Source organism: Mytilus galloprovincialis, chromosome 11 (genome assembly GCF_965363235.1).
Source record: "Mytilus galloprovincialis chromosome 11, xbMytGall1.hap1.1, whole genome shotgun sequence".
In the NCBI taxonomy this organism is placed as follows: domain Eukaryota; kingdom Metazoa; phylum Mollusca; class Bivalvia; order Mytilida; family Mytilidae; genus Mytilus; species Mytilus galloprovincialis.
In genome coordinates, this window is record NC_134848.1 from 197,692 (window position 1) to 341,870 (window position 144,179).

At 32.7% G+C, this 144,179-nt stretch overlaps 1 protein-coding gene and 1 long non-coding RNA gene across 2 annotated transcripts; both read left to right on the plus strand.

Annotated features, from left to right (window-relative positions):
* The first annotated feature begins 11,388 nt into the window (after nt 1-11,388).
* On the plus strand, nt 11,389-20,289 carry LOC143051485 (uncharacterized). Its single transcript, XR_012970806.1, has 2 exons — nt 11,389-11,616; nt 18,284-20,289. It is a non-coding gene; the product is annotated as an uncharacterized LOC143051485 (long non-coding RNA).
* An 18,918-nt stretch (nt 20,290-39,207) lies between these two features.
* LOC143052008 (uncharacterized) lies at nt 39,208-109,030 on the plus strand. The gene is made up of 15 exons (XM_076224981.1): nt 39,208-39,300; nt 40,407-40,508; nt 47,101-47,190; nt 58,704-58,779; nt 65,575-65,817; nt 66,285-66,773; nt 68,986-69,092; nt 82,722-83,175; nt 86,865-87,637; nt 88,303-88,333; nt 88,899-89,170; nt 91,584-91,611; nt 98,314-98,640; nt 99,791-100,090; nt 104,816-109,030. The coding sequence occupies exons 1-15, from the start codon at nt 39,208-39,210 to the stop codon at nt 105,148-105,150; spliced, it is 3,720 nt and encodes a 1,239-aa protein (XP_076081096.1). The 3' UTR covers nt 105,151-109,030.
* Nucleotides 109,031-144,179: the final 35,149 nt, after the last annotated feature.

Sequence of the window (144,179 nt, forward strand, 5' to 3'; positions counted from 1 at the left end):
AACACAAACAACAAGTCACTGTAACATAAACAATCAAGTCACTGTAACACAAACAATCAAGTCACTGTAACACAGACAACCAAATCACTGTAACACAAACAATCAAGTCCCTGTAACACAAACAATCAAGTCACTGTAACACAAACAATCAAGTCACTGTAACACACACAACCAAATCACTGTAACACAAACAATCAAGTCCCTGTAATACAAACAATCAAGTCACTGTAACACAAACAATCAAATCACTGTAACACACACAACCAAATCACTGTAACACAAACAACCAAATCACTGTAACACAAACAACAAGTCCCTGTAACACAAATATCAAGTCACTGTAACACTCACAATCAAGTCCCTGTAACACAAACAATCAAGTCCCTGTAACACAAACAGTCAAGTCCCTGTAACACAAACAACAAGTCACTGTAACACAAACAATCAAGTCACTGTAACACAAACAATCAAGTCACTGTAACACACACAACCAAATCACTGTAACACAAACAATCAAGTCCCTGTAACACAAACAATCAAGTCACTGTAACACAAACAATCAAATCACTGTAAAACAAACAACCAAATCACTGTAACACAAACAACCAAATCACTGTAACACAAACAACAAGTCACTGTAACACAAACAATCAAGTCACTGTAACACAAATATCAAGTCACTGTAACACATACAAGCAAGTCACTGTAACACAAACAACACGTCCCTGTAACACAAACAATCAAGTCCCTGTAACACAAACAATCAAGTCACTGTAGCACAAACAATCAAGTCACTGTAACACAAACAACAAGTCACTGTAACACAAACAATCAAGTCACTGTAACACAAATATCAAGTCACTGTAACACAAAATATCAAGTCACTGTAACACAAATATCAAGTCACTGTAACACTAACAATCAAGTCACTGTAACACAAAATATCAAGTCACTGTAAAACAAACAATCAAGTCACTGTAACACAAACAACAAGTCACTGTAACACAAATATCAAGTAACTGTAACACACAATCAAGTCACTGTAACACAAACAACAAGTCCCTGTAACACAAACAATCAAGTCCCTGTAACACAAACAATCAAGTCACTGTAACACAAACAACAAGTCACTGTAACACAAACAATCATGTCACTGTAACACACACAATCAATTCACTGTAACACAAATATCAAGTCACTGTAACACAAACAATCAAGTCACTGTAACACAAACAACAAGTCCCTGTAACACAAACAACAAGTCACTGTAACACAAAAAATCAAATCCCTGTAACACAAACAATCAAGTCACTGTAACACAAATATGAAATCACTGTAACACAAACAATCAAGTCACTGTAACACAAAAAACAAGTCACTGTAACACAAGCAATCAAGTAACTGTAACACAAACAATCAAGTCACTGTAGCACAAACAACAAGTCCCTGTAACACAAACAGTCAAGTCACTGTAACACACACAATCAAGTCACTGTAACACCAACAACCAAATCACTGTAACACACACAACCAAATCACTGTAACACAAACAATCAAGTCCCTGTAACACAAACAATCAAATCACTGTAACACACACAATCAAGTCACTGTAACACAAACAATCAAGTCCCTCTAACACAAGCAATCAAGTCACTGTAACACACACAATCAAGTCCCAGTAACACAAATAATCAAGTCACTGTAACACAAATATCAAGTCACTGTAACACACACAATCAAGTCACTGTAACACAAACAACAAGTCCCTGTAACACAAATATCAAGTCACTGTAACACAAACAATCAAATCACTGTAATACAAACAACAAGTCCCTGTAACACAAACAACAAGTCCCTGTAACACAAACAACAAGGCACTGTAACACAAACAATCACGTCACTGTAACACAAACAATCAAGTCCCTGTAACACAAACAACAAGTCCCTGCAGCACAAATATCAAGTCACTGTAACACAAACAATCAAGTCACTGTAACACAAACAACAAGTCACTGTAACACAAATAATCAAGTCCCTGTAACACAAACAACAAGTCCCTGTAACACAAATATCAAGTCACTGTAACACTCACAATCAAGTGCCTGTAACACAAACAATCAAGTCCCTGTAACACAAACAAACAAGTCCCTGTAACACAAACAACAAGTCACTGTAACACAAACAATCAAGTCACTGTAACACAAACAATCAAGTCACTGTAACACAAATATCAAGTTACTGTAACACTCACAATCAAGTCCCTGTAACACAAACAATCAAGTCCCTGTAACACAAACAGTCAAGTCCCTGTAACACAAACAACAAGTCACTGTAACACAAATATCAAGTCACTGTAACACACACAATCAAGTCACTGTAACACAAATAATCAAGTCACTGTAACACAAATATCAAGTCACTGTAACACACAAAATCAAGTCACTGTAACACAAACAACAAGTCCCTGTAACACAAATATCAAGTCACTGTAACACAAACAATCAAATCACTGTAACGCAAACAACAAGTCCCTGTAACACAAACAACAAGTCCCTGTAACACAAACAACAAGGCACTGTAACACAAACAATCACGTCACTGTAACACAAACAATCAAGTCCCTGTAACACAAACAACAAGTCCCTGTAGCACAAATATCAAGTCACTGTAACACAAACAATCAAGTTACTGTAACACAAACAACAAGTCACTGTAACACAAATAATCAAGTCCCTGTAACACAAACAACAAGTCCCTGTAACACAAATACCAAGTCACTGTAACACTCACAATCAAGTCCCTGTAACACAAACAATCAAGTCCCTGTAACACAAACAATCAAGTCCCTGTAACACAAACAACAAGTCACTGTAACACAAACAATCAAGTCACTGTAACACAAACAATCATGTCACTGTAACACACACAACCAAATCACTGTAACACAAACAATCAAGTCCCTGTAACACAAACAATCAAGTCACTGTAACACAAACAATCAAATCACTGTAACACACACAACCAAATCACTGTAACACAAACAACAAGTCACTGTAACACAAACAATCAAGTCACTGTAACACAAATATCAAGTCACTGTAACACTCACAATCAAGTCCCTGAAACACAAACAATCAAATCACTGTAACACAAACAATCAAGTCACTGTAACACACACAACCAAATCACTGTAACACAAACAATCAAGTCCCTGTAACACAAACAATCAAGTCACTGTAACACAAACAATCAAGTCACTGTAACACACACAACCAAATCACTGTAACACAAACAATCAAGTCCCTGTAACACAAACAATCAAATCACTGTAACACACACAACCAAATCACTGTAACACAAACAACATGTCACTGTAACACAAACAATCAAGTCACTGTAACACAAATATCAAGTCACTGTAACACTCACAATCAAGTCCCTGTAACACAAACAATCAAGTCCCTGTAACACAAACAGTCAAGTCCCTGTAACACAAACAACATGTCACTGTAACACAAACAACCAAATCACTGTAACACAAACAACAAGTCCCTGTAACACAAATATCAAAGTCACTGTAACACTCACAATCAAGTCCCTGTAACACAAACAATCAAGTCCCTGTAACACAAACAGTCAAGTCCCTGTAACACAAACAACAAGTCACTGTAACACAAACAATCAAGTCACAGTAACACAAACAATCAAGTCACTGTAACACACACAACCAAATCACTGTAACACAAACAATCAAGTCCATGTAACACAAACAATCAAATCACTGTAACACAAACAATCAAATCACTGTAAAACAAACAATCAAATCACTGTAAAACAAACAACCAAATCACTGTAACACAAACAACCAAATCACTGTAACACAACCAATCAAGTCACTGTAACACAAACAACAAGTCACTTTTACACAAACAATCAAGTCGCTGTAAGATACACAATTAAGTCACTGTAACACAAATATCAAGTCACTGTAACACAAACAAGCAAGTCACTGTAACACAAACAACACGTCCCTGTAACACAAACAATCAAGTCCCTGTAACACAAACAATCAAGTCACTGTAACAGAAATATGAAGTCACTGTAGCACAAACAATCAAGTCACTGTAACACAAACAAACAAGTCACTGTAACACAAATATCAAGTCACTGTAACACAAAATATCAAGTCACTGTACCACAAATATCAAGTCACTGTAACACAAACAATCAAGTCACTGTAACACAAATATCAAGTCACTGTAACACAAAATATCAAGTCACTGTAACACAAATATCAAGTCACTGTAACACAAACAATCAAGTCACTGTAACACAAAATATCAAGTCACTGTAAAACAAACAATCAAGTCACTGTAACACAAACAACAAGTCACTGTAACACAAATATCAAGTAACTGTAACACACACAATCAAGTCACTGTAACACAAACAACAAGTCCCTGTAACACAAACAATCAAATCCCTGTAACACAAACAATCAAGTCACTGTAACACAAACAACAAGTCACTGTGACACAAACAATCATGTCACTGTAACACACACAATCAAGTCACTGTAACACAAATATCAAGTCACTGTAACACAAACAATCAAGTCACTGTAACACAAACAACAAGTCCCTGTAACACAAACAACAAGTCACTGTAACACAAACAATCAAATCCCTGTAACACAAACAATCAAGTCACTGTAACACAAACATGAAATCACGTTAACACAAACAATTAAGTCACTGTAACACAAAAAACAAGTCACTGTAACACAAGCAATCAAGTAACTGTAACACAAACAATCAAGTCACTGTAGCACAAACAACAAGTCCCTGTAACACAAACAGTCAAGTCACTGTAACACACACAATCAAGTCACTGTAACACCAACAACCAAATCACTGTAACACACACAACCAAATCACTGTAACACAAACAATCAAGTCCCTGTAACACAAACAATCAAATCACTGTAACACACACAATCAAGTCACTGTAACACAAACAATCAAGTCCCTCTAACACAAACAATCAAGTCACTGTAACACAAGCAATCAAGTCACTGTAACACACACAATCAAGTCCCTGTAACACAAATAATCAAGTCACTGTAACACAAATATCAAGTCACTGTAACACACACAATCAAGTCACTGTAACACAAACAACAAGTCCCTGTAACACAAATATCAAGTCACTGTAACACAAACAATCAAATCACTGTAACACAAACAACAAGTCCCTGTAACACAAACAACAAGTCCCTGTAACACAAACAACAAGGCACTGTAACACAAACAATCACGTCACTGTAACATAAACAATCAAGTCCCTGTAACACAAACAACAAGTCCCTGTAGCACAAATATCAAGTCACTGTAACACAAACAATCAAGTCACTGTAACACAAACAACAAGTCACTGTAACACAAATAATCAAGTCCCTGTAACACAAACAACAAGTCCCTGTAACACAAATATCAAGTCACTGTAACACTCACAATCAAGTCCCTGTAACACAAACAATCAAGTCCCTGTAACACAAACAATCAAGTCCCTGTAACACAAACAACAAGTCACTGTAACACAAACAATCAAGTCACTGTAACACAAACAATCAAGTCACTGTAACAAACACAACCAAATCACTGTAACACAAACAATCAAGTCCCTGTAACACAAACAATCAAGTCACTGTAACACAAACAATCAAATCACTGTAACACACACAACCAAATCACTGTAACACAAACAACAAGTCACTGTAACACAAACAATCAAGTCACTGTAACACAAATATCAAGTCACTGTAACACTCACAATCAAGTCCCTGTAACACAAACAATCAAGTCCCTGTAACACAAACAGTCAAGTCCCTGTAACACAAACAACAAGTCACTGTAACACAAACAATCAAGTCACTGTAACACAAACAATCAAGTCACTGTAACACACACAAAGGAATAGGTCCGGTAAGCATGGTAAGGACCGATTTTGGCCTTCAATTTTAGGTCAAACAATGGTATTACCAATTTAAAGCATACATTTAGGTACTAAACATTATTGTTCAACACCAAACAACTGTTCCAATTTGTTGTTAAGGTTTAAATTACGACTTATTGACATTATTCATATAGCTGTGCATTATAGTCAAACAAAAATTTCGGAATTTATTGTTGTAAAAAAGCTGGCTGTTCTAATTATGGCCGTTGTAAATACTAAAAAAATACATTTAAACTGAATATAATTATGTGAATTATATAAGATTAAATGATAATAATATACATAATCCTTCGTATACGACCTAAAACACTTTACTTTATGAATAACAATTAAAAAAAGTGTCGCTTTTTTATATAGTAACACCACTGACCTTTCAGTAACTCCAATGACACAAAAGTATCACCATTGACATCAACTTTCAAATTTTACCTTTATTAAGTACTGCATGAACACAAAGCCAAAAACACCGAGCAAAAGAAAAAGATGAAAAAAATACTTCTTAGGATAAAATATCTCAAATTATATAGCATAACATCAATAACTAAAAATGTCAATAGTGTTACTAAATAGTGTCATTGGTGTTACCATCATACATCAGTTTGTGAGAACTTTGTATATGTCATACATGATATTGTTAAAACATTGTTAAATAAGTATTGTTTTTCATAAATAATATGATGTTCCGCTTGTTAAGCATGAAAAAAAACACAAAACAATACTGATTGTCATGATATATTCAGTGGTGTTACTAAACTGGTCAATGGTGTTATTTTATCAAAATGGGATCACCATTGACAGTAACACCAATGATTTAATGCGTATTTCAAGATTTAGTTACGAAATAAGTGCTCCATTCCCCTATTCTATATGTTGTTACTGGTGCATGTTTCTATAGTCAATATAATTTATAATTCAAAGTTCAGGAAATGTTTTCAAAAAAGGATTTTATAAGGGCACACCATGGACACTGTTTTCAATTATGATATAGCTTTTACCTACTTTTAAGATTTTTTCACAAAATTTTCAACATAAATATTGTTTTCTTTTGCATAACATGCTTACAGGTAACATTGCTAAGGGAGAAACTATTGCAACTGCTGAAATCTTCAGATATAGATAACGCTTACACTACCAATTTGTCTTTTGGTTACACCAATGACTTTAAAAATGAGACTTTTCCTTTTGTTGAAATATTTTAGTATAAAAACCAACATACACCTCCCAGATCATCAAAACCAAAATTGTATGTATCAAACTGCAATAAAAAGTGATAAATCCTAAAAACAAATTGTATACATAATAGTCCTATTTCAGGTCTGAAAGTATTTATAGTAAAAAATAAGTTGATTCTGGCTATATCCAAGGGCTTAAGAAAACATTTAGGATGTTTTTATAACATTTCATACTGTAAACTGTATATAGTGTATCACAAAACATTCATATCTAACATATGAAAGTGTTATTTTGATACATTTTGATATATTTTCATGTCCTTTGACTGAAACATACCAATAAATAAACTCATGATAGATACCAGGACTAAATTTAGTATATACGCCATACGCGCGATTCTTCTACAAATTACTCATCAGTGACGCTCGAATCTTAAAAAGTTAAAAAGGTTAAATAAAGTACGAAGTTGAAGAGTATTGAGGACCAAAATTCCTAAAAGTTTTGCCAAATACAGCTAAGGTAATCTATGCCTGAGGTAGAAAAGCCTTAGTATTTCAAAAAAATTGAAAACAGTAAATTTATAAATATAACTATATCAATGACAGTTCATTATCAGCACAAAAAGTGCTGACTACTGGGCTTGTGATACACTCGGGGAAATAAATCTCCACCAGCAGTGGCATCGACCCAGTGATTGTAAATAACATAGTTTTGCATGGTTTTTTTTATAATGACACCGATATGAACGTTGGTTTCATTTCATAATTTATATATATATATCGTGTACAAGTTGCGATTTTGTATAGGATATAACATGTTGAATGGTCATGATTTAGCAGACAACAATGAACAAACTTCAGTTAGAAATGGTAATTGAATGAAGTGATGCTAACACTGGTTGGTTAGGAAGTATCAATATGCATGACATCTCCTGGTATACTTCCTCAAAATAGGGCGCTTTCTGGTGGTGATAGTCCTGCTGTCAATACTAGTGAGGTTTTGTCTGAAATTTAAATTATTGACATCAAGTATGCACGAAAGAGGGCCCTTTCTGCACAGCAGGTACATGTACAAGCTGATGCCTTGACAAAAACTCAAAAACTAGATTAACTATTCTGTACCAAGGTGATAACGTTCCTATTCCGGCCATTGATATTGGCCCTGCCAAATGAGAAAATAAAACATAACAGGTGTGGTGATGAATGTGAATGAACATGACGGCTATAAAATTGGAATCAAAGACTTAATTGGACAAATAAAGGGATACTTGAGTAGAAACCAGGTTCAATTTCTTGCAAATGCAACTTTAAATGTGTCTGAACATGCTGAAGTCTCGATGAGTGATAAGAATGTGAGAGATGGTGCGTAAGATGTCATAAAGTGGAGGGCAAAGTGTGGTGCATTGTCAGTGTAAGAAAGGCAGTTGTAAGTTTGGTATGTGTAAATGTATAAGAATTAAATTTTTGTGCAACTCAAAGGTATCACATGTCTCTGTCTTGTAACAACAAGTAAAAAAAACTTGTTTCTATATAGTATGAAATGTAGTATTCCATGCATGCTGAAAATAATGAGCCTCCTTTTGCATTTGATTACTATAGTATTGTTTTCTTTTTATTATTTGATAAATTTCAATCGTGAATGTATATTCTGCTTTATTTTTGTACAGGTTAAAACATGTACGAAGTACTTTTGTACATGTTATAACTTGTATTTTGGCATTGTACATATTTTAAATATGTCTTGTAAAAGTTGCAATTTTGTACAGGATATAACATGTACAAACATATTGTACATGTTATAATTTGAACAATGCTAAATTACAAGTTACAACACGTACAAAAGTACTTCGTACATGTTATAACTTGTACAAAATGTTGCTTAAAAATGCTTTTAACCTGAACAAAATTTAAAAATGATAACAAAGCAGAATATACACGACGTATGGTTGAAATTGATTGAATAATAAATCTAACAATAATCAAAAGCAAAAGAAATTGGATTATCTACAGCATGCATAAAATACTACATTCTCATACATTTTAGAAATAAGTGTTTTTTACTTGTTGCTTCAAGACGGAGACTTGCGACACTTGAGATGCACAGACATTTAGTTCTTTTTCGTTTACACATACAAGACTTACAACTGCCTTTCTTATTCTGACAATGCACAAAACCTTTCCCTCCGATCAATGCTAAATTACGCACTATATCTCTCACACTCATATCACTCACTTGGACTTCAGAAGCATTTAAAGTTGCAGTTGCAAAATAATTGAACCTGGTTTCTACTCAAGTATTCGTTTATTTGCCAATTGTATAGCCGCCATGTTCATTCACATCCATCACCACGCCTTTTATTTTTCTCGAATCGGTATGGCCCCTATCAATGGACAGAATATGGATGATATTAACGTCATCACCTTGGGAGAGAGCATTTACTCTAGGATTTGAGATTTTTTTGTCAAGGCACCAGGTAGTGTCTGCTGGTCAGAAAGGGCACTCTTTCGTGCATGCTTGATGTCAATATTTGAAATTTCAGATAAACCCTCACTAGTATTGACAGCAGGTATAACACCTGGCGATTGTCAAATAAAATTGTTCACAAGATGTAACAAAATGGATCTTAATATAAATTTAATAATAAACAGAAAACAATAAACTTGTGGCCAAGATATTATACCACAAACATAAGGTGTCAATACTTCTTTTGTACACCAGATCCGGATTTCGACAATAAATGTCTCTTCAGTGATGTTAGAAATCGAAACGGTATTTGGAAGGCCATATAAATAACCCTCAATTTAAGATAGTCTCTTGAATTTAAGAGTCAATATAGGACGAACGGATCATATAACCGGAGGGGAAATATGATACAAGCCCAAACGAAAAAATATAAACAAGTATAAATTGAAAACTATAAAATCAAACCTATGATTGCGTTGGGTAAAAACAGCAATTTTTATACGTGTGCATGTAAAACAAATTTCGTTGTAGAAGGGTCTAAATATATATAAAAAACACACTACTAACCAATGTGCTGCCCTTATCGATTACATTTTGGAATAGTAATCTGGACTTTAATGCAGCATATTCAACAAGAGTAAGACCTTCAGTTGGATATGTATGCACGGAACTTGATCAGACCCACAAAACAGACTAAGATAAAGTCGGGCAATTGGACAAGTGCAGAAAAGAGTAGCCAGATTTGTAAACTATAATACCGCACGCCTGGCTGTGTTACACACATGGTAAGAAGAAGAAGAAGAAGAAGAAGAAGAAGAAAAGAAGAAGAAGAAGAAGAAAAAGAAGAAGAAGAAGAAGAAGAAGAAGAAGAAGAAGAAGAAGAATACTTGTTAAACTAATTAAAATGCTGATTAAAGAAGTTGAAATGCTTACTAAACTTATTGAAATGCTTGTTAGACTTTAAACTTATGTTGTCGTTGTCGGAGTTTCCGTCCTTTTTTTTTAGCAACGACTGTAGCTAATAGGACGATCACCAAAAAAACAACACGCTTTTCATGTTGTAGCTTATTTAAATTAAAAGAACCCTGGTGGGGCCTTAGCTTTTGTTTGAGGCTATAAAAAAGAAGAAGAAAATGCGCTGACGAGGCTTTCATATAAGAACTTCTCCCATGTCAAGTTATATTTAAGCAATTTTAGGGACAAGTTCACAATTTGACATTGACCGAGATGAGGGGGAGGGGCAATACATTTTACTGTTGATTAATCTGTAATTAAAGAAGAAATGTTTCACTTTAGGAGATGTACATACGAACGATCCAGAAGATTTGCAAACAAAAATGCTTTATGAACGCCTTATTATAAGGGGATATAAAGAAAATGAAATTACAACTGTTATAAATGAAGGAGGTGACTGCAAAATAAAGAGAAAAAAAAAACCACCCAAATCTGTATTACACTTACCTGACTTACAATTAGTATAATCTTCACAGTGTTTTCATTACAGAAAACACAAAGAACAATATAATAAAACTGTGCATGAGATTTATTAAAAGACGACGAAGAAGCAGAAGCTTTCCCTAAAACTTAAAAGACACCGTAACATCGGCAACTCTTCGTTATGTTACAAATTATGCAAATTATGAAAACATAACCTTCACATCCTGTTAAAAGTATTTTGATTGTTTATGTCGTTGTTTATGAATAAGTCGTTCAAAACAACACAGAAAATTAAAGATAGTTGAGAAACTCACTGTCTATCCGAAATCGATATAATATAATGAGAGTATAGTTAGCACGTTTAGTAACATGATTCATATAGGACTTTCCCAATGATTGTCGTTATGAAAGAATACCGGTTTGTAAACTAACGAGTAGAATACGTCAGTTTGTGGGACAAGTTATCAAAGGCATAAGTATGTATATCTAGTGAAAGAGATCGTTCTGAATTATCCAGGAAGTGAATAGGTAAGATTGTTTAATCTTTCTTTCAGTTAATTTACATTTTGTTGAATTTATGCGCCTTGCTTTCATTTAAATGTATTATTGTTTACAAATAATAAACATCTGCAAGTCATAAAGAGATCGGTATAAAATACAGTATAATAGATATGACTGAGAGTGCTATTCTACAGCCTGTACCATTATCCTCGTTGTTTTTCTTTGTTTGTAATGTTAATACAAGAGGAAATGTTTGTTCAGATGAGTCCTGTTGTATTTTTATACGACCGCAAAATTTGAAAAATTTTTCGTCGTATATTGCTATCACGTTGGCGTCGTCGTCGTCGTCGTCGTCGTCGTCGTCCGAATACTTTTAGTTTTCGCACTCTAACTTTAGTAAAAGTGAATGGAAATCTATAAAATTTTAACACAAGGTTTATGACCACAAAAGGAAGGTTGGTATTGATTTTGGGAGTTTTGGTCCCAACATTTTAGGAATTAGGGACCAAAAAGGGCCCAAATAAGCATTTTCTTGGTTTTCGCACTATAACTTTAGTTTAAGTTAATAGAAATCTATGAAATTTTGACACAAGGTTTATGACCACAAAAGAACGGTTGGGATTGATTTTGGGAGTTTTGGTTTCAACAGTTTAGGAATTAGGGGCCAAAAAAGGGCCCAAATAAGCATTATTCTTGGTTTTCGCACAATAACTTTAGTTTAAGTAAATAGAAATCAATGAAATTTAAACACAATGTTAATGACTACAAAAGGAAGGTTGGTATTGATTTTGGTAGTTTAGGTCCCAACAGTTTAGGAATTAGGGGCCAAAAAGGGACCCAAATAAGCATTTTTCTTGGTTTTCGCACCATAACGTTAGTATAAGTAAATAGAAATCTATGAAATTTAAACACAAGGTTTATGACCATAAAAGGAAGGTTGGGATTGATTTTGGGAGTTTTGGTCCCAACAGAATAAGGGGTCCAAAGGGTCCAAAATTAAACTTTGTTTGATTTCATCAAAATTGAATAATTGGGGTTCTTTGATATGCCGAATCTAACTGTCATGACTGTGTATGTAGATTCTTAACTTTTGGTCCCATTTTCAAATTGGTCTACATTAAGGTCCAAAGGGTCCAAAATTAAACTTAGTTTGATTTTGACAAAAAATGAATCAGTTAGGTTCTTTGATATGCTGAGTCTAAAAATGTACTTAGATTCTTTATTATTGGCCCAGTTTTCAAGTTGGTCCAAATCGGGGTCCAAAATTAAACTTTGTTTGATTTCATCAAAAATTGAATAAATGGGGTTCTTTGATATACCAAATCTAACTGTGTATGTAGATTCTTCATTTTTGGTCCTGTTTTCAAATTGGTCTACACTAAAGTCCAAAGGGTCCAAAATTAAACTTAGTCTGATTTTAACAAAAAATGAAATCTTGGGGTTCTTTGATATGCTGAATCCAAAAATGTACTTAGATTTTTTATTATGGGCCCAGTTTTCAAGTTGGTCCAAATCAGGATCTAAAATTATTATATTAAGTATTGTGCAATAGCAAGTCTTTTCAATTGCACAGTATTGCGCAATGGCAAGAAATATCTAATTGCACAATATTGTGAAATAGCAATTTTTTTTTTAATTAGAGTTATCTTTCTTTGTCCAGAATAGTAAGCAAGAAATATCTAATTGCAAAATATTGTGCAATAGCAAGATTTTTTTTTAATTGGAGTTATCTTTCTTTGTCCAGAATCAACTTAAATCTTTGTTATATACAATATACAATGTATATTCACTTTTTACTACCAACTGATAAATTAAAATAATCTTTACCATTCAGTGATAACAAACAGTTTTTTTACATCTTAATATTTTATGATGTATTTAAATGAGTAGTTATTGTTGCAAACTCCATTAGAAATTTGAATTGAGATTAGTTTTGGAATAAGGGAAAGGGGGATGTGATTAAAAAAATTGGGTTCAATTTTTCTCATTTGAAATTTCATAAATAAAAAAGTAAATTTCTTCAAACATTTTTTTGAGAGGATTAATATTCAACAGCATAGTGAATTGCTCTAAGAGAAAACAAAATTTTTAAGTTCAATAAAACAAATTCATTCTGTGTCAGAAACCTATGCTGTGTCAACTATTTAATCACAATCCAAATTTAGAGCTGAATCCAGCTTGAATGTTGTGTCCATACTTGCCCCAACCGTTCAGGGTTCAACCTCTGCGGTCGTATAATGCTACGCCCTGCGGAGCATCTGGTTATAATGTATTTTTATAATTTAAGGTTTTTTTTTATCTTTATTATATTCACACTTTGTATATACATATCACAGGTTACAATTACAATTACACATAAATGAAAACAATGTAAATAATTCTTGTCCTTTCTCTGAAATTAATGATATTCTAAGTTTTACAATCTATATATTTCCATATTTTTTCCCTTTACTCTCTGATATTAATGGACTTGTGTCTACTTAAATCATCTACTATTCTTTTTAACCTTTCCTCAATTTCAAATAAAACAATAAAAACAAGTTCAACTATTACGAGGAGGAAAAACCCCGAAATTTTTAAATACGCAAATGATCTATTTTAATTTATGTTCGTTGTTTATTATGTATAAGATTTTTATAACGTAATATGTTTTTCAGTTTGATTAATGTATATAGTCTTGCGTTTGGTTTTGTCAGTTTTTATAGCCCTTTGTTATTTACCATGATTACGGTTGTTTATTTGTTTGTGTTTTTGGAATTTAATATAGTATGTGGTTGACCCATAATGATCACATACACATCAACAAATAATATTATCTTGTTATTTAGGAAAACCCCATACTTCAGGTAAACTTGAGTCTATTTGAATACAACATCGATATGTTTGTTTTTAACTTTCAGTTGAATTACTTCAATATATAAATATATATTAGGTTCAAATAGTCAATAAACTTTGGATAACATTGATGTTAGATTTAACCACGTTCATAACATATTACCTATACACGTCTTTTGTAGAACACTTTAATGATTTACCTGAAATGGGCCTGCACACGTTTTTTTTTTTAAATAATTTCATTTATTCGATATGGATTTTTTAAATCAACACATCTATCAAAACAGAGTCTAGTACTGTCATGGTTAGAAATGGATTGTATGAAAAAGAAGATGTGATATGATTGCTAATGAGACCACTCTCCCCAAGAGACCAAAATGACACAGAAATTAACAACTATAGGTCATCATACGGCCTTAAACAATGAGCAAAGCCCATACCGCATAGTCAGCTATAAAAGTCCCCGACAATGTAAAACAATTCAAACGAGAAAACTAACGGCCTTATTTATATTATAAAAATGAACGAAAAACAAATATGTAACACATAAACAAACGACAACCACCGAATTACAGGCTCCTGACTTAGGACAGGCACATACATACATAATGCGGCGGGGTTAAACATGTTAGCGGGATCCCAACCCTCCCCCTAACCTGAGACAGTGGTATAACAGTACAACATACGAACGAACTATAAAAATCAAATGGACAAATATACAATTGGACGTGGCCGGGTACTTGTACATCCCAACAACAAAAAGAAAATAGGAACAGATCTGAGAGTATTCGCAGTTAACTGACAGCTAGTTCAAAGCCACTAACAACTAATAAAAAAATCATGCATCTATGACTAAATTAACAATCCGTACACATCCAGCATCCAATGAATTTAGTTTAAGACGTCATAAACAGTCAGCGAAAAACATGACCTTGTGCAATGCTAAAAGGTATCGACAAATGTAATTTGTGAATATACTTTTTATACGACCGCAAAAAATGAAAATACACAGTAATTATACTACAAACATGCACTTGTGAATTTCTAGAAAAATGTGGAAATAAATGCTGAAAAATGTATTTCATAACCGGAAATATATATTTATCATACACTAAGTTTATCAGCTCTTAATTATTCTAAATGTATGCACATATAAGAATTAAAAACGAAGGATTTTGATAAGATATACTGGATTGGTCCTGGACCCGATTGATTTTTAATTTAGAATAAAGGAAGGAGGATGTGAAAAAAAAATGAGGGGGGGGGGGTTCAATTGTTCTCAATTCAGATTTCATAAATAAAAAGAAAATTTCTTCAAACATTTTTTTGAGAGGATTAATTTTCAACAGCATAGTGAATTGCTCAAAGGCAAAACAATTTTCAAGTTCATTAGACCACATTCATTCTGTGTTAGAAACCTATGCTGTGTCAACTACTTAATCACAATCCAAATTTAGAGCTTAATCCAGCTTGAATGTTGTATCCATACTTGCGCCAACTGTTCAGGGTTCGACCTCTGCGGTCGTATAAAGCTGCGCCCTGCGGAGCATCTGGTTAATATTGTCAACCTACCTGCATTCATTTTATGTGTTCTAATATATAGTTTATTTGGGATATAAATTGAGTAATGAGAACATACAATTGCATCATATCTCCAAAGTAGGGACATGTAGGTTACCTATAAAAAAAGAAGATGTGGTATGATTGCCAATGAGACAACTATCCACAAAAGACCAAAATGACACAGCCATTAACAACTATAGGTCACCGTACGGCCTGCAACAATGAGCAAAGCCCATACCGCATAGTCATCTGTAATAGGCCCCGATTAGAAAATGTAAAACAATTCAAACGAGAAAACTAACGGCCTTATTTATGTAAAAGAAATGAAGGTAAAACAAATATGTAACACATAAACAAACGACAACCACTGAATGATGTCCATCCGTCGGTTCGTACGTCTGCCCGTAACATATTTGTGTCATCTATTTTATATCTATAACTACAAACCAGAGTTTCTTGATATTTGTTTCCATGGTTCATATTGGTTTACTCCTTCAGAAACATTGCACAATTTAATCGGCATTCACATTTAACACAATATACAATAGTGTGGCACATTTTACTGAGCGATCACTATTGATAAGATATATCTTGTGACACATTTTCTTCAGCGATCATCATTGAAAAATTATGCCTTGCGCGGCACATTTTAAGTTAAGTCTTGTGGCACATTTCCGCGACCACAACTGATAATTTAAACCTAGTGGCACATTTCTGCGACCACAATTGGTACATACTACATTGTGGCACATTTCTACGATCACAATTGATAAGTTATATCATAAAGCACATTTTCCAAGACTACAATTGATAAGTTATACCTTGTGGCACGTTTTCGCCAGCGACAACTTTTGCAAAGTTATACTTTATGGCTCTTTTTCATCAGCTACCACAGTTGATAAGGTTTACCTAGTGGCACATTTTCCCTACCGACCAGAATTAATAAGTTATACCTTGTGCCACATTTTCATCAGCGACCACAATTGATAAGTTATACCTTGTGACACATTTTCATAAGCGACCACAATTGATAAGTTATACCTTGTGGCACATTTTTATCAGTGACCACAATTGATAAGTTATACCTCGTGGCACATTTTTATCAGCGACTACTATAATGCTAAGTTATACTTTGTGGTTCATTTTCCCCAGCTACCACAGTTGATAAGTTTTACTTGATCCTGTTTGGGGTTCCAGATATGAAAATTAATTGGATAATTATCCATTGTTTATAAGTTAAAAAGTTAAAATAAAGAAAATATAAGTTGTAGATCTATATTAATATATTACAAAATGAAAGAAAAAATATTGGGAACTATCAGCTATATATATAAAGTTTGATTTAGATTTCTACATTAAGTGATAAGATAACATACATCTATTAATTTTCAATGCATCACCCAATTATAATCGAAGTTACGGATTTATTAGAAAATAATATCTATATTTGATTATAATTTGAATATATATATATCATCATATCTCTTCAAGTCATATCTAATAGAGTCTATAGTGAAATCATATTTAATTTTAGATTTACATTATTGGTTAATCATGTTCACGGAAATTCAAGTTTGATATATTTTCATTTGAACAGAAATGGTTTAACCTAGAAGTGTTTCATCAAAAATTGAAATATTGGGGTTCTTTGATATGCTGATTCTAGCAATGTACTTAGAATTTGAATATTGGACCATAATAGGTAAATGTTTACTTTCAAATTTTCAGTTCTTTGAACACATTTATTTTGTGTCACAAACCCATGCTGTTTCAAATTTTCAGTTCTTTGAACACATTTATTTTGTGTCACAAACCCATGCTGTATCAAATATTCAATTACAATCCAAAACCAGAGCTGTTTTTAGCTTGAATGTTGTGTGCATACTTTCTCAACTGTTCATGGTTTGACCTCTGCATGATAATCTGGTTTGCTGTCTCTCTGACAGCCTCTTGTTTTATGAATGAGGTGGCTTTAAAAATAAATCCCGCTAAAGCTAACATTTCTTTCCATCGTTTGTAAACATATAGTGTAAAAAGTCATTTTTGAAAATCTTTCTAATCGCTTTTATGTTTGCAGAGTGTTTGAAAGCAAAAAGGTGTCAATGTTGTATGACTGGAAATCTAGATCGAATCATTTCACTTTAAATGTCCAATGGCTTACATTTCAAAAACAAAAACACGAATACTCTAATTGTTTTAACATTTTTTTTAAAAGCTTATTATTATGAAACAGAGCAGTGAACATCCTTAATAAGATATTTACATAAAACATCAAACAGACTTTTTTCTATTTCAGTGTAAATATGAAATATTGAACTGTTTTACAACCAATGAAAATAAACAAACAAAAAACCGCTACAGTGGAGGCACCAAAACGAAATACGACCTGGAATTAAATTGAGGACATCATGAACGATAACATTTTACTTGAAGATACCTCTGGAAAATTTTATCAAAAGGAAGGAACTGGTTTTACTAGTAGTGAAAGTCTTTTGAAAGACGCTATCGAAGATTGCAACAAAGAAAACGACACTTACAGCAATCGCCAACCGGCTATACATCGGAAAGACTTTAATGATGAACATTTAGAAACTGTAAATGAGGAAACACATTTAAAGACTTTGGGTAAAAACGATACCGACACTGTTACTCAGCAAGACGACCACGTTTTTATCTATAGTATAAACGATAAATCTGAATCTGTGATATTAAAGGAAAACGAAAATCAACAACAAAGAACTGGGGAGATATATGAAGCTACTGATATTGAAACTGTGTCGAAGGACGATGTTAATCATAAAAACAAAAAATATAAAAAATATAAAATGAGTAAAAATATTAAAGCGGACCCAGGCGATTCAAATGTTTTTGATCCAACAACAGACATTTCAAAGTTAGAAGATTCTCCGATGATGCAAAGACCCCCATCACATATAACTGTTGCTTTTTGGGCAAAGGAAAACACACCTACGAGTACGAGAAAGGTGAAACCATTGGCTTTAGACGCAATAAGTGATAAGGAAGTCTATACATTCACAAGAAATGATTCACAAAAGAAACAACTGAATGATGCAGGCATTGCTGATATCACAGAAAAGGACAATGAGACGGGAAACTATCCATTCAACATAAATTTTGAATCAACTTCAGAATCAATCGTCGTGGAAAACGAAAACAATTATTTACTAGAAACAAAACATGTTGATGGAACAGAAGCAAATAGAGACCGACCGTCTTTTGGTGTTTCTGCTGATGATAATACAGACTCGAAATATTTACAAACATCTTTACAATCGATATCAAATGATGAGAGTGAGGTTGGTAAAAGTTGTATGGATTGTATAAAACCAGTACCAGTTAAAAACTGGAAGGAAATCAGAAAAGGCGACCATATAATTATTTTAAGGAGTTTTTATGACCATCATGCAATTGTAGTGAAAGTAAATGAACCAGAGGATGATAACTGTTTACAGATTAGTTTAGAATTGATTCATCAGACAAACAGGGGGGCCATTAGGGACAGTTTTCGTGGTAGAGAACGAATTGTCAAATTAAAACGCAAAACTGAAACAGTCGATTTAAAAACAGTAAGGATTTGTAAATATTGGGGAAGAATAAAACCGAAAAGTCCCGACGAAGTAGTCAAAAGGGCAACTGAATCATTAAAAGGTGATCAACACGAATTTCGGTACAATGTTATTGATAATAATTGCGAACATTTTGCATCTTGGTGCGTAACTGGAAGAAGACTCAGTATTCAAATAAGAAAGGCGACAGTTGTTTTCAAAATACTGGTACAAAACAGATTACGCGGACTTAGTAACGAAATTTTAAGAAACAAGGTCGAATACGACCATGGCATGCTGTGCGAAACGTGCTTCGAGAGAAATAAGAAAATGCTAAGTGTAACAACAAAGAAAGTTAAAGAAAAAGGCGACATACAAAAAGGGGACATAGTTTTGTATAGATATTACACACTTCTACACTGTTCAGTGGTTCTTGACGTCATCAAACGTAAAGAAAAATATATCAAGTGCGAGATTGCCCACTATGCATTCAAGGGACCGTTAACACAGAAAAAAATACAAAGTAGTATTTTGAAAGTACCGTATAATGGATCAGTTTCAATATTTGATTACTCGAATATGAGTTTGAAACGTATGAGCCGGATGAAGTAGTTTGTCGAGCTAGGAAAAGAATGGGAGAGAAAATGTTTTCATATTTTTCCAATGACTCAAGCCATTTTGCCCGCTGGTGTAAATTAAAATTGTTAAACCAAAAACAATAAAAACTTGGATCCTTTTTGATTCCATACATTCACTTAGAATAATCAAAGTCCTGCATAGCACCACTGAAAAGTTTGCAACTGTAGTTAATTATTTCAAATAGGTTATAGACGTCACGTACTATTTCAAATCTGTATTTAATCCCAGCTTTGATGTTTTAAACTAAACCATTCTCTCTTCAGCAATTATCAAAAATCACTTTTTTTCATGTTTGTCATTTCAAATTTTGATATTTTCTATTGCGACCTTAAACTGTAGATCTAAAATAACAAAATATACAGAAAACTCTGTTAATTTTTTTTTGTGCCCGTGTCATGTCAAGGGCCTGTGATTTTAGAATATTTTGTTTTATTGATTTAAGTCCTTCATGTTTGTTTTTAGTAAACTGTTTTGTTTATACTAATTAACACGTTAGCTTTCCAGTTTGGATTGTTCCACATGTTTCATATCAGGGCCTTTTATAGCTTACTAAATGGTATGAGTTTTTCTCATTGTTGACGACCGTATGGTGACCTATATATATAGTTGTTAATATATCTTTCTCCTTTGAAGTCTTATGGATAGCATTGGTTCATTTGCAAAAAATAACACACCTCTTTTTTTTTTAAATAAGAAAGTAAACTTAAATCAATGCGATCAATTAATAGGGAATTGTCCATGGGACATAAATGATGCCCCAGCTAGTATTTAACGTTATAAAGGGTCACAATTCCAGAACTGTAAAGTGACGCTACCAAAATTTGTACTTCATCTCAGTTTTGGGTTAATAAGCATTGTGTATACATTCCTACACATTTAGTTGAGGCAATCTTAAGTTATAAAAGAACGGAAGGGAACGAAAAAATCTGCGTCCATAAAAAAAAATTGCGTTCGTATAATGGTATGATGTCGTCGTCTGCGTCTGAATCGTCCGAAGACACATTTGGTGTCCGGAAAATAACTTTACTTTAAGAGAATGGATCTCTATGAAATTTGATAGAAAAAAAGGTTCAATACCTCAAAAGAAAGCTTGGGATTGATTTTCGGGATAATTGTCCAAACCGTTTTGAAATGAGTATTTTTCTACTTTCAGGATATCAACTTGTGTTATAGTATTTCAATTACTCTGAAATTGTACCACTATTTTTAATACCACAGGTAAAAAGTTTGGATTGATTTTGGGGGTTATGGTCCTAAAGGCTTAGGAATTAGGGGCCTAAAAGGGGCCCAAAATAAGCATTTTTGTAGTTTTCAAACAATAACTTGTGTTTAAGTGTATGAATCTCTTTGAAATTATACCACAAGTTTCCATACCATGACGGAATGGTTAGTATTGACTTTCGGGGATTATGGCTCAAGATGTTTTGGAATTAGGGGCAAAAAGGGGGGGGAATTAGGTTTTTGGTCAATGGACAATTAAGACATGTGGAGCAGGATCTGCTTACCCTTCCGGAGCACCTGAGATCACCCCTAGTTTTTGGTGGGGTTCGTGTTGTTTATTCTTTAGTTTTCTATGTTGTGTCGTGTGTACTATTGTTTTTCTGTTTGTCTTTTTTATTTTTAGCCATGGCGTTGTCAGTTTGTTTTAGATTTATGAGTTTGACTGTCCCTTTGGTATCTTTCGTCCCTCTTTTAAGACAATTTAAAAGCAAAAAGGGAGGTAACTCAAAAACATTCAACATTCACTGTTGTGTATGTTCGGATTTACCTTACCTACACTACTTATAAATCATATATAAAAAAAAATCAGGTTTTGGACTAATTGCAAAAAAGGGGGGTGGTAGTTTTAATTTTTTTTTTCCAAATTTCTCAAATTCCAAATTTTTGAAATGTTTGATGAAGAAATCTTTAATTGCACAATGTTGAGCAATATATTTGTAAGGACTTGACATTTGTTTTGTGTCAAAACTTGATCACTATCTAAATGCAGAGCTGTATCAAGCTTAAATGTTGTGTCCATACTTACCCCAACTGTTCAGGTTTCGACCTTTGCGGTCGTATAAAGCTGCGCCCAGCGGAGCACCTGGTTCCATTTGTAAAGGGTTATAACCCTAGAGCAGTAAAAAAGACGACACCAAAATCCAAACTTGATCTTGGTTTTGTGGTTGAAAGTATTGTGTATACAGTTTTATAAAATTTGGTTGAGGCACACTTAAGTCAGAGAAAAAAATCAGCAATTTTTACATTTGTTAAGGACATAACTCTCCAATGGTATAACTGACGCCACCATAATTCAAATTTGATCAGTGTTTTCAATGAGCATTGTCTATAAGTTTCATAACACTTGGTTGAGGCACACTAAAGTTAGAGAAAGAAACAAAAACAAGAGTGCAAACGCTGAAATGTCTCGCCTTCTTTACTAATCATTGATATTATGTTGATAGTCATAAACATAAAGCATTATTACAACTGTAACATAACCTTAACAGTAACCAAGAAAACTAAACATTGACCAATGAACCAAGAAAATGAGGTCAAGGTCAGATTAACCATGTCAGGAAGGCATGTACAGCTAATAATCCTTCCATACAACAAATATAGTTGACATATTGCTTATAGTCTAAGAAAAACAGACCAAAACACAAAATCTTAACACTGAGCAATGAACCGTGAAAATAAGGTCAAACTGCACGACTGACATATAGATCATAAAATATTTCCATACACCAAATATATATATATAAAGTTGACCTATTGCATATAGTAAAAAGACCTGAACTCAAAAACTTAACTTTGACCACTGAACCATAAAAATGAGGTCAAGTTAAGATGACACCAGCCAGCTAGACATGTACACCTTACAATCATTCCATACACCAAATATAGTAGACTTATTGCATACAGTATAAGAAAAACAGACCAAAACACAAAAACTTAACTATAACCACTGAACCATAAAAATGAGATCAAGGTCAGATGACACCTTCCAGTTTGACATTAACACCTTACATTCCTTCCATACACCGAATATGCTATACCTATTGCTTATAGTATCCGAGATATGGACTTGACCACCAAAACATAACCTTGTTCACTGATCCATGAAATGAGGTCAAGGTCAAGTGAAAACTGTCTGACTGGCACAAGGACATCGGAAGGTACGCACATACCAAATATAGTTATCCTACTATTTATAATAAGAGGGAATTTAACATTACAAAAAATCTTAACTTTTTTTCAAAAAGTCAATGAACCATGAAAATGAGGTCAAGGACATTGGACATGTGACTGACGGAAACTTCGTAGCATGAGGCATCCATATACAAAGTATGAAGCATCCAGGTCTTCCACCTTCTAAAATATAAAGCTTTTAAGAAGTTAGCTAAAACCGCCGCCGGATCACTATCCCTATGTCGAGCTTTTGACGAAAAAAGTCGCAGGCTCGACAAAAATCAGCATTTCTTACATTTGTAAAGGGCATAACTCTAGAATGGTATAACTGACACCGCCACAATTCAAATTTGATCAGTGTTTTGTGGGAATGAGCATTGTGTATAAGTTTCATAACATTTGGTTAAGACAAACTAAATTTAGAGAACCATGAGAACGGAAACTAAAAATTCTAGCAACTTTCCCATTTGTGAAGGATCATAACTCCAGAATGGTAAAAGTGACGCCACCAAAATTCAAACTTGACCTGTGTTTGTGGTAATAAGCATTGCGTATAAGTTTCATACAATTTGGTTCAAGCAAACTAAAGTAAGAGAAAAAAAATAGTTTGGGGATGTACGGACGTACGTACAAGTAAGGGACGTACATACTTACAGACGAACAAGGGTAAACTTAATACGGTGGGGGCATAACAATAGCAGTATGACGACAGGAATACACAGTTGATATACACTAAATTTATAGGTGCATTCGCCACTGCAGTGTTAAGCACTAAGAAAGTCATTTTCTTAAAGAATTTTAATTAAAGAATTCTCCATTAGATTGACTAAAATTCTGTCCGCAGTTAAAGAGGGTCTTCAGAAATACTGTGAAACTGTTTACTCGCGTAGTGGTAAATCATATGTGGATTCTAAAAAATTCTAAAGAACTTCCAGATAATTGTAAATTTCGGTCTTTTTCTGAAAAAAAAGTAAAATCACAATAATACTGAACTCCGAGGACAATTCAATCGGTAGGTTTCGGAAATTAGTTATATCAAGACTTTTGATTCTTTAACCCTGTATACCACCATCCCCCATGTGAAAAAGGAAATTCGCCTAAAAAAAATAATCCACAATGCCTTCCAACATAAAAATTATAGTATGCGCTATAAATTTATTACTTTGGGATATCATAAGGCATATTTTGTTAATAGTGAACAAAAGGATAAAACATTCTACACAGAAGAACAAGTGATCAGTATGCTGAAATTTCTTATCGACAAAATATCTGTTGAATTTGGAGGCAGACTTTCTTTTAACAAATTGTCGGTATTCCTTATGGGAACGATCTGTGTGCCTCTCCTTGCCGGCCTCTTCTTATCTTCATATGAATCGGAGTTCCTTCAGACACTTGTCAAAGATCAAAGAAGCCAGATAATTGAATTTCACTTTCAGATATATTGATGATGTTCTTTCCAATAACCATTCGACCTTTTCTGATTGGATTTCATTAATATATCCCATAGAACTAGAAATTAAAAAAACACCAGACACGGCTTCCTCCGCCTCATTTTCGACTTATATCTCGAATTTGACATACACAGTCATCTCAGTACCAGAATCTATGACATGTATGACAAACAAGACGATTTCAAAATTGAAATGATAAATTTCCCCCACCTTAGTAGCATTATACCAACTTCAATTGCATATGGGATATACATTCCCCAACTGCAGCTCTTACTCATAATTTGTAAAACGTCACCAGTGTCTGAGTAAAAAGTTGATGAACCAGGAGTATGTCAAAGAACGTCTCGTCCTTTTTCTAAAAAAAACCATCGGAAGGTACCAAGATCTTGATGATAAAGATTCCGTATCAGCTTCACAAATGTATATTACATGATGGTCTTGATGTATAGATTCTGCGTACTGACGTTGTTTATCATCTTAATTACGTGTTATAATGTTCTTTTATTTGTCTTTGTTCAATTATTGATATTACTTATACTGTTTGGTTGGTCTGTTTTCGTGCTATGCATTTGACGTGGCTCGGTACTGGTACATCCTGTCAATGTGTTTGTATTGTCTTTCATTTTTGTTCGTGTGTTTTGTAGATGCGATTTTTTGTGATTCTTTGGTTCTTATAAAAGAGGGACGAAATATACCAAAGGACAGTCAAACTCATAAATCTAAAACAAACTGACAACGCCATGGCTAAAAATGAAAAAGACAAACAGAAAAACAATAGTACACATGACACAACATAGAAAACTAAAGAATAAACAACATGAATATATAATAACCTGACTCTGTATATTGAAAGATCCCGTCATTATGTTATTGTTCTATTATATGTCATTATGTTATTGTTCTATTATATGTCATTATGTTATTGTTCTATTATAAATTTGTTAATATATTAAACGACAAACGACAAAATAAGTTTACTCGCGTAGTAGTATTAACCATATATAGATTCTTAAAAATTATAAAGAACTTCTGGATAATTTTAAATCTCCGTCTGTTTCTGAAATTAAGTCTAAAATTACTTGATTTTATAACCCTGCACACCACCATTCGCCATGTGAAATTATACTTGTTTTGAATATACATTGACGACAAAATTCTTTCTATGTGACGTTGACATTTTCTGACGCCAAACACACGTGAAACAATGAATGTGTTTTTTAATTTGATAGATTGTTTTTGTAAATGTTTGTTTGTTTTGAGATTGTAACACAGTGATGACTGCTGTACCCATATTTTGACTATTTTACCGATTATTTCTGTTTTGTTCACGCATCGTTGTAATAATAATTTGATGTGACTGTCATACACGTGAGAGGTTTAGCGCAATAAAACCAGCTTCAATCCACCATTTTCTACATTTGAAAATGCCTGTTCAAAGTCAAGAATATGACAGTTGTTGTCCTTTCGTTTGATGTGTTTTATCATTTGATTTTGCCATTTGATTAGGGACTTTCCTTTTTGAATTTTCCTCGGAGTTCAGTATTTTTGTTATTTCTTTGCTAGTACATGGACAAATACTATTTAATCATGTAAATAATTTCTACAACACTTGTCTTGAACTATTGTAAGAAGTAGATGCTGACTCGGTTTTTTTTTTATACAAGCCTTATCCTGGTAACAATTTGTGTACACATGTAGATGTCAAACAAAACACTGAGGCTGTGATACGAATTGTCGTTGAGTCAATGTTTTTCCGTTGTCAGTTTGATTCAATTGAGGTTCTTGTTTGGAAGAACTTTTCAATGACATTTAAATTTTCAAACTTTGTTTGTTTTAAAGTAGAGGTGTAGCAAAATTGAAAACAAAAAATGTTTTCCACCAGACGTCACAACAGTTGTTTTTGTGATTGATGTTTGCCCATTACAATTATTTTCGATGCTGGAGTCTAAAACAAATAAACAACACATATTTAATGTACAAGAGAGCGTGCTACTCTATACACACAAGACATCGGATCTAACGTTTCCATTTAGAACGGACATGGCAGCGTATGTTTACATGCCGTACACCCAAACATACGCCCCACTCTAGTAAGAGTTTTGCTGCCGATTGGAGGAATATCAAAGTTACCATGGTTACCATGTTTCTAATCTAGTCACCCTTGTGAATGTATTTATAAAGTAACTAGTTTGATATACAAATTCATAAAGTTTTAATTCCGGGGTGTTTGCATAACTTTAAAGCAAGATTATTTTTTCTATACAAAAGAGCTTTTTAATAACTAAATCAGAGCCCTTACATGTTAATTTTTCTGTTTTATGACCATTGGGTTACGGATTTTTCTTTACTTTCTTTTACATTTGGTCTCAATTATTGGGGTTGAATGACTCTGATTTTTCAGTGAAAATAAAATATTAAGCATATTTTTAGGAGAGAACATACTACTGTTAACCCACCGTCTAAGGTTAGAGGAGGGCAAGTGCATTTAAACATGTTTAACACCACCACATTATGTATGTGCATGTCCAAGGTCAGTAGCCTGTGTTCTGTAGTTGTCGTGTGTTGCTGTATATCATATTTATTTGTTGTTCATTGTTTGTTCATAAATGACGTTGTTTATTTTTTCGTTTGAATTATTTTACATTTGCCATTTGTTGGTCTTTTATGGATGGCTATGCGGTATTGGGTTTGTATATATTATTCAAGGCTGTACGGTGACCTATAGTTGTAAACTTCTATGTCATTTGGTCTCTGGTGGTTAGTAGTCTCATTGGCAATCATACCATATCTTTTTTATATTGTTAGAATTAACGAGTAGTTGGAATTTGATGAGACTGTCATCAAAGTGAGAGGGTTAGCGCTATAAAACCAGGTTTAATCCACCATTTTCTACATTTGAAAATGCCTGTACCAAGTCAGGAATATGACAGTTCTTGTCCATTCGTTTTTGATGCGTTTTGTTATTTGATTTTGCCATGTGATTATGGACTTTCCGAATTGATTTTTCTCTAAGTTCAGTATTTTTGTGATTTTACTTTTTTTGTATCTATTACTTGAATAAATTGATTCAAAGGTCAGATCAATGCAGCCTCTTGTTTTGTAGGTTTTCTACCAGCATAATTAATCAAACATCAATGAGTTTCATTATCCACTAATTATAATAGTCAACACTTACTGACAATTCAAAGTACATATATTTAAGGAAATAACTATGCACACAACTAGGCTTTATGTAAATAAAGGCAACAGTAGTATACCGCTGTTCAAAACTCTTAAATCGATGGACAAAAAACAAAATCGGTGTAACAAACTAAAACTGAGGGAAACCCATTAAATATAAGAGGAGAACAACGACACAACATTAAAATGTAACACGCACAGAAACGGACTAAGCATTAGACAAAATCCGATGCGAATAACAAATATAACATCAAAACCAAAAACATGAATTTGGGATAGAAAAGTACCGTGACACGTCTAATAGTAATGTGAATTCACACTCAAATATAAGAGAAAACGGACGACACAACAGAAACACAACGTTAAAATGTAACACACACAGAAACGTACTATGCATGCTATTATATAGTAAGCTATGCATACTGTAAACTGTATATTTAAGCTGAGTCATTATATATTAGGCCCAGGGTTTTCTTAATCTTAATGAAATGTTTTTAAAACTTTATATTTGGCATAATTTCATTAAAATCGCATAAGATAAACCAGATATGGTAAAACTCTCTTGTTCTTTTTGTTAACCATTTATTGGTTTTATTTCTGTAATAACTTCATAATAACGCAATGGCGAGGTGTATAAAATCAAAGTATTGAAGTACTAAACATCGGAGGACCACGAGTTCTGGTGGATGGTCACAAATAAAAATCATATCTCGATACTTGGAAGTTAGGTAAAGTCCCTCATGCAAATATCTGATTCTTTTTACGGATTTGGTTATACTTTTTGGACCTTTTGGACTATAGCTCTTCATTTTTTATATAAGCTTTGGATTTCAAATATTTTGACCACGAGCATCACTGAAGAGACTTGCATTGTCGAAATGCGCATCAGGAGCAAGAAAAATTGGTACCGTTGATGTTATTACAAAGATACATTTTTTTTATCTGAAACAAGTTTATGTGTGGATGATGAATAAATGACAGGGAATTCAACCTCACCGTGATAATAATTATATTGTATTTTTACATGTTTTATAATATCTTGTTATCTGTATACTCTGGTTTGCTGTTATATATTATATTGATACTTGTATATCAGTTATACATGTATATAATAATAGCAGATCATCAGAATAACTCTACAGGAAAAATTTCATCCATTTATATATCATTTAATCAATTAGCAGCTGCAGTAAAATACTCTTTAAGAGCCGTTACGTACTGTGCGAGAGTCCTTGGTTCGAATTTTGGCTAATACAGTAATCTCTTTTGGAAGGGAAATCATATCCTGGACCAGTTGTAAACAAAACACCGAATTAACTATGAGTATTGAGTATTTCCACAAAAAGAGGAGTGGTTTATCAAGCAGTTTTTTATTACTTCTTCCGTTTATCAAGAATGAATATGAATTACAAATATTACAAATCCATACTATATGTATGTTAGGTTAGTGTAGCCTTTTACCGGATGTTTCTACTAAAGAAGTAAATATGTGTAGATCTTACTGATTGTTTGATGTATGAACCTTCAGATGAGAAATATGTACAGATGTATATTCACATATTCTTCGACTTGAAAGTTAGGTAGGTACTAAGAACTATTTTCATCACAATTCAGGTCTATCAACATCTTTTAGTGAAAAATAGAAAAAAACCTGTCTGTATGCCATGCTTCAACTGGTTGTGTTTAACTGACAATTGCAGACATTATATCGATTATTTAATAAATATAGTTTGTGTACTCAGTTGCAGTTGACATTTTGCATAACAAACTCTCGAACAATCTTATCTATAATATATATAGATGAACTACGTCCGTCGTACACCTATCCATGAATTTTGGCAGATTTTGCAAAGTGATGAATATTGAAACAATTCTAAAAGATGCCTATCATTGCGTATAAACGCAATAAAAATGAAAAAGAAAACCTTTGAGAAGGGACCGGACCCTTGCTTATACAAAAAGAAGATACGGTATGATTGCCAATGAGACAACTCTCCACAAGAGACCACAAAAACACAGAAATTAACAACTATTGGTCACCGTACGACCTTCAACAATGAGCAAAGCCAATACCGCATAGTCAGCTATAAAAGGCCCCGAAATGACAATGTTAAACAATTCAAACTAGGAAACTAACGGCCTATTTTATGAAAACAAATATGTAACACATAAACAAACGACAACCACTGAATTACAGGCTCCTGACTTGGGACAGGCACATACATACAGAATATGGCGGGGTTAAACATGTTAGCGGGATCCCAACCCTCCCCTTTATAAACCTGGGACAGTGGTATAACAGTACAACATAAGAACGAACTATAAAAAAAAAACAATTGAAAAGGCTTAACTCATCAGATGGATAAACATATGTCATAGCACTTAGCTAAAAAAAAATCTAGAAACACCGGTAACCAAATATATAAAATATATAATTTTAAAGATAATCGGCAATTAGTCTTCACGACTCTATAAAAACGGTGTCAAATCTTCAGGTTGACGATGGGAATATATGCATTTGTGTAAAGTTTTACTAAAATGATTGTAAATTTAATTGTGGAAATATCACATTTTTAAAACTACTGATCAGGGCTGTCATAAGTCTACCGGAACGTTAGAGATTTCTTGGCATGCTCTATCTGTCCATGTGTCAATATATTATTTATCATTGGCAATTTGTTCACTTTGGAGATGTCATTGGAATTGTCCTTTACTTTAAGGACAACTTAAGATGACCTTAGGATGGTCCTTACTTAGGTACATGATGATAAATCTGTTAACATAATCAGGTCAGTAAGGAACATGCTAAATATCTTCGTAGATATAGGATGCTAGTAGGTGACATTGTTATTATACGCAAGTATAGATCATCACGACTCTTAATAAAAAAGTTGAAGTAGCTATAGTCCATAGTAATATGAAGTAGTCCATAGTAATATGAAGTAGTCCATAGTAATATGAAGTAGTCCATAGTAATATGAAGTAGTCCATAGTAATATGAAGTAGTCTATGTAATATGAAGTAGTCCATAGTAATATGAAAAGTGCATGACATTTGCCTTAGAAATCTGTATGAAGTATGAAACCGTGATACTTCAAATTTAACTTACCCAAATCTGTAAAGTATGAAACTGTGATACTTCAAATTTAACTAACCCAAATCTGTAAAGTATGAAACCGTGATACTTCAAATTTAACTTACCCAAATCTGTAAAGTATGAAACCGTGATACTTCAAATTTAACTTACCCAAATCTGTAAAGTATGAAACCGTGATACTTCAAATTTAACTTACCCAAATCTGTAAAGTATGAAACCGTGATACTTCAAATTTAACTTACCCAAATCTGTAAAGTATGAAACCGTGATACTTCAAATTTAACTTACTCAAATTTATATATATATTGTAACAGATTAATGTTATAAAATATTATAATAGGTTATCATGATTTTGATATATTTTTATTCTTGATTTCCTATTTCTTTTACTAGTAGGACAGCGGTACGGCCATCATAGATATCATAGTTCTCAGCTTTGATGTGCATGCTCAGACACGTCGTAAGTCCGTCCTAACATAATCCTGATTTTGACCTAAGATAGATCAGGACAGGTGCTAGGATAGCTTCGATTAACAAGTCCCATATCTGGTTTCGATCTCTTTTCAGATCCGACTCTTATGTTAGCAGAGTATATACTATTTTCTATAAAATAATGCGAGTCTAAGATATTTTGTCATATTTTCCGCAGCAACTAAAAATCATAGCTTCTTCATATTTCTTACCATGTCTCTTCTGATCACTTATATTATGAATACCCTCTCCTGCTCACTTATATAATGTATACACCGCTCCTGCTTACTTATATAATGTAGACCCCACTCCTGCTCACTTATATAATGTATACCCCCTCCTGCTTACTCACATAATGTACACCCTCTGCTGCTCACTTATATAATGTATATCCTCTCCTGCTCACCTATATAATGTATACCCCCTCCTGCTTATTCATATAATGTACACCCTCTGCTGCTCACTTATATAATGTATATCCTCTCCTGCTCACCTATATAATGTATACACTGTTCATGCTTTGAAACTATACTGAACAAAAAGGAAATGCATAAGTGAGCAGGAGTGGGGTATACATTATTTAAGTGAGCAGGAAGAGGGTTTACATTATATAAGATAGAAGGAGCAGGGTATACATTATATAAGTGAGTAGTAGCGGGATATATAAGATAGAAGGAGAGGGGTATACATTATATAAGTGAGCAGAAGTAGGGGATACATTATATAAGTGAGCAGGAGCGGGGGATACATTATATAAGTTAGCCCTAGTTTTTTGGTGGGGTTCGTGTTGTTTATTCTTTAGTTTTCTATGTTGTGTCGTGTGCTGTTGTTTGTTTGTCTTTTTCATTTTTAGCCATGGCGTTGTCAGTTTGTTTTAAAATTTATGAGTTTGACTGTCCCTTTGGTATTTTTCGTCCCTCTTTTAGCAGGAGTGGGGTATACATTATTTAAGTAAGCAGGAGTGGGTTATACGATATATAAGTGAGCAGTACCACACTCTTCTTTTCCATCATATTTAATTTAGTGACCCATGTTTTCAAACTGTTCATGCTTTGAAACTATACTGAACAAAAAGGAAATGCATAAGTGAGCAGGAGTGACATTACAGTGAAATTACGAAAAAATACATATTGGTCATATATATTAAGTATGTTTGATGTGTGTTGCGAGGATTTAAATGGAGGAAATACCGTAATAAAGAGGTGTAAGACAATGCAAGCTCATAAAACGAAAACATTTGAACAATAGACATTTACATAAAAACAGATACTAAGCAATACATATATATATGAAATGTGGTTTTTTTTTTCAGTGAAAAGATCTATACCTGAACTGCAAAAATATCAAATATTTTACTGGCAGATTCTCGAAAGAAATGTCTAGATAAGTATGGACCATTGTGAAATACAGGAGTAGGTATAAAAGAGGTCGATCGTCTGAAAGATATTAATACGGGGAATACCATGGAGGATAGAAATAAATCGGAAGACACTTCTGTCGAAATAAATCAAATGAAAGACACAAGTGAAAGTGAAAAACAATCGGGTTATACTACTGAAGATCAAACTAGCGACATGACAACAAAAATCTCGCAACAAACTATTACTAACCTTTCTAACCCGATAGACTCCGAAGATCTAACTAGCGACTTGGCAACAAACATCTCACAACAGACTATTACTAACCCGATAGACTCCGAAGATCAAACTAGCGACTTGGCAACAAACATCTCACAACAGACTATTACTAACCCGATAGACTCCGAAGATCAAACTAGCGACTTGGCAACAAACATCTCACAACAGACTATTACTAACCCGATAGACTCCGAAGATCAAACTAGCGACTTGGCAACAAACATCTCACAACAGACTATTACTAACCCGATAGACTCCGAAGATCTAACTAGCGACTTGGCAACAAACATCTCACAACAGACTATTACTAACCCGATAGACTCCGAAGATCTAACTAGCGACTTGGCAACAAACATCTCACAACAGACTATTACTAACCCGATAGACTCCGAAGATCTAACTAGCGACTTGGCAACAAACATCTCACAACAGACTATTACTAACCCGATAGACTCCGAAGATCTAACTAGCGACTTGGCAACAAACATCTCACAACAGACTATTACTAACCCGATAGACTCCGAAGATCTAACTAGCGACTTGGCAACAAACATCTCACAACAGACTATTACTAACCCGATAGACTCCGAAGATCAAACTAGCGACTTGGCAACAAACATCTCACAACAGACTATTACTAACCCGATAGACTCCGAAGATCAAACTAGCGACTTGGCAACAAACATCTCACAACAGACTATTACTAACCCGATAGACTCCGAAGATCTAACTAGCGACTTGGCAACAAACATCTCACAACAGACTATTACTAACCCGATAGACTCCGAAGATCTAACTAGCGACCTGGCAACAAACATCTCACAACAGACTATTACTAACCCGATAGACTCCAAAGATCTAACTAGCGACTTGGCAACAAACATCTCACAACAGACTATTACTAACCCGATAGACTCCGAAGATGAACATCTCTATTTGGTTAAATGTTGGAATGGCGAAACACATGTCGACGCTTCTGTAAAGCAGTCACGTGTCAAAGTCTTTTTAAATAAAGATGATGAGTCTGAATCTGACATATTTATGGAAATTGAAAATCGACAACAAAGAACGCGAGAATCATTTAATGCCACCAGTAATGGAACTCAGTCAAATGACAATCAACAAGAAAGTACACAAGAATCATATAATGCCGCCAGTAATGGAACTCAATCAAATGACAACGAAGTTTGTCAAAAAACCGAAACATATAAAAGATATCAAATGGATCATATGGATATCAAAACAGACAAATCGCCAGACGAATTGAATTTTATATATCCACCAACAGAGAGTTCAATGTTAGAAGTTTCTCCGATAATGCAAAGACCTCCGTCACACATCACTATTGCTAAATGGACAAAAACAAAATCATTAGAAGTGATACCATTGGATTTGGACTCGATAAGTGAAGAGGTTGATGTTACATCAAGACACAACTCACAGACAACACTGGTAACTGATTTAGGCGTTGATGATTCTGATACTGATACCAATTCAAACGATTTACATTCCCTCTTAATTAGAAAATATTCTATTATAAATATTCAATCAGAATCAAAATTCTGAGCTGTTTTAAGCTTGAATGTTGTGTCCATACTTGTTCAACTGTTCAGGGTTCAACCTATGCAGGAAAATCTGGTTTGCTGTCACTTGACAGCCTCTTGTTCTTATTGTTGAAGGGGGTACCATTGCCAATAATTGCTTACATCCACTTCATTTGAACTTAAGTTGATAGTTGTCTCATTGGTAATCATATCTCCTTATTTTAATAAATATACAATGATTTCATTTTCTTTTACAGGATATAATGACAATTTGGGATGAGGTAAGTTTTTCTTCTTAAAAGTCAGTGTCATCTGACCTACATGTATGTCATGTGACATATGTTGTCTATAAACTGTACATAAAGATACAGTGTGCAGTATTCTCAGGGGGAGAACAGGAGAAATCAAAATGACTACAGTGAACAGAATTACAATATGCAAAATTCCAGGAGACAAAAAAAAGAAACGCAAGATATATAAGGACATTCACAACTCTTTTAAGTCGAAGAGAATCTGACAACGCCATGGAAAAAAATGAAAAACAATCAAAATATAACAGTCTACATTAGTCATTTCAGGGCCTTTTATAGCTGACTATGCCATATGGGCTTTGATCATTGTTGAAGGCTGTACGGTGACCTATAGTTGTTATTTTCTGTGTCATTTGGACTATTTTATGTTTCATTGGCAATCATAACACATCTTCTTTTTATATTCAAAACATTACATAGAAAACTAAAGACCGAGCAACACAAACCTCAACAAAAACTTAGGCTGATCTCAAAACTGATGCCTATTACAATTGTCTACAGACTTTTCTAAATAAAAACTCTAAAATTATAGACAACAATTTCACTCCTTCTTGGTAATCACTGTATTTGGTATAAACTGTTGAAACTAAAAATGTAGCTTGTTATATTCAATTATTACATTTATAATACATTTGTATGTTCTAGAGGAAAATGTAAAAGATTTGTTTTGCTTACAGAAACTTCTTACAGCTGCAAGCGAGGGGAATATAAAAGAGGTAGAATTATGTGTAAAGAACAGAGCTAACTTGGAATGTAGAGATTCTGTAAGTAAACAATGGTAAAGTAAAATGTTTAACACATTTACAGATATTTATTATATAAAATTGAGAAAGGAAATGGTGAATATGTCAAAGCGACAACCACCCGACCATAGAGCAAACAACAGCCGAAGGCAACCAACGGGTCTTCAATGCAGCGAGAGTTCCCGCACCCGTAGGCGTCCTTCAGCTGGCCCCTAAAATATGCATAATAGTACAGTGATAATGGACGTCATACTAAACTCCGAATTATACACAAGAAACTAAAATTTAAAATCATACAAGACTAACAAAGGCCAGAGGCTCCTGACTTGGGACAGGCGCAAAATTGCGGCGGGGTTAAACATGTTTATGAGATCTCAACCCTCCCCCTATATATAGTACACTTTCATTGACCACTTCTGTACTAAACATGCCATGTGACACCTGATTCTACAGCATTCATTAACCACTTCTGTATTGAACATAACATGTGACCCCTGATTATGCCACATACATTTACCACTCTTGTATTGAACATGACGTGTGACACCTGATTATACAACCTGCATTTACCACTCTTGTACTGAACATGACATGTGACATGCAGCATTCATTACCCATTCCAATTTACCCATTCAAGTACTGAACATGACATGCGACACCTGATTATACAACATTCATTGACACTCTTATAGTCAACACCAACATGTGACATAGAAATGACACAATTTACCTCAACACCAACATGTGACATAGCAATGACACTCTACCTCAACACCAACATTTGACATATCAATGACACTGTTTACCTCAACACCAACATGTGACATAGCAATGACACTCTTATAATCAAAACCAACTTTTGACATAGCAATGTCACTCTGATAGTAAACACCAACATGTGACATAGCAATGACACTATTATAGTCAACACCAACATGTCACTTAGCAATGACACTCTTATATTCAACACTAACATGTGACATAACAATGACACTCTTTACCTCAACATCAACATGTGACATAGCAATGACACTCTTAAAGTCAACATCAACATGTGACATAGCAATGACACACTTATAGTCAACATCAACATGTGACATAGCAATGACACACTTATAGTCAACACCAACATGTGAGATAGCAATGACACTCATATGCTCAACACCAACATGTGAGATAGCAATGACACTCATATGCTCAACACCAACATGTAACATAGCAACGACACTCTTATAGTCAACACCAACATGTCACTTAGCAATGACACTCTTATAATCAACACAACATGTCTATTAGCAATGACACTCTTATAGTCAACACTAACATGTGACATTGCAATGACACGCATATGCTCAACACCAACATGTGACATAGCAATGTCAATCTTATAGTCAACACCAAAATGTGACATAGCAATGACACTCTTATACTCAGCACCAACATGTAACACAGCAGTGACATTCTTATGCATATCAACAACATGTGACATAGCAATGACACTCGTATACCCATCACCAACGTGTGACGTAGCAGTGACACTCTTATACTCAACACCAACATATGACATAACAGTGACACTCTTATACTCAACACCAACATGTGACATAGCAATGACAGTCTTATACTCAACACCAACATGTGACATAGCAATGACATTCTTATACTCAACACCAGGATGTGGCGTAGCAGTACCACTCTTTACCTCAACATCAACATGTCACTTAGCAATGACACTGTTATACTCAACACCAACATGTGACGTAGCAATGACACTCTTATATTCAACAATAACATGTGATATAGCAATGACATTCTTATACTCAACACCAACATGTGACATAACAATGACACTATTATAGTCAACACCAACATGTGACATAGCAATGACACTCTTATAGTCAACACCAACATGTGACATAGCAGTGACACTCTTATATTCAACACCAACATGTGACATAGCAATGACATTCTTATACTCAACACCAACATGTGACATAGCAATGACACTCTTATAGTCAACACCAACATGTGACATAGCAATGACATTCTTATACTCAACACCAACATGTGACATAACAATGACACTCTTTACCTCAACACCAACATGTGAAATATCACTGACACCCTTTACCTCAACACCAACATGTGACATAGCAATGACACTCTTATACTCAACACCAGCATGTGATGTAGCAGTGACACTCTTATACTCAACACACATATGTATGTGATGTATCAGTGACACTCTTATGCTCAACACCAACATGTGACATAGCAATGACACTCTTATAGTCAACACCAGCATGTGACGTAGCATTGACACTCTTATACTCAACACCAACATGTGACATAGCAATGACATTATTACACTCATCACAAACAAGTTACAGATCATACTTATAAGCAATGCAAACTTGAAAAAAAATAAATAGGCTTATTGCAGTTCTTTACTTATACTCACCACAAACATACACCATTGCTATATTACCCTTATACTCACCACAAACATACACCATTGCTATATTACCCTTATTCGCACCACAAACATACACCATTGCTATATTACCCTTATACACAACAACTCATATGATATGAAGCAGCTGGTAGACACCCAACATTTTACATGGAAATACCACTAAATATTTTCTAAGCTTTGATCATTATTTTGAATAGACACAAAATACTGTTAATCAGACAGGTTTAATGGACAACACATATTTGTTAGAATTATATAAAGTGGGGCCTCATTTTATTCGTAACACAGAACTGAATCAGATAGTTAAGGTTTTATTTTGTTTCTTGACGAAAAATTATTTTGTAAACATCTGATTTTAATGAGAAGTTGATGAGAAAAAGTTGTGTTAACATCTTTAGTCAGATAATGTTAATTCTACAGATCTCATGTAAAATGTCTTTTAAAAATAACAAATAGTTGACAGAATTATATAAAGTGGGGTCTTATTTTTCTCGTCTCTTTGTACTGAATTAGAAAATATTACTCGTTTTAATGTTTCTTGAAAAAAGTTTTTTTTTTAACTTTGATCATTCTACGTAATCATTGTTAATCAGACAGATTAAATGGACAACAAATATTTGTTAGAATTATATAAAGTGGGGTCTTATTTTAATTGTCTTGTCCAGCTGAGTCCATTGATATAAATATTGTTTGTTTCTAGAATTTTCTTTTTTTTTTATCCTGACAGTTCTGATGGAAGCTCTGACATCTCACAATAAAACATGTTGTTTATTTGTTGTTTATGTAGAATATAAATACAAGTGGGACTGGTCATTTTATTCAGTTTTGACCACTGATTCATGTGATATATATTTTGTTTATATTTATTACACAACATTGTCCAGTTTATGACACAAGTTTTGATGTCTGTTATATGTTGATATTACAGTGGGGAATGACACCATTATTGTATGCGGCTGAGAGAGGAAACCTGGAGGTAGTGACTTACCTAGTCACTCACGGAAGTCAGTTAGAAGCCACATCCCCGGTAATGATAGATATAATCACCTTACTCTGACCAAACATCACTTTATACAGAATCTACACAAAGTCATGTTGTTAATCAGACAGATTTAATGGACAACAAATATTTGTTAGAATTATATAAAGTGGGGTTTCATTTTATTCGTAACACAGAACTGAATCAGATAGTTAAGGTTTTATTTTGTTTCCTGACGAAAAATTATTTTGTTGACATTTGATTTTAAGAAGTTGATGAGAATAAGTTGTGTTAATATCTTTAGTCAGATAATGTTAATTCTACAGATCTAATGTAAAACATCTTTTAAAAATAACAAATACTTGACAGAATTATATAAAGTGGGGTCTTATTTTTCTTGTCTCTTCGTACTGAATCAGAAAATATTACTCGTTTTAATGTTTCTTGAAATTTTTTTTTTTAAAACTTTGATCATTCTTCTTAATCATTGTTAATCAGACAGGTTTAATGGACAACAAATATTTGTTAGAATTATATAAAGTGGGATCTCATTTTATTCGTAACACAGAACTGAATCAGATAGTAAAGGTTTTGTTTTGTTTCTTGACGAAACATTATTCTGTAAACATCTGATTTCAATGACAAGTTAAAGAGAACAAGTCTTTTGTCAGATAATGTTCATTCTACAGATTTAATGTAATATTTCTTTTAAAAAAAAATACTTATCAGAATTATTTAAAGTGGGGTCTTATTTTTCTTGTCACTTCGCACTGAATCAGAAAATATTTCTCGTTTTAATGTTTCTTGAAAAAAGTTTTGTTTTCCAACTTTGATCATTCTACTGAATCAACATAAAATCATGTTGTTTATGATACATGTTAAATGGACAACAAATACTTGTAAAACTTATATAAAGTGAGGGTTGCTATTATTTGACTTGTTACACTTATATAATTAAGACTTTACTAATCTTTTTTTACCTGTTTTGTTTCACTGAATCAGAAAATATACATTAAATTTATATATACACAAATATAATTGGATATTTTCTTACCCAATGTTATATTTCTTACATTCGGTAAATTGTTTGACTCCTCTCCTGATTTTTTTTTATCACACACCATTAACATGTTTATATTTTTATCTTGTTATAGGATGGAAAAACAGCTTTACATTATGCTGCTCGGAATGGATATAACAATGTAACAAAATTGTTAACAGATAAAGGATGCAGTCCTTGGGTGAAAACAAAACAGGTAACATTCAGTTTTATTCTTATTTGATAGATATATATTTTATTCTCTAAAAACTAAATACAAGTCAACAGAGAAAGTACAATTACAATATAAATACAAATACCATAGTTGAGGATAAACAGCTGCAGATAAAATATAATAAAGTACAACTTTTAAGTTTATGATTAAATACCTGTATAATAAACAGGTTAAACTAAATATGAAAAAATCAGTCTGTGCTTAACTTTTACATGGAGGGAAAAACCTTTTTATTAATACACTTAATGAATGAACACAGTTTTCTTAAGGAGGCTCGCGGGTATAAGATTTTCAGAAAAAAATTAAGCAATACATTACAAATTTCATTTATTACCTTAAGGTAGATAGGGTGTCTTCCTCCATTTTGGATTTTGAAATACTAGAAAACAAGGTCTAGATCTTTGATTAAATGTGCAAATTTTTATAATAGTAGGTAATTCATGTGTAAGAATTTTCATTATAATATAGAAAATGCCATGTTTGATCATATTTATGATTGTATTTTACAAAAATAAGAATTCTTTTGTTTGATTAATTTTTTCCAAACTTTGTCAAATAAGGGGAGGCAACTCAAATGCAAGGGCAGATAATTCAGATAGTGTTACTTTTACAATAGAATGTGTTAGGAATTTACCCATTTTTACACGTAGCAAGAAAACGACTCCGGTGACCCCTTTTTTTCTTTTTCTTATCTGAAAGCATAATATTGGAGCTATCTTCTCAAATTTTATCTAAAAATTCTATGGTGTGGTTTGCGTCTTATGGCGGAAAAATAAGTTTTCCATGCATAATCTATACAAAATCTTTACAATTTTGCACAACCTGTAGTGTGAAAATAAGTCCGGTGACCCATTCTTTTTATTAATGTTTTTAAACAAGCAGGATATGAACTACATTTTGGCAAATTATTAAAAGATTCTATGGATTATAATTTAGACACCCCATCTACCTTAAGTAGTTATTCGTTGTTATTACTTTATCATTATGGTACAAGAATCATTCCAAAAAATCAATTGGTGTTGGCCTCAGGTGACTTTTAAAATGTAGATATCATTGGAAAAGCTCCAAATTATCTCCTTTTTGTGCAAAAATGCCATTTTTGGCATTAAAATTGAAATATCTTTTTTAACTCATCGGTGACCTATATTTTTTTTCTGTTGTTTTCGAAAAAGCTGTACATAAACTAAATAACTGTAAAATTTAAGCGATTTCTGTAATTTAGTTCTTTTTTTTTATTTCGATATTACAACTATTTCCCCTATTAGGTCAACAGAAAAAAGGACATTAACAAAAATGTATGCTTCTTTCGAAGGCAGATTGTGAGCGTAAATGAACGGTGACCCCATTTTATTAAAAAATTAAACAAATGATTCAGACCAGCTAGCCCCCTTAAAACTGATTGTTTTTTTGTCAAGCTTGCGACTGGAATCTCAGAAAGCTCGGCATAGGGATAGTGATCAAGCAGTGGCGGCGGCGTTAGCTAACTTCTAAAAAGCTTTATATTTTAGAAGGTGGTAGACCTGGATGCTTCATATTTTGTATTGAATGCCTCATTTTACGAAGTTTCCGCCAGTCACATTTCCAATGTCCTTGACCTCATTTTCATGGTTCAGTGACTACTTGAAAAAAACTTTCTTTGTAATGTTAAATTCTCTTTTATAAGTAATAGTATAACTACATTTGGTATGTGCGTACCTTGCAATGTCCTCATGCCTGTCAGACAGTTTTCACTTGACCTCGACCTCATTTCATGGATCAGTGAACATTCAACAAGGTTAAGTTTTGGTGGTCAAGTCCATATTCGGTGTATGGTGTATGGAAGGACTGTAAGGTGTACATGTCCAGCTGGGAGGTGTCATTTGACCTTGACCTCATTTTCATGGTTCAGTGGTTATAGTTAAGTGTTTGTGTTTTGGTCTGATTTTCTTATACTGTATGCAATAGGTCTACTATATTTGGTGTATGGAATGATTGTAAAGTGTACATGTCTAGCTGGCAGGTGTCAACTGACCTTGACCACATTTTCATGGTTGAATGGTCAAATATAAAAAAGAAAATGTGGTATGATTGCCAATGAAACAACTGTCCACAAGAGACCAAAATGACACAGACATTAACCGTATGCCCTTCAACAATGAGCAAAGCCTATACTGCATAGTCAGCTATAAAAGGCCCAGATAAGACAATGTAAAACAATTCAAACCAGAAAACTAACTGCCTTATTTATATAAAAAAATGAACCAAAAATGTTAAGTTTTTGAGTTTTTGTCTTTTTTTCTAATACTACACAATGTATATACAATAGGTCAACTATATTTGGTGTATGGAAATATTTTATGATCAATATGTCAGTCGCGTAGGTTTTATTTGACCTCGACCTCATTTTCAGGGTTCATTGCTCAGTGTTAAGTTTTTTGGTTATGGTCTGTTTTTCTTAACTATATTTGTTGTATGAAAGAAAAAACCCTACACCAATCCTAAACTACTGACACAACTACCATCTTATCATACTCCAACAACACACCCTACATCAATCATAAACTACTGACACAACCACCATTTCATCATACTCTACCAACACACCCTACATCAATCATAAACTACTGACACAACAACATCTCATCATATTCTACAAACACATCCTACATCAATCAAATACTACTGACACAACTACCATCTCATCATACTCCACCAACACATCCTACATCAATCATAACCTACTGACACAACTACCATCTCATCATACTCTACCAACACACCATACATCAATCCTAAATACTGACACAACTACAATCTCATCATACTCTACCAACACACTGTACACCTATCCTTAACTACTGACACAACAACCATCTCATCATACTCTACCAACACACCCTACATCAAACAAATACTACTGACAAAACTACCATCTCATCATACTCAACCAACACACCCTACATCAATCATATACTACTGACATGACTACCATCTCATCATAATCTACCAACACACCCTACATCAATCATATACTACTGACATGACTACCATCTCATCATAATCTACCAACACACCGTATATCAATCCTAAACTACTGACACAACTACCATCAAAGCATACTCTACCAACACACCTTACATCAATCAAATACTACTGACACAACTAACATCTCATCATACTCCACCCACACACCCTACATCAATCATATACTACTGACACAACTACCATCTCATCATACGCCACAAACACACCCTACACCAATCCTACACTACTAACAACTACCATCTCATCATACTCTGCCAATACACTTAACACCAATTATACACTACTGACACAACTACCATCTCATCATAATCTGCCAACACACTTAACACCAATCATACCCTTCTGACACAACTACCATCTCATCATACATCACCAACACACCTCACACCAATCCTACACTACTGACACAACTACCATCTCGTCATACATCACCAACACACCTAACACCAATCCTACACTACTAACAACTACCATCTCATCATACTCTGCCAACACACTTAACACCAATTATACACTACTGACACAACTAACATCTCATCATACATCACCAACACATCTAACACCAATCCTACACTACTGACACAACTACCATCTCATCATACTGCACCAACACACCTTACACCAATCATACACTACTGACACAACTACCATCTCATCATACTCCACCAACACACCTAACACCAATCATACACTACTGACACAACTACCATCTCATCATACTCCACCAACACACCTAACACCAATCCTACACTACTAACAACTACCATCTCATCATACTCTGCCAATACACTTAACACCAATTATACACTACTGACACAACTACCATCTCATCATACATCACCAACACACCTAACACCAATCCTACACTACTGACACAACTACCATCTCATCATACTGCACCAACACACCTTACACCAATCATACACTACTGACACAACAACCATCTCATCATACTCTACCAACACACCTTACATCAATTCTACACTACTGACACAATTAACATCTCATCATACTCCATCAACATACCTAACACCAATCATACACTACTGATACACCTACCATCTCATCTTACTGCACCAACTCACCTAACACCAATCCTACATTTATGACACAACTACCATCTCATCATACTGCACCAACACACCTTACACCAATCATACACTACTGACACAACTACCATCTCATCATACTCCATCAACATACCTTACACCAATCATACACTACTAACACACCAATACCATCTCATCTTACTCCACCAACACACCTAACACCAATCATACACTACTGACACAACAACCATCTCATCATACTCCACAAACACACATAACACCAATCCTACACTGCTACAACAACCTTCTCATCATACTCTACCAACACACTTAACACCAATCCTACATTACTGACACAACAACCATCTCATCATACTCTGCCAACACACCTAACACCAATCCTACACTACTTACACAACAACCATCTTATCATACTCTAAAACTCACCCAGGGGTGTGGAAATTCTATGACTGACTCGCCCGACTGGTACATTTGAACAACCGGACAAGTAATTATTTTGTCTGGGTTGCCCGTGGACAAGTAAAAAAAAATAAAAGACAAAGTTCAAATCCAACACAAATATAGAATTAATTTCAAAATGTTCAAAATGTATAAAGATGTTATATTTATGTAAAAGAAACCAATGGTCAGCGAGTAAAAACACCAATGTTCATGACGATAAATATTACATAAAACTGGAAATACATCGATTAACAAAATAAAGAAAAATAAGTATGCAAACCCGAGTTGCTTAACATTGCATTGGTTTTGTCCATTGACACAGGATCGTCGATTAGGTTTTATCCATGAAGTGTCATTTTTATATGATTTTATATCGAGATTCAGATTGATAAATACTTTATAAAACACTGGGCAAGCAAGACAAAAAGAATAATGAGTAGAGTAAAAATTCTAAAACGCAAATGGAGGATAAGGAGTATTAAAAAAAAATACGGAAACTAGAATTTCAGACATTGTGAATATCAGATTGCACCTGGCTATCTAGGATGGAAATTGGGAAAATGTCTTTATTTTTGTAAATCAAAGGTCAACATTATTTGTTGTCAGAGTGGTAAATAAAATGGACGGTATAATTGACCATCAAGACAATTATAAAAAAAAAAACAAAAAAAAACAAGTGTGTCACATGTGTCAGTTAAGAGAAACAGCAAAAAAGTCAATAGTGTATCCATTATTTAATTTCCATTTCTTCACTGACTGTCCTCTAAATTAGTATATCATTATATGTACGTACTGTACTGGCTACAATTTTTATTCAAAAACTGCTGCAAAAATTACCTTTTCATGTCATTTCATTCGTTGGTTTGCTGTAAGGTTTCTGTCCCATAGATGTAATCCTACTTTCCTAATTTTTTACACATAATAAACAAATGGATTTCATTTGTTGGTGATGAAAAAAACACATTACTGTTGTCAATAAAGTAGTACTAGAATAATGATATGGACTCTCATCATCCATGTGAATCTAACAAAAATCACGAATAATGACACTCCAGGTGTCATAGTTGTTGTCAATAAAGCACTTACTAGAATAATAATATGGACTCTCATCATCCATGTGAATCGAACAAAAATTACGAAAAATTATTCTCCAGAGTAACTTATGGCAGCCTTTTACTCATGTGTCATAGAAGCTGTCAATAAAGCAAGTACTAGAATTATATTACTCTGAATTGAACACAAAATACAAATAATAAAACTCCACAGTAATACATGTCAGCCTTTTACTCATGTGCTATTAAACTTGTGAATATAGAGCAAGCAAGAATATACTAGGATTTGCACATAAACATGATTATTTGTTCAAGAAATAATCAGAGATATGTATGAATAAAGAAACAATCCCAGCTGTATTTTGCAGAATGTATTTTAATATAACAGTTGTACCGGTAATATGAGATTTTTCATATGTTCCAAATATGTAGAGTTAGTAAAATTCCTAACACTCTGTTGTTACTTATTACAAGTTAATGACACAGACAAAATTAACTGTAGTTTCCAGACAGATTGTTGAATTATCATAAAGATAGCTTTATTTCTTGTTTGGTTTTAATGTGATATTTTACATACTGCAATAATTTCTTTAACAGTAAAATCTCAAATATTATTCATTGATCTCTTAATAATGACACTTCATATTTGTTGTTGGTTGGCGGTTTAGGTTCACTGGTTTTGATGTCAAGTATAAATAAGACTATTCTGCATTGTATAGATAAAATTGATGCAACAGTTATCTATTATTTATTGCATTATACATGTTATATAGGTAACATTAGTGCCATTATTTACCTATTATTTATCGTTTTGAATTATATAGGTAACATTAATTCAACAATTACCTATTATTTATCGTTTTACATTGTACATGTTGTATAGGTAAAATTTATTCACCAGTAACCTATTATTTAATGTTTTACAGTTTTTGAAATAAGAAATATATATGTGTATAATTAATGAAAGATTATTTGATTGTATTTCAGGGTGACACTCCTTATGATCTGGTAAAAATAGAAAGCTATGATAAGGAAGAGACAAAAAGGAAGAAGGAAGAAGTGATGGACTTCCTTAAGGTAAAAAGTCTTGTTTACTTTAAAAGATATTTACAGATTATGAGAGACAAAACAGACTTGGTACAAAGAAATTACAATTAAACAGTTGCCTGTAGTTTTCAATGTCATTGTAGTATTTGTTGTCAGTTAACAATGTAAGTTGACAATTCCAAGCTTGTTGCCTGATATACATGTTGGGATCTGTGAAAGACAAATGTTTAAAATCTGTGTTCTGTTGGATGTCTCATATTTTTTGTGTCATCAGCTTGGTATCTCCTAGGTATATACACTACAGTCCAGGTGGACTTTGTCATTTCCACTCGCCCACAGTGGACAAACCAATGCCGTCCACTTTCTGTCCATCGTGGGCGTAGTGCCCACCCTATGCCGTGGACATTGGTATTTACCGAGGTTTAGTTTAACATAGGACTCTATGGGAAGTGTATACAAATGACGTCTTCTAGAGAACCACTGAATGGAATGAAACTAAACATAGCATGAATGTTCCTTATGAGATGCTGACCAAGTGTTGTTACTTTGTCTCCGATCCATCATCCAAGATGGCTGCCAGCGGGGGGCTAAGTTTAACATAGGACCCTATGGGAAATGCATACAAAAGTCTTCTTCTAGAGAACCACGGAATTGAATGAAATCAAACATAGCATGAATAGTCCTTTTTATGAGGTGCTGGCCAAGTGTTGTTACTTTGTAGCCAAATTTTATCTATTTTTATATGATTTCAAAAACCCAAGTAGAGTCAGGTGAGCGATGCAGGCTCTAATGAGAGCCTCTAGTTGTCCTTCATGTCCTTGTGGTTGAAATATTGATATTTTTTGGTCTGACTTTTGACCTCAATTTAAAAAAAATGTGACCACTCTGGATTTTACGACCAAACTTTTCTTATTGTACACGTTTTTCCTCCTTGCACAGATATATAAGTTAGGTATGTATTTTTCCGGAACATTAAAATTTTTAAAAATGAACTCTGGTTGCAGTTCTCATTAGACGCATACTGTCTGTTTTATTCTTTTTATTTTGTATGTCGTCAGTCATGGAGCAGTTTCTGGTGGGAGTTGGGGAGAGGAGTGGGGGGCGGGTCTTATATTTTTTCTATTTTTTAGAAAAAAATATTTTTTGATTCTGATTTTTGTAAAAAAATAATTCTGGCAAGTAACTAGAGTAAAGAACGACCGTTAGATTTGTAGGGGCTGAAATAAAAATGCAGGACAGGTCATCCAAGATTGAAAATGGCATCAATTGTAGAGCTGTATGCAGCTCTTTCTAAAAGAAGGGATAATTATCTGCAGATATAGCATATCACTTACAGCATTGTGTTAATAATTCCTGAAATAAATAATTTGATTCCAAATTTTAAGAGACTGAACGAAAAAAAAAATAGCTAGAACAGGAAGACAAAAATATTTGCGGACGAGAAAATTGAACATGCCCTTCCCCAGCCCATTTTCAATTTAAATGGCTGGTCCCTTAGTTCAAAATTTCAGCCCAAAACTTTTTTTATAGGAAGTGACCACTCCTTTGGTGCATATGCATGCAAAGCTTAAGAAAGCAGGTACTGACAATTTGTATTAATCCGGATCATTGTTTAGAATAACCTAAATAACAAAAAAAGGGGGAATTCCTTGTACTCTTTGTACTCTGGGAAAAATGGAAAAAAAAACGAATACCGAATACTCAACAGAAACCTTCATATAAACTATTGTTCTTTCGCAGTATAAACGGTAAATAATCAAATAAGAAAGATATAATGATATAATTGTATAATTCCAACGTATTAAATTTCAACTTTTATTAAGGCGTACTATTTTTTTTTCGCGGACCAAATATCTGAAATAGTACCAGCGATTTCGCATACTAAATGGGAGTTAGGGCAAGACCCTTTGATTCTAGGATCGGAGATGGCAGATTTTGTAAATAAATTTATTGGCCAGGAAAAAAATAGTAGTAAATATGCTTGCTTCCACCTAAAAAAAACCTGGCCTCCAAATTCTATTATACAGTAATGTGATATATGTGTAATACATAATCTTGCGTGTAGCAGTTGATTTTTTTTCTAAAATAAAAATCTGATTGACCAAATCTGCCAGGCCGCCCCCCTCAGAATAAATGGTTGCCTTCTTATACTCTTCTCAAAGACACATGATCGATACCCGCTATAACGGCGATATAAAATAAATTAATATATAGGAAACAGACGGGAGAAAAAGAGGGGGGTCAACTGATTTTTTTTATTATTTGTTGCAAATTTCCCATACAGTCCCTAGCAAGAAATTTGCAACAAATAAAAAAAAAACTTTGCCCCAGTCCGACCATTTAACATGAAAAGGGGGCGGGGCATGCTGTTTCTTTCGGAAAATAATATATTGATTCTGAATTTTGAGAAAACAATTAATCTGGCCAGGTAAGGAAGAAAAAATCTAATCTTGGATAATTATCACAAAATATAATGTTAAATTTGAAACCATGATTTAATCATGCTATCATTCCACGTGACTATTAAAAGTGTACAAGGTGATCACCACAGGTATACATTTATACTTACTTTTTCGTTTTAATCCGTACATAGGCACTTCCCATATATAAGTTAAAAATACATAGTCTTATATATCCATCCTTATACTTGAAAGCTCATATTTTATCATTGTTTTCTAATAAAGGAAACTTTTTGAGGTGTCAAGGGGTATTTTAGTCGATTATTCGATTTTAATGAGCTTTATCCAATAGCAAAATCACCCCTCCCAATACGTTCGTTGGTCATTATTCGTCGGTTCGTGATCTCACCGGTTACCTCTAATACGACTTTCCGTCCTGAGTATGCATGAGATTTTTGCCACAACACGTTAAGCAACCAAAAAATTAAATTTGTCTATTAGAAAAATACTCAATTATGATGAAATATAGAAACTGAGACTACAATGGAGATATATTCATTATTCATACTTTATTTAAATTCCATCAAGGCTTTCTAACTGGGCCCGTATGCAAAATGGCTTGTGTACTCAAGTTAAGATTTGTTCCGAACGGACTTAGATTTCTCTACACTTTCAACGATGAGTTATGTTACAAAACGGAACCTTGCTTCAGTATAAAAATGTTTAGTAGTATAACCAAAAGTGGACAACGCTTTCAAAAGGAGGTTTTGATCCATGAGACAGCCACATTTTATTTTAAATTTGTTCTGTAATTTCATTTAACGTTTTCAAAAGACATAAATTGAATGGAAAATTTTACGACTTTGTAGAGATTTCTCAATCTGTTTTAAATATAACATGGTTGAAACAAAACTTTAAGGTTTTTTTTATGTTTTTTTTTTTTTTTTGCAAAACCATATATGTTTATTATACGACCGCAAAAATTGAAAATTTTTTGGTCGTATATTGGTATGATGTTGGCGTCGTCGTCGTCGTCGTCGTCGTCCAAATACTTTTAGTTTTCGCACTCTAACTTTAGTAAAAGTGAATAGAAATCTATGAAATTTTAACACAAGGTTTATGACCACAAAAAGAAGGTTGTGATTGATTTTGGGAGTTTTGGTCCCAACATTTTAGGAATTAGGGGCCAAAAAGGGCCCAAATAAGCATTTTATTGGTTTTCGCACTATAACTTTAGTTTAAGTAAATAGAAATCTATGAAATTTTGACACAAGGTTTAGGACCACAAAAGAAAGGTTGGGATTGATTTTGGGAGTTTTGGTTCCATCAGTTTAGGAATTAAGGGCCAAAAGAGGGCCCAAATAAGCATTATTCTTGGTTTTCGCACAATAACTTTAGTATAAGTAAATAGAAATCAATGAAATTTAAACACAAGGTTTATGACCACATAAGGAAGGTTGAGATTGATTTTGGGAGTTGAGGTCCAAACAGTTTAGGAATTAGGGGCCAAAAAGGGGCCCAAATAAGCATTATTCTTGGTTTTCGCACCATAACTTTAGTATAAGTAAATAGAAATCTATGAAATTTAAACACAAGGTTTATAACCATAAAAAGAAGGTTGGCTTTGATTTTGGGAGTTTTGGTCCCAACAGTTTAGGAATAAGGGGTCCAAAGGGTCCAAAATTGAACTTTGTTTGATTTCATCAAAAATTGAATAATTGGGGTTCTTTAATTTGCCGAATCTAACTGTGTATGTAGATTCTTAATTTTTGGTCCCGTTTTCAAATTGGTCTACATTAAGGTCCAAAGGGTCCAAAATTAAACTTAGTTTGATTTTAACAAAAATTGAATTCTTGGGCTTTTTTGATATGCTGAATCTCAAACATGTACTTAGATTTTTGATTATGGGCCCAGTTTTCAAGTTGGTTCAAATCAAGATCCAAAATTATTATATAAAGTATTGTGCAATAGCAAGAAATTTTCAATTGCACAGTATTCAGCAATAACAAGAAATCTTCAATTGCACAGTATTGTGCAATAGCAAGAAATTTTCAATTGCCACTATTGCGCAATGGCAAGAAATCTTCAATTGCACAGTATTGTGCAATAGCAAATATTTTCAATTGCACAGTATTGCGCAATAGCATGAAATATCTAATTGCACAATATTGGGCAATAGCAAGAAATTTTCAATTGGAGTTATCTTTCTTTGTCCAGAATAGTAGTTGAATCAACTTAAATCATTGTTTTATACAATATACAATGTATATTCACTTTTACTACCAACTGATAAATCAAAACAATCTTTACCATTCAGTGATAACAAGCACTTTATTTTACATTTTAATATTTTATGATGTATTTAAATGAGTAGTTTTTGTTGCAAACTCCATTAGAAATTTGAATCGAGATCAGTTTAAGAAAAAAGGTAAAGGGGGATGTGGAAAAAAAATAGTGGGGGGGGTTAAATTTTTCCTATTTCAGATTTCATAAATAAAAAGAAAATTTTTTCAAACATTTTTTCAACAGCATAGTGAATTGCTCAAAGGCAAATAAAATATTTTAAGTTCATTAGACCACATTCATTCTGTGTCAGAAATCTATGCTGTGTCAACTATTTAATCACAATCCAAATTTAGATCTGAATCCAGCTTGAATGTTGTGTCCATACTTAACCCAACCGTTCAGGGTTCAACCTCTGCGGTCGTATAAAGCTGCGCCCTGCGGAGCATCTGGTTACTTTTCAAATGAAACCGTCTGTTTTTGTTTACCAAGTAAACTTGTACATGTATATGTTTATTTGACTTTAATAAACTGTTACATCTATCACCATCGCTCATCACCTTGAGATGACTCTTTAAAGATCAAACAAAAAATCAACACACTATAAATCAGCTTGAAAATGATATAAATAATATATGCCCAGAATACTTTAAATTGTCTGAAACAGATAGATTACAATTAATTCTATCTTCATTTCATATTATGCAGCTGACTGTTCCGTTTATTAAAAAGTCATTTATAAATGATGTTTAATATGTTAATTTTTCCATTGTGTATATTTTTATTGTATTGTTTGTATATGCCTTAAATGTGCATTTCATACATAAAAAAAATAATTCTATCCAAGTCTTTATTACTCTAAGCACAGACATGATGCTTATCAGTGCAATAAATACAAATATATATTTTTAATATGACCATATGACATACTACATCAGAGAAGCAAATAAACATCAAGAATTGACAAATAACAGTTCGATCCTAGGATTAAGTGCATTTATCAAGAGTTTACACAAATTACGCAAATCTTTTATATTTTCAGTACTGAGGAGTTGCACTAATTTGAACGACAACGGACGTCAATAATAATATGGTTTCATGAACTGCCTACTTAAGTCTCTATAGCTTTCACATTGTAAAACAAAATGGAATTCATCTTCAGTACTATTCAAAGTACAAAGAGTACACTTTCAATCTAACCTGAGACTACTATAACGTTGTTTTCACGTTACAGTTTGTACGCCAATTTCCCTAAAACTCGCCCGATTCGGACTAAGACCGGGGATAAATTTGCCTCAGGGTGTACTGGGGTACTACAGGGTGTTAGAATATCTAATATATTACGGATATGAACGTAGATAACTTATATTATAGTTGTCTCAGATCTAACTTATTTACTCAATAATAACGGCCTACTTCAACAAATAAATCATGTGAAAACTCTAAGCCGAGTTAATTACACTCTAAAATTCATGTTTAGTTAGATTATACTGTAAACAAAAATTATTAACAATTAACACTTAGATGAAATATTCATTTGATTAAACCTTAAATAACTTCTCAAATATTGAATTAACTTTAATAAAAAACAAAGAGTTTGAATTTCAAAAGTCGGACTTGGTTATAACAATGATTTATATATTAATCTAAACGAATCCCTGGTTATAGTCAACAGTTACAATGTATGATTTTAAACTATTGGTTTTTTTTTTAAAAGCAAACTACGGATTTCCCATATTGCGCTAGTTATATCAAATGTTTTAATTTCCATACAAAAAAACAGTTCTCTAAAATATTACCCCAGTGAGAAAAACCAAAATATCAACTTTAAATTTTCTTACAAATTTCAAGATTTCCAAAGTACAGATATTCACTTCGTTTAATCAATTGTTTAAATTTCAATACCAGAAGAAAAAAAAATCTCTTTAAAATATCAAAAGATATTAAACAAATAAATATCAACCTGAAATATTCTTATAAATTTTGAGTATCTTTATTGTATATTAGAGGAATAATTGGGACTGTATATATCTATAGTTTAATTATGTCGTTTTGTTGCTGTCTCGTTAAAAGGACCAATAATGGTTTTCAAGGTGGGACGTGGGTAAATTTAATAGTTGCAATGTGTATTTAGAAAATTATGTTTCTCTATAAACATGATAAAAAAAAAGCAATGAAAGAAAACTATAGATATCAACTTTACAGAGTTTCTTAATGAAATGCCAGTATATAATTGCAAATGGGAATGCACATCTTTCTTCTGTTTAATTTGTGTCGCTTTGTTTTTGTCTCTATGACGTAAAAACCTTATCTCCATTTGATTTTGTTGCATTCAAGTACATATTGTAAAAGACCGAGTACGTTAAAAAAAAATCCCTTTACATAATTAAAAAGATTTCAGTTGTGAGGATTAAAAATTTTGCATGACTAACTCTTTAGACTAACATGATATCTGTGTTATTTTTCTTTACTGTTTTACTCTGAAGTATATACAATTCAATCAATTAAAAACAAATGTAAGATATGATCAGAACGTTCAAACTTGAGATGCGTCAGTGCTCTAAAATGATCTTATGTCCATCCCAAAATCTGTCTTATAGTGTGTCTTCAAACGAAAGGATACTTCCGAGAACACCACGCCAGGTTATGACAAACTGTAAATGTTTGGAGACATATTTTAGATTTTGAAAACGTTCCAAAAAAAAACAAAAAAACTTATGCAACCATTTCCAGAAGTTCAAATGTTCTGATTATACAATTAAATCTTGATATACATTTTTATCGCTTTTAAGTGTTATTCTTTTACCCAGGTTAAGAACTATCGCGAAAACTATCATTTCTTTTAAGAAAATGAAACGAGTGAAATTAAGCTTATAATAAAGGCAGTGTCTGCGTCATGCGGGTATGCGTGGCATAATTGGACTTCTTAGGGTACGCGTAACCGCCAAATATTCATATATTATTGGATAGAGATAATTGTGTATTAAACTGGTAAATTATCAAAATAAGTGAAACAAAAATATAAATCACAGAGATTTTAAGATATGAGATGTCAACATTTTGACTTTAAACACAATCAGTAATCCGATTTCATTTTTACTACGCCCCTAATACGCTTTTGTAGAAACGATCCTGGCTAGTTTTTGAATATTTTACTTTAAATATTAACTTAATTAATTATAGATTATCTATGCATATATATAACAAATTATTTATTTAAATAAATTAGTTCATCATATATAACCGTGACTTAATTTTCATTTTAAATTCTAAATATGAAGACCTGAAACGGAATTAGCAAGCAATTATTCCGGTGTTCTAAATGAATATATAATTATTAATTTGTTGTTGGTCCAGAGGTTGTTGGTCTAGATGTGGAACTTGTTGTCGGTCCAGAAATTGTTGGTCTACAGGTGGAATTTGTTGTCCGCCCTGAGGTTGTTCGTCTAGAGGTGGAATTTGTTGTCGGCCCTGAGGTTGTTGGTCTAGAGGTGAAATTTGTTGGTCCTGGAGATACGGTAGTTGGTCCCAGTATTGATGATTGTGGTGTAGTTGGAGGCATTGCCCTCGACAAACTTTGACTAGTTTCAATATAATAAATTTTTATTTAGATTGTTTTTTTACAATGCCAACAATAAACAGATTATATACCCGTTCATTATGTGTTATTGCGAACCACAGAGGTGTCTGCACTTTGACAAGGTATTTAAACTTTTGTAAGTTTACCTGTCCCATTGAATCAATACAATAGCAATTGTGTTCTGTGTGGTTTATTCATTTGAGACCTTTAAATTTCTTCTTGGAGAAATCTATCGCTCATTAATTAATTTACCTGACCAAACAAATATCCTCTTTGATGGTTGAAATACATGTATAAACTGCATATGATACAGTATTTATTCAATATCAATAATATGTTTTCAATCTGTACATTATAAACACTGATTCAATTATAAAAAGTTTATTTTGGATTTCCAATAAGTTAATGGAAGATTTGCATTCAGTACAGCTTTCATTGGTTGGACTGTATACTTCAGACATCAGACAATTCAATGCTATTACACCAAACCAGTCATATAACATGTATACTTGCCTAAAGTCTGTCAAGGTTGCAGTCTTGTAATTGACTGCTCCATAGGCTTACATGCTAAACAGCTGATCTTTGAAAATAAAAAAATAAAAAATGCTACATAGAAAAAAAAATTCATGTTCATATCATGTATGTACTAATGTGCAATTGTGATTTAATCGAAAAAAAAGTGGGTCATGCCACTAAGAATAAAAAGTTACGTAACCCTGAAGTCAAAACATTTTTTTTCTACTTTCTGTTTGCTGTTTTCACTAGGCCGCACCACTTCCACTTTCCTGGATTGATATCCCCAAAAAGATGCAAGATTTTTTTTAAATCTATATATATGTTTCAATTCAGCATAAACCTATAATCAAACAGAAAAAATTGAGTCCAGAAAAAAATTCAGAAAAAAATGGACTATTTTGTTTCCCTCCATGTTTTGACATGCACCGGAAACTGGAGTTGTAATACAAGACTGGTACCTATAACAATAATGACATGTCTTCAAAAAATAAATCATTCACTTAGTTTCATTAAGTAGTCATATTTGAACATAAAAAATGCTATTAAAAGAACTGTTTAGTTGTATTAAGAAAAATAACCCCACTATTAAAGCAATACCCCTTTCTGAAAACAGGCAAAATTTGGAAATCAGTCATGTCTATCAAATGATCTGTAAATCTCATTCTAGTCTATCTTTATGAATGTTTTCTTATTATTTGGATACTGTGAAGCTAGAAGAGTATTTTTATCTATTATTTTTATTTTTTTTCCTTCTCTTTGATTGAACCACATTCAATAGTTTTACCCCTCCCCCTTTTTCCCATGAAATCTACCCAAGTGGGCCTCTTGTTTAAGTCAAATTGAAAAACTACCCAAAACTTTTTCATAGTGAAGAATATGCTACAATACAACTAACTGAACACAAGAAATACCATACCTTTCCCTTTTTTGACTATACAGGTCTTTATACATGCATACTATATCATAGTTTTTAGACTGTACTTGACACCCCAATGCATATAAAATTTGAAATAAAAATCAAGAAAAAAACAAATGAATACTCAAGTTGGTGTTTTTGGTAAGAATATTGATTACTTGTCACACCTAACCACAAAAATCCTTATCATGATGGATAGTTTTAGAGATGTTCTACTTTTTAAACAACTTTTTAACCCAAATATGAAATTTTCAATTAACCATGCAGTGCCGCAGACAGGAAAAGAAGTATAGACTCATCCAAAGTGAACATTTTGTGAAAATCTTTTCACCAAAAGTTCATTCTATACATATTCTACCTAAATGTCAACAATTGAGCCATAAAAATAATAACCCTAAAGAAAAAAATTACTTTTGTATGTAGCTGTCCTTTCAACTTTGCACTGATTTTCAATAAAATTGCACAACTAGAAATTTCATCACAAGAAGAAGATTTCATAGAGGAAAAAATCTTTCTATGTTCTTTTTAATTGAAAATCATGTATGTAATACCATCAAAATCTCAATTTGCCTCAAACTGTTGTGCTTTATATCTATTAATACTTTTGAATGGTGTCTAGTATAAAAAAGCATAATTATTACATAATTTCAGTTTTTTCAGTGTTACTTGAAACCGCATGATTTTTTTTTTCTTACAAAGTCCTTAAATCATGATGTTTTGTCATTCTGGGCACACAAAAGTCCACATGAGCTACTTCCTTGCAGTGAACATAAATTTACCCTATGCAGGTTGCAATCTTGTAATTGACTGCTCCATAGGCTTACATGCTAAACAGCTGATCTTTGAAAATAAAAAAATAAAAAATGCTACATAGAAAAAAAAATTCATGTTCATATCATGTATGTACTAATGTGAAATTGTGATTTAATCGAAAAAAAAGTGGGTCATGCCACGAAGAATAAAAAGTTACGTAACCCTGAAGTCAAAACATTTTTTTACTACTTTCTGTTTGCTGTTTTCACTAGGCCGCACCACTTCCAGTAAACCTGAAATCCTTCCACTTTCCTGGATTGATATCCCCAAAAAGATGCAAGATTTTTTTTAAATCTATATATATGTTTCAATTCAGCATAAACCTATAATCAAACAGAAAAAATTGAGTCCAGAAAAAAATTCAGAAAAAAATGGACTATTTTGTTTCCCTCCATGTTTTGACATGCACCGGAAACTGGAGTTGTAATACAAGACTGGTACCTCAAAGGAGGTTATAAATGATTTGTGACAATGCAAATACTAGATTTTAGAATATAAATGAATATCTTTAACCAATGAATTCAAAATACTAATATCTATTCAATTTCACAAATAGGTACTGAATAAACATCATGTAAATCATTAAACATGTTAAATAAAGAAACATGAAATTTATAGTTTTAAACAAGGGAAATAACAATGAACATTCTGAAACTAATTATACTAGTAAGGGAGAAAACTACATATGCACTTTCATGTTTAGTTAACGTGCCTCACTATGCATTATCTATAAATTATGTGGCGAAGAGAAATGATTTTGTTCAATACAATGACTGTACCTATTATAACAAATAGATGCAAACAACAGAATCAAAGTTAGAAATAAGTTAAGAGTCACGGTCCATTCAGGATAATTGTCTGTGTCTAGTTAAAATAAGTTGTGATTGCATTGCACATTTCAAATTCCTGTAAAATATAGAGTTATTGTCCTTTAAACCTAGTGGCAGGTAGAAAGGCTATTAAAAAATGTGTATTAAACTATTTGACAAGTTTTCACATGGGGCATGATAGTTTATTGCATAATTTTCTTTTGTAGACTGCCATGTCAAAGACTTCCCCAGAAGTAACTCCTGACACCCATTCACAGGAACCTGCAGCACCAGTATTTGAAGGTAATCATCTAATGTTAATTATTCAGATACCGGCTGAAATGATTTATAATTACTTGTTTCTAATATACGGAAACCTTAATATCTGCTTATAATGTTATAATGAAAAAAAACAACAAATTGATGGGAAAAGTGAAATAGGCTATTGATGAAGATTGATTGATTACAGATCACATTAACTTTAAAATCATTCTCATCTAATTTATACTTTCCTCAAACATGTCAAAGTGTTGAATATATTTTTCTTACTAGTTCCTCTCACAAGGCATGTAACGTCAATATCATTCTTACTAGTTCCTCTTACAAGGCATGTGACATCACTATCATTCCTACTTATTCCTCTCACAAGGCATGTGACGTCAATATCATTCTTACTTGTTCCCCTTACAAGGCATGTGACATTAATATCATTCTTACTTGTTCCTCTCACAAGGCATGTGACATCAATATCATTCTTACTTGTTCCCCTTACAAGGCATGTGACATTAATATCATTCTTACTTGTTCCTCTCACAAGGCATGTGACGTCAATATCATTCTTACTTGTTCCTCTTAAAAGGCATGTGCTGGTAGACGTTTCGTCCCCAAGGGTATCACAAGCCCAGTAGCCAACATTTCGGTGTTGACATGAATATCAAACATGTGGTTACTTTTTAAATTTCCTGTTTACAAAACTCTGAATTTTTTCGAAAAACTAAGGATTTTCTTATTCCAGGCATAGATTACCTTAGCCGTATTTGGCACAATTTTTTTGGAATTTTGGATCCTCAATGCTCTTCAACTTTGTATTTGTTTGGCTTTATAAAATTTTCGATTTGAGCGTCACTGATGAGTCTTATGTAGACGAAACGCGCGTCTGGCGTACTAAATCATATTCCTGGTACTTTTGATAACATCAATATCGTTTTTACTTGTTCTCTCACAAGGCATGTGATGTCAATATCCTTTTAAGCTCACCTGACCTTTTTAGCCATCACTTGGCGTCCGTTGTCCCTCGTCCGTCGTCCTTAAACTTTTACAAAAATCTTCTCCTCTGAAACTACTGTGCCAAATCTAACCAAACATGGCAAAAATCATTATTAGGGTATCTAGTTTAAAAATTGTGTCCGGTGACCTGGCCAACCTACAATGGTGGCCACCGTGGCTAAAAATAGAACATAGGGATAGAATGCCGTTTTTGGCTTTTGACTCAAAAACCAAAGCATTTAGAGCAAATCTGACTGGGATTAAATTGTTTATGAAGTCAAGATCTATCTGCACTGAAATTTTAAGATGAATCGGACAACCCGTTGTAAGGTTGCTGCCCCTGAACTGGTAATTTTAAGGAAATTTTGCTGTTTTTGTTTGTTACCTCGAATATTATTATAGATAGAGATAAACTGCAAACAGCAAAAATGTTCAGCAAAGTAAGATTTTCAAATAAGTCAACAGGACCAAAATGGTCAGTTGACCCTTTAGGAGTTATTGCCCTTTATAGTCATTTTTAACCATTTTTCATAAATCTTAGTTATCTTTTACAAAAATCGTCCTCTGAAACTACTGGGCCAAATTAAATCAAACTTGGCCACAATCATTATTGGGGTATCCAGTTTGAAAATTGTGTCCGGTGACCCAGCCAACCAACCAAGATGGTTGCCATGGCTAAACATAGAACATAGGGGTAAAATGCAGTTTTTGGCTTATTACTCAAAAACCAAAGCATTTAGAGCAAATCTGACAGTGATTGTTATTGTTTATCAGGTCAAGATCTATCTGCTCTAAAATTTCCAGATGATTTGGACAGCCTGTTATTGGGTTGCTGCCCCGCAATTAGTAATTTGAAGGACATTTTGCCGTTTTTTGTTGTTATCTTGAATATAATTATAGATAGAGATACTGTAAACAGCAATAATGAGAAGCAAAATAAGACCAAAAAATAAGCCAACATGACCATAATGGTCAATTGACCTCCGTAGCAGTTATTGCCCTTAATAGTTAATTTTCAACAATTTTCATAAAATTTGTAAATTTTTCCTAACATTTTTCATTGAAACTACTGGACCAATCATTATAGATAGAGATAATTGTAAGCAGCAAGAATGTTCAGTAAAGGAAGATCTACAAACACATCATCATCACCAAAACACAATTTTGTCATGAATCCATCTGTGTCCTTTGTTGAATATTCACATAGACCAAGGTATGGAAGCGCATATGGTACACCCCATGTAAAGTTATTTTGTTGCAAATAAGTCGGAACTGATAGTTATGTTGTGTGTAATAAGCTGGAATCAAATCATCGTGTGGAGTCAACTTGTCGGAATGATGAAGAAAAAATTGCATTACAATGTCGACTTGTTAGAATAAATGTATTGACAAAGTAACAAGAAGTCGACATGTTGATTTCATGAGATTGCTGCTGTCAGTTTAAAAAGTTTATTTTTCTGTTACACGCAACATTTGAATCATAGTTTTTCTCTAGCTGCTTTGTCTTAAGCTTGATCTAGAATGTTTTATACAGAAACTCTAAATTATTTTTAGTTCACAAATAATGTTCATGTCAAAATCCAATAAAATGTGATATTACTTTTCTTTATCACAGAAATGCATTCAAGCAATTGTGCACGTCTTTCATCACTTTTACGCTCTTGTCACATGATTTCGTGTTTGTGCATTTTTGGAGAGGAGTAGGGCACAACAAGTCATAAGTTTTTTTTGTATTTTATAGGATAAAATACAATTAGATGTAAAAAAAAAGTTGGTCTGTTAAAATTATATTTTCGGTCTGGTAAAGCTAGGTTGTTTACCAGATCGAATGTCCTGTAAAAATAAAATTCATTCGTGTAGTATGTAACATTATTTACGTTACTTCGTCACATTATTCACATCCAATTTAATGAAAAATATATAACTATAGAATAATGTCTATCAAGAATTGATGTTTATTGATGAACATATGATTGTTTATATTATCATGCACTGATCGTAAATAAGGTATAAGTCATATTATTTTGATCAATGCAATAAGATTGGACAGTATGCTTTCATTTCCTTGTCTAAAGGAGATACGAACATTTTTTGTCCCAAGTACAACCATACTTTCCCGAGAGTATTGCCACAGTGGGATATAGCTGATCTGCCTAAGAAAAGTAAATGGAAACTTCAACCAGATCAAAAAGCATAAAACAGCCAAAGGCCACCCATTGGTCTCTAACACAGCGAGAAAATCCCACACCTAGAGGCTGCTTCAGCTGGCCCATAAACTTTAATGTATATAAGCATTTTTGCGCCTGTCCCAAGTCAGGAGCCTCTGGCCTTTGTTAGTATTGTATTGTTTAAATTTTAGTTTCTTGTGTACAATTTGAAAATTAGTATGGCGTTCATTATCACTGAACTAGTATATATTTGTTTAGGAGCCAGCTGAAGGATGCCTCCGGGTGCGGTAATTTCTCGCTACATTGAAGACCTATTGGTGACCTTCTGCTGTTGTTTTTTCTATGGTCAGGTTGTTGTTTCTTTGACACATTCCCCATTTCCATTCTCAATTTTAAGTTCAGCGAAAATGGACGTCTTACTAAAATAAACTATCAGTATTCACAAAGTGTGGAATAATAAAATAAATTTAATAAATGGACAGTATATTCTATGGTCGGGTTGTTGTCTCTTTGACACATTCCCCATTTCCATTCTCAATTTTATTATGTAGAATATTACGTAATTACGTATTGAAAGGTTTCTTGGCAAATACAAACTGATGGACGCCACTAGTGGATTAATAATTGTTCTCATGGCCGTTTGGTGAGATTTGTGCTCTATCTGCAATTTTATGTTTAATGTTTTTAATGGACTTTTTGTCTTTTTATGTTGACTCTAATGCGAATAAGGGGAAGTTGAAATGCTGAAAACCAGCCATCGGCTCAACTTGATTATACAGAATAAGTAGTTTTTTGGCATATTAATGCATTGACACATAGACGGATAGACACATTGACCAGTTGACCTATTAAAAAATCGACATATTAATCAAGTGACATATTAAAACATTGACAGATCATCATCAACTGACAAATCAACACATAAACAGATTCATACATCAACACATTGCCATATCGACATACTGACAGATTAGAAAAAAACCAAACTCATACTTCGACTCATTGACATATTGAAACACTGACAAATCAACACATTAACGGACTCATACATCAACTTTTGATATATCAACACATTGACAGATCAACACATTAAAATATGCATTTATCAACACATTGACACATTGACACACTGACATTTCAACACATTAAAAGACACGCACATCGACACATAGACATATTGACATACTGACAAAACAACACATTAACAGGCTACTATGTCAACATTGGACATATTGACACACTGACAGATTTAACACATTAACACATTTATGTATCAACACATTGACATATTGATACACTGACATATCAACATATTAACAGACTCATACATCAGCACATAGATATATTGACACACTGACTGCTTTAATACATTAACAGTTTCATATCAACTCATTGACATATCGATACATTTACAGATCAACATATAAACAGATTTCTGCATCAACACATTGATATATTGACACAATTACAGATCAACATATCACTTGACTCAAACGTCAACACAATGACATATTAAAACACTGACAGATCAACACTTTAACACACATACATCATCACACGATGATAGATCAACACATGAACAGACACATTGACATATTCACACACTGACAGATCATTATTTTACCGGACTCAAACTTGAACAAATTGACATATCGACACACTGACATATAAACACTTTAACACACATATATATCACCACGTTGATAAATCAACACATTGACAGGCTCATACATCAACACATTGACATATTGACACACTTACATATCAACATATAACCAGACGCAAACATCAACATATTGCCATATTGACATACTAACATATCAACATATAACCAGACTCAAACATCAACACATTTACCTATTGACACACTAACATATCAACATATAACCAGGCTCAGACATCAACACATTGACATATTGACACACTTACATATCAACATATAACCAGACTCAAACATCAACACATTGACATATTGACATACTAATATATCAACATATAACCAGATTCAAACATCAACACATTGACATATTTACACACTTACATATCAACATATAACCAGACTCAAACATCAACACATTGACATATTGACACACTTACATATCAACATATAACCAGATTCATACATCAACACATTGACATATTGACACACTAACATATTAACATATAACCAGATTCAAACATCAACACATTGACATATTGACACACTGACATATCAACATATAACCAGATTCAAACATCAACACATTGATTTATTGACACACTGCCAGGTCAACACTTTAGCACACATACATCATCACGCTAATAGATCAACACATTGACAGACTCATGCATCAGCACATTGAATATTGACACACTGACATATCAACATATTACCAGACTCAAACATCAACACATTGACATATTGACACACTGAGAGATCAACATCTTACCAGACTCAAACATCAACACATTGACACACTGACAGATCAACATATTACCAGACTCAAACATAAACACATTGGGAGATGAACACATCAACAGACTCATACATTGACACATTGACAGATCTACACATAAACAGACTGAAACATTTGCATATCGACAGATTTACACACTGACAAATCAACACATTAACAGACTAAAATATTCACACGTCGACATATTGACACATTGACAGGATCATACATCAATACATCAATACATAGACATATATACACTCTTGACATATTGAACCACAAACATATTGAACAACGCATACATTAACACATTAACATATTGACACACTGACAAATCAACACATTAACAGTCTCTAACATCCACAAGTTAACATTACGACACATTAACAGACTCAAACAGCAACACATTGGCATATTGACACACTGACAGATGAACACTATAACAGATTAATAAATCTACACATGACATATCAACACATCAACATATCAACACATTAACATACTAAAACATCTACACATTAATACATCGACATACTGACAAATCAACCCATTAACAGATTCAAACATCAACGCATTAACACACTGATATATCAATACCTTAACACTCATACATCGACACATAAACATATTGACACACTGACATATTTACTAAAATGTCAGACTCCTACATTCACCTTGACATATTGGCACACTAACAGATCAACAAATTAACAGATTCGTATATCAACATGTAGACATATCAACACACTTATAAATTAACACATTAACAGATAAATTCATCCACACAGAGATATCAACAAACTGACATTTTGACATATTGACACATTGACAGGATCATACATCAATACATAGACATATAGACACTCTTGACATATTGAACCACAAACATATTGAACAATGCATACATTAACACATAGATATATTGACACACTGAAATGTTAACACATTAAAATATTCATATATCAACACATTAACATATTAAAACACTAACAATTTAACACATTAACAGACTTCTACATCATTACACCAATAATTCAATACATAAACAGGCTAATACATCAACACATAGACATAAAGACATTCGGACATATTTAACACATTGACATATCGAAAAGATGACATATCAACATATTAACCAACAAATGAGGAGAAATTATATATGAGTGTGTGTATGGATACATTTTTTTTCACAACAGAAACACATCAAAACTTTCCATTTTTTTTTTTAGATTCCATCGGAAAAGGTCAACAGTCTGCCATGTTAAATCGTTTATATGGGAAGGGCAGCTATGAATCATTTGATATGAGATGTATGGTAACCGGCCAATTTTCTGTTGGGAAATCGACTCTTGTGAAGCTGTTAGCTGGAGAAATTATACCTGATGGTCGACACCCGACTGATGGGATTTCTCTGGTAGAAGGTCGCTGTGGCCTCGATGTTCAGACAAAAGAATGGATTCTTGTTGATCCAGGTGAGAAAGAGCACAAGTAGAATATCTGACCACATTAAAAAAATCTATTGCATGGACTGCCCTATCAGCAGACATGTTATAGTACTGATTTAAATAGTTTCTCATTGTAGCCATTTTTTTGTGCCTTCTATTCACGCTCCATATTAATTCAATATCAAATCTGATTTGTGTATGAAAATCTTGACATTTTACTAATCTTATTAGAAAGATGTTAAGGTTTTATATTTTGAAATTGAATTTAAATGTTAAAATTATTCAATGAATTAACATTATTTTCCATATTCAATAATGTCATCAATCAATCAGTCAAAAAATGACTCTTTAAAATGTCTTAATAGCATTATGTTACACCTGATAAGATTTCATTCTAATCTTAATTACTGATTTTTCTTACATTCTTCACTTCGTTTTGACAGCCTGCAGCCGATTTTGATTTGATTTGCCTGATGTATTAAATATAATTTCAGACTCTTTTAATGCCCTGGATGTTGTGTACAGTAAGGTTTTAATGTCCTCTCTGGAAGAAGAGGAGGAGAGTGAACTAACCAAAAAGTTCATCGAAGCTTCAAATACAAGCCCAACTGGTTATGCCAAAGCTACACTTTCCTCTTTGACCTCAGAACAGTCTGCAGCAGCACAATCTCTACCATCTACGAAATCCTCCAATGTGCCTCACACGGTAAAACAGATGGAAAAGAAAATGAGAACAAGAATGACAAAAGAAGAAATAAGAAAGAAAATGGAAAAGTTCCTCAAAAGTGGAAAGTATAAGATGAAAGTTGGACGTCTTATCTTCTGGGATTTTGGTGGACAATATGTTTATCTAACAACACATCAGACCTTCATGACGTTCCGGGCATTGTTTCTTGTAGTATTTGATGGGAGCAAAGATTTGCATGAACAGGTCCCTGATGTGATGTGTTTTCCAGGGCAGCACATGACGCCAACGCCAGCAGGTAATTCGCATGTTATTTACACTCAGATAATGAAAACATTATTTATCAAAGATACCAGTTTTGAATTTTTGTACGTCGGAAAGTGCTTTAGATTTGGAATGAGTAAATTCTCACAAAAAAGGAGCTGGTGATTTTATCATAAGCATGAACAGAGTGTTGCATTTATTGACAGACAACATTATATTTTTGCGGTCATATATTGGTATGAAGTTGGCGTCGTTGTCGTCGTCGGAAGACATATTGGTTTTTGCACAATAACTTAAGTTTAAGAAATGGATCTCTATGAAATATTACCATAAGGTTCAATACCACAAAAGGAAGGTTGGGTTTGATTTTGGGGGTTATGGTACCAAAATTTAAGGAAAAAGGGGCCAAAAATAAGCATTTTTGTAACTTTCAGACAATAACTTGTGTGTTAGTGTATGGATCTCTCTGACATTGTACCACAAGGTTCCATATCACAAAGGAAATGCTGGGATTGATATTGGGGGTAATTGCCTCAAAATTTTTGGAATTAGCGGCCAAAAAGTTTAAAAAAACATACATTTTTCTAGTTTCAGGACAATAACTTTGGGTAAGTGTATGGATCTTTCTGAAATTATACTACAAGGTTCTATATCACAAAGGGAAGGCTGGGTTTGAGTTTGGGGCAACTGCCCTAAATGTGTAGGAATTTGGGACCAAAAAGGACACAAAAAAACTTTTTTTCTAGTTTCCAGACAATAACTTGTGTTCAAGTGTATGGATCTCTCTAAATTTGTACTGCAAGGTATTATACCACAAAGGGAAGGCTGGGAGTTTGGGGTGATGAATCATAAGGGGTTCAAAAAATTTGGGGGGGGAGATTTTTTTTTCAGTTTATTTTTCTTTCATTTTTTTTTATTTTAAGTTGTTTATTTCTGATATATATATATATATAAAAGCAAATAATAATGATATGGCAGGAGATACACACCAAACAGGATATGTGAATTATTATAAAAAGTATTGTGCAATAGCAAGAAATTTTCAATTGCACAGTATTGCGCTATAGCAAGAATAGGTCAACTATATTTGGTGTATGGTAATATTTTATGATGTACATGTCAGTCTCCATGTATCATCTGACCTTGACCTTATTTTCATGGATCATTGATCAATGTTAAGTTTTCATGGTTAAGTTTGTTTCTTAGATACTATAAGCAATAGTTCGACTATATTTAATGCATAGATTGATTGTACGGTGTACATTTCTGCCTGGCATGGTTCGTCTGACCTTGACCTCCTTTTCATGGTTCATTGGTCAATGTTAAGTTTTCTAGGTCATATCTAGAAATTAACTGTTTACAAAACTTTTGAATTTTTAAAATACTAAGGCTTTTCTACCTCAGGAATAGATTACCTTGGGTGTATTTGGCAAAACTTTCAGGAATTTTGGTCCTCAATGCTCTTCAACCTCGTACTTCATTTGGCCTTTTTAACTTTTTTGGATTCGAGCGTCACTGATGAGTCCTTTGTAGACAGACTGGTCAACTACATTTAGTGAATTGAATGATTGTTAGGAGTACATGTATTTCTGTTTAGTTTATCTGACCTTGACCTCATTTTCTTGGATCATGCTAAGTTTTTTGTGATAGTTGTAGTAAAACTTTATATTTAGGACTATCAGCATAATATAAATGGTTAGTAAAGAAGGCGAGAAATTTCAGTGTGTGCACTATTGTTGTTATTCCTTAATTCTATTTTTGTTAAAACTTTGTATTAAATAGCAGCAAAAACAAATGTTATCCTTACTTGTGTCAAAATATGTTTATTTGTTGTAAAAGTATGTTAAGCAATGTATTGTCAAATTCACAATTAATGGCCTAGTCATTAAGCAATGTTAAAAACAATGTTTTCCTATAGAAAGTCAGATTGTTTTATAATGAGTAAACCAAAAAACATATTTAATGTTAGACTGTTTATATACTGATTTCTCAAAATATCTACTCAAAGACTAAAAATTGTAGTTTTGATGAAATTTTTCTTCATACACCATCCAGATTTATTTCCTTATATTTTATGCCTAAAAAAGTAAGTAGGGGAATGGAATTACTTGTTAAATTTGTTCATGAATTTGTATTCCATCTGCTTCCTTTGTTTAATATTCACATAGACCAAGGTGAGAGACACAGGCTCTTTAGAGACTCTAGTTTATACTTTTTTTATGACAGATTTTGATTTTATTTTGTAGTATTCTTGCAATATTGGGTCAATTCCATCCTGACCTATTGTAAGGTTGTATATGCAGGCATACCAAAAATCTTGTTTGTTGCCACTCACAAGGACAAAGTACCAATGGTGAGTGATCTTATGTTAGAAATATAGTAGTAAGTCATTGCCATTTGAAACACTTGAATAATGTGTAAAAACTGCTTGCCTAATGATAATATGCCCATATGTCTTAACTTGACCAAACTTCGTATAAAGCTACATTTTCGAAAGAACAAGATCTGATCCTAATTGATTTGTGGGTAATCAGGGATGATTCCAGGTGTTTTCAAATGGGTCCCTTGAACATCAAATTGGGAATTTTAATCCCAATTGGGATTTTTTTATGCATAAAATCTAAGACGAAATCATATCATTTTCTTGTAAAAACGGAAAATGTATATTAAGTTTAACCTCTTAGACTACACTGATTTAAGAAGTTATAACATTTTAAATAATTATGGATGGGCTACTGATTATGATATATATGATTCTGACCTCATAGATATGATCACCAGATTACTTGAAAGTTATTGGATTGGGACCAGGGAAGTGGTATTACATGAATATCATTGCACATGATGCACTAGTCCAAATAATTATGACGTCCTGAAAGGCTATTATATATTTTTTTCTTTGACGCCTTACTTGGACGTAACCTAAGCATATTACATATACATAATCATATATTCCAGCTAACATAAATCTATGGCAAGCCGTTTTACTATTTAATCAAATGTCAAGATATCTCGTGTAATATATAAGAGATTCCATTTGTTATATAAGATATCCCATTTAATATAAGATATCTTCTATAGTTTCCATTTACATAACTTGATAAGATGTCTTATATATTATATAAAATATCTCATAAGTTTATTAGAGATCTCTAAAAGTATATGAGATATCTTATAAATTTCTAATTTACAAGATATCTTTTATAATTTACAAGATATCTTTTATAATTTACAAGATATCTTATATAGTTGATAAGACATCTCATATAGTTTCTAAGATATCTTATATAGTTTATGGGATACCTTATAAAGAAAATTATATAAGATATCTTATATCTTAAATTTTATAAGATATATCATATACTTTTAAAGATATCTCCTAAAGTTATTAAGATATCTTTCATATAAGATATCTTATAAACAATATAGTTTATAAAATATCTTATATAGTTAATAAGATATCTCATATAGTTTATAAGATATCTTATAAATCTATAAGATATGTTATATAAATTATTAGATATCTCTTATATTTTATGAAATTATTTTAAAAATTTTAAATTTCCTAAACTTTTAAGTTTATAAGATATTTAATTTAATCTGTAAGATATTTCATATAATATCTTATAAGCTATACAAGATATCTTAATAAGTGTATAAGATATCTTGAAATTAAATTAAATAGAAAAATGGCTTGCCATATAAACCAGTGAAAAAAAATCATCCATTTGGTATTTTTTCAACAGGTCATCTTTATAAGTTTACCTTGATTAAAATGGATTTAAAATTGAACTTGTCCATTGTCATATTCAGAAAGACAATTCCAAAAGTTTATATACTTAAGGTTTATGTACCCTTCTGTAGACATTTTTGTACGAATTTTTCAAACCTCAATTGTATCAAAACTAAAGATATAATAAATAATAGAGATAGGCCATTTAGTACATGTTCCAAGGGGAAACTTGATGCAAAGCATTATTTTTTACTGTTTCATTGCATTTGATAGAACAAGAGGACTTTGTGGCAAATAAATCAAGATTTTTATAGAAAATCCACAGCTTTTAATACAGAGATTTTTGTTATAAAATTTCAAACATAAATTACTCACTTGATTTTCTATGATGTGCTAGTGTTTATTTTTTACAAAAAGTTCTAAGTAACCTGTAAATTCCAAAACACCTCGTGCTGAGTCACTGAAGTCGAGCGCACCCTAAAAGGTGTACTTGATTTTAGCCATATTTAAACTTGTCTTAACCAATAACTACATTTATAAACTTGTTTTAAGGAAATCAATGCTAGCACTGCATGCAATAATTCTATATCTATCAGTCATCAAATTGCAAAATATGAGAGTACAAGGATAAAGGCTGTGGATTTTCTATAAAAATCTTGATTTATTTACCACAAAGTCCTCTTTTTCTATTAAATGCAATGGAACAGTAAAAAATAATGCTTTGCATCAAGTTTCCCCTTGAAATATGTACAAAATGGCCTATCTCTATTATTCATTATATCTGTAGTTTTGATACAATTGAAGTTTGAAAAGTTCGTACAAAAATGGCTACAGAAGGGTACATAAACCTTAATAGATAAGATATTAAAAGCAACTGACCAGTGAACTTTAAAATTATTTGGAAAAATTGTAGATTTCATAAATAAATAAAAGAATATTTGAAATTAACTTGAAACGATTTATGCATGCACTGGAAAGTAATTCTCAAAAAGTTGATGGTATTCTAAAGAAGAAGAAAGGATCATTTCATAACTTTAGAAACAGTTCCATATTAACTGGTGACATATCGTATTTCATGAATGGTCTAATCATCAACATTATTTTTCCAAAACGCTCTAACTTTTGTCTTTTGATGAAATAGAGCAAAATATAAAATAATTTATTTTCATCAAATTATATAACCATGCAGCTCTTCTGGGCGATCTGCTTTTACGAGATCGGCGCCCATTAGAATGGATTTATCAATATTATTTCAAAATTTGAATTTGCTCTTAGCCGAGATCTGCTTTCACACCCCAACTTTGACAAACATGTTTTTGATCAACCTGCTGGGGGATCTACTTTAACGAGATCAAATAAATAATCCCATAACATTTTAATCAATTGAATCCGGCTGTTTAAATTGTTTACCACATGTTGACATAATCATAGATATCTATGACATAATCATGATAATCAAATCGTCCACTGAAGTCAAAATATAGGACACTTCATAAACATCTATACTTTGCCTATATTTTTCAACCTATAACGAATAACGTCCTAAGCTTTTTCGGAAATACCGATTTTTATTTCATTTTCATAAATTGGGAATTTATATTCACAAATATTTTTTTGGGGCCGCTAGTCGATTTCAGGGCCGCCAAGCGGCCCTAAACTATATAGTGGAATCATCCCTGCAGTAATAGACTTAAGATCAGATTACAGGGCCTATAACTAGAGTAGAATATATGAAGAAACATTTATAGATAAGAAAATGATATTGGTTAGCATTTGTATTAATATTCAATTTGATATATCTCATTATCATGGAGATTCTTTGCCGTGTCACTCTCGGTCATGGTCTAGTGATTTTAAACAATTGTTCAGTTTAAATGTTAAAGTTTGTATTTTCTTTGCCTTGTTACTCTCGGGCATGGTCTATTGACTATAACAATTGCTCAGTTTAAATGTTACAGTTTGTATTTTCTTTTTAAGTCAGTTTTATTTCAACAAATATGTTGACAATATGAAAGTTTAGAATTTAGTGGTACTGCACCATATGCACATCTTAACAATAAATGTCTCTTCAGTGATGTTAGAGGCCAACATATTTGAAATTCCAAAACCTAATACAAATGTTGATGAGTTTGTGAAATAAAAGATTGTGACAGGGAATGCATGAGGACGATTCATGATTTGTTTTAAAATAAGTTCAATTTTTATCAACAAAAAATTGAAATTAAACAATATCCTTATGTTCATGCAAATACCCTCTTGACCTGTTTTAGATTTATTGCCAACTTATTAATTGTGACTTATTTTGTTTACTTGAAGCAGGGGTTAAGAAATCCACTAGCCCGACGCCCGGGACTACAACATTTAGACTTCGGGCAACCAAAACTTGTAACCCCTTATGCCCGACGGACTAGTAACAAAAAATTCTTGGCGTTTCTGAAATAGAATGAAAAAAAAACCCTCATCACTTTTCTATTTTAGCCAATCAGATTCCAAGAATTTAAACTGATTTTGTACAAGTTTTAAAATAGAACAAATAACTCTGGATGGATCCCGTACTTTCAATATCGATGTGTCAATACAAGGGGTGGTATTGTACCTCCTTCTGATTAACTTATTGCAATATAAATGTGAATCCCTTTTAACAGCAGAAACCTGACTTTTGTCAGATATAAATTTGAAACATGTGCACATGTTATGGATGCCATTTTGTTTTTGTTTACATAATGTGAAGAAGCCTCCCGAACCATGAACTAAACATTACAGTGAGTTGCTTGTAGGTGTTATGGTAAAATTTTACCTATAGCTCAACCTGTTTTTAAAATTGTCAACACAATAGGGACATTTAAATTGACCAGTTGGTATTGTTAGATTTAAATCTACCTTGATGCTACCTGTAAAAAAATTTATTCACCTAACCAAAAGTTTCAGCATGCTTATTTCCTGAACTTTTTTTTACCTAGGATTATTCTATTGAGAAATTTTTATTTTACTGTCATTCAAAATCTTATGAGTGATCAAGCCAAACAAGAATGACTATATCATATATTTTATTTTCTTGCAGTTACATGTAATTTAAAATTGCATGACCTAAAATGCACTACATTTCATCTAAATGTTTGCATAGCCACTACTAGCAGTGTTTAATACCCTAAATAATCCAGTCGTAATATTTCACTCACTTTAATGAAACCTCAAAATCATATTTGAATAAACAATTTCATTAATTTATTTACACTAATATTTGACATCTCATCCAGAATTCCAATGATTTTAAATAATTCCCAATTTTATTCATTTTTCACTACTTCACTAGATTTTTTTCTAAATCCATAGTATAAATTCTGATTAACTTCCAATTATATACATCCTAATTTAACAGGTGCAGAATCTATACATAATTCAGAATCATTTCCATTACTATATTCCAAATAGTTATCCTCACTTATATTTTGTAATATTTTATTTATATTTTTACTATATGAGCCAGTCCATGCGAAAAGGTACAAAAAGTCCTTTTGGTAAACTTTACAGGACACGTTATCAAAGTTTGTTATAGTATTTTTCAAAAACGATTTTATCCGAAAAAAATTACATTAATGTAAACATTCATAAGATTGTCAATTCTATCCCGAATTTGTCAACTAAAACAGAAAAAGACGTAGAAATATCTGAATTTTTGGTATTTGAGCAAGTGTAAAATCATTTGTTCCCCGGACTAATGCTATACCGACCAGAAACTTAAAAATTTACGACACTACAGAGACAAAAGTCAATAATTTCCGTCAGTTCTACAGGTTTAAAGAAAGTAAGACAACATTAAAACACGAGGGAAAATACAAAAACTATGACATCTTGTGTTTTAGAAATTGAAATTTAAGTTAAGTTAAGTTATTTAATATTATTTAAATCAACCTTAGTTGCACGGGATTCGAACCGTTGCCCGGTTTGATTACATTGATATCCGCATCGTAAGAGGGAGCCTTATCCCCACTGCTACCGGGGTTAACATTATCAATTGGCAAATCAAGCCATTTAAACTGTACTTTGAAAATTATTGAAATATATGAATTAGTTCACTATAAATCTTGATAAAACTACGGGGGGGGGGGTCCCAACACTTGCAGGTGCGTGTAGCTCACAGCTTGATGATATGAGGAAAAGTAAATGTGTTTTATAAATCTCAAGTCTACTACCAATAATTATGCACACTTTTTAGATTTTCGTAAATTTTTCGTTTTTGTACCTTTTCGCATGGACTGGCTCATATAGGTGATATCGGCGAGAGTACCAAGCAAAGCCTATGTATAGTAAATGAGTGATTTCGCCATAACTTTTTAAAAAAACAACATATTTTAGATGTGTTTTTTGCAAACTAGGAGTTTTGATAGCTGCCGAATCCATTTGAAACTTCAAATCGTTGCTAAAATATTTGGAATATGGACTTTTTGCTGATTGGTGTATGGTTGCTAAGGGGATAATTTTAGTTGCTAGGGATAATTATATGTCAAAATTTGCATTAAATTATAACGTTGGATATGAAGTATTATAAGTATTTCGATATTTCATTGCTTTTTGGCAATTTCAATTTTTTTGTTTTTTTTTTTGTGATTTTGAAAATGATATGAGCCAGTCCATGCGAAAAGGTACAAAAAGTCCTTTTGGTAAACTTTACAGGACACGTTATCAAAGTTTGTTATAGTATTTTTCAAAAAAAAAATTACATTAATGTAAACATTCATAAGATTGTCAATTCTATCCCGAATTTGTCAACTAAAACAGAAAAAGACGTAGAAATATCTGAATTTTTGGTATTTGAGCAAGTGTAAAATCATTTGTTCCCCGGACTAATGCTATACCGACCAGAAACTTAAAAAATTACGACACTACAGAGACAAAAGTCAATAATTTCCGTCAGTTCTACAGGTTTAAAGAAAGTAAGACAACATTAAAACACGAGGGAAAATACAAAAACTATGACATCTTGTGTTTTAGAAATTGAAATTTAAGTTAAGTTAAGTTATTTAATATTATTTAAATCAACCTTAGTTGCACGGGATTCGAACCGTTGCCCGGTTTGATTACATTGATATCCGCATCGTAAGCGGGAGCCTTATCCCCACTGCTACCGGGGTTAACATTATCAACTGGCAAATCAAGCCATTTAAACTGTACTTTGAAAATTATTGAAATATGTGAATTAGTTCACTATAAATCTTGATAAAACTACGGGGGGGGGGGGGGGGGGGTCCCAACACATGCAGGTGCGTGTAGCTCACAGCTTGATGATATGAGGAAAAGTAAATGTGTTTTATAAATCTCAAGTCTACTACCAATAATTATGCACACTTTTTAGATTTTCGTAAATTTTTCGTTTTTGTACCTTTTCGCATGGACTGGCTCATATATCACCTGATTTTAATATATCCACAGTAAACATTTTATTTCATTTCCTATAATAAATTTCCAAATCAAACAATATTTGATTCAGAATTTTACAATGACTATTTCCAATTTCACATTCACTTAAAACATTTCCTCATGTTAGGAATATTTTAGAATATTTTACTTTTATTTTTCACTTTATCACTAGATTAGACTATATCCACTGCATTACTTCAACATTTATTTCATTTCCTTTAATAATTTCCAAATCAAACAATATTTGATTCAGAATTTTATAATGACTATTTCCAATTTCACATTCACTTTTAAAAAACATTTCCTCACGTTAGGAATATTTTAGAATATTTTACTTTTATTTTTCACTTTATCACTAGATTAGACTATATCCACTGCATTACTTCAACATTTTATTTCATTTCCTATAATAATTTCCAAATCAAACAATATTTGATTCAGAATTTTATAATGACTATTTCCAATTTCACATTCACTTTTAAAAAACATTTCCTCACGTTAGGAATATTTTAGAATATTTTACTTTTATTTTTCACTTTATCACTAGATTAGACTATATCCACTGCATTACTTTAACATTTTATTTCATTTCCAAGATCCCATTTAAATAGGGATTCATCTTAAATTTGTAATAGATCCCAAAATTAATAATGAATATTTCAAAAATCACATTTAGAGCCACAGAAACATGTTGGATGAACTCACACTATATCTCCTACTTGAATTCCAGTTTTGAAATCTTTAAATCTTTGATATAACTAAATCCCATCGTATGAAAAATTGAATTCCTTTCGTGAACACAGCATTTTATGCACAAAACTCCCACTAATATTATAATAGATTTCAAATAAAAAACACAGCAAGGTATACTCCAAAATTATTTCGAATTTTATATGTACAACATCATATGTAAGCCCCACAAAACGGTTTGAATGAATTATTTCCTCCTTGATGTCCTTCATGACAATAAAATCTTGAAAGAAACACATCACATTTTAAGAAGCAAAATTGCTATAAAAAGTCTGAGTAGTGAATTCAAATAAAATAAATCCAATATTGTATGCACAATGACACCAAAAGATTTAAAACATTGCAAATAATAATCCAAAATGAGAATCTTGAAGGGTCATGTGAAGAAAAAAACAACATATCCCTCTGAAAATTTGAACTGTAAACACCCTGAACAGCTATTTCTTGTTTCACTGGCAGCTGGACAATACTATGTATAAGGGTTCGAATTTTAAAGAAGCATTTTGGTGTAAAAACAGTTTAAATTTTCAAACATAGTAATAAATATTTATTTTAATCTTTTACTGATTTAGAATTTTAGGTAAAAAATAAATAAATCAAATATATCAGGGATTTAAAACAATGAAAACCAAATTATTTTCTTCCCTATCAATTTTTAATAGAATAATCCTAGGTAAGAAAATCTTCAGGAAAAAAGCATGCTGAAACTTTGGGTTAGGTGAATAAAAATCTGTACAGGTAGAATCAAGGTATATTTAAATCTAACAATACCAACTGGTCAATTTAAATGTCCCTATTGTGTTGACAATTTTAAAAACAGGTTGAGCTATAGGTAAAATTTTACCATAACACCTACAAGCAACTCACTGTAACAGTCTTCAGAAAACTTAACCTTGATGCAATAATATTTCATCAATCATGATTATCTTCATTGATATTCAAATGAATTCGATTTGAAGAAATAAAATTTATAACGAATACAGTTTCAGTTTAGAGACTGTGTTCAGGTTGTAATCTATTTATAGCCTACAAATAGCCTACCTGTGATAAATGTAAATATGGACATTACTGTACTTGGTTAATAAAACAATTATAAAAGACCCAAACTATGGATGATGAATTTATTCACATAAATATGTGAGGTCATTTAATTAATTTTAATAATATATAATTTTAAAACTAAAAAAAAATATGAGTATTACGTAATTAACCAGCTGATAATTCTTTAACAAAAACATGATGATGTTATTGTATCTGATAAAAAAAACCTCCAATCATTTAACATACCCATGTATTATATAGCAGTGGTCAAAGACTTGTATCATCTCCAGATTTGGTCAACTCATTAGATCAGAATATTCAGTGAATATTCAATTATCGATTAATTGAATATATATGCTAAAGGAATATTTTTTGAGTATCATGTTTGCAAAAATCTACTGTACAATGGATACGAATTGTTAAGTTTATAGAAATCATTGTTATTGCAGCAAACTCTGAATTTGTAGGGCATTCTAGGGCTAGCAGGTCAGTTTTGTTGGGCTAGTAGTTCTTCCAACAGGGCTAGTAAAATTCTGCTACCAATTAGCCCTGGGCAAGTGAGCTATAACAAAATTTCTAAACCCCTGAAATTACAATGAGAGTTGTTTAACTATTAACAATCAAGTGATACAATCTTCCACATGCGAAAGTCTTTTAGGAATTAAAATTGACCCTTCCCTCACATGGACAAACCAAATTGATGTGATCTGCTCAAAAATATCATTTAGACTATATCTACTATTAAAGATTAAAAAATTTCTAAATCTAGACTGCAGAAAATTATTCTATATTGGTTTTATCTTGCCACTAATTGATTATTGTTGTTAAGTGTGGAGTAGTTGTAGCAGTGGGGATAATAAAATTACAAAAGAGAGCTGCTAGATTAATACTAGAAACCGACCCTTTTGCTCCTTCTTCGCCCTTATTCAAACACTTAAACTGGTTGACAGTTGAACAGAGAATAAAATATCACAAGTTTGTGATGACATTTAAGTGCATTAAAAATGATGCCCCATCATATCCAACAGAGAAGTTTCATTATGTTTCAGGCAGAAATACATATCCCTTGAGAAATTCTGTTCAAGGAAAGCTCATACTCCCTAAACCGAAAACAGAATTGTTCAAAATCTTTTTTACGTATTCGAGACCATTCTTGTGGAACAATTTGCCAATACCGTGAAGAAATATTACAAATGTTAATTCTTTCAAATACAACATTTATAACAGATCATTTATTGAAATCAATCTAGCTGTATAAATAATATTAAAAACTGATTATGTCATCATGTTTATTTATTCATCACATTTTATCAAGTTGTATTGAACATTATTATCATACTTGACTTTTTGGGATACGATTGCTGTCAAGCAATCTGTAGACTTTTACCATTGACCCTATGATACACTCCCTCACGTCATTCGTTTTATTCTAAACATTCAGCAACATCTCAGATTCTTATGATTGTCTTGCTTTAAAAGGTAAAAACAAGCAAAACAATTGAACATAAACAACTTTCCTGTAATGTTTTACTCATAATCTTCATGTGTGATATTTTCCTTGACTTATATGCGTGTTTTTAACAATACGGAAAATCAGAATTAAACAGTATTTATATTTAGTGTTTTTATAAATCTAGAAACACGTCAGAGGGAATTCCCAAATTTTGATAACTTGCGAGAGTTCTCTGAAAGCCGATCGATAATTCTATTTCTGTCACAAGAACTGAAGTGGAGTATTTCTATATTTTACCGTTATGAAACTGATATTTGATACTGTACTCTCATAAAGAAATGGAGAACCATTCATCATATCATTTAATAAACGTTCTTGTTCCAAATCGCAAGTCGCGGTTTGTTTATGTATTAATGCCCATGCGTGGTCTCACTAATTAGAGACAAAAAGAATTGTAGAGACAAAAAGCGTCAAGAAGCGACAAGAAGAATAATATTAGCAACAAGAAACTATTTATCGACAAGAAAACATTTTTTTATTTATATTTATACTTATTCGAAATAAATATTAAAAAGATATGCAAAAGAAAACAATTTCAACGACAGGAAAATTAATTTTGATAGGGAAAAAAATTAAACTTGTAAATCTAATTCAGTTGCTACATTTATTTACATGATATTTTATATAAGGTATCACAGGAAGTATTACCTTTACCCTGTCGTTTTATGGTATTACTTTTACTTGTGTTTTAGAACAATAATATATTTTGATTTTTATTTGTTTTTAAAACTATTTTTGTACAATATATAATTAACTTGCAAAATGCATTATTTGTGCATAATTGTCCAGAAAATACATACACAAATTGTGAAATACAAATTAAGAACTGAAATCAAACAAGAGGAAAACATAACTAAAACGTGAATATTTTTCATCATTTTATTTAGTGTATTGTCTCATTTAACGATATTTATCATGTTTATGCATATAGATTGAAGATTAAAGGAAACTGATGACAATCTTGAGTTTTCAACAGTCAGGTGTTCACTATTCGGTACAATAATTGTATATTCTGGTGCATGTAATAGATGAAGGTGTTAATGGATGTTATTGTAGCAATTAAACAAAGGACACGCACCTAGTTAATCTCATTTGATGCTCTGAATTGTGTATTACCTTAGAGTGAAGCCACAGCTAATGTTGGTCCTATCAGGAAAAATTAATTGTACAGTTAGGAAGGAAATAATATTTCATGGTTTTTTTTTATTAAATCCTTCAAAAGGAAGGTGACAAATCTTTGTTTTTATTTTCATTTTATAGCGTTTACATTTCCTTTGCTCTTACACATGTTTAATTTCTTCATATAAAAAGTACACAATCTCTTCCTCGAAATTTTTTTATTTCTTCTTCTTTCAATATAATCCTAAAAAAATATTTTGATGTATGTGATAACAAAATGTATTCTTGTCGCTAAATAGCTTCTTGTTGCTTTTTGTCACTAATTTTTTTTCTTCTTGTCGCTTCTTGACGATTTTTGTCGCTAATTAGTGAGACCCCACATGCGTGTAGTTTTCCTGATTTCAAGGGGTATCAGATTGAGTGATTCCCCGCTTCATTGATTAATTTGAAACTCATGGGATTCTTTATATGTCTGTCTGCATATGGAGGGCTATTGTTGTTGCACAATTTTAAATCATATGCATAATTTAAATTAAAATAAATGTTTCATCGTAAAAATTTCCTATAACACCCCTTCAACAGAAATGGAATCTTCCATATTATAGTTTCGAGTTGTCTCCCTTTTCGAAGTATTGGTCAAGAAGAATTAACTCGTTAATGCCGATAAACGTCGTATTATATTAAGAACGATCTCAATGTAAACAGAGGAGTGTGTACGGAAAGGAGTCATGCCATCTGACCCAAAGGAACTTCAATAACTAAAGAGTAAGAAATGGGGTTCCTCCTAAACTGGTCCGCCGTTCTATATATAGCTTCGCACCGAAGGTCAGTGTAACGATAAGTGAACACAACAGGGGTCCAGTTTAGGGTTCCTCCTAGAATTACGGTGATAAGATACGGAAGCAAGTTAACTCGTACCGCGGCATTGGAACCAAAAAAGTTAACTTGTACTACTGGGAAGTCGTAACATTCAGAAAAATATATTAAAAAATATGTTTTATGGGTTTCTGTTTGTAAACTTAATAGAAATAAAGTTGAATTACTTGAATTTTACACAGGAGTTAAATGAAAACTTAGACAAAAATAAAGAATGTGTTAAAGCATTAATGTTTTCACTGATCTTTCAAACTAGAACATAGGCGGATCCAGCCCCCCCCCCTTTTTTCGTGGAAAAAAATTGGTTGATTATAAAGGGAATCATTGAAGCATGACTGGAGCGAGCCCCCTCTTAGGTCAGTCAGCGGGCTCCCCCTTAGGAAAAGTTCTGGATCCGCCACTGTAGAACTTAATCCAGAGGAAAGTTAAAACATTGCTTTAACTGTACTTTATTAAAATTGAACATGTTGAATATATATATATCCAATTTAAGTTAATTAAAGCTGTAATCCATGATCACAAATTGAATGCTATGTTTACAATTGTTGAAAGCCATGTGCTTTTTTTGTGGGGAAAATGCGGACCCCCTTAACAGGAATCAGTTACATTTCATTGTTATTTATAGACAGTAAAAATAATTTTGGCAATCATTTTGACTAACTGCTAAGATTTAATTATTCATGAAAAATTTTCTTCGGGTGAAACTGTTAATACTTTAATTATCTACATCTGCCACAGTATTTTCTATCCAATATACAAGGAACATTAGCTACAAATTGGTCATTGTACTTTCAAATTATATACATTTTACAGACTTAAGAGGTATTGGGTGAAAGTAACGTATATTATGTATATTCATCATTTAACACCATTTGAATGCATTTAAATAAGTTGGTACGAGTTAGCAATGGTACGAGTTTGCATTGGTACAAGTTTTTTTTAGTGGTACGAGTTTACAATGGTACAGGATAACTATAATTTGATAAAACACAATAAGTACATGGCTCATACACTTGTAACGGGGATTGGCTATTCTTTAAGTTGAGTGACTATTCAGATTGTTACATTTTGCATGTGCAGTTGAATTAGTTTAGAGATTAATACTATCCAGCTGTACCAGGGTTACTGGCCAAAAATGCTTGAGACTCCCGCATGTTCATATTATTTTGCGGCAGTATTCTTGGATCTATTTTTTTCCTCTTTGATCTTTTCAATTTTGGCCAAATCTCATGCATTTGTTTAATGAAAATTTGGCAGAACTGCTATAATGTGTCAATGAAAACTATGGCAATTGTATCCCTCAGAGCATTCTGCTCTTTGATTATACTAATGTATGCAATGTATATGTTTGCATTTTGTTTGATTTTTCATGATGAGGGCCTCAGGGAAGATTAGCTAATTGTGTAACTCGCTTAAAATAAAGTATTGTTGTTGTTGTTGTTATTCCACCATTGAAGATGCATTTAAATCACCAGGTGTGTGATACAGTATCTGTACAGTGTATTATTCTGTCAACTTTTTATATTTAACAGGAGAATATTGAGACCAGACGTGCTGAGCTTTACAGAGGAATTGAGGAGTTGTTTAAAGACCACGTGGGTAAACATCATCTGGTCCTTAGACCTCTAATATTTGTCAATGCCAAAGATCAAGCCGACCGAGAAATAGGAGTTCTGAAGAAAACAATAACAGAACTTACATTCGACCACCCATGCTGGGGTGAAAGAATGCCCAATGCTTGTGTTCCACTAGAGCTAGAGATCGCTGAACTAGTGGCAGAAGGAAAACAAATAATGTCATTGGCTGAAGTTAAAGAATTAAATGCTATCAGCGAGGTGTCTGTCCTGTCCCCTGAGCAGTTGACTGATTTCCTACATTTTCATCATTCGCTGGGGAAGATTGTTTATTTCGATACCCCCCAGCTGAGAGATAATGTAATGATCAATCCTCTTCTTATGGTGGAAGTTATGAGATCTTTTATCACAGGTGCGTATGTATTTTCATTGTGTAGTGAATATATATATTGCAGGTAAAAATGTTCCAATATCCAAAAAATGTTTACCTACCTTTTATTAGAGCGTGACAGACTGTTTGATAATATCCTATACTAATATTTATGTTGGTATGTGAAACTTTTATGTAATATATTAGTAAAAAGATTAATATTTTTTTTATCCACAGTGTTAAAAATTGTGAAATGCATGCAATTTTTTTAACATATTTCTGAATGAAAATGTTGTTTTTTAATTGGTGATGTACAGCAGCAGGCAACGGAGGAGTTTACTTAGATACTTAGATCAAATTTGAATTCCGTGGCGTCACTTTTATTATACTAGAGTTATGTCCCTTTAATTTATAAATGGATAAATTGCTGATTTTTTTTGTTTCCATTTCCTTACTTAAGCTTGCCTCAACCAGGGACTTTCTATACTAACAGGACTCGTCTTTATTGATTTTAACTGATTACTCAGCCGCCTGTTTAAAGCTACCACCCAACAATAAACTTAGTTCTGATATACAATGCTAGTATATATTTGCGTACTTCACAGTACATTGTAATTGTATAATTATTATTAGCTGTATATATAAAATCTAATTAATAGCGATTTAAGATGACAAAAAATATAAGATTTTTAAAGAATGATGAATTATTTAACTGAGACGTATCGTTTTGAAGAACACCCCAGTTGTGTAAAATTGTTACCATATCACACAAGATGGCAGCCACTGAAAATTCAACGAACAAATTCCTCAAAGTTTAAAGATCAATATTTAAAAGACGAGAAATCTTTTGAAAAACATGAAAAGCAGTTTGCAATGACAAAATGTATAAAATTTCATAAAAACCATTTTTTGTTAAACTTGAATATATAGTTTATTTGTAGTTATGTAAAGTACTTCATAAATGTGAAATGATTTGCTATAAAGTCACGTGACATTAGCTACGGCCGAGATCAGTCTGATAATGTGTATAGATATCGTTATAAGTGACTAGTCCCGTTAGTATAGAAAGTCCCTGCCTCAACCAAACTTTATGAATTCTATACAAAATGCTTATTACCACAAAACAAAGATCAAGTTTGAATTTTGGTGCCTTCCCTCTTACCATTCTAGAGTTATGCTTCTTAGAAATGGAAACAATGCAGAATATTTCGTTTCTGTTCTCTTTCTAAAGGTTACTTCATCAAAATTTTATGAAACTTAAATATAATATATTTTTTTTCAATTTAAACTGAAACTGATATTTATTTAGTATAAAGGTATCGGTATAACTATAGAATTACATGGTTTCAAAATATAAGATATATTTTAACAATGCTAAAAAACTTTGAGAATGCAAGTAGTTCTATCTCGTTATGAGTTGATTATCAACACAATTATGTTTTGAGACAATGTGTAGTTTTTATATATTTAAACTGAATGTCTTATACTAGGCTTTTTATAGAAGGTGAATGTAGACGTGGTTAGTGTGACATTAAGTTTCACTAAACTAATATACATTATTGTTTAGGGCCCAGCTGATGCACCCCTAGGGTTGTGAGATTTTTTCGATGTGTTGGTGGCCTTTGACTGTTTTCTGCATTTTGGTCAGGTAGTTGTCTCTTTAGCGCATTCCATGTTTTTATTTTCAATTTTGTTGCAGGATCAATACATTTTGACCACAAATGGCACACAATTGCAAAATAGTATAAGTGCCCATATTGATGCCTAGTGTTACAAATTATTCATTGGTTCCCATTTTTGAAATATTTGTCAAAAGATACAACAAGTTTTATACACAGATTTAAATGAAACTTGTATTTTGATGGAAGATATCCTGGATTAATCACTTGTCACAAGTACTTTCTATTTATATTAGGGAACAAATTTCATCCGGAAATCTGAACCTCACCAATAGAGCAGACATTCCTGCTAAATTAAACCAATAGTTCCAAACCGTGAAGTTGAAAGTAATTTTTACAAACACCATCACGAGTTGGTTGACTGTTATGAAATTTCACAGATGATAACGGATTATGTCGTATCTATGGCAATGTCAGTTTATGCGTTTCAATGTCCTTCTGGTATATTTCGCTCCTGTTTTATAATATCATATTTGTCTGTTTGTGTTTTTCTTTTTTAGCCATGGCGATGTCAGTTTATGAGTTGAATGTCCCTCTGGTATATCTCGCCCCTATTTTATAATATTATATTTGTCTGTTTGTCTTTTTTTTTTTAAGGCTTGGAGATGTCTGTTTATGAGTTTTAATGTTCCTCTAGTATATTTTGCCCTATTTTATAATATCATATTTGTCTGTTTGTCTTTTTCTTTTTAAGCCATGGCGATGTCAGTTTATGAGTTTCAATGTGCCTCTGGTATATTTCGCTCCTGTTTTATAATATCATATTTGTCTGTTTGTCTTTTCTTTTTTAGCCTTGGCTATGTCAGTTTATGAGTTTGAATGTCCCTCTGGTATATTTCGCCCCTATTTTATAAATATCATATTTCATGTATTTGTCAAGGAAAAATAATCACATTCAGTGTGTTTAACATCAAAGTCTTCTTTATATATACGATCACAGCTTGGGAACGTACCTCAAAACTAATAAATTACCCACCGAAAAGGATCACAGCTTGGGAGCTTACCTCAAAATTAATAAATTACCCACCGAAAAGGATCACAGCTTGGGAACTTACCTCAAAACTAATAAATTACCCACCCCAAAGGATCACAGCTTGGAAACTTACCTCAAAACTAGTAAATAACCCACCGAAAAGGATCACAGCTTGGGAACTTACCTCAAAACTAATAAATTACCCACCCAAAAGGATCACAGCTTGGGAACTTACCTCAAAACTAATAAATTACCCACCCAAAAGGATTACAGCTTTGGAACTGACCTCAAAACTAATAAATTACCCGCCGAAAAGGATCACAGCTTGGGAACTTACCTCAAAACTAATAAATTACCCACCAAAAAGGATCACAGCTTGGGAACTTACCTCAAAACTAGTAAAATACCTATCGAAAAGGATCACAGCTTGGGAACTTACCTCAAAACTAATAAATTACCCACCGAAAAGGATCACAGCTTGGGAACTAACCTCAAAACTAATAAATTACCCACCCAAAAGGAATGTATTTAATCAAGGTAATCAAGGTAATAAACATTCAAAATATTTGTTTACTTCATGTACTTAGAATAAATAGTAACTGAGGAGTAAACTTTTTGTGCTAAAAGCTGGAAAATAAAAATATGAACGACAGTAATTGACTGACAAGATGTCATCATGGATGACTGCCATACATCATTCTTAGTGTTTCTTCTACAGAAAACATGTAGAAATCATGCAAACATTTGAAAACTAACAGTTTTCCCACAGCACATGCAAGCCTTGTTTCAGATTATTTTCTTCCAAATGGGAAATGATTCAACTTTGATCATCAAATCCTGATATGACTAAACAAAAAAATAATGTGTTCTGATATAAAAGACATTTAATCGAATTATTAGGATACATTCAGTATTTTTGTGATTTTACTTTTTGTTTTTAGGATAAATTGTTTTTTCCAGTGATGATCTAAATGAGTGATACCAATTGTTTTATCATGTAGCTTTTATAGACCGGTATTACCTCATACTATAAACTATATATTAAGTCTGATAACATATTCTTTATTTCATTTTTATAGATGTTGCATTTTGGCCCAAAGAAGATAAAACAAGGAAAACCTTCAAAAAGATGTCTGAAAATGGAATGATACAAAAAGTAGACCTCTACCAGATTTGGGAACAAGAAGAATTCCGTCAGATTTTACCATTTAAAGAGTACATATTTGATATGCTGATACATCTAGATATCGTATCCGAACAACGGAGATATGATACAAAAACAGGAAGCCGTCTACCAATAGAAAACTTCTTTGTACCCTGTATGCTTACACAAAGAAATAATACAGATTACTTGACACAAGAATGTACACCAGAGAGGACTCTAAGTTTGTCCTTTGTTTTCAAAGGAACCATCATACCTCCAGCCTTACCAAACCGTCTAATATGTGCATGTCTGAGTATGTGGACATTAAAAGAATACCAAGGACGGAAACTTATGTTTTCTGGGTTTGTTGGGTTATCATTTGATAAAGAGCATGATATTGTTGTCTGTGTAGAAGGCAACAAGATCTTACTGTACCTAGTCCACAAGCGCTCCAAGGGTTTGATAATACCTGATATAGCCACCAGTGTCCGGGATTGCTTGTTTGTTACTTTAGAAAGAATTTCCGAATTTTATCAGTCCTCCATCCATTGTAAAGCCAGCAACAAGTTACCCTTCCTCACCGAGTATTCCTGCTCGAAATTAAACTGTTTCACTTCAGAAAATAAGTTGGTCTCTGAGACTGAGGAATGTCTTTGTAAACACGGAGAAAACATTAAAAATAACTGGCGTACTTGGAACAAGAAAAAGGTATGTAAAACTTTTATAGGTACATCATTGAGATAAATTAAGAAAGGATTTCTAAGCCTGCGCATATGTGGCCAAGTTACCTTACTGGATAAGATAGTTACTTTATTTGCATTATATGTTAGACATTCAATCTTTCAACATTATGTAAGAAAAAAAGATATGGTATATGATTGTCAACGCGACAACTCCCCACCATAAACCAAATGACGTGAAATTCAGAAACCTTTAGGTCGCCGTAAGATCTTCAACAATGAGTAAAATATATGTTACATATCAATCATTTAAAGTCGTTACATAAAAATATTTATACATTCAGAGACAAATTTATATCTGTACAAACTTTTTATGTTGGCATGATAGTAAAGAGCAATAGACGAATGTATCAGACAGAGGGACAAAGGATGATAACTTTTCTATGACACTTCTTTGTTTAAACCTTGTTTTTTTTTGTAAGGTAGAGGAGTGGATTAACATTTATAATATTTACATGACTTGTAGTAACTATCAGCATTTGTCAATATTGTCTTTGTTTACTATGTGTGCTTTTGTCATTAGTTTCACACATTTTACAAAATGAAATGTTTTTTGTGGACCGACAAGCAAGTAGGTTGTTTACATGGAATTATACAAATACTGGAATTGTAGAGTTATTTTCTATTTTACAGGAACAAAAGCAGTGTGATGCTAAGTGTCAAGGTAAGTGTATCATTAATCTCTCTGCACTTCCATTTTATTGACCAGAGTTAACATTTAACTTATTAAAATATCCAATTTAATTCCAATCTCATGACATAAACCATGCTACTAATGTGCTTTAATTTTGTGCCGATTCAAACAATACAATGATATTTTACATATTACAGATTGAAACTTCTTTGGACAAGTAATGGATTTTAACCATCTGTGCTTATACAATTACAAAAAGATATATGTATTAGAAACTTTCAATTTAAAATATATGATTTGCAATTTTGGTTAAGATTGATTGCTGTAAATTACTAAAATATATCCTATATGTCTTATGAGTAAATTGTCTACGATTGCTGTCAACAGATAAAAATATGTGCTATATTTAAGATAATACATTTAGGTGTATTTTGTGAACATAGGTTCGAAGAAATTATAATTAGATTACTGCATATGTTGATAATATTGTGTACCCAATAACTTCCAATGTTGAATAGTTATCTCATCTTATCTCAGTATATTAACGTACTTTCTTTACAAATCATACATGTATGTGTTTTTAAATTCATTTAAGGTTTGAGTAAAGATGCATTATCTCAGATCCCAAGTAACACAGAGTTGCTTCGTCTGTCTAATCATTGTGAGGCACATATGCTACATGAATTGGCTCTCCATCTTGGAATGGAAGATATGGTATGGAGTGATATGGTAGAGAATTACCCAACAAATACACAGATGGTCAAATTTTTGACACTTATTCATTTGAAAGAGAATTATGAAATCAGTTTCGCAGAATTGGACAACGGATTGAGAGAAATGGAAGTAACAACACATAAATTATGTGTGGTAAGTAACTACTGCAATGGACTGATGTAATTGTATTTATCTTTTCATATATTTCTTTAATTGGCATATGGTGTGGTTTTATTGTGAACTTGTCTGTTTTGTAGTGTTCATCTGACCTTGACCTAAAATATCATCGGAAAGTACCAAGACTTAATAGAGACATATATGCAATATCATATTAAGTTAAAGATTCTAGTTTGTTTCGAAGTTGTGTATCTCAGAAACTATTATGATTATTACATAATACATCACACACAAGACAACGAGCTTTTTATTTAATTTGTCTTTGAGTATGGTACTTTTGTGATACTTTTCTACATTGATCTTTGATAAGGTTAAGCTTATATGGAATCAATCTTTGAGTAAAACTTTCAAATTACAGACTCACAACATGGTCAACATAAATGCAATCAAGATAAGTAAAGCAGGCGAGACAATTCAGTGTGTTGTACTATGCTTGGAAAGGATGAGATGGTTAAGTTTTTAAATGGACATTAGCTGTCAAATTTATGTTCAACAGTTTGACTCAAATTCTCATATTGGATTTAAATTTACAAAAACGTATATCCAAATTACAAAAACTGTATAATAAACAATTAACAATGCATAGACATAATAATATGTATTAGCTTTTCATGTATATTCTAGACTAATTGACCATTGAGATGACCTCTTAAGACTGCTGACGGTCATATGACCAGATATAAACATACGAATGTATGAACAACACAATTATGTATTTTGTAAAAAATATTTTCATCACTCCATGTTTACCTTACAACAAAAAAATGTTTTTATTTACCTGTATACGTAATTTAATTTGGCAGCTTTTTGTCCAAGGTTATTGTTGTCTTTCTGATATAGTTTTACATCTAACATTAATTTTATAATTTCATTGTGTTAAGATTAAAAATATTCGTTCAGTGTATGTTCACTTGTTTTTGTTAATATCTCTTTTGATTGGGTTAAGCCATTTCAACTGATATTTTATAGTGTGTCAATGTTGTGATGTTACACTATTGTTTCAGGTTAGGGTGAAGTTTGGCGCCTATTAAAATGTTTAAACCCGCTGCATTTATTTACACCTGTCCGAGTCAGAAACCTGATGTTCAGTGGTTGTCGTTTATTGATTTGTTTCATTTTTGTTTCTCGGTTCTCGTTTTTATATAGATTAGACCGTTGGTTTTCCTATTAGAGTGGTTTTACACTAGTCATTTTTAGGGCCCTTTATAGCTTGCTGTTCGGTGTCAGCCAAAGCTCCTGTTTGAAGGCCATAGTTTAACCTATAATGGCTTACTTTTACAAATTTGGATGGAGAGTTGTCTCTTTGGCCCACATACCACATCTTTTTATATCTATGTATAAACATAAATAGATATTGACCATGTGCAATTGGATTTTTGTTGGTCTGCTTGATTTCAAATTATAGGTTTAAAAAAAAAAATGTTATAAAATATTAACTGTATAAGAATGTTTTGTTATGGATCCAATCCAAATGGTTCACCCTTGTTTCATTTCCAATGTTTACAATTTTTAGGGGGCATTAATTTTTGCCTTTGTCCGTCTGTACTTACGTCCGTACGTCCCAAAATCGGTTTCTGTTCTCTTGAGTTTGCCTCAACCAAATGTTATTAAACTTATACACAATGCTTATTACCACAAAACACAAATCAAGGTTGAATTTTAGTGGCGTCACTTTAACCATTCTAGATTTATGCCCCTTTATAAAGGGAAAAAATGCTAATTTTTTAGTTTCTGTTATTTAACTTAAGCTTGTCTCAACCAAATATTATGAAACTTATACACAATGCTTATTACCACAAAATACAGATCAAGTTTACTTTGATAGCGTTGCTCTAACCGTTTTAGAGTTATGCCCCTTGATCAATGGAAAAATTACAAAATTTTAAGTTTCCGTTCTCTAACTTAAGTTTGCCTCAACCAAATGTTTTGAAACTTATACACAATGTTTTTTAAACTTAAGTTTGCCCAAACCAAACATTATGAAACCTTTACACAATACTTATTTCCATAAAACTCAGATAAAGTACACATTTGGGTAGCATCACTTTTATTGTTCTTTAGTTATGTCCCTTTATAATGTTGTATGCAAGCTGGGGCATCATATGTGTCCATGGGGACACATTCTCAACTTTTTTTTCGTTTTTTAAGCTGAACACGTCTAACACATGTGCAACCATTCAATTAGCAATTAGTTTAAAATATTGAATGTGGGAATTGATCATAGCTAATGCCCTTAACAATGAATGATTTGAACATTTCTTTTGAATCTGGTCTGAGCCCTTTACTTCTGTAATAAATGTATGAGCTTGTTTTCAGATAACATGGATCAATGATAGATTTAACTCACATCTTTGAAATGAATTGATGCTTACAATTATTATATTTTCAGGTACGTCGGAGAAAACAAGTGAAATCTGGTAAGTATTTTGATATCTAAAGGCCTTTATATGACATAATAAAAAAGAGTTTTGTCTTTATGTTCCGTATCAAATAAATTCTTAAGGTTATGCTAACCTTGGTACAATATATGATTAAGGGTAGATTATTTAACAATGTGTCATCTTGATTCCTTTTTACATAACTGTGCAACTTGGATTTTTTATATTTCATGGGATTGACCAGTAATCATAATGTTATTATCTTTAAAAAATAAAGGCAACAGTAGTATAACGCTGTTCAAAAGTCATACATTGATTGAGAGAAAACAAATCCGGGTTACAAACTAAACCGAGGGAATAACATCAACTATAACAGGAAAACAACAAAACAACAAAACACTAGAGTGCAACAAAAAACAAAAAAACAACTCAACATACACAGAAACGAGCTATTAGATCAGAACTGCCATATTCCTGACTTGGTACAGGACATTTATCATATTGTTATGTATCTAGTTTGATTACAAAGCAGTAGGCACATACCTTTCGAATTATTATTAATCCCTTTGGAGATGTTTGGCTGTTTGTTTAATAACAAAGCAGTATTAGAGCATTCTTTCAAAATTTAATCACTCTCTTTACAGATGTTTATTTTTCATGCGGGATTTGGTTTTAAAAATGAAAAGTCATGACTGCCTCCCTGAATTTATTCCAATTAGTATATTCCAACTTTTAGAGGGGCACTAAGTGCAATGATTACATGCCTTTTTTTGTAGTCCCCCTTTCATATCCTTATACTTTCATATAGCCGATGTGAGCAATTCTTACAGTTTGAGTCATTTGCCAGTCGGTCATCCAAAATCAGCAATATGTATTGGTTTTTTTTTTACCTCATCTTCAGAGTCTACTTTTACAGTTGACACAAAACAATGAGAACTTAAACTTCTTTTAAAAGTTTTACCTGTGGAAATTAACTACGATGAACTACATTTGCTACCATAACTTGTTGATGATATAGTGGTTAAATTCATGTCCAATTTGGAAAGTCATTAGATATGTAAGACCCGGGTGTGCATTTCATGGATCTGTAATATTTAAACATGTAAACAATGCAAAACATTCACTCCTTAGTTCATTGACTAATTACTTTGTCAGTCGTCCACTTTATCTGTGTCAATAGTTTATTGACCAATTACTTTGTCCGTTGTCTACTTTTATCTGTGTCAAAAGTTCATTGACTAATTACTTTGTCAGTCGTCTACTTTATCTGTGTCAATAGTTCATTGACTAATTACTTTGTCAGTCGTCTACTTTTATCTGTGTCAATAGCTCATTGACTAATTACTTTGTCCGTCGTCTACTTTATCGGTGTCAATAGTTTATTGACTAACTACTTTGTCCGTCGTCTACTTTATCTGTGTCAATAGTTCATTGACTAATTACTTTGTCAGTCGTCTACTTTATTTGTGTCAATAGTTTATTGACTAGTTACTTTGTCCGTCGTGTACTTTTATCTGTGTCAATAGTTCATTGACTAATTACTTTGTCAGTCGTCTACTTTTATCTGTGTCAATAGTTCATTGATTAATTACTTTGTCAGTCGTCTACTTTATCTGTGTCAATAATTTATTGACAAATTACTTTGTCAGTCGTCCACTTTATCTGTGTCAATAGTTCATTGACTAATTACTTTGTCAGTCGTCTATTTTATCTGTGTCCATAGTTCATTGACTAATTACTTTGTCCGTCGTCTACTTTGTCTGTGTCAATAGTTCATTGACTAATTACTTTGTCAGTCGTCTACTTTATCTGTGTCAATAGTTCATTGACTAATTATACCCCTGCTTTCAAAAAAGGGGGGTATACGGTTTTACCTCTGTCTGTCAGTCCGTCCCATGAAACTTTCGTCACATTTTTCTCAGGAACTATAATACAAGGATTTCTGAAATTTGGTTTCAGGATTTATATAAGTCAGCTATACCGTGTGATGCGTTTTTAGATTCATCACTCAACAACTTCCTGTTTACCGAACACTTGCATATTTTTACACTATTAATATTATCCACTTGCGGCAGGGGTATCATCAGTGAGCAGTAGCTCGCCGTTTCACTTGTTACTGGTGGCGTTAAACTATTTTATGAATCTTAAAATGTGAATTTCTCTCTTATGATTGGTAATATGATATATAGCTGGTTCCTTTGACAGTCGGACAGGATTCACCTGACATTTACCTCTATTCATAAATCAATGATCAAGGTTATGTTTACATGGTCAAGTTCGTATCTCAAATACTATACATGCTATAAGCAACAAGTCAACTACATTTGGTGAGTGGAAATAATGTAGCGTCTACACGTCTCACTGAACATAACCTCATTTTCATGATTCATTTAAATTGTCAATGCTATTTTTTATGATTAGGCATTTTTTCAGATACTATTATCAATACGTCAACTATATTTAGTGTATAAAATGATATCAACAATACAAATATCCGTCTGGCTTGAGTCATCTGACCCTGGCCTGATTTTAATGCTTCTATGATCAAGGATGAGTTTTCCTGGTGAAGTCAGTATCACAGATCCTATAAGTAATATGTCAACTATATTTGATGTATGAAGTGATTGTAAGGTGTACATGTCCCACTGGCAGGTGTCATCTGACATGGTCTCATTTTCATAATCCATTGGTCAATGCGTTGTGTGGATATTAGCTCTGTAACAATAGATCAGATGCATTTGGTCTATGGTATGGTTGTAAGGTGTAGATGTCCGACTGGCAGGTTTCCTCTGACCCTAATCCTATTTTCAGAATTATTGGTCAATGTTAAGTTTTGGTGGTTTGCTCCTTTTTCCTAATACTAGTATTAGGAAATGTATATGATGGATAATTGTCCGAGTGAATTGTCTACATTTCATTTTCGATTTTAACCAGGAAGTGAATGAAATGACACTTATACCGATCGATCTGTACTGCTCTCTTAAATGCTGGTCATGACCCTTCAAGAATTATCAAGTAGACCATTAAGAGAATTGTAATGAGAAAATAATTAAAATTTGGCAGTCAAATAAAGGGAATAAATATAAATATCCTGCCCTTTATTAATGATAAAATTGCATTGAAGTAATGGGGGAATTGAATCTAAATGCTTAATACAATAACATATTTGATGTTAAGTAACAGCTGGAAAATGGATGCAAAGTTTTACCCTTTAGTTCTCACAAGCTTAACCAATTTCTCTGACGTCAGTCTATGGTTCTTACAGTAGATTATTTTTCAAGAATCAAATAAACTCATCATAGATACCAGGACTAAATATAGTATAAACGCCAAACGCGCGTTTCGTCTACAAATGACTCATCAGTGACGCTTGAATCCCAAAAAGTAAAAAATGCCAAATAAAGTACGAAGTTGAAGAGCATTGAGGACCAAAATTTCTACAAGTTTTGCCAAATACAGCTAAGGTAATCTATGCCTGAGGTAGAAAAGCCTTAGTATTTCAAAAAATTAAAAAATTTGACACTGACCACTTGGTTAACTTAAGACATCTTATTTATAACTTTAAACTTTTAACTTTTTATCCTCAAAAACGAGTGGCATATGTAGAGTTCGAACTCGCGCATATTTTCTTCATAAACAGTAGAGTCTTCAGTCTATGCATGATACCACTATACCATGAGTGCTGATAAAAATTAATATTTAAATAACACTCTTAAAGCGCACAACTGTCAATACATGTCAATAAACTGTATTTCTATCTCAGAGATAATTCGCTTTTGTTATCTAATAAAATATATATACTATGTCTGGTTTTTTCCATGTTCTTTTCAAATATATTTAAATTGTTTTGGTTTTGGCATTTTTTTTAAGGAAGATTATGTTCTACATTTGAACGTACTTGAGTATAGCTATATACCAGATGGAAATATCTTAAGAGTTTATTCACGATGTCAGGTTTGAACATCGGTTGATTTTCAACATCGTTATAATGAACCGATGGGTCTTTATACGATTGTGGCTATTACACACTAGTTCCAAACACAAGAGAATCAAGGAATTGTAAATATTAGTACAATTCCTTGATAAAATAAATATCCATATGCCCATCACAGTTGTCCCTTTTATCGTACAAAGACTTTTTCTTTTCATCATGGCAAATGCTTACTTATGGTTTTAGTCTTATATTGATATCGTACTATCAATATTTTTTTCTTTGTTTGATTATAAATGGTCCAAATATACATCAAGTCAACATTGAACGGTCTCTTATTTGAATAGAGTGTGATATATAAGTTACCACCGTAAAACTACTACATTGACTGTAAAACCAGAAACAAAATCATCACCTTTAAATGAACATGAAGTATATAATACCTCTAAGATTAAAACAATATGTTTGTTGAGAAAAAAATTACAATGAAAAAAATTCAATTCGGGTACTAGGTTTGAACTTGGCACTGTTAATATCACAGTTATGTATTTCAGTACCATTGACTAGGCGATCACGGCTATGACCAGCTTGAATGTAAAAGTAAAAAAATTGACATAATTAAACATTGAACACATGTAGCATGAGCAATTCTGCTGGAGATTGAGAATGCGTACCACAGATAATACTAGTTTATTGACCGGTTCACGATGGATGCCAAATGTAATAACGTTAAAATAATCTAAACTTAATGAAAAGGAAACAGTTTAAACAAAACTCATGTATAATTGTTCAAAAAAGACCTTAAGCAATTATTTTATTTATTTCGGAAAGCATCATTAACTGGAGCATCATGAAATTGTAGTATTATGGCAACTACGTTAAATATATGTATTTAACTTAGTACCGTTAAATTGTAGGCAATCTTTAATCAGCTGTAAATCATTACAGATTGCTAAATACTATCTATACTATTAAACGAGAAGACCTCATTTTATGTGTCGCTTCTCTTCCTTCCACAACAGATCAATCGTCATGCCTCTGTGTCCTATAGGTAACATGCATAGTCGCATTTGTCATCCATTCTTATGATTATTCAGATTAAGTTATTTTGGGAGAAAAACGACAAAAAAGAAGTCCGGATATGATTCCGTCATCGGACTGACTTTTAGTCATAGATAAGACTTCTGGTTTGAAACATGCTCAATTACAACCAATCGTATGATAGATAACAAAAATGAAAAATAAATAAGCCAATCAGAGCGTTCTTCATATCATGGTGTTTAGATCGCAGGCACCACAACTATTATAGCTCCCTATAAAGGACAATTATTTCTCGCATTTATCTACATGTAAACTACGATTATACTACTTTAATATATAGAGACTATCTGTATTCTGTCTACTGTTTTCTTTGAAATGTTTACAATTTAAGATTTAATATACAAATTGCATAATATATTAAAATAAGTAAAACCTGTGACACAAGTACAACCAATCGAATGATGGATAACAAAAATGAAAAATAAATAAGCCATTCAGAGTGTTCTCCATATCATGGTGTTTAGATCGCAAGAATCACAACTATAATACATCCTTAGAGAGGACAAGAGGCGTCGGGTTCGGTGTTTTTAAGCTCGGTATTTGGGGATTGATCCTTACGGGATCCGGGAATATATTTTTCGATTTCGGGATTTCGGGATATGAATTTCTTTAAATTCTGCATCTCGGGATTTCATGGTTATAAGCCCGGGATTTCGGGATCAGGACCCCTCCGACCACCCTTCAAATTAGCCTTAGTCGGTCTTAGTCATTTATACATGATTCAGATCCTACCATTGGCATGTTAATAAGGCTCTAAAAAGAAAAAAAAGTACTGATGGATTGACCTAGAAGCATATTTTATTAAGACTAATAATGATCTATATAAAAGCAGTTACATTTATTTCATGTTTGAAACGGTGCAAATTTTTAATTTGATTTGACTTTTACCAAAAAGAAGCATTGTAATAAAGCAGAGGAATAATTGTGGTATGGGGCCAGACACACGAAAATAATTGAATTTAACAGAAAGGAAACAAATATCGGACTTTGGGAAAAGGGAGAGGGCTTTTGATACCTTTTATGAAATTCTCCATACATAATATCTTTTACAAAAAATCATCCTACAACAGTTCACAAGCTGTATATGCCCGCGATTTCGCGGGTGTGTTCTAGTATAATGTAAATTTCAAAGGTTTCTAAATTTTGGTAATTAATTTTTTTAAATATTCAAAAAAAAAAGATAAATACATTCTGTATATTTATATATGTTTTTTTGAATAAATCTTAAATACCAAAATCTATATAATTTAAATAATTTGTAATCATAAAACATTAAATGAAATATAAATAAACAAGTATAAAATCTGGTAATTAAAAGGTGAGCTAACAACCCATTTAAAAGAGGGACGAAAGATAACTTAAATATAGACATGAACCGTGTGGATATAATCATTTCCAGCTATTATAGAATAAAAAAGACAAAATACGAAATTGTTTTTATGAAATTCCGTTGCTTCATTGTCAAAAAATAATTGATAAAAGGTAGTGGATTCGGAAACGATAATCAATCAGACCAAAGTCGCTCGTCGATTATTGTTTACGAATCCACTACTTCTTATCAATACTCTACTTCATAAAACACATTTAACTGTCCAGGATAAACAATACTCCATTGTTTTATAAAGCATTCAGGGTAACACTGCAATTTGAGTCTTTAATTAGTTTTGACGAATTCTCTGTAGATATATTTTATTTCTTATTCCATATAGGTATTCCTGACGATATTTTAGACTGTTTTCCATCAGATGAAATTTTAGATAGATTAGCACCGCTGATTGGCAATATAGTCTTCCAACTAGGAATAGAACTGGGACTGTCTGTAGAAGAGATAGAGAGTGTTAAAGTGAAACGTGATCGTGATTTGCTGGCACAGAATAAGGAAGTTTTGTTTACATGGAGGAAAGACAGAACAGTGAAACCTACAATACGGGTTCTTGAGCAAGCATTTGTAAATATTGGTAAAGGATCAAAGGGTTTAAAGGAGGTTGTAAAGGATGTTGATCCCAATACACTTAAAGCAGTAGAAACTGCTACAGGTATAACTACTAATATGACAAGTCTAAGTAAATAAATAGCACACAATTTAAGTTATGTAATTAAAGAAAAAAAAACAAGGGAGTGCAATGGTTTTATTAAACTCTTGCATTCTGTTTGTTTGCCCTTCATTACGTCCATCTGCCTAGTCCTGCAAGCACTTTCATGTGTTCAATTAATATATGAAATTTATATCAAAGATTTATAACAGCAATTTCCCATACAAATTCGAAAATCAGTGCTATTTGTAAAATAGTAAAATATGCCCAGTGTTATAGAATACCTAATGGAATAAAACGTTATATGGAAAACTGCACCATTCACGCTCTGTAATTTACATTTCTTATCAGATTATTTTGTAAGTTATATCAAAAGGTTTATATTTTGAACGAGTTTTGAAAATCAGCACTCATCAATTATGTATACAGCTATTTCCTTTTGAAATGCTTAGACAGATAGGCTACCACTCAATGTTACTTAAGCAAAATGTTCATAATTATTTAAATTTGATAATTCATCTTTCAAGTATTGTTTCTTTTGGTATAACAAAATGACCAATCAACTAAAATGCATGTTCATTGCAATTGAAAAATTTAGGATAAGTGGAATACAGTTAATTATCATGTGAATGTCAATTATGCGATATCTTTTTTTATATATATATATAAATCTTCTTATTGTGAAATTTTGAATAACACTCAAATTGATTTAATCTTTGTATACGTTTCATTGCACTTTTTTTTATAAATGAATGATATTTTTTGGGGCAATAACATTTTATACACAACAACAATGTAAGCATTGACCTACCGAATTAGACTATTTACCGGATTTGTTATCACATAAGCAACACGACGGGTGCCACATGTGGAGCAGGATCTGCTTTTCCTTCCGGAGCACCTGAGATCATTCCTAGTTTTTGGTGGTGTTCGTGTTGTTTATTCTTTAGTTTTCTATGTTGTGTCATGTGTACTATTTTTTGTCCTTTTGTCTTTTTCATTTTTAGCCATGGCGTTGTCAGTTTGTTTTAGATTTATGAGTTTGACTGTCCCTTTGGTATCTTTCGTCCCTCTTTTAAAGCATTGTTTTACTTGCAGATCCACTATACACATTCATTTTTTTTGGTCAATAATCCAATTTGCTCATTTACAGATAGAATAAGAGAAAACGAAAACAGAATCAAACAGGACGTACAAATCAGCCAAATTTTAGACCATATGATGACACATCTGGTGATATCAGCAGACGACAGACGTGATATTGAACATTATCCTCGACAAGATGATCAGAACAAAGCATTGCTGGATATTGTGATTAAAAGGAGGGAACATGCTTACAGTGTGTTTGTTGATGGATTACGTAATTATGGATACGAAGATATCGCTAATGATTTGAAATGTGATACACAGGAAACAATTCCAAGTACAACATTAGTATCTGCTGAAAACGAAGGTATGGCTGCAGGCTTTATTGTAAACACAAGCAAAGAAGGTTTATACCACATCTTCTTTTTTATATAATAATACTTTGGTGCTACTGCATGTTTTTGTGACATTCAACACAGAGTGTATTTAATTATTATAATACCTTCTAGAAGTGCGACAGTTCCTCACAAGGTTTTTGATTAGTGTCTCGCCTTAACCGAGTCAAAACACGAGACATAGGTATGCAGTTTCCGGTGGCGGCGGCGTCAATACATTATTAGTTTGTGATAAGGTCTAGTTTAAGGTGAACAACAAGTGGTAGGTCAGTGATATTTGGTATGCAGTTGTATTAGCATTTGCACATCTCATTTCCATGGAGATTATTTGGCCCTGCCCCCTCAGTCATGGTCTATTGACTTTGAAACTTTTGCTTATTTTACATGTATTATTTTGTGATTAGGTCAGTTTATGGGGAACCATTAGTGGTAGGTCAATGTTATTTGGTATACTGTTGTATAAGCACTGGCATATCTCATTTCAATGGAGATTATTTGGCTCCTTCCCCTCAGTCATGGTCTATTGACTTTGAACATTTTGCTTAGTTTACATGAATTAGTTAGTGATTAAGTCAGTTCAAGGGGAACCATTAGTGGTAGGCTAGTGTTAAGAGGTATACAGTTGTATAATTATTAGCACATCTCATATCTATGGAGAATATTTGACCCTGCCCCTCAGTCATGGTCTATTGACATTGAAACTTTAGCTTATTTCACATGTATTAGTTTGTGATTAGATCAGTTTTAGATGAACTGTTAATGTTAAGATATTTGGTATGCAAATTATTGGCATTTGCAAGTATCCTTTCCATGGAGATTATATAGCCCCACCCACTAATCATGGCTCATTGACTTGAAACTTTTACAAAGTTTACAAGTTAATGTTTGTGTTTAGGTTGGTTTAAAGGGTATGACTTATAATAAGTTAATGATGTTTGGTATGCAGTTGTATTAGCCCTCGCACATCTCATTCCCATTTAAATTGCTTAGCCATGTACCTTCAGACATGGTTCATAGACTTTCAATATTTGCATACATGTGACAGAGTTGTCAAGTCACAACTGGAGATGTGAAAATTTTCAGCCCTGAAATGAGATGTGGCCAAGAAACATCCTCGAGTTTGAAAGACCAATCTGTTTATCGCTATTTTGTCTATGACGTCGTTAATTTTTATATTGACAACGACATTCGGCTCTTAGTTTCTGACGATAATTTTCTATCTCAGGCGAGTAGCATGATATGAAAAGTTATCACAAAAAAAGATCAAAGGAAAAATACACAAAATATTTTTAAACTTATATGTTAAAGTATTGCTATTTCAATTTCAACATTTGCATTATAAAAATTACAGAAAAGGTGAGACATATCTCTGAGATAACAGTTTATGTTTTGTTTTATATATTTTGAAACAATAGAATATCAAATATCAATGCATAATGAGAAATGATTTTTTCGTAAATATTATTCAACATTATGGTAAACACACCTTCACTACATCTAGATTTAAATTATATCTGTGTATTAGCAAACATATATCTGTTTCAACAACAAATATTAACTTTCGCACCATCTATGGATTATTACATTGGATACCAATGTGGGATAATTTAAGAAAATAATTTGTTAAAACTTTCAAGTGTCAAGCGCGTACAAAATCCAAAGTTTCTGTTACGCTCAGGCATTTCTAATATAAAATTAAAGCTGTGTCTCTTAATAGTCTCTATCCGTATTAACTCGTTCGCTAGATAAACTAATTAGTACATTATCCTTCAGTCACTAACAATAAAGGCATATCATTTAACACAAGAACAACTCTAACCTTTAAAGATTTGGTCTGCGGTGGAGAGTTGTCTCATTTGCAATCAGAGCCGTCTTATTGTTAAACTCTTTAAAGGAGAGTTTTACTGTTACAAATGTTTAAACTGTTTTGTTCGTGGTTCATATAGTTTAGTGAGGTAGTTCACAATCTCGTGGGGATCTATTTGGTCGTCAATATAATAATTAAGTTGACTGCAATGACGTATCAATGTCAAAGATGACCATGGATTTGTTCCAACTATTGTAAGCTTTAATTCCTTTTTCCACTTCTCTTCAACGATATCATAAATAAAACTTTTTACAAGATTTTGACATGACAAGTGGGTAAGAACGTATTCCTAATTGTATCAGATATCTTCCATTTTAAGTTCACCTGGCCCAGAGGTCCAAGTGAGCTTTCCTCATCACTTGGCGTCTGTCGTCCGTCATCGTTAACTTTTACAAAAATCTTCTCCTTTGACACTACTAGGCCAAATTAAACTAAACTTGGCCTAAATCATCCTTAGGGTATCTAGTTTACAAAATGTATGCAATGACCCCGCCAGCATGGCTAAAAAAAGAACATGGGAATAAAATGCAGTGTTTGGTTTATAGACATGTTTTTCTAATTATCTGCCTTAGTTTGTGACGCGACTCATAGGCGTCCTCGTAGTAGTAATCACCATTTCAACCGTGAAAATGTAAACAAGATATACATCTATTTCCCAGACTGCATATGATTACCATAAACACAAGAATGTAAAGCGTACTTAATTACAGAACAACTAATAAAGTAATTAGATAAGGAAAGGACAATAAAGTTATAAGTGTATTGCAGGCCAAATGTCGTGCCTTAAAATATAACTCACGGTATTTGATACGTTACACCAGGACATAATATATACAAATACTAATTACAGGTTTCATATCGATTATTATCATTTGATAATCATAATATTGATCATTATAACACATACCTATATTCAATAAATTGTCTTGCTGGGTCGAATGTGATATATCAGAAAAACCAGGTGCAATTTTATCAAACGCATAGACATTTCTGTGGTCAGACCTACAATGACTCATGTATACTGCTATAAACTGAGTCACGTTTTCGTATCACTTTTGTCTCCGCATTAATTAAGTTATTAGTACCCTACCGACGAGGTGTAAGGGGGGATTTAGGTTTTCACTCCGACCGTCTGTCTATCTGTCCGTCTGTCTGTCCTTCTGTCAGTGTGGCAAATCAGCTTTCCACACTTTTTTTCTTCGTTCTTGAAGATAGTGATTTGATAATTAGTATAAAGTTGTATGACAAATTATAGATCAAGTACAAATTTTGTTCTGGACTGACGATTTAATCAAGAGTTATGGACCACAACTCTGGACCATATCTAATGTTTGAGTACTAAGTTAAACCATATTTCTGTACAAAGGGAGATAACTCATTTTTTAAAAGACGTTCTTTGTTCAATTACTTGAAGAATTTTTTGGTATAACTATATTTTTGTTAATTTTCTTGAATACCATTATAGTTTGAGATATACTGTAAACAGCAAAAAATGTCAATTAAAGAAAGATCTACAAATAAGTTAACATGACCAATTGGAAATAGATATCTTATTGGAGTTATTGTCCTTTTAAGTTATTGTCTGCAATTTATTGGTAATTTTTGTAAATCTTTTCAAAAATATTCTGCTTTCAATTTAACTACTGGGTCAAAATAAACCCAACTTAGCATCAATCATTATTAGGTTATAAATATGATTTTAACGTTTTACATGATTTCCAAAACCATAGTAGATACAGGTGATCGACACAGGCTCTTGAGAGCCTCTAGTTTATTGAATTTAGTGAAAAGGGTGAATTATTGTTGACTGTTTTTGCTCTTTCATCTTTTTTTTGTCTCATCCTTTAAAGAAAAGCGTTTTTTTATCCTGAATGAAATGTGGGATAAAAACTTAACGTTGATACATTATTACATGTTATAAAAGTGAGATATCTATTGATTTGTGCGTTAAATAAGTTACTTAGAATAGACTTACACTTGTGCATACAAGTGGTTTCTGGCTGATATATACTACATATATCATGTACACATATGATTGCAAACTTATGTCTTTGCAATATAAATGTTCAAAATTCTTTTCTTCGGTTATAATGCAGTCATGGTACATTAAGGAGTTGTTAACCATAAATAATTAACCATACATTATATATATATGTGCATTGTATGGTTACCATCTCTCTTAAACATGTTAAATGGTATTCATAAATTGCCGTGTGTGTTTGCTAATTTCAATGCAGAAATATGAATATATGCAATATACATGATGTATGCAATTTGCAAATATATTTTATAAGACATTGCACATGTCTATCATTTGTTTACTTGTAATATTCAAAAAAAAAACTAATCCTGTTTTAAAAACAATGAAAACAACACGTTATTGATTTTATGTACCGTAACCCTTTTTTCGAGCTACCTTCATCAGGAACACTCAAAGCGGAATATTTGAAATACATGGATGAATAAAACCGAAATAGTTGAAGAGCTGTATACCTAAAAAGAACCTAAAAGAATAACCAATTCCGTCTAAGGCCAACTTTGCCTGAGGGAGTTGAAACCTAAGCTTCTTCATTATTTTAAAATTTATAAACAGACAATTTAAGGAAGTTTGTTATAAATCATGCCAGTACCGAAGTACTGACTATTGAGCTGATGAAATTCTCATGGACTGATAGTCCACTATCAGAGGTATCGACCCCGTGATGAAAAAATGAAAACAACATGCTATAAATTTTATGAGTTCGAATAATTTTTTTTATATTTTCCTTCCAGCTTTAGTCATGAAAGGTCAATATCACTTAGGGAAAAAAATCTTTTTTTTATTTTGTAGGCTTATCAGCTTGGAATTTTCCATCATATAAAGTTCGTTTACAAAAGAATTACCTCAAAGTTATCATTGATATACAACACGAGAATATAGTAGATCATCTAATAACAAGAGAGGTATTGTCAGTTGATGATGGGAAGAAGATAGAATCTGGTAAAACCCCACAGGAAAAGAACAGGAATTTAATGGACATGCTGTTGCGTAAAAATGAACAGGGATTTAATGAATTTCTCAAAGCCCTAAAGAAAGACTCTATTTATGCAGATCTAGCAGATCAAATAGAAAAGACATTAGTTACTAGCACAGATATGGCAACCCTTTATAAATGCTCGAAATGAAATAAATGTAATTCCTTTCAGAACAAAAACTTTACACAACAAGGAGCTATTGTCAATTCAATGTTCAATGATTTGGTCACTTAAACCATCAATGTAAATGAATAACAATATATTATTGATAACAATCTTTTATATTAAACATATGTCACGTGTGAGTGTCATGCTGGGCAAGGGAAAAGATAAAATATGTACTAATCCCTTTTACTAGTGTCTATTCATAAACACAAATCCCCTTTATGAGTGTTCGTCACTAAACAGATAGTACAATTATAAAACAGTCATTACATATTCTGTTCAAGAAAAAAAAAATTAATGTATCTTAATATAATTATTTGGAACCAGTAATTGGAAAGTTCATTTGCACTACTGTTTTTTCAAAGGTCAAAAAATCTGGCTGTGCGGCATATTTTCAACATTTATATGCCTCAAACTTCCAAGAATTTAAACCTACATGTATACTAAAATTATGTACTTCCTCTCACTTAACATTTGGTCCTTCTCAGAATTTAATTTGGCCGATATCCATGTGTATTCATACTGGTAAAGGTCCCAAGATGTGTCTCTTGGAGATGAAACATAGATATCATATCAGGGAACCAGTAGGTAAACAAAACATCTATCAATAGTATATATCCCAAAAGGGGCGTGGTTTGTGAAACAGCTGTATTTACAAAGTGCAACCTAAAGGAAATGTCATAACTTGATACAATATACTATATGTACTATGTTGATAAATTTTGAATAACCTACATAGCTGCAATTAGGTTATTATCAATTTCATTTCAGTCATAATTGTGTATGTCAATCTCTCAAAGCTGTTAAATGTTACCTTAAGAGTCAATTTAGGTCTATATTTTAAGCCTAATGAATAATAAAGTATGTTCATATGAAATAACTAATTCAGTGACAGAATCTTGTCCTAAGGATGTTTTTGTATTTTTGACATTAACTTGTTGTATATTGTGTTTATCAAACAGCTACTTTTATTTGTACATTTGTAAATAAAAATGCCTCTTCATAAATATAGTTTTGAACAAAAATGCAATGATATGCTCTTATTATGTAAATATAGTTGTTGCTAACATAACATGGTATTTCACGACGAATGTTTTTGACATAACGCATCTGTTCTGTCAAATGAAATTATCTTTCATCTATCAGAAAAAAAGGATAAACAAAGAATACAATGTCGTTCACCATGATAAGCCTGGAATTTTTTAAGAGGTTTTTTATGTTGTACATCTGTTTAATTTGAAATAGTCGAGTGTGAAAAATTTAAATTTCAATATTCATTGTCAGTTTTACAAAATTTAACCCCCTTTTCCTTTCATCGCCAATATCAAAATTTGTATACAAAAATAAGGAGATTTAATATGATTGCCAATTAAACAACTATCCAACAAAGTTCAAATAAAGTGGAGGTAAGCAATTATAGGCAACTGTACGGGCTTCAACAGTGAGAAAAACTCATACCTTAAAGTCGGCTATTAAAGGCCCAAACATGACAAATATAAAACAATTCAATTGAGGAAACTAACGGCCTAACTTATAACAAAATAATTTATGAAAAACAAGTATGACAGACTTATACCAACGACACCAACTGAACTACAGGTTCCTCTCTTGTGACAGGCACATACAGAATGTGGCGGGTTTAAACATATTTGTGAGCCCTCAACCCTCCCCTAACCTGGGACAGTGTTTCATAGTTATTTCATTTTCTTCCAATTATTCCTTTATTCCATTATTTACTATTTCTATTGATTTGATGTGAACATGTTTTATATATTCTATAATATTAAGTAGTGATTCGATTTTGTCAGATATAATTTTGTAACAATAATAATAGTCTGATTTCATGCTTTATAATTTTCTCCTTGTACTCAATCACTCCATACGTGTATAAAAAAATCCTAGTCTGATTTGTCATAACTTTGTCAACCTTTTTTAATGTGTATACATTTTGCCTTCAAACTGTTTGTATTATATTGTAATTAGCGCAACTGTTTTATTTTAAATACTTAGTGACTTTGTAATTTACAAATTAAATATGCTATGATACCGTGTTTGTTGTTGATGTGATTACTGAAGCGCTATTTGTGTTTTAGTTATATCTTCTACTTGTATATATGTTTATAAAACAGATCTACTACTTATACCCTTAACATGTACTTGTCCTTATTCTTTGTGCAATAAAATCAAAGCAGCATCAACACGGTGAGTCTGACAGTCCAACCATTCACAAAATCAGAACCGAGGTGAAAGATACCAAAGGCATATTCAAACTCATAAGCTGACATTGCCATCATTACCTGGGGGTGATCTCAGGTGCTCAGGATGGGTCGAACCCCACCATTAACTGGGAGTGATCTCAGGGGCTCAGGATGGGTCGAACCCCACCATTAACTGGGCGTGATCTCAGGTGCTCAGGACGGGATTAACCCCACCATTAACTGGGAGTGATCTCAGGTGCTCATGATGGGACGAACCCCACCAATAACTGGGCGTGATCTCGGGTGCTCAGGACGGGACGAACCCCACCATTAATTGGGAGTGATCTCAGGTGCTCAGGAATGGACGAATCCCACCATTAACTGGGAGTGATCTCAGGTGTTCAGGATGGGACGAACCCCACCATTAACGTGGAGTGATCTCAGGTGCTCAGGATGGGACGAGCCCCACCTGTAACTGGGAGTGGTCTCGGGTGCTCAGGATGGGACGAACCCCACCATTACCTGGGAGTGATCTCAAGTGCTCAGGATGGGACGCACCCCACCATTACCTGGGAGTGATATCAGGTGCTCAGGATGGGACGAACCCCACCATTACCTGGGAGTGGTGCTCAGGATAGGACGAACCCAATCATTAACTGGGAGTGATCTCAGGTGCTCAGGATGGGACGAACCCCACCATTAACTGGGGGTGATCTCAATCAAAATCATGTACTGCACCAAAACCTGTGTCTACTCTTTGGTGGAGTTGTAGGAGGCATGAAACTGAAAAAGTCACTTTAAGTTTCTTCGGTGGTGAAAAAAAAATAATCATATAATTTTGTTTCTATCATTGATCACTTAATCATTAAGACATCATACATGTCATAAAGGTATTTCAAAGGGATATAATAACTGTTTCATTAAAGGATTATCCTGTTAAATACCTAAGGGCTCTTTGAGGACAAACATAACTTGAGAAGATTTGATTGCAATAAAACATTTTGATAATAATTAGGTGAAATAACAACACAGACAGGACCCAAACCCCAGTTTAGTGTAAAAATGTTAATTGACATATTCAATCTTTCATTGAAATACATGCAAGGTGTATATAGAATTATGAAAGTTTCATCTTCATATTTTTCCATCCATCTATATAGTTTTCTTTAATATTTCTTTCATGGTTTTTCATAGACCACCAAACACCAACATATTCCCAATATTTCTTTATACTAATATCAGAAACCAAGATGAAGACTTGATGATTTTAACAATTTTAAACAATAAAGACTGAGCAACACGAACCCCACCATTACCTGGGAGTGCGATAAGACGTGTCACGGTACTTGTCAATCCCAAATTCATGTATTTGGTTTTGATGTTAGATATGTTATTCTCGTAGGATTTTGTCTGATGCTTGGTCCGTTTCTGTGTGTGTTAGTTACATTGTAGTGTTGTGTCGTTGTTCTCCTCTTATATTTATGCGTTTCCGTCAGTTTTAGTTTGTTACCCCGATTTTGTTTTTTGTCCATGGATTTATGAGTTTGAACAGCGGTATACTACTGTTGCCTTTATTTTTATTTCTTACCTTAATATGTCTTTTAACGTTTGATGTAATTTATTTAATACAGTAAATAACTGTGACAATAAATGTATTCAATACTTTCTTTTGTTTTTGTTAATATTTTATTTTTATTTTACAATATTCTTCAATTTCATGTATTTTACAAATTTGTAATGAAAAGTAATGTACAGTAATGGAGGCATTACACATTGATTTTTAACTAAAGTAATCATTACATTACATGCAACTGTAATGCAGAAAATGTGCATTACATCAAAAAAATGTAATATTACAATACATTACAATTACAAATTACCATTACCCTAGGCCTGCTGTTAACACATGTTACTTTTTCTTTCATTTATTTGCCGTACGATAATTTAAATTGTCTCTATTTTATCATACTTATATACCTCTTGACAAATAGTTCTTCTTCGGAAAGAATAAAAATATTGAAAAAGGTGTTATTTAGACAAACATTGAAAAAAGTAAAATCACAAAAATACTGAACTTAGAGGAAAATCAATTTGGAAATTCCGTAATCACAGGGCAAAATCAAATAACAAAACGCATCAAAAACTAATGGACAAGAACTGTCATATTCCTGACTTAGTACAGGCATTTTCAAATGTAGAAAATGGTTGATTAAACTTGGTTTGATAGCGCTAACCCTCTCACTTTGATGACAGTCTCACTAAATTCCGTTATATTTACTTTGATGCGATAACTAAACAGACCCAATAAATAAGATAGTGAAAATATGGGTATATCAGTCATCATCGTATCACAATTTTAAAAGGAACAATTTAGAGAATTAAACACGGACATGTTTAAGTAACAAAATATATCTAAATCTACTAGAAAATAAGATGACTAGCTTTTATTGAATAAAAGACATTCCAAACAATTAAAGGCAGTAGTATCAGCTCTCGAAATTGTGTCATTTTCTCTATCCATTTATCTATTGCCAATCACAAGGAGTATATTAGTTTGTTATACTAATTGCATTTTAAGACCTAATTCTTATATGTTTTATATGTGAACAGTATGGAAACAGAACAAGTACGTTTTTATTTTCAATTACTGTGAAAGTACTTTTATTCGTGGGGTACCAATTTTCGTGGTTTTCGTGGATGACTTTATCCACGAATTTAAGTGTCCAACAAAATAAAATAACCATTGTCCAAATGAAGACATGGAAAGATCCCATGAAGGTTTGACTACTGATATGGTCTAGAGAATATATTGTATAACCTCGAATCAGAGAATACTTTAATAGCAGTCACAGAACATAACTTTTGATCTTTTAATTCTCATAAAAATATTTTTTTCCGATGAAAGTCAGATTTCCGATATTGATATGTTAGTATGATAAAGTGTTCATTTTATATCCTCATAATTCTGGTACATATGAGAAATAATAGTTTAATGCTGGGCTTGATTTTGATAAGAATTATTTGACAATTCAAGATACGTTTATAGCATTTGTATATGATACTGATTTATTTAGGTGACATGTTTATGGCCTAATTAACACCTTTGGTGGTCCTTAATCTGTTGATCACTTTTTCTTGGGTTAATTAGTGTTTTCACTACGATTTACACGGGTCAATGTTTTCTTTGCAATTTCCTTCCATCCAGACTATTTTAACCTTCGTTCATAAGGCTTTAATTTAATTTTTTTTCGAAAACTGAAATCCACGAATTTAAAAACCCACGAACATGTAAAAATTGCTTAAACCACGAAAATTAATATCCACGAATTAAAGTACTTTCACAGTAAGTAACATTTAACATTATTTGTTTAAGATGGTCGACTCAGACACATGCTCGTTCACGTCTGCGAAAGCTTTGTAACATCTCACGTAGAGCTATGTGGTGAGTTCAATGGACTAGCCGTTAGTGGACAGGTTATCGTTACGATGTGTAACACAATAACAGAAGGACAAATAGTTAAATTAACGAATGTGAACAGCAATCCAACTAAATTTCTCATATGACTGAAGTTGCAGTTTATGGTGTTAAATACGTTGTTTACTAAATTAAATTTCTTTCAAGCAAACATTTTCATGAAATTGACTTCAAATTTTCAGTGCTAAATGTATGAACAATCATACTCTGCCACGTGAAATCTATTTACCAATACTTATAGTTAGACAGAGAATTATTTATCAAATTAAATTTGAATGTTTTTTTTTCTTCTTGGTACTTATAGCTTCCAGAAAACATATACATAAGAGAAGATGTAGAATAAATGTTCATTTGACAGTATTCAAACGGCTCAAATAACCAAAATACAACTAAAAGAGGGGCGACAAGTAAAAGATGTATATTCAAACTCGTATGTAGGATAATAAACAGACAACGCCATGGCTAAACATGCTTTTCAACTGTAGGTCTACAAGGATATTGTCTCATAAAACTCATCATTGTTATCGAACATTGGAAATTAATTTTATGGCAATGTTAAATATAACATTTAAAGGACAACATAACATGACAGGATGACAATTAAATTAAATGGGAGAACATATAGGACAGCGAAACACACGAATAATAGCTAACAAAAGGTACCAGGTTTGTTTATTATAAATATTTATGATTTTTCATAATTCATCATTTCAAATTTTAAAATTGAAATATCAATATACTTATCTAAAAAAAAATCGGGGCAAAAGATACCACAGGAACAGTAAAACTCGTAGATCGAAAATAAACTGTCAACGCCATGGCTTAAACAAATAAGCCAGCTAATGTCATTTATTCATATTTAGAACACATTCCAGTAAAACAGTGCATAAATGGAATACCAACGCAATAGCTGACGCCTTGTGTACGTTAAGTTCCAACATATTTTATTTTAGAACAAACAGAAGGAGTTACTATCTTCACACTTGATTTTCGACATATATGCTGTCTTCTTTGTTGTATTTTAAATATTAAAATATTTTGTAATAGCTTTTGAATATTACCGTCTTTAGAGAGGGCCAAACGATACGTGAGGGACAGTCTAACTCATAGATCGAAAATAAAATGACAATGCCATGGCTAAAAGAGAGGAATAAAGACAGACCGACAATCAATAGAAAACAATACATAATACAGAAAAACTTAAGACTAAGCAACACGAACCCCACCAAAAAAAGGGTGATTTGTTTATTCATTACCTTCGTTCTGAAGTTACTAGCTATGAGTAAACTCATCATAGATACCAGGACTAAATTACATGAATCAAAGTATGCTTCACATGCGAATATGAATAACTCAAATGAGACTGTATCTAATTTAGCAGTTATACCCCCGCCTGTAAATGAATATTCAATCTCAGACCTCTGGGTAGTTTCATATTTTTTCTTTAAAGATTTTTCAATATTTAACACATATCTGTTCTCATAAGTTTTGTCAATATAGAGCTTGCTGTCACTCATTGAATGCTTTACATTCGGTTTATTAACTAAAGCGATCTTGTATTATAAAATTTTCAAGTATTAGAAAAGACCGAAGATACCTGTGGAGATTCCCACCCTGATCGCTAGTACATATAGGGCAATTTACCAACAGTAAAATATCACTTGTTTTGTAATCTTACGAAGCCTCACATTTGCTAGGGTCGTATCTGGATGTATTCCGTCACGGTACAAGTTAAAGTTATATTGATCAGATGCCTTATGTTTGTTGTCGGATTTTTTCTTGTTTACTTTATGATAGATATCTGAGGGAAAATTTGATGAAATTAGTCCAAGTGTCCTGTTCAGGTTGCTAATATACTCGTTAATTTCTGTATATTGTTTCAGAAGTTTGATGTCTTGTTCTATAAATTGATTTAGCTCAGGATGTTGTTTATTTTTATTCCACGCATGTATAGAATATGGTGGAAGCTGCGAAAAGGTAAGTTTACAACCCGGATAGTTCCTAAATAGTTCAATTATATGTTGAGAGTTATCAGTAAGTGTTTTAATTGTGTCTTGTTCTTCGGACCTTAAAGCTATGTATTTTCCGTCATATATTGTTAAATCACAGGTTCCTAACCATATATAGAGAGATATGTTGTCAAGCTGACAAATCTTGGAGTCTAGATTGCTTCGTAGCCACTCAAGTCCTTGAGTTGAAGTGCGTCCAGACTGGTATGATACTAAACCCCTTACGGGAAGGATTGTGCCTGATGTTCATATGATGAAATCATAATCTTTCCGTCAGTTTAATTGAAGTCTGGAGCTGGCATGTCAGTTAACTGCTAGTAGTCTGTTGTTATTTATATATTATTGTCATTTTGTTTATTTTCTTTGGTTACATCTTCTGACATCAGACTCGGACTTCTCTTGAACTGAATTTTAATGTGCGTATTGTTATGCTTTTACTTTTCTACACTGGTTAGAGGTATAGGGGGAGGGTTGAGATCTCACAAACATGTTTAACCCCGCCGCATTTTTTGCGCCTGTCCCAAGTCAGGAGCCTCTGGCCTTTGTTAGTCTTGTATTATTTAAATTTTAGTTTCTTGTGTACAATTTGGAAATTAGTATGGCGTTCATTATCACTGAACTAGTATATATTTGTTTAGGGGCAAGCTGAAGGACGCCTCCGGGTGCGGGAATTTCTCGCTACATTGAAGACCTGTTGGTGACCTTCTGCTGTTGTGTTTTTTTATTTTGTTCGGGTTGTTGTCTCTTTGACACATTCCCCATTTCCATTCTCAATTTTATTGAACCACCATTTGATTGTGTTTTCAGTGGGGATAGTACAGTGTTTACTGACCCAGTATCCCTTACTGTCAGTAAGAACAACCGGAGTTAATAAGCGTTGACCAGGAGGTGGTACAATAGGTTCACGTAGATACTTCAACAATTTATATTCTGTCATAAGTTGTATATTATTCAATCAATAGTTATTATATAGATTATATTCACAAGCGTGCAGGAGTATACACATGTACAAGTAAAGCAAAGCTATCTATGGGTTATATAAGCAGGCTGGATATATGTGGAAGGCAGACAGCACAAATTATATATACAAAGTTCAACGGACTGCTAAAAATCGGTTATGCTTAAAATAATGTTCTTCACTTTTGTTTGAAGACGATATATAATATCTGCAGACTATATATTTACAACAGTCATGAATTGATCAAAAATGTTTATTCGGTAAAACAATAAAACAAGATTTTCATCTCCTGAATAACGTAGTAAGTTTCACTGATATTTATAAAAAGATGATTATTGATGAGTCCATACAGACTATCTAAAAAATTTAAGGGATGGCCGCCATGACATGCGGTTTGTGGATGGACTCACAACTGCCGAATTGTTTTAAGTGTTTATATATCAAATAAAACGCATAAAAGTTTTAAAAAGTATTCCGCCAGTGTTATGTGTATTTTAGGTGTCATACCACCAATTACTCCCTCAAATTTAGAAAGTAGGCCTACTCGGACAAAATAGTGCATTTGATGTCATTGTTCACCTAAACTAACCAACAAATTTTCAGAAATGAAAGTTTTGTTGAAAGAGAAATATATTAAGACCATTTTGAGCCAAAATTTACCTGTCTATGAGTTTGCATTAAAATTTGAGGATTAATGCGCTCCATAGTATACTAATTTAAAATTTCCAGAAAACCAGGGGTTATTTTTAGTGGTACCTCCTTTCGGAAGCTCTCTTCTTTCTTATATGATTTTGAATGTATGTTGAAAATTAGCATGCAGAAAGGTGACACCTGTACAATTCAGGATATACCTAGTTTCTATGAAGTTAAACTTAAGATAAAATATTTAGAAAGCTGTGAAAATTGCAAAATTTGGTTGAACAGATAGGGACTTTTAATTGGTGGTATGACACCTAATGGGATGTATTTGCAATGTTCCTGTCACAAAATATCTTCTATAATATCAAGTTCAATGAAAATTTTCCTCTCCCAAATTCAAACCACCACCATTCATACGAGCATACGCAAATGATTTATAATGATCTCTGTTTTGGCCAAATCAGGTTATACAACTTGGTTTCCACGCACGGTCTATTTTATAACCAGCCGGTCGGCAACCGGAAGACAGAAATGAAAATCGTTATTATTGACTGGTTTTTTGAACTTTTCATAGTTTCGAATAGGTTGTATTTCTATGAAATTTAAAGAATGTCAAAGAAAATATATTAAAATTTTGTTCACATTGTTTAGAATAACCAAAATTAATCTTCTTTTTATCAAAAATGAATCTATTTTATTTGAAATCGGTTATTTTTACCATCTTGCATTCTTGAAACAAGTCTTCTAATTAGAATTGAGATATGATGAGAATTAAAATACTTTACTTTTACTATTGTGGAATAAGAATGCAGTTATTGATTTATTTTGAAAATAATTATTAACCGTCATATGATTTCAGTACTTTTTGTACATCAGGATTGGCTGTTCTTCATAAAATATGCTTACTTTAAGGAAAAAGATATTAAATTTTTGTACGCGTTGCCTAAAATACAAATATTTCTTCATTTTACTGAAAATTATTGACCGCCACGCAGCGAGGTTAAGGCACATTGAAAGAAAATCAATCAAATTTGGCCATAATTTGTATCAACCAAAATTACACTGTTTATCACCAATAACTTTCGTTAAAATTATATGTCAATGTTTTTATTTCCATAAAACATACAAATTAACAGTTTTATTACATTGTACAGTTTTGCGGTAAAGTGAAAGTAGTCACGTGACCACAAATCCACAACCAACATAATCGATCACAAAAGTGAAAAGTGCAGGTTGAAGATAGCCACGTACAAATGCCAAGTTTGGAATTTTAGAAACTGCTAGGTCTACTTTTTATAAAAACTGCTGTTACAAGTTGATTTTTAATTTGTAAGATGAAAAACTAGTCACTTTTGCGAGTAAAATGGTTTTCTAAACAACAACAATACCTTTCCAATGGCGCTAGAAAAATGAACCACAATTATTTTGATTTGTAACAGCACTTTCTATAAATTTCAACATCTGCTGAATCCATACATGCCCGAAACTAAGACGTACTTATCGATCTTCAACCTGCACTTTTCGTTTAAAAAAATGTTGTTGGATGTGTTTTTATTTTCAGAGATAAACACAAACGCACCAAAGACGTAGAACAGCAAACACGGAATAAAACAGGTCTCATCCAGAAACCGGACAGTTGGTTGGCGGCAAACTTTCAATTGTTAATACAATTTTGTTTTATTATAACAATCGATTAAACATTTGTTTTTTTGTTTATCATGTTCAAATCATTTTCTTAAAAAATAAAATGAAATTATTTGAATGTGCAAAAGTTTTCCCGGTTTTCTTGGGAGATTCCAATACATAGGAGGTCGTGCAGGATAAATAACAATCAAAAATAATATCCGAAAACTTCCAAGCCATCACAAATAATTAAAGACAAATGTCCTAGACATACAATAGCTATCCTATGCAGCACGTGTCCTACAACATTCGTATACCAATTGATCAATTACGAAATTTATTTTTATGTTGAACCCTCAAATACCGGAGTGAACTGCACCAACTATATTGAAGATGGAGGAAAGCATATGATACAACTAGCACCAGGGAAAAACAATCCATCATCATCTCATTTCGATTTATATTTATATCAAAACTTGTATTCTTGAGGCAGTAGTTTTCAACAACATATATCGCAAATTTTATTGAAAAACTATCTAGAGTTATAGAGACATCCCACAAGACATCGCGAAAATTATTTCCCCGCTCATCTGGACACCACCACCATTCAGTAATTATCTTAATAATCAATATGATTATGCCAGTTTTTGAACTGTTTATATTAACTTACCTTTCATTGATAAATTAAATTCTGGAGTAAATCAGTTCAATTCAAATTTCTATGAAAAAGAGTTAAAAAGGGGAAGGGGGTAATATCACCAAAGCTATATGGTCAGAAGATCTCCGAAGGTTGAGAACATCTGTAAAGTTTGTGCTTTAATCCTTTTTGTATCTCCATCAGCCACCCACCTTTGTTATACATTTATAAATGTCTATCCCAAAACAGAACAAGTTTCAACATTACTTGTAATTTTAATTTCTTTTGTTAGTCTTATGGCATATACATGCACCATTGCATTCTTCTAAAACCAGGCTTTTTTACATAGAAGTTTAAGACACATGCTCCTGCTTTTGGGAGTCATAGCTCTGAATTTGCTTCCAACTTCCAGGTCAAGAACTATTAGGATTGCTCAATTCCTTTTTAATATATAGTAGATTATACTGAAGCACATTGCAAGTGGCAAATATTAAATATATTTACCACCAAAACAAATTGTCCACTGGTAATTAGTATTGATAGAGCTGAAATAAATAATAACATAACACCATTTCAATTTAATGCAATTTTTTTTCGAACATGAAAATGCATACCTTATAATGCAGACAAAATTAACACATTTCCGTAAATGAAAAATATTTGCAACTTGTAAGCATAACAGGTGCTTTAGTGTAATTATCAACAAGACAGCAACTAATTACAAAATACATTAATGAGTTACTACATAGAACATCATTAAGGCAGCAACCCAACTACACAATACATTTAAGAAACAGTAACACTATGAATACAGAAATAAAACTGCTATTAAATGCATTATATATTAGCATGTCATCACACAAACTATTAAAGAGCATCAATAAGACAGAAACCCAGCTATAAAATATATCATTTAAACTATACAATACACCAATAAGACAGAAACCCAGCTATACAATATATCATTTAAACTATAAAATACATCAATAAGACAGAAACCCAGCTATAAAATATATCATTTAAACTATACAATACACCAATAAGACAGAAACCCAGCTATAAAATATATCATTTAAACTTTCAATACACCAATAAGACAGAAACCCAGCTATACAATATATCATTTAAACTATACAATACACCAATAAAACAGAAACCCAGCTATAAAATATATCATTTAAACTATACAATACACCAATAAGACAGAAACCCAGCTATACAATATATCATTTAAACTATACAATACACCAATAAGACAGAAACCCAGCTATAAAATATATCATTTAAACTATACAATACACCAATAAGACAGAAACCCAGCTATAAAATATATCATTTAAACTATACAATACACCAATAAGACAGAAACCCAGCTATAAAATATATCATTTAAACTATACAATACACCAATAAGACAGAAACCCAGCTATAAAATAAATCATTTAATCTATACAATTCATCAACCAAACTATAAAATCTGCTAACCTGGAAGTCATTATTAGGTAAGGTATACTACCCTCCTTTCGAAGTAGCCTAGTCCTACGGACTAGATTGGTTATCTGTCAGACTTGTCTACTCTTAGAGAAGGGTAGTTTATCTAACCCAGTGACTTTCAGGTTCAGCTAGAAAGCCAGCCAACCAAAGATATTATCTTTAGCCACATACTCATTGAAATCAACTGTAGAATGCAACTTAATGTAGACTTCATATAATATATATAATGATGTCTCAATGCCAATCATAACACATCTATCTTAAACTAAGTGATTGACTATTTGTTGTTCTTTACAAGGTTTCTGATTTGGGTCAAGAACATTCTTTTTATAATCTTTAGACCTAACCCCTTTTTAAATGTCAGCAACAATAGAGAACAAACAATAAAACAAGTGCAACAAAGCATCTTTATATCAAACATATCCAATGACACCAACAATAATCAAAATACAATTATAAAAAAAAAACAAGCAGAAAAGTACATCTTAAGACATGTAATAAACCATAGAATAAACATCTGTTACTTTGAAAAATTTATAACAAGTCTTTTTTTTTTATTACAATTTCCATTTATTTATGATTGATTGATCCTGGGTTTATGCTCATTGTTCAAGGTCATATAATAATCTTTAATTGCTGATTTCTGTCAGTAAGTCTCTGGTCCAGTTTTCTCATCAAGTTATTAGCAATCATACCACATCAAAAGATATAAATCCAATAAATTTTAAGCCATCTTGCCAGGAAATACCCAAAATCACAGCCTATTGGCTGTCAAAATTAAATTATATTTCAACAATATACTATTGTGATGGGCATTGTGCTTATTTGCAAAAAAATCCAAATTAATTTTTCTCCATAAAGTTAATTGTGTACACACAATAAAAAAAACGACAAAAAAATTAAATTCTACAATACAGCCTCAAGAATACATGATTTTATAATTAATAGGTAGCTGTAAATAAACCACACAATGAACATTTGTAACTTTGGCAAAGTCATTATAACAAGGGCAACCAAAGACCTTTCCTCAATAAATGCCTGGAAGGAGAAAAAAGAAAACAAAAATAAACCCATCTACTCAAGCCATATCAGTCTCCAAGACAGATTTAAAAACTATGAAATATTCATGGACCAATATCCAAAGATGACTAGTATGAACTTCAAGTATTTTAGTTTGAGATATAGAAGGCTTCAGGGGTACATAACGGAGAAAAAGTATTGGAACAACAACAACAAAGAAGGACAACAAAATAAATTTCTAGAGTACTTTTCTTTCAAAAATTGGCAAAAACTACCCGAGCCGGAGAAAATACAACACACTTTGGAGAATTGCAGGCTTTGCAATACTGTTCACATTGAGCACTCATCACTCCATAAGTCTGCCGCTCCAGAGGTTACAGAACTGACAGCACTTTGTCAGTCTATTACCAACACAATTGTACAACAGAGTTCACCTTCATCTAGCCATGGGACAACAACAAAGGGACTGAAGGCTGTACAAAATATAGTTAAAATTGTTCAACCAATGATGGAAAAAAATCTTAACATCAAATTTGAAAACCCAATTAAAGTTTCTCTATCTCCATTGAAAACACCAGAGCAGAAAAGGAAGGAGTTTGAAAGAAACTTAAAAGAAACTAAACAAAAAATGGACGATGCTTTTACTGACGTTGGAGAGGACATTCATGTATTTCTTGCATCCGGAAAATCATACAATCAGTATACCAGGGACAGAATGTCAACCAGTTTTGAGTCCAAAAAAAGTGCCAGTAAAAGGGTCCTGTCTCGGTTAAACAAAGAAAAATCAGGATACAAACCAAAGAAACATCATGGTAAATTTGACAACTACAAGTTTAACAAAGATTTATTTTTACAGGAAATTCAACAAAATCCAGCAGGTAGTACAATTAATTGGTCCCTGTTAGCTAGGAAGTATGACGTTAAATCTAAGAATGGATCAACCCCGAAAAATGCTGGCCAAGTTTTGAAAGAGTATGCAAAAACAAAAAATCCCAATTTAACTCAAAATTTACGATTGCGAAGGATCAGGAGGGCCAAAAAAATAATCATCCAAAAAAACATAAAAATTTCCCTACCAACCAAGAGACCAGCTAAAAATCTAAAGACAGATATAAAGAGGAAGGTTTCTTCCGGGGAATTATATATTGGAGTACCAGTTGCCCCTAAATCAATAGTTAAAACAAAAATAACAGATGCCGGTACACTTAATCAGGAGAAGGAACAAATATATGGAAGAAAAATTCCAATGCAACATATCAGAAGATCTGCGTTAGAACATCAAATTCAATCTGGAACGCTACGCTTCTTCACCGATGAGGAATACATCAACATATCCGACCAAGAGCTCAGATCACGATTCTTGAGAATCCAGGAGAGTATACCTGAAAACAGAGAAAATGCCATTAGTTTCCTGAAATCTTTGGAACGTACTAGAATTATAAAACTATGGCATGACCATAGTGATATACTCAACCATTCATATGTTTGTTTTATGCTATCTTGGCTTTACACACAGCTAATTATCTAACCAATCAAGAGTACATGGAAAAATATCCAGAAAGAAAACCTATAAATGTACAAGCAGAGGTTGAAAAACCAAAAATTTATATATTTGGACAATCAGGTAATAGTCCAATAATTTACCACACTTCATTTAGCACATTGTTAATTCTTTATGAAGCACCTGTTAATGAAGGCCTTGTTCTCCCTTGATTGAAAGTTGAATTCCTAGCTTGGTCAGACCAAAGACTATAAAATTGGTATTATCTGCATTAATGGGGCTCACAGGTATAAATGTTTTTCTTTTTTTTAAATAAGATTTCGCAATTTTTTTTCTATAAATAAACTTAATCCTATATATTTAAATAAATAAAAAAAAAATATGGTGCAACCGTTCATTTAAGCTCTTAATCTGCTTTCGAAAGAGACATGCATTTTTGTAAGGTACTTTTTTCTGTTTAACTATCAAAATAAAAAAAGTTATCAACATACTTTTTTTCCAATTTTGTTGTACCTTTGAGCCTCTGCATGTGGCATTTATGACTTAAAGACAAGTCCAGTTTGTCTGTTTTCATAATAATGATGATCCCAAAGTTGCATTTCTTACATTTGTTCTAAAGTAGAATTTTCTCATTTAAATCATTTCATATACTTTGTCAAGGCCTTTAACAGCTAAACGCAGTATTGGTTAGTCTCATTATTGAAGGCTGTCAGTGGCCAATTAAAACTTGCATTATTTACCTTTAACAACCTTAAAATAAAAATCTACCAGCTAAAATGCCTAGAATGTGTAGGAAAAGGTAATATCTCTGTGAAATCAGTTAGGTATAAAGGTATACATATGCATCCCTCCTTTCTGAGTAAAGTACAAGTCCTTCAGACAGATATATTGGTTATCTGTTTGGACTAGTCTACAATTAAAGATTAAGAAGGTTAATATACCTTATTTAATAAAGACTTCATGTTTCAGCTAGCACACAAGCTAAGAAAAGATACTACCTTAACCTACACACTCTAAGCATTCTTCTGTAAAATAAAATATATACCTGTTCTGTCTTTGTCATTCATAGAAAATCTTTATTCCTGATATTCTTTTTATCGTGATGCTGAAAAAAGAATAATTGTACAAGATAAAACATTTTTATAATTCATATAGTACATAAAAAGTATACATCCACACATGTTCCCCCTCAAAGATATTATTCACAATGGACACTAAATCTACTGTATCCCTTCTTATTGTGACATTTATCAAAATTCTAATTCATACCAAAATATGTTTCATCTGTTTAATTGTTCATTCAAGATATTTAATTTCTTAACATACAAATTAAAAATAACACCTCACAGATTCATTGAACAGTTAACTACTGTAAAGCAACTTATTTTGGTGGATAATTTATTCCTTCCTAGGCCACTTCTCAGCTTATAAATATTGCGTTACTAATGGTTCTATGAGCAAAGCTTAAAGCCCCCTCCAACCTCCAACCTTCACCCCCACCCCCAAAATAAAATTAAATAGAAACACAAAAAAACTTGGAGACCTGTGCATGATGCCACTTGTAAAATTAATTCAGTCAAATATTAAATGCAGGTTGTAAAGATGAAGAGCAAATGACATATGTAGAAACTCGACTGGAAGACTTGAAAGATATAGACACCCCCATCGAACACGACGACTACAAAGTAAAGGATTGCTTACGACTTTTTAGCGGAGATGGACCTGCCAGACAGTTTGAAGGTGGTCAACAACGAGGAGGAAATTACCCATGTCTTTGTGGTGTTCATGCTGAAGAACATACAAATTTACTCCATTGTTTCCAAGTTTCCCCTCAAGATTTGGATGACAGATGCAGATTGGCCACTTCATCGAATTCCCTACGGAAATTGAAAGAAGGCTGTCTAAACCCCTTTCAAAACCTGAAAAAAGATGAAATAATGACCGAGTTAGACAGCAGGAAAATAGATTTTGACTGTTCCCTTAAACCAGACCTTCAAGCCATTTTGACGACGACACTGCATGGTATTTGTAGACCACCAGCATTGATGACAAACAGTCCACATCTTTCATCACAAGATTTAAACATAGGAAAATACGAAATTCTTGGCTGTGAACCCCTACATGATTTGACGAACGTTATCCAAAATGTTATTACAGAGTTACCATGTCATATCTCTGATACATCAGTTCAAAAGCTGTTTTCAAACAGCACAATCGGTGACAAAAACCAGATCTAAGGATCAGACCATGTTGCACTATATATTCATTTTCAAAGCCTGCCCCTGTATTTTTAAATAGATCTTGTGGTTAATATGAAAGGATTTATGAAGGGGAACTCTTCAATAGACAGACATGGCTGATACTGTATTCATCTGTAGTATAAACTGTTTGAAATTAATATATTTTGTAATTAAGTCCAGGAGACTGCATACCTGTAAATCTGAAGAACAACCTATCAAGAATATAATATTGAGACTTATAAGTGTAAAGAATAGAAGTCATTAACATGTTTGATTTCAATATAGTTTCATACAATTGAAAGTTTGATTCAAATACAATTTTCAAATACATGTATTTTAGGTGTATAATGAGAATGTTAAATTCAAGTTTGGTTTAATAATAAGCATGGTTGGAATCTTTTTCCTAAATTCCTTTTTAAAACAGTGAATACAGCATCAGCCTCATTACCTGTACTTAAGTTACTGCCATGAGTACAACCAGAGATTCGTATACCAAGCTTCCAATAACATCAGGATGATACCGCTGTCAGGATATGACAAAACTTTACCTAATACATGTATGACTAATATACTTGATATGACAATGATCTACTCAATAATCCCAGGGGTGCAGAAATTCGCAGTTCAACCCATAGGACACATATATTCATGCAACAGGACAAGTATTTTTAAACAAGTTATAAGACAACATCTGAATTTAAGAGTCCTTCCTTTAACTATCAGATATGACTAGTATTTAGACAGAGACCCTTGTACATACTTGCTAGATGGATGCTGCATTAGACTTTCAGTACCAGACACCCCTGGGATACGACAACATAGTTTACCGAATATGACTTTTCTCTTGATTTGACAACAATTAATGGATATGACTTGACTCAATAATGTCAGAAAAGTGTTTTAACTTTTCATCTACGACTTCATAAATAATCTACTAAAATTTGATGTTTATAATCATTAAATAAAGTTTAAAGATGTTAATGTTTTGTACACAGTTCTTGTGTGCATTAAAAATTTCTCCTTTTGAATAGTTAAGTTTAAAATATTATCATATAAACAAATAACGATCGAAAAAATAATAAAATAAATCAAAGGACCAAGTATTACAAAAAATGCCAACAATAAAATCAGAATGACTGGCAATATAGCAAAAATTTATAAATGATTTTTTTAAATTGCAAATTATTTAGTTTATTTGTTTCAAAGAAGCCTGAAGGTGCAATAAAAACAGTCGTTTCAAAAAGAAGTAATAAAAACAGTGGTTTCAGAGAAGATGTGAGTGGCATTTAAGGGTTTACTTGCTGTGTAAAAATTCTCAATGCTACATATCATGCTATATTTTGTCTTGCAATATTTCATCAGTCCAAGTCAAGCACTTTCAGGAACTTCGGATATTAAATCAAACTGATTTTTTTCTCTCCTCATATATAAAGTTTTATAAATACAATGTAGAGTAAATGATAAATATGAGAGTAAGTCATTTCTTTCTTATAAATTTAAATATAGGTCAATGTTCAAAAAATATCAATTATGTCTGCATGTAACCATATTCTTCAAATGATAGCAAGCAGATTAACTGCATTTAATTTGTTTAAAAAAAAACGTAGAAATAACAAGTACATTTTGTAATTGAAATCAGTATTGTTTCTTCAGACTAAAATAATAAAGGTTGGCTTCAAACATGGGAAAGTTATGTAATTGTTTTGTTATAAAAATTACAATTAATACATATAGATAGAAAATTTAACTAATTTTTACACAGCCATTTTGATAAAAGTTAAAAGTATAAAATAAATTCTCTTGGACTGAATTTTGCAATGTGGTGGTGGGTGGGGAATGCAGCCAAGATATTTAAAATCTTGCCAGTCACAAGCCTGGAAGGAAGGTAGCTTCAATAGATATGGAAGTAACCTTCTGAATGCAGAGTGAACCACCATAAGAAGTTGAGTGTTATTTTTCAGATTATATAATAAATTTGTAAATAAAAAGAAGATTCTGTCTATCATCTTCATTATAGTTTACTTTAATATATAAATTTGCTTTAAAAATAAACTGAAATATATATTTATTTTATGATTCGATCTGTGATTCTTGAATATAATTTGAACCATGCTACTTTTAATGTAAAATTACACATGGTTTTCATTTTTAGCCATGGCGATGTCAGTTTATTTTAGATTTACGAGTTTGATTGTCCCTATGGTATCTTTGTCACTCTTTTCAAGCGCAGGTGATAAATGGCTCCATAAAGGTTATCATGGTTATAAAATATTAATCCCTGTGGAAACAAAAATATTCAAAAAATAAAAAAAAAGGTAACTGTGTACGATAAAAATGTTGATTCAGTTTTGGATGTGTTGGAAGTCAATTTCAAAGATTTCATTGGTCAACCTAATAAAAAATGTTCAATAAAATTAAGAGATAACTGTATTGTATTTGAAGCTTTAAGGACGTCCATCAGTAGTTTTACTGTCGCAAATTTAGTTTACAGACAAGGAGATAGAGAATTTTACGCTTACTGTCATCCAATCAGAACCATTGATACAAAATAATTGCATTAGAATACAAATCCTCCTTAGGCTAGTACGTAAGCTTTAAACAAACTACAAATGCAAGAAAACACAAAAAAGAGATGAATCCACAGCATATTATAATTTTGGAATTCTTTTGAACTTTCACTTCATGAAAACTCTCAGGCACTAAAATTTCAGATGTCCAATGCATGTTTGTACAGAAACAACCTTTACTTCTCATGCTTGTGATAATATTATGAAAAAAATTCAAAATAAAATTCAGGAGATTTGGTATAATTGCCAATGAGAAAAATTATCCAAAAGAATCCAATTGACATTGATTAAATAAATTCTAGGTAAATATATACAACCTTTAACAATGAGCTGAAACCATACTATGTAGTAAGAGGGCTCATATTATCGACAAGTCAAATCAAAACTTTACTCATCCGTATTAAATTGTAATTAGTGATATTTGTATAATTTATACAAATAAAATCAGAAGATGTGCCAATTATCAGGAAAAAAAATTCAGAGAGAAGATCACAGTTTAACTATATGTCACAGTGTGGCCTTCAACATTGAGAAAAACCCATACGGGAGGAATAGGACCTTTATTGGGACTCCAGGATCAGGTGTAACCACATAGACAAATGACAACCACTGAATTACCATGATTACAGGCTCCGGACTTGCAACAGGCACATACATAACTAAGCTACATGTGTGAAAGGCATGAAACATGTGAAATGACATAACAAATGTAAAGCAATTTGATTAAAAAAAATATATATAAAATGACCATACAGCATAGATAAAGGAGATAAAAATCCAACAAAATATTCAACGGACATCTGGAGGGAGATTTTGCTACATTTTTACTGCAAACTGATACCAGAGAAAACAAGGTTGGCAAAAAAGTGGTCAATATTGACCATGCCAGTGGTAAATACCAGTAATTACCGGGAAATACTGGCAAATACTGGGAAAAATCGGCAAATACTGGTCGATTGAAATTTTGAGTGGTCATTATTATATAAACCATTCTTTACCTGGTCAATTATAATTACTATCAATAATTAAATATAGAAAGTGTTCAAATCATTTTTAATGCTTTCAATTCCATTTCTATTGTAAATTCAAACAGGGATCTATATTGATCAATGTGTAGTAAAAGATAAAAACGTTTTGCCCCTGCTTCGAAATTTCTATTTCCATTATGAAGAAGGTTTTGTCACACAGTTAAATAGACAGTAAATAATTTATTGTTTAAGGGAGTCTTCAAATATCACTTTTATTACTTTCAACCCATGTACTGTCAACTTTTATTGGGGGCTGTTGTTTTAGTAATTAATTTTTCACACCTAGCAATGCCAGGTGATAGGTAAAAAGACACATGTAACTTCATTTACCTGTAGTTTTATTTACTTTTAATTTTAGTTACCTGTAAAATCATACATTTTGGAAAAAAAATATAGTGATGTATAAATGTTGAAATAAAATTTTTATATATATCTTAAGTATACAATATAAGTATATTAAACTTTTTATCAAGTTATTACTTCAATCAATAGTAAAAACAACCATGATAATTTCAAATGACCAGTATTTGCCAGTATTGACCACTTGGGGAGTATTGTTCGGGGCAGTAAATACCACTGGTAAATACCGGGTGTGGTATTTACCACCCAACCTTGAGACAAAAACGCCAGATTAATTATCAAAATAATGAATTTTAGATAGAGCAGTATACAGGTCATATATTATGTACATATGAATGAGTTAGCAGTTGGGAGTCCCTTATAACAAGGAAAGAGAGGCTTGTTTAAGGACCTTTTTTGGGAAGTCAGATTTTACCCTTTTGAGGTCCAAGTGATTCCCTATATAATCAACCAATTTTATCCCCTAAAGGGGAGGGACCCTTATGGATTTTATTCACCATCTATGGATCCATAGGGGGTCAGTAGTTAACCGTATAACGAATTTATCGCACGCTAGACTTTTTCTGCTGCGTTTTGATAAAAATCAACAATGAAACACAACATTAATAGATGATGTCACCATTAACGTGCCATGAACCCCCTACTATGGTCTCATAGGGGGTCACCACGTGACGGCATTAAACCAATCACAACGTCATAATTTACCCGCTGTGCGATAAAAGCCAATATTGGAACTTTAATGACTTTAATTGATAGTTACCCAATATTTTCACATATTCTAAAGCTGGAATTTGAAAAAAAGACTTATTCAGTGACTGTTAGGCACTAGTAAGATAAACTAGACAAGTATATAAAAAGTTGAACTAGCAAGTTTTAAAAATCTTTGCTTAAAACATATAAATAAAATGACGGAAAACAGGTCTTTTCGTTATCACTGAACTACACTGTAGTATATACATAATATATATGTTTAGGGGCCAGCTGAAGGATGCCTCTGGGTGCGGGAATTCTCACTGCATTGAAGACCTATTGGTGACCTTCTGCTGTTGTCTATGGTCGGGTTGTTGTTTCTTTGTCACATTCTCCATTTCAATTCTCAATTTTACTTCAAACTAGTAGTCAGAAAGATTTTTGGTGCAGAATATATACCTATTCCAGCAGCACATAATACCAATGATAATATGTGTAAAGGAACCAGGTCTTGCAAGGTTATATGTACATGTATTTTAATTAGGGACGACATCAAAAGTTCAATGAAGGATAAAAAACTTGATTCACATAGTTTTTTCACCAACCCCTACATCCCCCCTCTTAACTTAATTTTGGAAAAATTGATTGACCAATAGGGATAAATATGTATGTAAAATCGATTTTGGATTAACAAAACTTGCAGCAATGTTGACCCCCACCCCCAAACTATTTGATTTAAGTTTTTTTATCCTACATCGATCTTTTGATGTCGTCCCTTATTGTCTGGGTGTCCCAGAATATTTTTTTTTATAGCGGTCATAATTATTTTGACTAAAGTAAGACGATATGTTACCGCCAGATTGCAATGAGACATGCCTATCAACCAGTGACCAAATAAAGTAAATATAAGTAACCATTGGTCCTAACAATAAACAAAACCATAACTTGTACCAAGCTATTATACTAAAATAAGGCCTAGTCCAAGTAATTATGACGTCTGGCAAGGCTATTTTAATTTTTATCTTGTACGCTAGGAAGGTGTCCCAGAAAAAAATTAAAATAGCCTTGCCAGACGTCATAATTATTTAAACTAAATGAAATAAGGCCCAGACAAAACAAAACATAAACAAATTCAAACAAAACACTGACAGCCTAATTTATCAACACGACTACAAAAGAACAAATATGATATTCGCATACTGACTTCAGATGCACATACAGAATAAGGTAGGGTTTTGTCTAGGCATGGTTAAATATGTTATTAGAAAATGAGGGGGGGGTTAAATCCTCCTCCATCCATATCAATTAATTAAATAAATTATGACTTTTGTAAGGCTAATTTAATTCTTATCTATGATATATTGATAGGCTGATTTTTTTGTTTGTTACTAGATAATAAAATTATAAATTGATCACCAGAAATGATTATCTGAACTAGGACAAGCAGGTGCTCACAACAAATAAATAACAATTTTTACGAAGCAACCCTTTGACAGTGCCGTAACTATCGAGAATGCAAGTGGTAAAAGTGGTAGCATATGTACTAATTCATTTCATCCGCTCCTCTATCAATTTAAAAATGAAAGTCAATTATACTTTTTTTAATTTCCCCCATCTGAACACGCGTAGCATGTTTGCCAAAGCTAAACTTGTTTTTATCTAACTCTCCACCTTTTTTCATCTACTGAAATGGATGAATTACAAAGTTAACAACTTACATTCATTAATGCTTACATATTTTGTAGCTGTCACTTACTTTTGTCGGTATATTTTCACACATTAGAGAAAATAATTGCTCTGGCAAGGTGCTTTCCATTCTGCAAACTTCCAAACATCTAATGACGGCGATTTTGGGACGATCGGCTTCTCATTGGTTGCTACTCGGAAGTAGGCGGGGTGTAATCCCGGCAATAAAAACATATATTGCAACTATTTATTATATATTTTTAACAAAAAAATGCCGTAATCTTGTTTTAATAATCAAATGACATCATACCAGTATCCCTTTTTTATCCGCATGCCTGCATGCAATTTGTATTTTACAATTTTATCGATGGACGCTGCTTACGGAATCCGCCATTGATGAATATATAATGAGGTAATTGCGGAGTTACCTACCCCTGACAAAAATTCCGCGAAATTCGGCGAAATTGCCTTAACATCACTGCGCATTGTATTTTTGTACTTTTTATAGTTTAGAATAGTTTTTTTTCATGAAATTAAAAGAGTGTCAGAGAAATCATACTTAAATTTTATTGGCATTGTTTAAAATAACCAAAATTAGTCTTCTTTTTATTAACAATGATGCTATTTTATTAGAAATCAGTTATTTTTACCATCTTGCATTCTTGAAACAAGTCTTCTAATTAGAATTGAGATATAATGAGAATTTAAATACTTAAAACTTTTACTTTTGTGGAATAAGAATGCAGTTACTGATTTATTTTGATACAAATTATTAACCGTCATATGATTTCAGTACTTTTTGTACATCAGGATTGGCTGTTCTTCATAAAATATGCTTACTTTAAGGAAAAATATATTAAATTTTTGTATGCGTTGCCTAAAATACAAATATTTCTTCATTTAAATACTGAAAATTATTGACCGCCATTGTATTTTTGTACTTTTTATAGTTTTTTTTTAAGTCCTGAAATATTTGTATTTTTGCCTTCTAACTTTGTTGATTTTAGCGTCACAGATTATATGATCGCCCCACGTAAAGTTTACAAGCCTGATATCTTTGATGAGATTTAGTTTGCCGATACAATATACGATTACTTGACTATTAGTTAATTTCCTAACTGTTTTTAACAATTGCAATTGTGTTAAAAATAATAACTTCCCCTTCCGGAGCACCAATGATCATCCCTGGTTTTGACGGGGTTCTCGTTGCTCAGTTTCTATTGTGTTAAAAGTAATAACTTCCCCTTCCGGAGCACCAATGATCTTCCCTGGTTTTGACGGGGTTCTTGTTGCTCAGTTTCTATTGTGTTAAAAGTAATAACTTCCCCTTCCGGAGCACCAATGATCATCCCTGGTTTTGACGGGGCTCTTGTTGCTCAGTTTTTATTGTGTTAAAAGTAATAACTTCCCCTTCCGGAGCACCAATGATCATCCCTGGTTTTGACGGGGTTCTTGTTGCTCAGTTTCTATTGTGTGAAAAGTAATAACTTCCCCTTCCGGAGCACCAATAATCATCCTTGGTTTTGACGGGGTTCTTGTTGCTCAGTTTCTATTGTGTGAAAAGTAATAACTTCCCCTTCCGGAGCACCAATGATCATCCCTGCTTTTCACGGGGTTCTTGTTGTTCAGTTTCTATTGTGTTAAAAGTAATAAATTCCCCTTCCGGAGCACCAATGAGCATCCCTGGTTTTGACGGGGTTCTTGTTGCTCAGTTTCTATTGTGTTAAAAGTAAAAACTTCCACTTCCGGAGCACCAATGATCATCCCTGGTTTTGACGGGGTTCTTGTTGCTCAGTTTCTATTGTGTTAAAAGAAATAACTTCCCCTTTCGGAGCACCAATGATCATCCCTGGTTTTGACGGGGTTCTTGTTGCTCAGTTTCTATTGTGTGAAAAGTAATAACTTATCCTTCCGGAGCACCAATGATCATCCCTGGTTTTGACGAGGTTCTTGTTGCTCACTTTCTATTGTGTTAAAAGAAATAACTTCTCCTTCCGGAGCACCAATGATCATCCCTGGTTTTGACGGGGTTCTTGTTGCTCAGTTTCTATTGTGTTAAAAGTAATAACTTCCCCTTCCGGAGCACCAATGATCATCCCTGGTTTTGACGGGGTTCTTGTTGCTAAGTTTGTTTCTATGTTTATATAGGGTGTTCTCTGTACTGTTTTGTTGTGGTCGATTTATTTTTTGTTATGACATATCTTGTTTTATTATTTAATTCTTCTTTTTGTTATTTCATCATGTTTAGAAAACATAGTATGTTGTAAGAATGTACGCCTCTATCAGAAATCAAAAATTTCTTTAAATAGTAATTAGAAAAAATACATTAATACTTTGCTCACATTTTTTTTTGTATATCCAATTTCTTCAATCTAATGCATTATGGGTAATATTTTCAAAAGTATACACAATCTCCGGCGCACAGATCACATATCCGTTCCGTTCAATACTACGTAACACTACACTCAATATGACCTCTGCCATACCTTTGTTTGCGTACTTTTTCTTTTCAATCTCTAAACCAAAATGAAATTGCTTATGATGATTTGTTTTTATTGAAATTTATCAATCAGTCTTCAATTTTAAAGGAATAACAAAATTTTTAATGAAATTTACTATTTTGTTTATGCTGATTGGAGCGCTTCTGTTATAGATTGTATTTCCCGTCAACTTATGTTAACAAAGTAGTCTGCAAAGGGATTATTTTTATTTCTGTATCGGTGTATTTTATACATATTTCACTTTTTTTTTTGGATTAACTTTTCAGTTTAGAATATTTAATATGTCTTGCACTGCCTGTTATACCACAAATTCGTGGAGATTTTATTCTTTGAAATCGGACCTTTTTTTCTTTTTTTTTGACAAATTTACAACCAATTTTGTATCTGTTGACATTCCAACATAAAAAAAAAAACAAACAAACATTGCATAACTCCTGCTATAGTACATTAAAGAAATTGAGAGAGTGGAGTGAGAACATATACAGGTAACTTGCAGGCTTTAATTGTCTACATTTTAACATTTTCCGTATACACTACATTAAAGATTTGTAATCCATGACCATGTCCTGATTAACTAATTTGTTCATGACCATTGGATTGTAAGGCCCCGCCCTCTTTACCTTTAAATGAAACACATAATAATGATCTGGACCCCTGAAGTTAAAAAAAGTCGTTATGAATAACCCCCACACGTAGTTTTAAAGTTTTAGCGAAAAAGCAATATTAAAGGGGTCAGAAATATAGTGCATGCAGTGGACAATGTTTGACCAGGGAACTAGCCACCAAAAACTGTTATATATCAGTATCTATGATATCTCTAACTAATGTAATTACATCAATATAGAAAAATATTTTTACAAATCCCATCAATGTATAGGTCCAAGATTATACATGTAATAGTAATCATGGTTATGATTTCAATTTATTTCTAAGGCCCTAGGAATTATTATAGAAATAAATCAGGGACTGTAACTTTTACCTCCACAGAAGACAAATTCATGTTGGAAAGATCTCCTGTTTCCGTTTGCCTGTTGCCACTAATTTCTGATTTAAATTTGTGATACTTTTTACTTATCATCATGATCATGATTATAATAATTATCAAATTTCCAGATTTATGTGAATGTTGCGAGTGTCCCAACTTTTAAAATGCATCTATATATATTGGCAATATAAGGATGTAGCTAATAATTGTTTTTATATATATTAAAATGGTGAACACAACATACCTTGAGATAATTAATTTTAATTCTTTAACATGGTGTTACTGATATTCTTATAAACACATCCTTTATAACATTACAATTTGCATGATTGACAAACAGAACTTCTTATTTTTCTGACCTAAATTGAGTATAGTTTGAGTAAATTATATAATTTTCATTTTTCAATTTCTGCATCCCTAGCTTAACAAGAATACATTTTTTTTTAAAGATTTCATTGTTTTTTTCACTTCTCTATGAAAAAATTGTGTAACTTATTGATGTTTTTTTTTCCTTCCAGTTAAAATTGATAGATACAAACAGTATTCATCACATGAAATACACGTACTTTATTTGTTGATTTTCTTGTAAAACTGAGAGAATAGTTTCATTTAGTGATGGTGCTGTGTTTGAGGAACAACATGTCAACCATTTGTTTTCTGAAACAGAGTATGTGAAGATAGTTGATGAATACATATATATTTGTATGAAATGATGAGTGGGGTTCATGTCAACAATGCAGCTACCACTACACAAAAAGACTTGAAAATACTTAATATTAACAAACATTTGTTGTACTTTTTGTACTTTTGACCTCAGTTTTATATTAGACAATTGGTCTTGGTTGCCAATAATCCACTACGTGACATGATAAAAATCTAACTGATAATTTAGCTGCTATTTAATATAAGGTATAGATTAAGACTTGGTCATACCTTTATTGATCTCAGTAGTATATTAAAGATAGTATTATGATGGATAATACTCAAGGTAACAATATACAGTTGGACTATATAATTATTCAATTGTAAATATTGGTATATTTTTGTGCTTTCATCATGTTCATGTTATATTAATTGCATAGTTAATCGAATTTCACCTGATCAACAGATATCCGATTGTTTAAGGATAGTCATATAGGACATTTAAATTATTAAACATTTTTAAATATAAATGTAACTTTGTCATGTTTATTTCTAAGGCCTATAATGAAAGCTGTATACTGTATATTATTTACATATGTTATGGTTAAGATGACTCTACCTACAAAATTCTACTTATAACCATAATAACAGGCTATTATTTAAACTTGGAATTATTATTAATAATGGCATTTGCATAATATCTTGTGCTTGAAAGTTTTGGTAAATTTCATATTTTATTTGTACTATGATATACTGAGTTGTACACAACACTTTCTATTACAAAGAAGACAGTACATTTTCAATAGAATGCACTGTGCCGCTTACAACAATATCTATACACAATACATTGTATGGGAAGTGTTATTGACTGCTCAAAACAAATAAACATATAATTTATTCAAAAAGTAATACAATGTCATATATGTTTGAAGTCTAGAACCTGGTCTATCACATACAGTTGTGTCCAGCAGGGGATGCTGGGATTATAGACAAATCAGTGTAAGAATTTTAAATAAGTGATGTCAACACATTTCATATTATATAAAAAAAGATGTGGTATTATTGCCAATATGAGACAACTTTCCTTGTTTATCATCTTAATAACGTGTTATATTATTCTTTTATTTGTCTTTATTAATATAACTTTTACTGTTAAGTCTGTTTTTTTAGATATCCTTTTGACGTAACTCTGTGCTGATGTATCCCATCATACTTTGAACGACAAAATTATTTCATGATGTGACTCTTTACCTATGTATCTTGTCATACCTTGAATGACAAAATTATTTTATTTATTAATATTACTTTTACTGTTAACCCACTGTTTTTGTGATATACATTTGACGTGCCTCTGTACTTATGTATCCCGTCATACTTTGAACCGCACTATTATTAGGTCTTTCCACTTTTCTGTGGAAAGACCTATTGTTTTTCTTCTGATTATTTTTTTTTTTTTTTTTCTTCCGCCTAATTTTGTTCTTGCGATAAACATTTGTTTCGCAATATGTCGCTTAGATATTTTGTATATGATATCGAACAGTTTATGCGCTTTTGAAATTTACCCTGCGTAAACGAATACTTTTCTTTGTAGGAGTTATCTCCCCAAACACTGTTTTCCTTGTTAGCGCATCTCCTTCGCAACCGTTAAAGATTATGACTAATTTATTTTACAAAATTGCTCGTTATATCCTTGGCATGATTTGTCCTGTTTTGACCGAAGCGATATGACCGCTCCATATGAGAGTTATTTCCCCTTATGCATCTGATATAAGTGATATGAATTTCTATCTTATAAATCATAAGTGATAGAGACCTAGGATCTTTTGATTTGAGGTCCTTGGTCCCAAAAAATAAAAATTAGGTCAAGGTCAAAGGTCAAGGTCATATTCTAATATTTGAATTTGGCTTATTTTCACTTATATCCAAAGACTGTATAAGATATCAACAAATTATTTTTACTAAATTGTTAGTTGCGACATGTCGTAAGATGTAAATTTTGATTGCAAGCGTACGTTGAATGTAAAAGGGAGTTTTCTCCCCTCTTGTATTTAAAAATACGCGTTTGGTGATATAACTCATTAACTAAATATAATTAAGACCTATGGTCTTTTGATTTGAGGTCCTTGGTTTATGACCTTGAAATTGATCTCAAGGTCATAGCTTAATTTGGCGTTCTAGATTTTGACCTTTGCTTTTATTCTATATGTATACATGATAAAGATATACAACTTTTAGAAAAAGGTATCAAACCATTTAACCTTGAAAAAAACAACCGGAAGTGACCTTTTGTAAACCGGAAGTAGCTATTTTTTTGTACTTTATTAATATAAAAGTATATAGAACCAGATATTTTTGGAATTAGTGTCAAGTAAATATTCAAATATAATCGGAAGTAACATTTTTCAAACCGGAAGTAACAAATTATCTCCCTTATTTAAAAAAAATGTATGGAAACAATATATTTTTGGAATCAGCTTACTAGGAGCTATCATTTGACGATTGAAATGACATTTTAAACTTAGTTTCACAACTTTTCATATCAAAATACATTGTTTTGATGGAAAGACCTTCAATTGTTCTCTGAACAATTGGTTTTTAATTTTATTTATTATTATTACTTTAACTGTTAAGCCAGTTTTTGTTATATCTATTTTGCGTGACTGTATTTATGCATCCCGTCATACTTTGAACGACAAAATTATTTCATGTCTACCTGTGCGAATTTCAAACGCGCAATTTTCACCAGTACTCAAAACCCTCCTTCCTTGATGGGTGCATTTTACATAGACAAATAAAATCGTATAATATAATCAAAATGAGGATGTTAATTTGATGTATGCCTTTTTGTGCTTCTTCGTTACATTTGTTGTTTTTATAGTGATTAAGATGATAACACAATGTTGACTGCTGTACCCCTATTTTTGACATTTTTACCTATTGTGTCTGTTTGTTTTGTTCACGCATCGGTTACAATATAATGGAATTTGATGCGACTGTCATACAAGTGAGAGGTTTAGCTAGCTATAAAACCAGGTTCAATCCACCATTTTCTACATTTGAAAATGCCTGTACCAAGTCAGGAATATGACAGTTCTTGTCCATTCATTTTTGATGCGTTTTGTTATTTGATTTTGCCATGTGATTATGGACTTTCCGAATTGATTTTCCTCTGAGTTCAGTATTTTTGTGATTTTACTTTTTCCACAAGAGACAAATTGACACAAAAGAAATCACAGCTATAGGTCACTGTCAAGCCTTTGACAATGACAAAAGCTGGTATGGCCTAGTTTGCTAAAAAAGACATTAAAATCACAAATGTAAACAATTCAAATGGCAAAACTTATGGCCTAATCAAAGTGCAAAAAGATAGACGAAAAACAAATATGGAGAAAGCAACAAACAGCCACATCTGAATTACAGGATCTTGGCTTGGGACAGGCACATACAAACAGAATGTGGTGGAGTTGAAAATGTAATCAGGGACAGAGGTGTAACAGTACAACATGAACATGAAAAAAACATGTGGGCTACATGTCAATGAGATAGCTTCCCCAAATAAAAAAATCATTTAGAAGCCATTGATCCATATTCTGTGACATAACAAAGCTATTCAAACACCAATATATACTAGGCAAAAAAAAACAACATTACATTGGTTTTTAATTTGAAAGTATCAGTTATATTAATTTCAAATATTTTCATGATTAAGACTAGTAACCTGACTGATTTATCTATCAAATTTACTCATTTATAAAAATATCGGAAATAACGTGACGTCATTTTCTGATTTCAAACAAATAACCATTTTTTCAAAAATTTGTTGGAATCGAGTTGTCCTTTTTGTCATTTATTGTGTCGAACACGATTGTAAACAAAAGGTCACATTAACAAATTAAAGTTACACGTAGAACAATTCCCCGTCTACGCCAAATTGACAGAGAACGAGCTATTGAGATGTTGGCAGCAGGAATGACGCAAGTGCAGGTTGCATATCATTTTAATGTCTCTAAAATAACTATTGCAAGGCTTAAGACTCGTCTTAGAGATATTGGCATAACACATGTTTGCCCCCGTAGTGGCAGGCCACATTAAACGACGTTACGTCAAGACAGACACATTAGCATCATTCATCTCTGGAATTGATTTGTAAAGGCGTCATAAACTGTACGACATAACAACAGAATATCTGCTCAAACAGTTCGTAACCGATTGCGTCAAGTTGGTCTTAGAGCTCGTCGTCCATTGAAGGGACCTATCCTTACGCAGCGTCACAGGATGGCGCGACTTCAATGGACACGGGTACGGATCGATGGAATAGGCAAACATGGAGACAGGTAATTTTACCAATGAATCTAAATTCAACTTGAAATTTAGCGACGGCAGAGCCAGGGTCTACCGGAGACGCAATGAACGATTTTTTGATGCGTGCGTGCAGGAAAAAGATCGGTTTGGTGGTGGCGTGATCATGGTTGGGGCGGAATTACCAGGAACTCACCGAGCTCAAAATGATTGTTGGTAAGCTAAATGCAACAAGGTATAGGGACGAAATTCTGGCTCCAGTTGTTCTCCCGTTTATCCGAAGATATCGTTTTAACCACGTTTTCCAGCAGGACAACGCCCGTTGGTACGTGGCACACATTTCGATGACCATTTTGTAGAATAACCATATTCATGTGTTGTCCTCGCCAGCAATGTCTCCAGATTTATCACCAATTGAACATCTTTTGGACGAACGTGGACGACGCATCAGAAATAGCCAAAATCCATCGGAAACGCTAGCCCAGATCTGAACAGCTCTTTTCAGGGAATGGAGCAACATCCCTCAAGATTTTATTCGACGTCTTATTGATTCCTTGCGACGAAGGTGTCAGGCGGTCATAAATGCAAGAAGTGGTCATACACGGTATTGACATGTTATCCCGAATTCTGTACTCGTCCTGTTAAAATTGTCCGAAAATGTGCAATATTGTTTTCAATAAAAAATGTTGTTATTGTTCTCTTCAAAATTATGTTAGCTAACTATTCCATTAATTTTTTGTTATAAAAAATGTAAATGATTTTAAAACCATGTAACGTTTCTTTTTTTGCCTAGTAAACTATTATAGTTGATGTTTAAATGTATTCTGAAAAGCAACCAACTACAACAAAATGTAGCAGAAAAGTCCACGCCCAGAAGAATAATTGTAGGAAAAATGGAATATTGGTCATTTATGGGAATCTAAAAAAGATAAAAAAAAAAATATAACCTATCATTTTGTACTATTTTACATAATATGAAATTATGAGTATAAACATGTGGTAGTATTCATTTCAAAAGTTTTATATAACTTTTTGTCAGTATTAATGACACAGTTATTCCAGAGGAGGATTGCATACTATCATCACGAGTAAAAAGATCTTCTACAGAGTATATATCATCTATATGTTTAGGTCACACTACAGCTCAGGTTGATTTTGCTTTGTCCACCCTTCCACAGTGGGATTTGGCACCAAGTGGGCACAATTTCTAGCTTGTCCACTCTGCCCACCCATAGGATAAGGTGTCTAATTTCCTTTGTTTAATCAAAAGACTTGCACGTACAATCAATTGAAAAAGCAGATACGTATTTGTAGTTAAGGAATAACAGTACTGTAGTTGAAGAGATACCATGCACCTTCAATTGTAGAGTTGACGGTCGCAAATGCAGTTTTACTGGCGACACGTAGCGGAGATAGTAAAACTTATATTTGCAACCGTCAAGTCAAAATTGACGGTGACAACTCTTTAACTACAGTACTGTAATTCCGATTCTATTGCATTTAGAAAAAAAAATAATGCGTTACAACTTGAAAAAATGTATATATTTTACATACAAAACAAAATCCGCGAAACTTCATCAATAGTTTTGCGCATAGACGTCATTCCTAAACGTGACGTCACACACATGGAAACTTACAAACTGGAGGTTATTACGTTACCTCTACTATTCAAATTCGGATAAAATCACATTAAAACGGCAGGTAGGTGTTTTTTTAAATTTCGATAATGTTGTAGTAATTCAACATTTGTTGATCCAAGAATTTAAAATGGCGGGTCCCTCCTAAGTTACGACTGGTCAACTGTGGATTCGACGGCAACTTTTAGCCAATGAAATAAATTGTAACATAAAGATTGCATTAGAATCAATATTTTACCCCAAAAAAAAGAGATTATAACTGGAGTGGATACGGGTGGGCTGGCAACATTGGGCCGGTGGAAAAAGCAAAATCCACCCGTGCTGTTGTGTCGTATGATCGACTTTTTGTAACATCATTTCAAATCCATAACTTTCTGTTCAGAGTGTACATAACCAAGTATAAACTAAATCATTTAATATGAGTTTGAACATATACAGTTTAGGCTTTCATTATTTATAAATGCTTATTATCTTGAAAAGGATTAGGTCCAGTAAGACCCCTTTTTGGCCCCAAAATATATCAGTTTTACAAAATTGATAAATTATAAACTTTTAGTTATTTATTGAACAGTAGAATGCTTCTGCTACATAAATATGGTCTGTTTTTGACAATACAATGAACATATATCGGGTACTAACACCATTAAGTCATGCTAAATTACTGAAATCTTCACAATTCTAGCATTTTAGTTAAATTTTAAACGGTTTTCGTGTAAAACGAAATTGGCCGCATTCGTGTACATCCTTAATATTGAAATGGAAGTTGTATTTGATGATAATACATAACATATATAAAGGTTGAGGATGAACACGGATGCGGCCACTTTCATTTTTGACAAAAACCATCTTAAAAGTGACATTTTTCAGCATATTTGGTAGATTTTTCATATTTGAGCTTGAATCGGAGCGTTTTTAATGACTAAATTTGTTAAAATCTTTCACATAAATTAATTGAATCAAATAAAATAGACACTTAAGTGTTTAAAAAGTGGTCAACATCTTTCGTCAGATGAACCTGAAATTTGAGGCCAAAATCGGTCCTTACCGGACCTACTCCTTTGATATACAATACTTACCAAGATTTTCCATCATTTTTTTTTGGATAAATATGTGGTTTATGAAGAAACTGTTTAAGTTGCCATATGTTTCATACTTAAATTGAGGAGCAGAACTCATAAAAAATGGCTTGAATAACATGGTGTGTTAAATATTTTTTATAAGTTAAAGCTGTGAAACAAGGCTCGTCTTTTATTTTTATGAAAAGTAATCACACGTTTTACACGGATAGTCATCGTATTTTTGATATATAACAAGATAAATTACATCACAATGACTGACTGTCCATTTTATCTCTGCGTTTGACTGTCCCTCTTGTATCATTCGTTCATCTTCGATTGCCAGATTGACGATTACAGAAAAAGAGGGACAAAAGAAACCAGAGGGACAGTCAAACTCATAAATCGAAAATAAACTGACAACGCCTGGCTAAAAATGAAAGAAGATTTAATACTATTGCAAGACGAAAGAGAGTTAGATTGTATGTACTCTAACAGCTAACATATCTTTGGAATTTTTTTAAGTATCCACATCTGATTCACGCAAGAGGTGGAGCACTTAGATGACCCAGCAATATACCTTTGTTTGTAAGGACACTTATGTAGTTTAGGTATCCAATACATTGATGGACGATCCAGTTCTTCATCGTTGGTTGAAATTCCAAAGGACCATAGAACAGACCTATGATTATCCAGGATTTCCTCTTTGGTAAGGATATATATTGAGTTTCCAAGTGAAGTGTCTGTACCTAATTTGTTTATCAAGCAGTTAATGTAATGTGTTTCACACACAAAAACGATGTTGCTTGGGGCTTTATCTGCGGGAACAACAAAATTTTTGTCACGGAGTTAGGATAAGTGTTTAACAACCTTCGGGACCTTAAAGATTGACGTAGCATGGGCATTGATAGACCCATTCAGTTTCTTAATTCTGATTTGTACCAATGACCTCACCGCCTTTATCCATGCGGAAAGAGTGTCTACGTCTTCCTTCTCGCGCTTAGCCCATTGGCTGGCATAATCCTCGACTGAATCCATCAAAATTTTAAAGTTGTATTTCCAATTGATGAATTTAGGCTCACGATATTTCGGACCTTTCGAGTGCCTTCGGGAGGTTTAGACTTGAAGTCGTCAGTATTGAGATCCTGCAAAACGTGTTTGTAATTGAAAATTGTAGTTTTTTTTAATTTTTGGTATAGGTATAAGAAATGATTGATACATACTGATCTTTGAAATAAGGAGGTATTTTCGATTGAACTAATTTATGATGAAGGTTGTTGCCTAAGTTGACGCCATCGAGACCATTGTTTGCAAAAGAAAGATTAAGAAAAAAATTTTTCTCTTTATCATATTTTCCAGTGCGGACTGTAATTTATCAGTAAATGTACGTTAACGTTTTATTTAAGGCTACAATCTAAAATAATATGTGTATTTATTAAATCCATAAGCACTGTGAAGATTTCTAGGATTTGGAAAATAATATAGTATTTCTTCTTATGTCTGAAACATGAGATATATAATATGTCTATCTCGTGTATTTTCGATTGAATATATCGATAGCTATGCATTTTCCTATTTATACAACATCTTGTATTGTGAGGTTATACCATTATTGATAAAAAGGACAACTTTATTGTAAAGGAAAACATGACATAACGTTGGTGAAATTTTCTTACACCAGAAATGAACATATGTATATACCGAGAGGGTTTGATTTGGTAACACACCCAGAGACATTGTAGCGTAAGTGACTGGATTGAAAAGAGGGAACCATTTGGTAACTTGATCTTGAGATATTTATTCAACATTACAAGAATAATTGATAAATTTGTTACAATTGTAACTTCATGGCAAACAAAAGAAATGGAATATTTTTTTTTATTTTTCGATTCCGCATGATAGATTCAAGCTAGGTCATTATGATTACAACTCTGCCCTAGTTGGAGAGAGGGTATGCACCTTCAACATGTTTAAGTAATGTAACCAAGCCTAATGCATTGTGTATGTGCCTGTCCCTAGTCATGAGCCTGTAATTCTGTGGTTGCTGTATAAACTATTTGGTTTTTTTTATAATTGTATAATTAGTTATCAGAGATACCAGGATTATAATTTCATACGTCAGACGCACATTCTGTTTCGTCTACACAAGACTCATCAGTGACGTTCAGATCAAAATAGCTAGAAAGCCTAACAAGTAAAAAGTTAAAGAGAATTGAGGATAACAGTTTTCATTCCCTGGCCTTTCTAGCTGACTTTACGTTTGTATTTAGCTCATTGTTGAATGCCGTACAATGACCTATTGTTGTAAATTTCTATAACATTTGGTCTCGTGTGGGAAGTTGTGTCATTTGCAATTATATCATATATTCTTATTGTTATATTATATGTACATGCATCATCACCTTTTTGTATATACATGTATATCCAAGTAGGGCTTTATTATGATTGGTCGGAGAATGTGGGTAGTCCTTATTGATGCCATATGTCACTGTTTTAATGACTTCAGTTTATTATGGGGTCTCATGACCATGGTTTTCCAGTCAACAGCATATCAGCTACTTTAGTTGTCTAATCTTTTATGGTAATGCGTTGTGCCTGAATACAAGAGGTGGTGCATTTAACAATTGTCGGCTTGAAAATTAGTCTTTGCTGCTCCGCCACTCATCATTTACCTGTAAGAGTAGGTATGGAACGCCCCAGCTGTATTATTCGTCATAATAGACTGTTGTCAGAAAAACTATTCTACAACGTCAATTGGTGTGGCGAAACATATTAAAAATGTGGCTTATAATAAACCCAAACGAAAACTTTTTGGCGTTTCAAAGCATTAGGGTATGTGTATGGCGTATACTCCAAGTTGGCCATTAATCCTAGGTTAAATGTGTGCATTGCCTTTTAAATGGCTGATAAAACTAACGCCCTAGACCTGTACGAGTTTGTCAGCAAAAGGTTAAAGGGGGGATGCGATGCCTCTTTTTACAACGAAAATATAAATTAAGCCGACTGGCCTAACTAAGAGATTCTATACGCGGGGTATTATATCAGAGGATGAGGTAGGCATTACCTCTAACATAGCCATAACACGTATGTCCCAGACCCGTGTAAGTTAATCAGCAAAGGATAAGGGGGGTACCTAAGTATATCACAAAGTCGAAATAAACTATTGCTGGCTGGCTAAACGAAAAGATTCTCCACATGGGCCATGATACCAGAGGTAGAAGTGGCCATAGCCTCAAAAATGGCCACTTATGCCGTAGACCCGTACCAGTGCTTCAGCAAAGTGTTAAAAGGGGGAGGTGGTATCTATGTTTACAACAAAGTCGAAATGAATTATTGCCGGCTGGCCAAACAAAGAAATTCTCCACATAGGCCATTATAACAAAGGTAGTGGTGGACATTGCATCTAAAATGGCCCATACTTCTTATTCCATTGATCTGTACGAGTTTGTCAGCAAAGGGTAAGGAGGGTACCCGGGTATATAACAAAGTCGAAATAAACTATTGCCGGATGGCCAAAAATAAAAGATGATCCACGTTTATCATGATACCAGAGGTAGAGGTGGGCCTTGCCTTTAAAATGGTTTATAGCACTTATGCCAGCAAAAGGAAAGGAGGGTATTCTAGTATATCGCAAAGTCGTTATGAAATATTGCCGGCTGTTCAAACTACGAGATTCACCACATGGGCCATGCTACCAGAGGTATAGGTGGCCATTGCCTTTAAAATAGCCTATAGCACTTATATGGCATATACCCGTACGAGTTTGTCAG

Bases quoted from the DNA above. Each gene is read 5' to 3' on its own strand.
- LOC143052008 (XM_076224981.1), top strand. From the start codon at position 39,208: ATGACACCATTATTGTATGCGGCTGAGAGAGGAAACCTGGAGGTAGTG. The intron at 65,818-66,284 runs GTGAGAAAGAGC...ATATAATTTCAG, and splicing joins ATGGATTCTTGTTGATCCAG to ACTCTTTTAATGCCCTGGAT. The intron at 69,093-82,721 runs GTGAGTGATCTT...TATATTTAACAG, and splicing joins ACAAGGACAAAGTACCAATG to GAGAATATTGAGACCAGACG.